The 144,179-nt window shown below is 41.0% G+C and overlaps 4 protein-coding genes and 1 pseudogene across 8 annotated transcripts; 2 read left to right on the top strand and 3 right to left on the bottom strand.

The window, feature by feature from the left end:
* Positions 1 to 56,743: 56,743 nt before the first annotated feature.
* Positions 56,744 to 61,433, top strand: cdkn2a/b (cyclin-dependent kinase inhibitor 2A/B (p15, inhibits CDK4)). Its single transcript, XM_082537169.1, has 3 exons — positions 56,744 to 58,256; positions 58,352 to 58,492; positions 59,471 to 61,433. Exons 2-3 carry the CDS (start codon positions 58,358 to 58,360, stop codon positions 59,729 to 59,731), a joined length of 396 nt encoding a protein of 131 aa, XP_082393295.1. The 5' UTR covers positions 56,744 to 58,256; positions 58,352 to 58,357; the 3' UTR covers positions 59,732 to 61,433.
* Positions 61,201 to 93,610, bottom strand: LOC309708851 (annotated as a pseudogene). The gene is made up of 9 exons (XR_014280888.1): positions 93,413 to 93,610; positions 87,092 to 89,399; positions 80,770 to 80,856; positions 80,557 to 80,615; positions 80,200 to 80,367; positions 68,961 to 69,063; positions 67,114 to 67,353; positions 62,788 to 62,910; positions 61,201 to 62,266 (listed from the first exon to the last, which is right to left on the bottom strand). The product of XR_014280888.1 is annotated as an uncharacterized misc_RNA (transcript).
* A 781-nt stretch (positions 93,611 to 94,391) lies between these two features.
* Positions 94,392 to 97,472, bottom strand: ndufb6 (NADH:ubiquinone oxidoreductase subunit B). Its single transcript, XM_082537170.1, has 4 exons — positions 97,192 to 97,472; positions 95,453 to 95,545; positions 94,686 to 94,730; positions 94,392 to 94,535 (listed from the first exon to the last, which is right to left on the bottom strand). The coding sequence occupies exons 1-4, from the start codon at positions 97,369 to 97,371 to the stop codon at positions 94,470 to 94,472; spliced, it is 384 nt and encodes a 127-aa protein (XP_082393296.1). The 5' UTR covers positions 97,372 to 97,472; the 3' UTR covers positions 94,392 to 94,469.
* A 178-nt stretch (positions 97,473 to 97,650) lies between these two features.
* LOC309709385 (PRELI domain-containing protein 1, mitochondrial-like) lies at positions 97,651 to 112,922 on the top strand. 4 transcript variants are annotated; one of them, XM_082537982.1, is made up of 7 exons: positions 98,970 to 99,137; positions 100,416 to 100,622; positions 101,320 to 101,545; positions 102,369 to 102,482; positions 103,339 to 103,417; positions 104,204 to 104,229; positions 111,407 to 112,922. In XM_082537982.1, exons 2-7 carry the CDS (start codon positions 100,531 to 100,533, stop codon positions 111,440 to 111,442), a joined length of 573 nt encoding a protein of 190 aa, XP_082394108.1. In that variant the 5' UTR covers positions 98,970 to 99,137; positions 100,416 to 100,530; the 3' UTR covers positions 111,443 to 112,922. The 4 variants fall into 4 exon arrangements, with proteins under 4 accessions (XP_082394107.1, XP_082394108.1, XP_082394105.1 ...); XM_082537981.1 differs by lacking the exons at positions 98,970 to 99,137; positions 104,204 to 104,229 and adding an exon at positions 97,651 to 97,834; XM_082537979.1 differs by lacking the exon at positions 104,204 to 104,229.
* A 247-nt stretch (positions 112,923 to 113,169) lies between these two features.
* mxd4 (MAX dimerization protein 4) lies at positions 113,170 to 137,626 on the bottom strand. Its single transcript, XM_082537978.1, has 6 exons — positions 137,389 to 137,626; positions 136,639 to 136,738; positions 133,278 to 133,307; positions 120,333 to 120,447; positions 118,063 to 118,225; positions 113,170 to 117,643 (listed from the first exon to the last, which is right to left on the bottom strand). The coding sequence occupies exons 1-6, from the start codon at positions 137,450 to 137,452 to the stop codon at positions 117,483 to 117,485; spliced, it is 633 nt and encodes a 210-aa protein (XP_082394104.1). The 5' UTR covers positions 137,453 to 137,626; the 3' UTR covers positions 113,170 to 117,482.
* Positions 137,627 to 144,179: the final 6,553 nt, after the last annotated feature.

The following is a 144,179-nucleotide window of genomic DNA, read 5'->3' as shown; positions in this document are numbered from 1 at the left end:
TTTTAAATATCGAGCAACAGAAATCATTGTCTGAAGATCTCTGATGTATTTTAAAGTTGTTTAGAAATCTAACGTCTTATTTGCACAGAGGTGTAGGTCTGCTTTTATTTTGCTGCATACACAAAAACAAGACAATGACTTTAATTATTATAAAATAATTATCCAAATCTCATTATCTTAAAGTTTCTGTTGTTATGATACAATCTTTGGCTCTATTAAATGCACCAACAAAGAAATAAATTGCAGTAACCCACTTTTTTACACCCTATAGGTAGAACTATTAGCCTTTTGTATGTTCTTGTCATCGCTGCTCAGTAAAATTATTTGAAAACATACTTATTTGAAAAATTGATAAATGTACAATATTCACTGAAACATAATTACTATACCATTGCTAACAGCACAAGCAGCTTTACTGTCAGTACTGGGCCAATCTCAAGGTGACACTCCAAATCCTTCCCACCCTCCTTCACATCTTTTGTATTTAACATGTGTAAACCCAGAAGACGTCGTGACTTCACAAGCAAGCAAACCTGCAATTTCAGTGGATTTAATGAATACACCGAGGCTAGCACTTAGCTTCGGTGATGACACGCGCTTCCAGTGAATCTTCACTGTAATTTACACTACCATGACACCTGAATGTGGGTGTACCTGTGGCTAAGCTAAGACCACACAGCATGCAAATAAAACAAGTTTGCAACCAGCATGAGTCACATTACTCTTTTTTTTCTTTCCTTGCTTTGCTACCTGTGAATGTAAGTCACTGGAGTTTTTAATTGTAATAAAAATGCAAAACAATGTGCACTACTTGTTGCTTGAAAGTAATCCAATTACTGTATTTTCTAAGTAATTTTTTTCTGTAACCTATTAGCAGTGTTGGGACTAACGCGTTATTAAGTAACGCGTTACAGTAACTACGTTATTATTGTGGTAACGAGCACGGTAACTAGTTATTATGCCAAAATCAGGAACGCGTTACTCGTTACTGGGATTTAGATTGGCTCGTTACTCGTTACTTCATGTGGTGGCTATCGCGGAGCTTCCACAGATTCAGTAACATTAGCAAGTGGTGGAGGCAGCAGGTGGATGAAGGAAAAGGGACGCAGAAGGAAAAGAGACCCGAGGCGGCCGCCAGTCCAAGTGTGAACTGAACTTCAGGTAAGAAGTTATGACCTGCAGTCTCTCTGGGTCAGATATAAACCGAGTTTAGGTGTAGTTTATTTTCGTTGTGCTGACTTTTTCCGTACTGCGTGCTAGCTAGCATGACGGAGTTTCTATACAGCTGGATGGTGCTATGAAGTTAATGATGTTGAACTTTATTTTGTTCATAAGTTATTAGAGTTGCCAACCATCCCGTCTGGTATTCAGAGAAAATATTACGCGTTTCTTATTGAGGTGAAAAGGAACAGTTTGTCCCGTAATTCAGCTACAATGGAAAAGGCACAAAGCTGGAGTTATTCTGTGTCTTTGCTGCACAGCTGCCTCTTCTTCTCTCATTCTCCCCCTCCCTCTCCCGTTTCTACTTCAATCATGAAAACTGATCAGTGATCAGCTGATCGGCTCTCTTGTTTGTTTATCGCTCACTTTGCGCCGAAAGAGGAAACCAGCGGATGTCGCGCTAAACAACAGCAGCACTTTTAGTATTTAGTATTTAGTATTTATTTATTTATTGTCATTGTCAAGAACAATGAAATTGCGTTTGGGGCTTCCATACAACCCATCCATAAAATCTTACCAAACACTGCAACATTAATATATCACTTTAAGCATGCGCCAAGTCTGAATGAACGCAGTCACATAAATGCGACACCTGCTTGATCAGCTGTTGTTAGAATTTATTTAATATTAATTTCTAGTATCAGCTGATGTTTGCTGGAGCCACAGCTGCAAAAAAGATGCTGGTCATGATATGGTTTGGTTATCTGGTGAGAGGGAAACATGAAGATGAAACCAGGAGATGTCCTTACTGAATCATCAGAGCTGAACAGGTGATGGAGAAACAGGTTTACCTTTTAGGTGACATGAATGAGTTGAAGTTATGAACTGTTTCTGAGAGACAAATAACACCAGGATCCTTTTTTAGGTAGCTGACAGCTGGTAACTGTGCAGGGGCGGATCTAGCAAAGTGTTGCCAGGGGGCCAGGTAGGGCATTAACAGGGAGAGGGGGGCACAAAGAAATACTTTTCTTTCTTATTCTCATTTAAAATGTCTAGCTTTTAAAAAATAATTATCTGAATCTTACAACAAAACGATTGATAGATTGATGCATATATACCATCAAAACAGTGTACATCACTGTCACAACAGTGTTTATTTTCATTCAAAGGCTTTATGATTTTTCCTATAATGGTGGGCCGGTCTCTAGTCAAAATGCCCGGGACAATTTTCTGTCCCAGTCCAGCCCTGTATGCAGCTCATCTGCAGTCTGGTGTTACCTACATCTTCCTATTCAGAAGGCAGAATTTCCGAGTTCTGAGTACAATCAAAGCACCACGACTGCAGTTTTTGTGTTGATGTAAAAGGCGCACATGACGCTGTGACGTAGGCTAGAATCATGGCAGCAGTCAATGACGGTCCAGGCGTGGGATTTCTCTAGTGGAAATATGCACATTATCTTTTCCTTTCTATTGGTAGGTGGCACAGTGCACTTGTGGCAAGTAAGCAAGCTAGAAGACTGGCAAAGTTATGAAAGAAACACATTAACAAGAGAATTCTGAGTAAAACCAAAGTTACTTTCCCTAGTAACTAGTTACTTTGAAAGTAACGAGTAACTTGAAGTAACTGAGTTACTTTTGAGAGAAGTAACTAGTAATGTAACTAAGTTACTATTTTAAAGTAACTTACCCAACACTGCCTATTAGAGCCAGTTGTAAGGAGCACTTTTGGGAAAGTAAGTGAGAACAGGCTGCTGTGTAGGTGAGGCTGCTAATTAAGTTGAAGGGGATGACTCATACAATCCACCTCTAAATGTCACTGCCTTAGCTCTGGCTTTGTGCTGATCACCGTGGACACCGTCTGGACAGATGAATATTGCACGAAGCAAACTTGTTTATGTGCTTATTTATCTTTTGTGTTCGCCCTAATGAATGTTGTAAAGCGCATAATTAAAACATGTAAATGAAATGGCATTTAAAAGACTTGACAACTTTAATAAAACAAGCTTCTCCAAAGACCTTCGTGTCGAGTGGCTGCTCTCGTTTGGCATTATTTTAGGAGGCCAAATATAGCTTTGTTTGCCTTAGGACCCCTACCATCTGTGTGAGATTCTGCCACGGGCAGTCGCCATTCCTGAATCTATGTCAAACATCTCCGATATGAGAGGGGTGCAAAATGAGGAGTAGGAAGGATGAAAGGATTAAGAAGGTGAGTGAAGGATGATGGAGAGGTGGCAGAGATGAAGGGCGAGGCCACAAGGGAGGGGGGGGGGGTGAGCAGATGTCACATGACCCCCTACTTCAAGGCAGTGCAGGAGGAGTCAGGCAGACAAAAGACCCTGTCAGCGTGTAGGTTAAAGAGGGGGATGTACACAGCAACACAGCATTGTAGCCAGATAAACCTGAGTGGCAGAGGGCAAAGATGAGGGAATGTTTTGTTTTTTTCAGGGAAAGCAGAAACTTTGAAACTTCAAGATGTCTTGTGCCTTGTATGAGAAAATCATCTACCGAAAGGGCAGCACAGAGGAGGGCGGTCAGTTCCTGACATCTACCTTCATCAAAATCACACTTCTATGTCTACAGCATGCGAGGGGAAGACGAACTATCCCCAGTGTCGAGAGAACAGTGCATGATGCAAAAGGGTGGCCAAGGTAAAACTAGAATCTAAACAAAACAGAAGAGCCCATATCTGACTCAAAACTACACTGACGTTTTGCAAGTATTTAAAAAAAAATCCAGTCCAAACAGAACCTTACTCAAGAGGCTTTTCTCTTGGTATTAGTTTTGTTTTTTCCAGCTTAAACAGCACCAGATAGACAGACTCCAACACAGATGATAATTAACAGGGGGAGAAGTTGATTCTATGTAACTGCAAGTCACTCACTTTACTGTATGTTGTAAGGTAAAGACCCTACAACATTTGAAGGAAAACCCCAACAATTAGGAGATATCCTATATTTGAGCATTTTGCAACAGTGGGAAGGAAGAACTCCCTTTTAGCAGGAAGGACAGCCATCTGCCAAAACTGGTTGGAGGGTGAAAGAGAGGGCAAAAAGGGAGAGTATCGAGAAACAAGGACACAACATGAACTATGTGAGAGAGGAGGCTTTCTCGTTCAACATCAGAGTCTGACCTCACAAATGCACTTCTGGAAGAATGGTCACTAATTCCCAGAAACACAATCCTAAACCTTGTCGCAAGTCTCCCCAAAAGAGTTTAAACTGTTATAGTTGTAAAGGGTGTCCGGGCATCTCATTAAACCCTATAGATTAGCAATGGGTTGTCACTCAAGTTAATACGAGTGTGACGGCGGATGAGCAAATACTTTTGGCAATATAGTGTAGCTAAGGGATGATTCAGGCTTACCTGATCCAACCTCAGCAAGAGGTTTTATCAAAAATAAGTTTTAAGCCTAATCATAAAAGCAGAGAATTTGTCCGTCTGGTTTCACAGGAGAGGAGCGTGATAGCTAATGGCTCTGCCTGCTGTTCTACTTTTGAAATGATACCTATTTATCCGCTGTTATTCCCATTTCCAGTGTCGCATGTAAAGACTGTTTAAAATTCTTCGTTTCTGCACTGTGTGTGCACGACAGCTATGGTACGTTTACAGAAAGAAATCGTGTTTACTGTGTGGTTAGGGTTAAATAAAGGAGGGTGCACTTACACAAACTCTGCCCGGGCGTGTCTGACCCCAAACAGGCCATAAAGCAAATATAATCATAAACTTTTCAGCAGAGTCACATACTGATAAAATGAGTGTACCAGAGAGAGGAAACGTGCCTTTGTTAAGGTAGCACTATTCACCCTCCATAATGGCCCAAGCACAGCTGTCGATCCCCGAGATCATCGTGAACCAACGCAACCCTAAAGGTGACATTCTGACTCTAAGCATTTAATGCATCTTTCTGGATCATTTGATGTCCAAGTCAGCTGCTGCATTGGAGGTCCTATCACCGAGGACTATGAAAAAGGTGCAACTCTTGTCCCTGCTTATGGACACACTGCTTACTAGGCTGGATCTAAATCTCTAAGAAATGAAGTATTTTTGAGGCGGAATAAAAATAATTTTACTGGTCTGCGTGAGTTAAAGGAGTTAGACTTACTGATGCGTGGACAGTGCACAGTCCAGAGGTGGCATCCACACTTTGACTCTTTGTGCTTTTTACAGTTGTGTGTTTATTATCTTAATGACCTGTCTCTTAGCATGCAGCTTCAGTTCCAGTGCAGTGATGGGTGAGGTGGGGAGAGCCATATCTGGGCCCTCTTGCTAATTGAGCGCAGCACCAGACCCTAAAGGTCTGCCTCACTGACGTTTTCTTAATCCATGGCTGTTTAACGCTGGCTGTGCTTGAGTAATTAAGCAGATAATCTTCAATTAAACTGAGCTCGACCCCACAAGCCCACAACCCCCAACCGAAGACAGATGGGCTTGAAGCACACGGCTCCTTTTTCCCCAGATAAATGGTCCACTTCTCAGCCATTCTGCCAGGGTGACGGCATGCTTTCTGATGTGTTTATATCACGATCATTTTTTCATGCTGCACTGACACATTTTTGGCCTTAAGAGAGATTATAGTAATCAACTTGAACTGATTTTGGTGTTTTTTTGAATGTCTAAAAAATATATATTATCTATTAGAAATTAATCAGCTTGCTCTTAATGATAGAAAGGAAAGCATAGCATCAATTCCGGCAAGTCAAATTCAGCAGTAATCCCAGCAGGTTGGCCTACCTCCGTGTCAGCCCATATCATCTTTTGGCTCATCTGATGCCCTTTTATGCATGTATGCATTTATGCACACTTGTCACACTACAATCATACTAAGGAAAACTGTGGTTGAGTGGAGACCAGATTGTGACCAAAATTACCTCAACCATGTGCAATGAACTCGCACGGGGTGGCTGTACCTCAGGAGGTAAAGCAGTTTGGTGATTTGATCCCTGGCTGCTCCAGTTTGTTGCTCTGTGATCTGTCCATTGGAGTATGGGAATGTGTGAATGTTAGATAGAAGGCCTCTATGTATACAAAAGAAGGACTTGTGTGAATGGGTAAATGAGGCAAGTTTTATAAAACACTTTGAGTGCTCAGGTAGAGTAGAAAAGGACCAGTCCATTTACTATTTACTTGGAAATGGCTGCTTCAAAGATGTGGACAGCAACTTTGGTGCAACCAGATGGAGATAAAACAGCATTAACACCCTAACCCTTTGCAGTCAGTTTGAAGTTTGGTTCAAGTTCCATGTAATCGGTGATAAAATGGTGGTTGAAATCATCAAAATTGTAAAATCTGTTGTCGTCTGCATTCACAGAAAGTCATTCCTTATATTCAGGCTCACCTGATCTTCCTTACATTCAGAGTCCAGCTGGAACCTCAAAGATCTGAAACAAATTCAGACATTTTCCACAGATATTGGCGTAGTTGTTGACGAAACTGCAAAACAACATAGGCGCCCAGCAACATTGTTTTTTTTAAGTAAGCATATAACCAGATTGCAACCAGTGGCAATCTGTTTGAGACTGATTGCAGAAAACACCACAACTGCCTCCCACCAGACAACCCTTGCAGCTGCCTGCTCATCATTACTGTTTGCTTTGTTCTGGACTGGGGTCTAGATGTTGATCTGCCCACCTCTGAGTTTTCACATCTTCACGGGATACTGTGAAATCCCAGGTCAGAGAGAGGCGAATATAAATTAACTGCTTCTTTGGAACGCAGTGGTCCTGACTGAAATGCATTTAAGCGTTTGTAAATCTCATTTTTAAAAGTGGTTAAAACACACATTTGATATTTGATCATCATTCTTGTGCTTACAACTTAGGCTCTTTTTATTTAAATGCAGAACATATTCAAAAGTCATATGACAGAAAGTATCTTGGGGTTTGACCCTGAAAGCAAATTGTGATTCTAATATTTTTAAAAAAGGTCTAATAAATACACACAATAATTTAAAAGCTTGTATCAGGGGGGGAAATCATCTTTGGTACCAATTTTCTGAGCTGGTCTGTGCCTTCGTGTGGGGATATTGAAGTTTGGATCTTTGCTGGAGCACCAATCTCACATGTAAATTAACTCATCATTTAACGAATGTTCATATCCTTTGAACCTGCTTGTGGTCTATGCCCAGTAAATAGTGAGTCACAGTTTAGCACAGCCACCAACAGAACTAAGATTGTGATAGCACTTTGTAATAATGTTTTCTAATTTTCCAAAAATAGGTATTGATGTAAAAAGATATAAAGAGTGACAACAGTGTAGCTCAGTTATGTTAATGATGCGACTGCATATTTCAGTTTTTTTGCTGAAGTTTTATAAAGAATATATGTATTTTTTCAGTGTGGATTAGTAATAAAATATGGCAAAAGCCATACAAAATACAAAACACATATATTCTTATTTCGTGGGCCTAAACAAGCATCAAAATTACCCTCATCCTGAGCATTTATTTGAGATGTCTTATGGGACCACTGTCCCATTTTACCCTCACACTAACGATCCTTACAGGCTTATTACTGCTGCTAATACTTGCACATAACCCTCTCTCCCTCTCTCTGCTCCTTCCTCTAACCACTCCTGTTTCCACAGCGATAATTAAGCCATCAAAGCGTGCAACCATGCCCATCCTCCGTCTCTAAGGTGAGAATACAGGCCCACATGTCAAGTGGAGTGCAGCCACCCGTGTGTCTCTTTAAAGGGGAAGGCACAAGGGACGGGCAGAGAGACAGAGGTGTGCATGAGTATGTGTGTCTGCGTGTGCACCGATGTGGTGTGCTTTCACCACAGCAGCTGTGATGAGCTGGTAGACAACACAGTGTGATGTAGGGCGAGTGTCTGATACCTGCTGCCATACTATGGTGTAGATCCACAGAGAGCTGTCTGCGTCCAGCGTGGCTTGTTTAGCGCTTCAAGAGGAGTTAAAGGGGGGGAAATACCGCCTGGCTGTTCAGGTGTATTTAAAGCTATTTGCCTCTTATTAGCATACATAAACCCAAAGCATTAACATATACTGTAGTTATTCTCACTCTTCTACTTTAAATGATTTTCTTTGCTTTAGCTGTGTAGCTGATGGTTAACAAAGGTTGTGAGGTGTATCTTGGACCAGTAGTTACGTTATGAACACATCAACCTGTCTCATTCCCAATTCGTCATTGGGTATCGCTTTATTCCTTCTTTCAGCATGCAAGACAGTCTTCTAAGCTAGATGGTGTAAGAGTAAGAGTCCTTCTGATGTTGTCTGTGATGCAAGACGTGTGTCACTGATGAACATGTTAAATGGTGTGGATGCAGATAGGTTATCTTTACCTTCTAGCAAAGTTCGTATGCTCTTTTCTTCAACCAAAACTGAAACAACAAATTAACATTTATTTTTCAAAAAGCAGTCTAGTCGTGAATTTATAATTCAGCTCTAATCCTGTGCCATAAGTTTGACATACAGTACCTACTGTGATTGGCCTGTTCAGTACAGTTGAGTACTTCTGTGCATTACCAGCTACAGTTTTTGAATTTTTTAGTGAAAGAATAAAAATCATTACCTCAATATAAGGAACCGTAATCATGGAAGGAATATAAAGACCAACAAATGTTGACAAACAAACGTGGAAAAATGAAAAAGGACAAATATGTTTGCCTTTGGAATAAAAAACTAACCAGCAGCTGGCACTGCATCAAAAACACTGGGGCATGACCACACGCTAATTAACGCATAATGCATAACACACAAGATTAAATGCTGTACGTAAGACAAATAATGTTTGGAAGTCATGTGATTATGTCACCTCCCACGGCAAAAGACACTTCCTGTGTACTTTTGTCAATGTTATTATTTTTTATCTGGCAAAATGATAGTCTGGAGCAGTACCCTGTACAATGGAAAAACAAGGCAAGGGTCACAAAACAGAGCCTGATTGAGTCTTACTCTCAAATGTCGGCAGGTCCTTAGTTGCTCGAACACTTAAGTTATTCAGTGTGCGTGGGCTGTAAAGATACATATAACATCAAATATAACATAATAAGACAGTTTAGTTTAATTGAACCTGCAGTTAATATTCTTGTTCATATCCATTTTTGGATTCGGTCAAGCTCTTAAAAGTAGACCAAAGAGGTAGCAACAGCCCTTCGAGATACTATGTTTGTTGAATAAATCAAATGAACGTACCGATTTTTAGCATTAGTTAATTTGTATAAGTTAAACATATTGACTTAAAACTTTAACATTTCTTTTTCTTGAACTTCCATTGAATTTTTTTTCACATTTTAATAAATTTCTCAAAAGCACCTTGCATGACTTGTGACCTGTCCTTGCCCTCGCCTATTGTGAGGTGGAATTTATCAAAGATAAGCTGATAAAGCTGCTGATAAAAACAGTCTGCGACAATGGGCACATGCAATTATTTTTCTAAAGTGTATGTTTGAAAATTTGTCCATGAAAAACTACTCAAATGTAATGTGTCGATAAAGATTCTTAATAAAAAAAAATCTTATACAGGAAACCATTGAACTGTTAAGTGAAAGCAGTTCTAGCATATTTTGTTAATTTACTGCTTCACTACAGGCTGTCAATATGTTGTTGCATTACTTGAGTTTATTGCCATCTTTGTATGAGTCCAAATAAAGGACACAGGAGGCCAACATAAAGGTCCGCAACAATGCAAGATTTTATTCCCAGAAAGCGGTCATACACAGTGGTCAGTGAATGCAAACTATGCAAGCAAATGACAGTAATGGCAGTCAAAGGGTAAAAAAAACAGCCCAAAAGGTCACACATTAAAAAAAAACAGATTTAAAAAAATAATACGAACAAAGCAAAAAAGAAACCTAGAGCAGGCACTGAGAGACAGTCCAACACCTTAAGTACTGGGACACAGAAGATCTCAGGGTGGCAACGTAAGGGCTGAATTACAGGCAAACATCAGCCACATAGGCAAGAAGGCAGTCAGGTAGGTTTTTCAGTAGGCTTGCCAAATGTAAGAGATTCAAACCAGAGCATCATTAACATGATGGAAGTCACCAGGAATGGCTGAAACTAAAGGCTTTACCTGTTCCTAGTGGATATTTGCACAGACTCTGGAGCAGTGGTCATGCGAGGAACTGACTCTTGAGCATACGAGTCCAAGGCCAGGCACAGCACAGGAACTGAAGCAGGGAGGCAATAAGATTATGTTGATACTATGGCAGGTGAAATATTAGGCACGCCTGGAGAGCGGTGGGCCCCGGTGTTCGATCTGTATTTATAGCATGAAGATTCAGGGTCAGGGAGGGTGCTACATGGTAAATGGACTGGATCTGGAAGTAGGACAGCAAAGAGAGAATATAATCTGGCAACTGGGAAGAGCCACACATGTGATTTATGTACACACAGAAAGCTGGCTAAGGCCTAACTCTAGAGAACTGTCAGCAACCATCTAGCAACCAGTGGCTGTGGAGGAAAATTTGTCCCTGATTATTTGGCAAGTCTTATTTGCCAGTTCCTAAAGCCACAGACAGGCCTGGAGATTGGTCAGTGACCTCCTGGTAGAAACCAGTTGCTAGAGAAACTGTAAGTGGAACTGCAAAAAGTGAAATGCAAACCTGAAACATAAACTGATTGTCTTCAAAGTTAACCTCCTTAGACCTGGTGTCCACATATGTGGACATCACATTTTGGGTTATTTAGACCGAAATACTCAATTTTGCTCTACAAGGGCCTGATATCTACTTACGAGGACATTATACTGCTACTGTTCTATTGAAATTTTAAATGAATATCCTCATATGTGGCTCTCATTTTTCTTGGAAACAAAAATCAGGTAAAAAAAAAAAAATCAGGTAATTCTTTGTTTTTACATTCATTGGGTTCCAATATGTCCAAATATCATTTTTAAGAGAAATTTAAAATGCATGCCATGAAAGAGTCTTTAAAAGGTTAAAGTCGTGCCTTTTGGAACAGGTCGTTTGCAGTAAGCACAACTTTTATTTTGAATGCAAATATTTTCTTTTTCCACTTTTTAAAATTTCACTACAGCTCAGAGAGTAAATGACAAGTGTTTGCAAACAAATCAGCTTCTTCCACACAAACTGCAGATGACCCAGACAGAGATGGGTCTTATGGGACAGTGGTCCCATAAGACCCATCTCTGTCTCAGGATGTGGGTAATTTTTGCTTATTTAATAATAAATGCTTATTTAGGCTCACTAAATAAGAATATATGTGTTTTGTATTTTGTTACGGCTTTTGCTAAATTTTATTACTAATCCACACTGAAAATATACCCACCCAGTTTTGGGGTTTTTGGTGCACCACCCTCCTTGCAACCACTGGCAACAAACAGGAACCTCCAGCAACCCCTCCCCAACCGGTTGGAGAACATGCATTTTTGCAAGTGAAGTTACCAAGAAGTCTAATAAGCCTTGGTGACCATAATAAATGGTATAAATAAGCTGCTCCCTTATTCATAGGGGGTCACAGGAGCTGTTTGGTCAACATGTTTGATTTAGCAGATTTTTATATCAGATGTCTGTCCTGACACAAAAGGATTCATGTTTCCACCCTGGGATCAAAATGGAAAACATTTGCTTGTTAGGCAAATGTGCAAACAACTATGCAACAAAACCACTAGCCTATATGCTTACCTGGCTTATGTGCGAATGAAGCGGTTCTGCTGCTTCCACTAATGGCCAAAAGGTTTATTGATTAGCATCCATAGTTAGATTGAAGGAGTAGTGTTGTGTTTTTGTCAGTGGAATGTGATCACAATCTGACAAAAGTAATTACTCGTGTGTTTGGTTACTTTTTATTCTTTTAAAATACATTGTTGTGTTATGTCACTGACTTGAGTGCTGGCTCCTTTACATTTTTTGCTTGTTTGTTTGTTTGTTTTTTGTGGCTTCACTGAAGCAGGTGCACAGGTGCAGATGTATAACTCAGTACTGTGGGAACAGACCTAGAAACTCACTTTGGCATATTGCCAGGTTGATAAATTTCATCCCTTTGCAGCTGCAACAAAACATCAAAGGGGACAAAACTCTCATCCAGTCAACTACAAGCTGGACACAAGAGACAGACGTGGCACGGACACTGACCCGAGCAGACTAGGGCGTAATGTCTAAACCAAGTGTGAGCGTATTTACGGTAATAGTACAGTTTTGTGGTATTGCCTTAAGCTCACAATTTGTTTGATTAAACGTATTTTATTATCCACACAAATTCACAATCTAATGATATACAAATGCAGAAAACTTATTTCTTCTATGAGCAAGTTGTTGTACAGTTGTTTCAGGACTAGATATGAATCAATGGTAATTTATAATACATCCAGTGATTTAGGACATAATTCTCCTGTAATTAAGTAATTTTATTTACCTACAAATACACACACTAGAAAACTTCATGTACTAATCACGCTGTAAGCATATTTTAGTTGTGTAAAAGTGGTGTTAAGTAGCACATAAATTCTGGGTATTTACAGGAAAGGAAAATTATACTCCAAGTATGTTTTTTTGGTGCTGCATAATCTGTTGAAAATTTTGCAGAAGAACAATATCTCTTACTGTGTAAGTAAGCTGTACTTTTCAGGGTGCAGATGGAATTAGGTAGTGGCTTATCCTTAGCTAACTTCCAGGTATTTTACAGGAACTGCTCTCCTGTGCACACCTTTTAAATTTTCTATTTGAACAGAGATTGTGAAAGAAAGAAAGTTAGACTTGGCTCCATCACTAAAAGGTCACCTAGGTCTGCAAACAGTCCCTATCACATTTATACTGGTAAAATAAAAGGACAATTGAATGATCGAACATCTGCCATGCACATCAACATAATGAATATTAAATATGTAGAAAGGCTAGATTAATCCACTCCTGGAGCGCCTGGAGAAGTACAGCGTGTTTATGATGTAAGATGGGGAAATATTGTTTGTTTTTCTACAAAATTACCTGGAAATTGCACACTAATTGAAATTATTATTTCATTAAATTTACTTAAAGTTTAATTATTTCTTTGTTTCCTGTAAAATCTAGAGTTGTTAACCCCTTGTTTTAGTGTACCTACCTTTAAACATTTGTAAGTGAAGTATTTAAAATTAAATTTAATTCATTACCCCCTTTAGTCACTGGTTGTATTATTAAGTGTTAAACAAATTACTGGTATAGCATAAGTATTAGTATTAGTATAAACCTAAACTAGCATGTACATCTTTGCATCTGCTGTCTACACATTTATGAAAGGTGTCATTCGTCATGATAATGTCGAGGTCCAGCAACACTGCACATAGGAGGCAATGAAAAAAGTCAATTCAGGTCAAATCCCATAATCCCTATGTAAAACCTTGCACACACACACACACACACACACACACACACAGGGTGGATTGCAGTGGACTGTTGTTCTTTAGCAGCTAGTTGCGTTCCCTCGTGTTGCTGACAGCTCCTAATGGCGGTGGGAGACCTTGCGTAATTAGGAAACCGTACGCCTGCCACGACGCCTGTCTTATAGAAGCCAGTTCCCCCTGATGTTTTCCTACACCACCACAAATCTACCGGCCCCACCACCCACACACAACCACACACCAGCACACATCATCAGTCCTCCACCTCTTTTCTCCTCACTGCCCCCTGAATGGCTGCCGTCTGCTCTTCCTGGCGCAGTGCCCCCGATGGCAGCGTGCGCGCGGTGTAGCCCTGTGTACCAGTACCTGAGGGAGGTAATTATAGAGATAAGTAGCGTGAGGGGGGGCTTTGTGAAAGAGAGACGTCATGACCACATTGTGTGTCTGGATCTCCCAAACTTGACCATGGCCCATCAGAGGCTTCTTTACGTAAGCAAGGGGAGATTTGTTGTTGTTGTTGTTGTTATTTTTTGTATTTTCATCATTTTATTTTGCATCCCTACCCCACCCCAATCTCTTTTGTCTGTCTTTCTTCATATGTCTCATTCCTTCGTTGTATTTGTCCTCTTAATTTGAACCATTCACTGCATTTTAAGTGCTCCTGCATTTCAATAACCTGACTCATTAAAAAAAAGAGAGTTTAATAAAAGCGGTCGGTCATGTGGCTTCAGCGGGATTAGGTAACGACTAAGGTTAGACCAGTAATCATTCTAATTTTATGGGTGCTCACATCCAGGGTGGTGGGCTTGTGTTGGTGAATCACTGAAACAACATGCATGTCTGCATCAACACACCAACAAAAGAAAGCCAGCACCCTGAGAACACAGAAAAGCACAAATGATGTTAACAGCGGGCTGCAGCCTTTAAAAATCTATGGCTGTGTCGTCATTTGTCCCTGGATTAATTGAACAAATATACATGATAAATATTTGAAAAATTAATCTCATCGGCGTGATTAATTCCTCACTACGGGGGCTGATGATGTGCTGATAACAGAGCAGGTATGTGTTCTTTGGTCACCGGCCAGTGGTCCTGGAGGAGAGAAATATAACCTTTGTCTCAGGGACGGCAGATATACGAGGCAGGCGAGCGCCAAGGATTATACACCGGGGACCTCGGCAGGAGATTGTGGGGGGGGGGAGGGGGAGAGCCTGTGACCGTAGAATAATTTCAGCCTCTCTCCCTCCCTCGAGACCACACGCTGTCTGAACCAACCACCACCACCACCCTCCCCCGCCTCTCCCACCAATCCCATAACTGCCTGCCGATGCCGGATGTCTCTTCTTCTCCTCCTCAATGTAGTGGGGAGAGAGAGAGAGGCAGGGAGATGGAGGTCGGGGTGGCGGTGGGGGTGGGAAGCACTGTAGGTGGTGGAGGGAAGAGAGACAGAAACTAGAGTCAGGTTCATGCGCCTCTGCCGCTAAGTGCTGCAGCAAATCATCCCCACATTAGGAATATGGGCAATTAGCACTGTGGCACATCCCTCCAGACACCCTTGCGCCTAAACACACGTGCACACACACACACACATAGACACGCACAGGCACACATGTACTAACAAAAATGATTCTCCACATCAGCATTCGAATGGATGGAAGGGAGAAAAAAAAATCTATACACAGATATTTATGCAAGAAAGAGTGTGCGGCCAGTTGTAGAGATCATTTCTGTTTGTCGTGTAGTTTTATATATAATGTGAAAGCAGAAATCATCAGCGCACGTTGATATTTTACGACAATTATCATAAAATAACAGCTATTGTTAAAAAAAAAAAAAAACAAGAAAAAGAAAGTTCAAATCTCTGCCAGCATGTGTTTGACCTCTGAAAAGATTTATTAATTAATAAATCCCCTAAACAATAAATCCATCTTCAGCATTCAAGTGCAGGAAAGAGGATGCAAGGCGGGAGTTGCCGTTCCACCTTAAGAAAGGTACCTTAAAAGATTATCTCGGTTATTTCACCGCCACTGAGCCGGCACTAATAGTCCAAGGCAGATATTGAAGAGCAGCGCAGGGCCGCAGAGATCTATTAGAAATTCCCATCTACGCGCCTCATACATATTGATTTCTGACACCAAGCAGCAATGAAAGGCCCAGGGGAATAATATATTTAGCAGGGTTTGCAGCGAGGAGGTCACAGAGTGCATAAAGATTAGCTGCACAGACCCCTGACAGGACGATGTGTGAGCCCAAATTGTAGACAGGCAGCCACAAAGTCATGCACACACCCTGTTGTGCATACATACACACACAGACATATACACATATATATGTATATGTATATATGTATATATATATCTATATATAGATATATAGATAGATAGATAGATAGATAGATAGATAGATATAGATATATATACGTGTGTGTGTGTATGTATGTATGTATGTATGTATGTGTGTGTGTGTGTGTGTGTGTGCATACATATACTGTATCTGCTCACACTTTCCAAATGGAAAATAGGAGTTGCCCTGCTTTTCACGTTTATCCTTCACTGGATTTTTTTTTTTTTTGAAAAAGGATAACATGTGCTTGGAGTCAAATCTCAAAAGCGTAAAATGTTGGAGTTTTTTCTTAAAAAGACACCTTTAGTCTGTTTGTGAGGAAGAACTCGCTGTTAATTGATTCAGCCAATATTCAACACCTTCTTCAGTTTTATGCTTCTTATGAACAACAAGGGCTTCCAGCGAAGCCTGTTCACTCCTGTGGCTGCTGAAATGCATGCAGCGGGGTTAGTCGAGGGCAGAGCATGCATATAGAGGGGTGGACACAAACACAGAAGCACCTGCATAGGCTGATGTCACCAAATACCTGCAAAGTATACATTACTGTTTTGAGGGTTTTAAAGAAAAAAGAAAAAAAAAGAAGAAGAAGAGACCAAAGGGGATTAAAAATCTTGTTTCAGCTGAATTGCTAGTTTGCACCTGTGATTGTTGTAGTTTGTTTATTTCTCCGTAAGCACGTAGGACTGTTCGCTTCCTGTGTGGACGTTTTCATGTGACATTTTGTTGCTGCACTCCAAGAGTTTCACAATCCCTTGAACCCTAACAATTTTCTCATGTTTTTTAAAAACAAAGCTGCGTAACAGAGACGTTGAGAGTAAACACACACAAAAAATTTAATCTTAAACTGCGAATCTTTAGCTGTAGTTTGCATTTATATTTGTGTGCTGCTGTGGTTGCATAGCTGATTCTCTTGGACTTGGAACAAATAAATGTTGAACAATATTTGCTTTTACTGAAATGCCGGAAAATGAGAAGTCTTCAGGAACAGCTGTGTCCAAACAAGGACTGTCACTGCTAAAATGAGCAAACTGCATATTGTACGTCTGCAATGGCAGAATACTGGATATTGCATTGGTTAGCTATAATTACAACCTATTTCATTGTGTTTCAGAGATGCATTACACTTGTGCTAACCAGTATAACTGTGTTTACATGGCATACAGCTACCAGTAGCAACTGTTGACTGGATCTTTGCAATGTGGAGTTAAATTCCTTGGAAAGCGTACACCCGGCTACAGCATAGGTTAAGCTTGAATTAAATTTAAAATATTTTAAATTGAATTTTACTTAGATGAGTCATGGTTCCAATTAAGCTTTAACCACAAATAGTCGCAATTATCGCAGAACAAAGAAATAGCTATCAGCAGTGAAGCCCTTGGAAAGCGTTGTCAGTTTAGTTTTCTACAATTACAATTACTTTCTTGTTAAAAGCCCATTTAAACATCACAGAGCCACAGAAACTGTCTCATAACTCAGAATAGAAAACTCCTGAGAAATGTACAACTCCTGTGCAGTGGGCTAGTTATTGGGCAGTCTAAACGTACTGACCTGAAGACAGACTCGCAGAGATGATTGCTGTGTGTCTTTTATGTGCCCTGCAATTACCACTTAGCTCAGCCTGTTACCTTTTCAGCAAAAACAAATATAACAGGCCCAAAACAAAAGTGACGTCACATCTATTTTGGCTCTCATGTGGCCTGGTCCTGCACTTTTCTCATTCAGGTGATGCTCCATTTGACTCAGTTCTTTCCGTTTTAATCATATATCAGTACAGAAGCAAATATTAGAATAGTTTGAAAAGAGTTTTTCCCGTTCTGTACCAGAGCTGTTGTGGTGGTTTTGGCTGAATGGTGACACCTATCATATAGGAAAACACTGCAGATCTGTGGCCACTGTTTGACTGCAAAGCGATCAATGCGGGGCCCTAAAGGGGCCCTTAGTGAGGTAAAGTTGATCATGCTTCTTGTCAGCAAAGCCAGTTAGAATCTGTTGAAAATATTACTTAAACTCAGGGATCACAACTGAGCCATTGCATTATTGGATGGAATCCATAAAGCAATGGATAATCAGACAAGTCAGCGCGGGTAAAGCAAACTGAAGGGTGTCGCACATGAGCCTGCGCATCGACAGCTTTTTCCCCTACTATCTCCTCCTTCCTCTAGCATGTAGTGGTCCCGGTTGGAATCTGGCATCATTGGAGTAGGGGTGGTGGTGGTGGTGTGCTGGGTGACTGGAGTGATTCTGTGATGAGCTTGTCCAGGTGAAAGGGTAATTGCTTCAAAGGGGTTCCGACCGCAGAGAGCGAGGCTGCGACCAGCGAGAGGGAGGGCTCGACCCCTCCGCGAGAGCACTTAACACCGCCTCCCCATGCATTCATCTTCCACACCCCTCCCTGCTCTCACCTAGCTTCTAGCTCCTGCATGCCCAATGCCATTGCCATTACTGCCTTTTCTTTCTTTTTTTTCAATCCTACTCTCCCCTCCTCCTTCCACCCTTCCATCAAAGTACCATTCAGCAGCCTCTTCAGAAATTACAATCGCTCAGGGTTTAGGCAATTTGACCAACTGCAGGGCCTGCATGTAAGGACAGGGAAAAGGGGGGAGGGGGGTGTTAGGACTGCAGGATGAGCCTTTGGGGGCAGGGTGGTGGTGGGGATTGGAGTAAAATTACCAATTCAGTGGCTGAAGCACTGCAGTCGTAAAACCATGGACACTAAATGAGGAAAGCAAAAAAAAGAAAAAAGTACCAGAGAGGGTCTCATATCCAAGAGAGCTAACGGCCTCAAGTTTCATTTGACAGCTGCCTGAACCAAAATGTAAATTTCTGTCAAAACCACTCATTATTTTGGTAAAACATAGAGATTAGTGAGAATAATGTTCTTTAAGCATCTCATTCATCTTGCAATCACAGAGAGTTGAAGGATTGTTGTAGAATTTTTATGGGGAAGCGAGTAGGCAGAGGGGGGTGGAAAAAAACTATGATTTCCTGGATGATGACACTTGATCATTTCAGGAAGAAATGCAAAACAAAGTCAGAGCTGATTTCATATACTTGCACTGCGCTGCCAAAGAGTTTAAATTCAACCCGCAAAAATTTACAATTAAAATTGAGATCGATACAGAGAAGGAAAAATTAGGGTGCGACAGAAGAAAACAAAAAAAACAAAACAAAACAAAACAGGAAAGTCTTTGAATTCTAAGATGAATGTTGATTTTACAGCGAGAAAAACACAAGATCCAATTCCGCACAGAGAGACGTAATATACTGTAGCATGGGTCATAAATGCCTTGGGGAAAACCTGTCCCCTGTGCCATTCGAAACACTAGCGGAGGTATTCAGCGAGCACCGATTGCTCTAAGGAAAATGCCTGATTTCCCACTCCATCATAGGTTGAATGGTAGGCTTTGGGATGACAGTCCATTTCAGAGTTTTCCATCTCACTTTGGTATAAGACAAGAAAAGAAAAATGCTTGAATCACATGTGAAAAACGCCATCCAACTATACTCATTTCTGCTGATCACTAAGGGGAGGAGATATTCCTGCAACTCATGGAAGATTTAATGCTTTTACACGGATGCATACTGCGAATAATATACCTCAAAATGAGCTACAGACCCGGAGTCGGTCTAAAAGCGCAGAGCGAAAAACCAAATACGTTTCTGTCACTCGTCATTATCTGTCAGAGCAAAGTGTGACTGCCTGTTGACAAGCCTCGCAGTTGGGATGATGTGGAAAAACAAGCATGAACTAATTCTAATGCAAAGCCGTGAATCTGATGAATCGCAATCATTCTGCGCGCTGTGATGAATGGCGACGACGCTAACTAAGACCATTCATCAGCTCACCATCACTTATCCTAAGGTGGCTTAATGCTTCATCCACTCAGACCTCACAGCGAGCGGCCAGCCATCCCTCATCACACCACGATTGGAAGAGCTTTGCACACATTTCAATCTCGTCTTGTCATCTCTGCCTCGGGCACCGAGAGCCACCCTCAAAATCATCATTTTTTATCAGCTCCAGTAAACCTTGAGACCCTGGACAGCATTGAAGATGCAGATTTTTAAGGAGTGGAGAAAAATAAGAAATCAGTGAGCCCAGTCTGTTTGTTTATGTCTGTGTGGGGGGTGAGGTTTTTTGGTGGGGGAGTGGGAGGTGGGAGCGTTGATGAGGACGGCCAAGACGGGACTGAAGGGGGGGTAGGTGCAGTGACAGGAAGTCTTTCAGCATAATGGTTACAGTAAATTAGCATTCGAGCTGCGCCGCGTGTTTAGCACTTTGCGATTGGGTTCAGCAGAGGCCTTGCCCAGACTGTCCCTGGGGGAACTGTCAGCAGCAGTACAGCGGCACAATGGGCGTTACCGGGCTGTCAAAATTAGATAATAAAGCACCGCAGCGCTGGCGGATAAATGCGTGTGAGAGGGCATCCATCTTGCAAGCGTGTTGCTGAAGAGGATGCTGCTAAATGACAGTGAGGGCTCTGTGTGTGTGTGTGCAGAAATCTGTGAGATGACTGTGGGGAACGGTTGGGAAACAAACTTTTCTTTTCAGTGCTGCTTTACCCTCAGAAAAAAATCTAATATAAGGAATTATGATTTGAGGGTTTATGAAGACGAGGAGAAAAACGTTGAAAGGGGACTACCGAAGAGGTGGAAGAGAAGGAAAAGACATGGAAGTGTGACATAAAGAGGGAGACTGAGGAAGGAAATTAAATGTCGGCCGGGCACTTAACCTTTCCCTAATAATGTGTGGCCTGCTGAACCAGCAGAGCCCCTGATGTTTTATCAATACTCCTAATTAATGTGCAGCTGCCATACTTTTGACGCAATATGGCTGAGTAATGCAATCGATAATGCCATATTCGCATTCTATAACTCTCTCCCTTCAAAATGAGCATGAACTTTACCATTTAAGCAGCGATGGTAAGGCATACGCCTGTATTCTTGTTATTGTTAATAAATGGCAGGTTGGGTGACATGACTGTGTAGCTAGTGTGACTCACCAATCGGGCTATGGCGTTATGGGGAATTTGACTTTTTCAGGCGGTCGTGTTTAAAGAAATTCAAATTGGCACGTCATAATGAAAAATACGTTTGAAAAGATCTGAATGCAGTACATGTAGAGGAGGCACTTCTAAAACAGGAACTTGACCAAGCATCCTACATCACTGATCAACCTTTCAGTGCTTTTCACACCACAACATTAAATCGGTGGCTGAAAAATTGCTCTCTTTAAATTCAAATACCTTCAACAGCCAGATGTTTTGGGGTTCTTTTAAAACTCCATCACTCTTATGTCTTCTTGGCAAATGTGCTGAATGGACCTCTACAACAGTTTAACTGAGTGGTGTTACAGGAGCTGAAGTTACTGACAGCCAGAGATGGGCAGTAACGCGTTACTTGTAATACGTTACTGTAATCTGATTACTTTTTAAAGTAAGGGATTACTATCGCAAAAACGGTAATTAGATTACCGTTACTTTCCTGTAGGAACGCTGCGTTACTGCGTTACTAAAACCGTGATTTTTTTTGCGAGAATGTCTCATGACAGTGACATAAGCGAGTGCAACGTTCGTGGCAACAGCTGTGTGCAGATCAACAATGGATAATATATCGAGTGCGGGAGAGAGTATGAGCATGCAGCGTTTAAAGCGTGGAAGTACTGACCTTACTTTGAGTTTGATTCCATGAAAAGTGACAAAAACATCAGTGTCCGTTGTGCGTGGGAAGAAAACTTCTTTTTACAGCGAAAAAACCCCCTAAACTTCCAAGAAAGCATCGAGTGCACAACGACATAATGGGAAACTCACAGAGAAACTCGCAGATTCTTCCACTGACCGCTGCGCCACACCTGCACCAGCGCACACCTCCGCCTACCCCACTCCTGTTATACAGGTGAAAATAGAGCAACAGGACCGCCGAGTCTTTGACTTTTTTATTTTCTGCTGTGTTTTACTTGCATCTATTTGAAAGACTGAGTGTAAACACAAAAAATATTTTATTTTATGTGCTGGAATGTGCAGAAAATAGGTTTAAATGTTAAACTAATTTCTTCAAGTCAGAGAATGTTGCATATAATTAAATTTTTACTTGATGCATAAAGTTAAAAGATTAAAACTAATAAAACAAGTTTTAAAAAGAGACTTTTCCATTTGATTACATTTTGTATGATGGATTATGCAGAAAAAGTAGAATTGGGCTGAAAGATCTATCACTTTATTACCTATTCAGGTTGTAAATCGTGTTTTTAAAAAGTAACTAAGTAATTAATTACTTTTGAAAATAAGTAATCAGTAAAGTAACGGGATTACTTTTTTCAAGTAACTTGACCAACACTGCTGACAGCACAGGCAGATGTCGGTGACAGGAGAAGAGCATTTTACTTCCTGCAGAATGGAAGTTTCTCCCTTCACTCAGAATTTAAGTTCATTTTTTTCCACACATATATCTCACAACAGGGTGTGTGTTGTTTCCAAGATTTTATTTTGTATTCACATGGGGTGGCACAGCAAGGAGAGTCCACAGGAAATCAGAATATTTGTGTCAAACTGGTGTAAAAAATCACAAATTTCTTACGCAGCACCGACTCTTACTGTAGATTTCTTATGAGAAAAGTGGAACTGACAAAGAATTTAAACAAAATTTTGTCTTCAGTAGTTGGGTACAAGGTCGTTAGGCATTTTACTTAAGTAAAAGTTATAATCCTACTTAAGTAGCTTAATAGTGCGCAGATTGTACAATCAATATATTTATTTAAAATACTTTTCAGAATTATATTCCTCTGCTTATCCTTATCAAGGTCGCAGAGGCAAGCTACCATAGGGCGAGAGGCATCGTACAACCTGGGCGCAGGTATAACGCAGAGAGACAGACAAACATTCACACTCATATTCAAACCCGTGGCCATTTAGATTCAACAATTAACTTAACCTCGCACTGTTGCCTCACAGCAAAAAGGTCCTGCGTCCAACTCCACCACCTGCCCTCGGCCTTCCTGTGTGGCGTTCGCCCCGTGTCTGCGTGCGTTCTCGCCGGATACTGCGGTCATCAAATCTTAATATTAGACCAAAGCTATGTGAAAAAGTAATTGTCCTCTAAACCTCATAACTGCGTGTGCCACCCTTGACAGCAACAACTGCTATCAAGTATTTCTGATAACTGACAATGAGTCGTTTACGTCTCAGTGGAGGAAGTTTGGCCCATCTTTGCATTTTGTTTTTTAATTGTGTGTGTTTCTGATGGCCGGATATTCTACTTCAGGTTTTGCTGGTAGAGAGCAGAATTCATGGATCCATCAATTACAGGAAGATGTCTGAAGCAGCAAAGTAGCCCCAAACCATCATGCTACCACCACCATGTTTGACTGTTGGCTGATGTTCGTTTTATGCTGTGTTAGTTTTATGTAACAGGATTCAGGCCTTTCAAAAAGTTAAACTTCAGCCTCATCGGTCACAGAATATTCTCCTGAAAGTCTCCGGGAACATCAGGATGTTTTTTAGCAAATGTGAGACGAGCCTTTCTGCTCTTTTTGGTCAGCAGTGGTTTTCGCCTTGAACTCTCCCATGGACACCTTTTCTCTCTTTCTTATTGTTGAAACATGACTGCCTGCAGTTCTTTGGGTGTTGTTCTTTATTCTTCTGTGACCTCTGGGGTGAGTCGTGGAAGTTCTTGGAGTAATTTTGGTAGGCCAACCACTCCTGGGAAGGTTCCAAGGTATTCCAAGTTTTCTTGGGTGGGATTGGTTATGTTTTCAAATACAGCCAGGTAGGTAGGTAAGGTGCATAATATTGACCATATTACCATATTTACCTGTGGATGTTTGTGCTGTGTGTGAATATTCAGGATCAGTTTTGTTTATTAATGACAAGTCACCATTAACAACGTCTTTAAGCAGTGCATTTCAGTGTGATGTATATTTCTGCCAGATGCAGGTATTTTGTCTGGAGAAACCAGAAACCGTTGTGTTTTAACCTGAACTATCTTAATAGTTATCTGAACCCAACCCAGTGCTTTTTAGTCCCTAAACGTAACCAAGTCACAATATTTATTTCTTATTCATACACAAGAATCAGTACTTATAACAGTGGACTGATGAAACATATGTATAAATAACATACAGAGCTAAAAATTAGCCTAATCTGTGAATTTAACAGTAAGCAAAAAATATAATGTTACTATATTCATCAAATATGAAAAATATTCTTTAAATAGGAAAGTGGTGACTTTTAAACGTCTTGAATACAGTTTAGAAGCAGAAAGACTCAGTTTCATGTTATCTTTTTGTATTTAGACCTTATATCCCGATCAATGCTTTAGCAAAGTAGGCTTGAGCTATTTGTTCAAATGTACAGCAGGGCGAGTGCTCGTCCTCAGATTTCATTCTCCGCATAAATAGTACCTGTCTTTATAGTGCTGCACATGTATCTCGCAAAGAGAGACACTTTACAAATAGAGATATCTTTCATTTAATCATCCGTCGTTCATTCTCCTTGGTGTACATTGTGCTTGCCATTGTGAGCAGCACTGCTGCTTCTTGATTAATGGCTTTTTCAGAGAGGTGCTGCTAATGGCTCTTTAATTGCTTCGACTTCCTCTCTGAGCTTCCAGGATTTCTACTCCTGTTCCTTACACTGCAGGAAAGAGACAGTTTATACGGCGTGAGGGGAAAATAGTTTCCTACGACGCTCCTCCCTGCAAGGCGCTCTTATGTTATAATAACTTGTGAAGAGGCTCACCGTGGAAAAAGTATAGCAACGGTTTCTGAAGGTGCATACTATGTTGGAGAGTTTGTGGTTACCCTGAAGAGACTTGTGTCTTTTATATATGCTTTTATACTTTGTTTTTGTTTTTTAACGTGAACGTTCTTGTAAATCTGAAACACACAAATCTTTACACCTTGTTCAGAGAAGAAGAATATGTGGTTTTAGTTGCCCAAAAAACGGTTCACAAACTGATGTTTTCACCAAGAAGGCCTAAAAACAATAAAATGCATTGGCACGTTTTCCCACCCACACAGAAACACAGTGAAGTGATTTTGTGAAAGTCGGCATCTAGCCGGTAAGAAGCCCGTATCTCTGCCTGTGTTTAGAAGGGGAATATGCAGCAGGCCCTTTGTTGTGGTTTTCACAGCCAGGTTTATCTTATCTGGAGGTCCGTAACTGTCATAAAGCAGAGAGCACGGAGAAGCATGGCAGGTCATCTATCACCCGTGCACACGCTCGAAGCTACCGCCACTATAGACATAAATGCATCAGTAGAATCAACCGTTACATGCGGGCTGGTGACAAATTAAAGGAAAACCAGAACACTTGAACCTGCAGTGAGGGGATCTCATGGTTTTCTTATTTTGTTGGTATGATTTGGGTCCACTTGTCCCATTAGAAGGAGAGGTCACTGTATATACATTTTCTTTATTCTTTGATATCCTGATGGGATACCAATGATTCAGTGTGCTACACTGGAAAAATGTAAGATCTATCTTACTTTACTGCGAGGCTTACTGTAAGGTAGTGTGCACGGGGCGTCATATTAATATGCATTACTGCATGTATTATAAATGTTAAGAGCGATATTTGAAACATTCAAACACATAGGCTACAGTGCATGCATGATAATGAGGATTTGTTATTTTTATAAACTTACTTTCATTTTCAAATTTGACTGTGAGATGTTTCATAGACTACTGAGTGATACTTTTACTAACATCTTCATACAATACAAACGCAATGAAATTCAGAGCAACACTTTACTACTTGTTAAAAAGGATATAAATAATATATATATATATATATATATATATATATATGTGTGTATGTATACATATATATATATATATATACCATAAATAAAGGGAAAAATAAATCAAGCTAAACAAAACTAAATGTGCACACCATCCCTGCGTCTATGATTTTGCACTGTTCCCATCAGGAATAATTAAAAACAATTTAAAGTGTTTAATTCTTTAGTAGCCGTGGGGCAGAAACTGTTCTTTAGTCAGTTTCTCCTCTATTTTTCTTTTTTCTTTTTTTGACTTGTATGGCAGTAATTCAAACAGATTATAATTTGTACATGACGAGTCACTGAAATTTTGGGGAGTTTTTGGACCAGGACTACGATGACACAGTAGCTCATTATGACTGATCATAATCCACTGGTTATTGTCATGCATGAAGTACAGGTAGGAAGGGGTGTGTATTGTTGTCATCAGTTGGCGGTGTTGCACAAACTAATAACCAGTGTTGGGAAGGTTACTTTTAAAATGTATTCCATTACAGAATACAGAATACATGCCCCAAAATGTATTCTGTAACGTATTCCGTTACGTTACTCAATGACAGTAACGTATCCTGAATACTTTGGATTACTTAATATATTATCATGCTTTTTATAACAACGTGAATGTACTATTGCTGTGTGATTTATTACTATTACTGAAGGTCCGCGACTCCGAACTGTAGTAAAGGGACCTCTGGCTAATACGTCGGGGTCCCTGTCGGCTCGTAGCCGAAAACTAGCTTTACTTTGTTGTGTGGGTCAACTTTTCTTGCGAGAGACAGAGAGAGGCGTTGAAAGACTGCTCCAACGGAACTTATTGTTTTCGGAGGAAAACACGAACACGGTGTACAGTCGAGTCTTAATAGCTTACTTACAACTGGGCTCGTCAGGCACTCTTCTTGGCTGCAGTGGTTATTATTATATTTACATGCTTCCAGCTCCCGTTTTTCCTCGATGACAACTCGTACCTTTCCACTCGCCTTTTTCTCCCTCCTCGCGCTCACAGACACATAACGTGTATGGCAGTCCATTCTCCCTGCAACACGGACTATACTGCCCATGATGCAACATTCTTTAGAGCTATGCTTGTAGCATTCTGCCTGTTAGCTTAGCACAACAACAACAACAAAAAGGCGCTCTCTCACCAGTCAGAAAACACACAGTCGCAGAGAGAGAGAGAGAGCGTCGCCCTGTAACCATGGCAACCGTAACGATGCCGCCTGGAACAACAGAACGTAGCTGTCAAACAAAACCCAAACAGTCCTGACCCGCGACAATATGAAACAGGAAAGTACCGCAGTGTAATCCATTAATTTCAACAAAGTAACTGTATTCTGAATACCACCTTTTTAAACGGTAACTGTAACGGAATACAGTTACTCATATTCTGTATTTTAAATACGTAACGGCGGTACATGTATTCCGTTACTCCCCAACACTGCTAATAACAGTAAAAACCAATTACAAGTCATGAAGGCTCACAAACTGTCACGTGTAGCACAAACTGATCTCAGTTGCTCTAGCTCAGGGGTGTCAAACTCAAATACACAGTGGGCCGAAATTCAAAACTGGAACAAAGTCGCGGGCTAACGTTAATATTTATTGAAAAAAAAAATCTTCCTCCAGATATAAGAATGAATCTTTTCTTATGGACTCAAATAAGTTTTGCTGGAAAACTGAATATGGAACAAGCAAAGCTTAATACTAAACAATATATATATTAGCTGTATAATACTAGTAGGCCAGCTCTAATAGTAATTTGGTATGGCTTCGTGGGCCAGAGTTTGACACCTATGCTCTAGCTGAAGTAGTGATCTTTGTGACAGACAACGCCATCACGTTAGCTCGTCGGTCCTTTGGCCAGATGAGCTAAAAATGTATGAGGCTACAGTTTTAAACAAAGACTGTAAAAACATGGATGTAGCTCCTGAAGCCAATGCAGAAGTGCCAAAAAATTCACATTCTGTCTGAAGGCCACCAGATGGCGATAGTGGAAGGTTTCCGATCCTGTAAAAAATCTATAGGAAAACTGCTTTCCATCTCGGCCTCTGTTAACACCTACCTTCTGAGTTTATGGGCTCAGTCACTTGCTTTGGGTCACACTGAATAAAAGGTGAATTCAGTTTTGTAAATCTTGGTAACTAACCGCATGCTCATTGGCTAACAAACCATTAGCCAATGAGTTTGCTGTTTCACAGTCAAACCCGCCCTTCCTCCTTATACCCATTTTTTGCAACCAAACTGCAGACAGTAGAAAAAGTAGCTTCGAAACAGAACTTCAGAAACCAAATGGGTGGCATCACCCATACATCTATACAGCATGGTTTTGAATGTTTCATAGATACAGCAGGACAGTCGTGCTTATGTGTTGCATGCAATTGCATGGACACTAAAAACAAAAACCTATCGCAGATGAAAACTTCTAAATGTATTGTCCAGTTGTTTTGAAGTACTGTTTCAGTTTTACAACACAGTGAGAATACCCAGACTTTCAGTCTAACAGCTGCGTACAAGAAGGGAATCATATGGTGTTTGCTTCTTAATTGCAAAATCTGAAACCAACCAGAGCCCCAGCAGATTTTGGGCTGCCATGTCAGACAGCATTCCACTTTTCCATCAACACCAAATGAGGGAATATCTTCTGAGAAATGGCATCTCATCCATCCAGCAGAGCTCTTATAGCCAGTGTTAAGGTTTGCATAAGGTGGCACTTTGTATCTGTTTTTGTTTTTGATGTTATTATCAACCGTAGATATTACGGCATTAAGAATCTAACACAAGCTGACAATATAGCACGTACTGACGAGACATAGCAAAAAAATTAATAATCAGCTAAAAATAAAATATATATAATCATTAAGGGTCAGAGTTTAAAGTTGTCCATGTAAAATGCTAATCCGTGGGTTTAACAGCATGTGCAACAAGAATCACCCTCCTCTTCAGATATTGATTGCCATGCAGACAGATATTGGAAATCATTTCTACACAAGCTTCTGGTATCAGATGTACACAACAGCTGCAAATAAGCTCAGTGAGTTATCAGACATGCCAACGGCTCTAACATGATCAGGAGAGCAAAGCTTTTCCACATTGAATGCTTTTTTAATTTTATTTTACTATTTCTATTTATTTGAACAAAGGTATTTTCCTTTACAACATTTTACATTTTACTTTACATTTTCACTTTTCAACTAAAAAGAAAAAGTGAGGTGCGCGATCGTACATCAGGAGCAAAGAAGAACCGATATACAGAATTTTTAAACGTACATGCACGTACAGCTGGCCTATGACTTTGTATAAGCCAGCGTAAAGTCAGGGGTCCATGCAGGCTGTGAAGGCATGTATGTGTGACCTTGGGAAACAAGTCTCACATTATTATGTGTTGAAAAGAGTCACCTTGTGTGAAAGCAATAGTAAAATAACTGCTGCCATATCTCTAGTAGATTTAGGGATTTGGGGTTGCAGGAATTTTTCTAAAATTATGAATGAACATGACAATTGTAACATTTTTAAAACATTCACATTACATGATTCACAGGACTCCAGATGGATTTTTATGCAGCAATAAGTGAGGAACTGCAGCAAAGAATCCACTTGACTAACATATCATACAACCAGATCCAGGCATCTCCATGTTATATACAAAGCATGTTTGTTGTGGAGGTGCTTATATTTACAGCCGTAGCTTAAAAAAAGCCCCTATTATTGATTCAAGCTTCTGACTAATTTCTAATTCATATAAATAGAATGAGCTGTGGAGCATTGTAACCTCTACCCGTCATTATTAAAATACTTGAAAATACAGGTTGTATTAAAAAAAAATCTGGGGTCACTGCAGCCTCTGCCATTGTTATGCTACATACAGGCAACCACATGAAGGCCCCCAGTGCCCTGTTTCTAACAGCACGCGTTTCAATCGTTAACAGTGAACACTTTGAAATCGAATTATTCTTTTTGATACACCCTGTATAAAATTTCAATTGTACAGTGTAACTTTTTTAGTTTCATGGATTTTTTTTTTTATCTTTCATCGTCATGATACAGATTAAGCGTGGTTACCTACACATTACACCTACATGAAGCTCCTGGCGCTTAGTTTTTGTGCTGATGTTAATGCCAGGAGAGGTTTGGATCGCTGCAGTTACTGAGCAAGCAGAGCGCTGGTAAGTTGTATGTGTGTGTTTGCTAAACACTTCCACTTTGGAGTAATACCAACTTAGCCACTGTGAAATATCTACAACAGAAGAAACGGCTCACACTGACTTTTTTCAATGGTGCCATTCTTTTACAGAACCACGCTTGAACTCAGTGAGCTCTTTAGAACGACCCCTTCTTTCACACATGTTTGGAAAGGCAGACTACATGGCTGGGTGCCTGATTTTTATAAAGATGTGGGAGTGAAAACACCTGAATTCAAAAATTATGAGTTGTGGCACAACACTTTTGTCCATATAGTTCATGTTTCCATGCCTGACAAAGGTTTAAGCAGCCGTTTGCTCATTTAAAAATGCTAGTGTTAAGTATTATTTAGTCCAGTTCTTTCTTCCAGCACTCATCTAGCAGCCAGTCAACATCCAGGTCCAAGTCCAGCTGACAGCAGGCGGCCATCAGTGAGTACTTTTCAAATAAAAGTGATTTTTACAGCACACGTGTGCAGCAGTGCTGAGGTTTGATTGCAACTTGGTAGCCTTTAAAAACTGAACAAATATGATTTGGTTTTAAGTAGCCTGCTATTACCCTCCAGCTGCAGTAAATCACTGTATGAAAATTTGACATTTCAGTCTCCAAATCCAGCAGTTTACTCTGTAAAAAACTTCATGCTGGAAGATTCAAGATTCAAGACTCTTTACTGTGATTATCCAAGCATAACAATATTAAACCAATATGTAGTAGTGAAAACAAATGGAAATGTAAATATACAGATTTAACACAATATAATAGATGCTGCACAACAAACCCCGACCTCAGAATCTGCAAATCAGAATAAATAAATAAAATAATATTGATTTCCAAACAATTAATCTAAAAAAATCTTTTCATATATGTCCTTGAAAAGGTTGAATACAAAATGAAACAGAACACCGCAAAAACAAAAGAATGAAACAAACAAAGGAAACAAAAACAGTAGAAATGTCTGAACCAGAAAACACTGATCTGTGTATTACAACAAGTTTGATTTTATAACTTAAACTTTGGTTCACTACATCTGCTCTTCAGTCTAAGAAATTAAAAAAAAAATGTTTGTGTGCTTTGGCACAAAGCGCTTGAGCAGTAACTGCACATTCGATTTCCAGCAGCACATCATATTATATATCCAGTGACAGATGGATGTTCCGATCAGTCCCCAAAAGCAGCTTAAATGAATTCAAGTTAAAGTACGAAACTTTTAACGCATCTCAAGAATTGATAATACGATGACCGAGCCTGACTCTTACTGCCACAGCGAACGATCTGATTGTTTAGTACATGAGAGATTTTAGTGTTGGTGATTTTGTTCAGAAACTAACTTAACTTTGTCATCAAGAATTATTAGTTTGATGGGCAGCCATGATGTTTTTTTTACACAAGGTTACTAAAAAACAAACAAAGAAAAGTTCATTTCAAGGCTTTCCAGAGTACTGGCTTTTCATTCTGCTTTAGATTTCCTGAGCTTTGAAGGACATTTTTTTTTACCAAGGCTATTTTATACATGTGATCCTTCTTTTAAAAAAAACAATTTAACAATCAAAAATAATCTAGCTGTAAGAAAAGAAAGGGGCTACCTATATTTAGCCAGTTTGCCTCACGTGATGACCTTTAGCCTAATTTCTTCATAGCTTGCAAAGCAGATGAAAAACTGAATGCAAACGTAAACACACTGCAGCATTATTGATTACTTTATACCATGTAATAAATTACTGTGTGCACCATGCTGAGCTCAGAGTATAGTTTTTGGGACCTGTGTCAGTCACATGCTGGTGTATTTGTGTTACACAGCATCACCTTCAAAATCATGCAGGCTAAACTGTAGACAGTAGCTCTCCAGCTGTTGTTGTTTTGCTAGTTTTGGGCTTGTTTGCCTTCTGTACCATGGCTCTGCCTGTTCCTTTTTAATTGCCTGTGACTTTTTGTTATGTCTGCAGAATGCAAACAATTGGAAATCTTTTTTTTCTCCCATGCATCTGCCCCTCTAAAGGTCTCTGCACGGCCCTGTTCTAAACCTTAGTGCAACTTTTTGCTTTTACTCAGTGATGTGGGGAGCCCAGCATCGAGCAGACTCTTGCTTCTGGTGTCAAGTGCCGATACTCGCCGGGGGGGTGACTCGGCACCTGGTGGACAAGACAGGTGGGGGAGCTTGGCTGGAGCGATACACCTGCAGGTGTCCTAAGGTGTGCTCAGCAAGGACAGAAATCTCCAGTGGAGCAGAAGGGCAAAAGCTGGCTTGATCTTGGTTTTCAGTATGACTACAGACCATGAAAGAAGGGCCTCGCAATCCTTCTGACTTTTTGGGTTTAAAGCAGGAGATGTCAGAAAACTTACCACAGGGATAACTGGCTTCTGGCAGCCAAGCGTTGTATTTTTTTTACCTTGAGTGTCAGTGCTCCTATCACTCTGAAGTAGAATTCGCCAAAATTAATTTGCTATTACGTAGGTGGTTTGGGCTCGGCAGGAAGAGCATGTCCTCTAGTGGTTTGATCCTCTAGGTCCTCTAGTCCTGAGGTACATGTTTGTGTGAATGCTTGAAGTAAGAAAGCCCTTTGTCTGGATGAATAAAGGAGAAAAGCATTATGCAACCAGACCCAGTCCATTTAAAGTCCAGAGGACTTGCCAAAAAGTCCACCATGCAACAGAAGGTAAGATTCAACATGTTTCACAGTCACTGAACTCCTCATTAACCATGATGCTGGTCTTTTATATGAACATAAAAGAGAAATGAGACTGAACAGAATTAAATCATAGACTGTTTTTAATGTCCTAGCCTGATAATGCATGGATGTGAAAAGCAGTCAATAATACCCCAGTTTGTTCCATTAGACGTCACATAGGTCAGAAATGCTTCCTTCAGCATGTAGTAATAAAATAACATCTGTAGCATTTATGCATGACTGTAAAAATGCTCTCGACGTTTGGTTGCGTATGGTTTCAAACTGTATTGATTTCAGTGCAGAAAAGCCTGCGTCAACATCACCGACAACCATCAGCAAACCAGCGACCGCAAACCTACAAAACAAGCAGAGCTGGCAATAAATCGTCTGTTTTTCAGCGGCCACAGTGCTGTTGGTCGTTCATTTCTCCATTTCCATCTTTTTTTCTTTCTTTTTTTTCCTAACAAGGGAGGTTCGGGTGGGCATATCGTTAATAACGGAATAGTGATTCATCATTTAATTATGATTTGACAAATGCTCGCGCCTTCCCCATTCTCGGCATCCTCCTCCCTTTCAATTCTCCGCTCTGCCAAACTGTCACGCACTCCCCCCGTGGGATTAATTCGAGCTGTCTGTCTTTGTGAGGCTGCCGGCGCTCTCAGGGCGGCGGGTGCACGACACTGTCAATGAACAGAGAGCCTGACACTTCCAGGGAGCCGCACATAGACGCACGCTCCCTGCTCCCCTTGTTATTGTTTTCACCTTAACCCCTTCCTGCCTGATTCCATGCCTGTGTGTGTGTGTGTGTGTGTGTGTGTGTGTGTGTGTGTGTGTGTGTGTGTGTGTGTGTGTGTGTGTACCTTCCTCCACCTCCCCACCTCCTCTCTCTCTCCTGTCTCCTTTCTCCTGTCTTTTCCCCTAGCTTTCTGTGCCTCTGTCTCTCTTTTCCCCCGTCTATCTCCTCTCTCCTGTCTGTCGCTCTTCTTCTTCCTCCCTCCCTCCCTTCCACCCACTTAGTCTCTCACTCTCCCTCTCTCTCTCAACCCTTACAGAGAGAGGGACAGCACCATCAGGAGGAAATATCACACAAAGGAAACGTGAATGTAGCGCCAGTGGGAAGGAGATGTGAACGGAATAGTAAAAAGTCATCAGTCAATTAAAATATTTTTTACCTGCTTATAAAAGTTCAAATATAGATTGCGTATCTATTCTAGGACTTGTGCATGTGCAGGATGGACACACACAGACGCAAAAAACTCAGATCCATTTGGAGCCATATAAAGCTTCCTGGTGACAAGTGACGCTAATGGGTGGCCATTAAAAAAAGGCATGTTTGAGCTGAACTGGAGCACTTGTGTAGCCAAATCCAGCAGGCCTTAGCCCCAGCTGGAGAGATAAGGTTTAATACCAGTCACGGGGCCCGGTCTTATCTCCCCCACTGATAGAGAGAGAGAGGAAGAGAAGGGAGCGGGAAGGGAGGGCAGGCGAGGAGAGAAAACAAGAGGGACAAAAACAAGTGTCTTGCAGGGACCCTAGCTGGCTGGCTGCGTGAGTGCGTCCTCCTGCCGTTGGCATAGAAACTAATCCACGTTCACATTTAGCACCTGACTCGTTTTTTCTGTGGTTGTTTTCCCCACCTCTCTCTCTCTCTCTCACACTGTGGTGTGGTGCAGTAGGAGTTGGGGGAGGAGAGGGTATCTGTGCGCTTTCTCCCTCTCATAATGAGACCCGTAGGAAGGAGGGAAGGGAGGGCGACAGGGGAGAAGAGTTGAAGAGGGAGCCGAACAGCCTGGAAGGTTGTTCGGCTGGCTGACACACTTGGCCTAAAGTATCCAGCTGTGTCTCTGTAGGACACAAATGTATTCACACATGCCTAGATCCTCACTTCTGCTACTGATCTTCATTACACACCTGGACGACGGTAGAGAGTATCAGGGAGGGTATTGACTGACCGGGCAAACCAGCTGCTGGGAGTCTTGTAGTGATGGGATTTCCGACTCTTTTTAGAGAACCGGCTCTTTCGGCTTGGCTCTGAACTGGCTCTTCAGGTTTTTTTGTTGCTTTAATTAATTTATTATTAACAATAATATAAAATTATGCACAAAAGGAATTACTAATGTAAAAAAAAAGTGGTTTTATTTATATATGTTTATATATAAATATATGTGGTTGCCCCTAGAGACAAAGCACATACAAACTCCAAAACACATTTCTAGCATTAACTGAACTTCCAAAACAGAGCTACCTAGATCACTTAAATTACACAATTGAAAGCATATGTTTATTGCTTGTGTATTTATACACAAGCACTCATATATATTCAAATAATTAAAAGAAAAATGTTCATTTACCTGTTACTATCACACACCAAATCCGGTCGTTGGTACTTGCTGGCTTGTGTAGCCTCTAGGTAACAAAAGCTCAACACTGCACCTAGCATTCTGGAGCACTTCTGTTGTCTTTTGGACGTGTTTTGAAGTTTGTACGTGCTTTGTCTCTTGGGGCCACCGTAAATATACTTTTATTTATTCACTCCACATAAAATGTAATAAATAAATCATATAATACAAAAACCAACTAGTCACAGTTCAACTTTTAACTATTTAAATGTTCAGTTTTTTCCTTTTAAACAAATTTAAAATGAAACAACACAAAATGCTGCAAACCACAACACAATTAAATATAAATTAAAATATGAAAACAAAAAGAAGATGCATATTCTCTGTCATATGGGCCTGCATGAATAAACTTTCTGAATCCTTTATCATCCGCAACTGAAAATAGTTGTGGATGATTACTATACCTTTCTAATGTGACGTTGTTGTCCCTGGCTCTCTCTCTCTCCCTCCCACTCTGTTCCTACGCTACTGCATGTGTAACTACCGCCCTCCTCCCTCTGCCCAGCGCAAAGCACAAGGCTCACATGCGGAGTGAAGCGGAAAAAAAGTGCGAGAGAGAGGGTGAGAGAAAGAAAAGAAAAAAAAAACCCACGGCTCGCGATAAGGAGCCGGCTCGCGTCGTTCACGTCAAAGATCCGGCTCTAAGAGCCGCTTCGTTTGCGACACATCACTAGAGTCTTGAATGTGTTTGGACGGGTGTTTAAATGTCTCCCATTTTTTTATTACAGCGCACAGTGGGTGTTGTTGTCTAGCAGTCCACACATTACACTCAAGTTAACTTTTCCACTACTGTAAAGAAATAAACAGTTTGTTTTGTTGTGGTCCTCAGAGGGCTTCAGATGGAATTTTTTTTAGTAGCCTAAGTTCATGTGATTTGTTTAGAACCATAAAAATGTGCAACATGTTGTCATCTCATATCATCAGATACTACTGTCAGGAATACACTTTGTGGAGAAATATCTACAAGGTATGTTTTGAAATGGTGTTTTGAGATGCAGTACAGGGAGCCGAAAAGGTAAATCTGTTCTTTTAATCAACTCTGTATTAGATGTCAATAACACAGAACTATAGAACCAGCAGCAATCCCCAGGCCACCTCGACTAGCTAAAGAAATTTTGTATTCCTTGACTGATTGGCGAGCGGTTGTCCCAAAGAGGGTGCTAAACCAAAAACCTCCTTGATATTGCTTTGGTTGTTGACTTCTCTGGAAGCACTTGCTACCTAACTGAGTGGTATTTTATAAATGCTTAGCGAGCAGTTAGCGAGTTAGCAACAATCTGCTAGCAGCCAAAGCAATAGCAAAGAGGTTTTGAGTGCAACAATGTATCCCTCTTTGCAATCACTTAACAACAGCAAGCAACACATGCTGAAGGTGAGACAGGAAATGTGTTAACTTTCCAATAAGTTCCAAGAAGGGTTAAGCATTTTTGCATAAAATTTGATGCAAATTACAGGAGAAAGTGACATAAAAGGAAATACAATTATAAAGTTCAATGCCTCAAGCCATAAAAAAAAAAAACACCAAAAAAACCCCCAACAACCTGGTTTTAATTTTAATCCGATAATTTGCTAGTAACCTTGGGCTTGGGGGCGGAGGGGTGTTGCTAACTGGTCTCTAGGCTTGCGTGACTGGGGCTTAGCAATCAATTTCACAGCAAATGACAGAAACCACTTCCAACTAGGGATGGGAATTTATCAGAATTTAGCGATAGGCTGGGGTCGGCATTTGCTCAACTTTAACATAATTTAGGGTTTTTGCCTAGTTTAGGTTAGCATGCTGTCTGTGCAGCTGCTTGCAAAGAGCTAGAGTTGTGTTAGCATTATAATGCAGTTGTTTCTCTCCTGGATGCAGTTTGCACTTTACCATCCCACTCTGGTCCTTTTGTGCAATAAAAAAAAAAGTGATGTCGATATTCATGCTGCAGACTGCCATTATTTTGCTCATCTGGTACATGAACCGAAGTCACCTGATTGTAGTCCAAGTGCAAGTGCAATAGACAAGCGGGACTGGCAGGAAAGGAGACTAAGATGTTAAAACAGCAGTATTTAGCAGAGTCAGAATGAGTACAGGTTAAGATGTTTGGAGGAACACCTAGAAACTACAAAGGGAATTGAGGTGAACGTTTTGTGTTAATGAAACTAAAAGCTAATGACACTCATCTTTTCAAATTCAACACACTGCATTTTGCTCAGTTCATTTTTTGGCACAGGCAAAGTTCTAGAAACCAGCAGAAACAGAGACATCTTCTCTTTTAGTTATCTCGCTTTTATTCTTATTCAGCTCAACAGTGTGAGGGGATGATATGGTTGCATTGTAGAAGCTGTGGCGTATGCCTCTTCCATCAACTACAGACATGGAACAACCAATGTCTTTTTTTTAACTGCACAGCAAGATTTTCTTTTCAAATGCATTGTGTTCTGCTACAATGAAAGCCAGCTCATGTGACACCACTTAAGGTAGCTTGTCAGATTTTGTAAAGCTCTGGAATAGAGATTTAACAAAGTCAGTGCCCATTTTATGCCACTTATCAGGGCCTGGGTCACTGTGGCAGCAGTCTGAGCCGAGATGGCCCAAATAGCCGCTCCCCAGCTTCCTACTTGAAGCACTTTGAGGTACTCCCCAAGTCAAGAGACATAATTTCTCCAGTGTGTTGAGGGGCTTCCCTGCAGTCCCCTCCCTGATGGACATACTCCAGACACGTCTGCATCTCAACAGCATCTCTGTTGGCTCAGTTGGTTGTGAAGGTTTAGCGGCTCAACTCCGATCCACTTTTGAATAACTTCCAATAGCCCAGACACCCAACAGAGGAAGATTATTTCTGTCATTTGTATCTGGATCTCATTATTTCTACAGTCTGTACTAATGAAGGACAACAACATAGAAGGATGGGTAAATCAACAGCCTTACTTTGACGCTCAGCTTTCCCTGAGCACACCCTCTGCACCAATCCATCCATCAGTCTCCCGCTCCTTTCTTCTCTCAGTTGTGAACAAGAGCCTGAGACACTTGGACTCCTAGACTTGGGCCAGCAGCTCACTCCCAGAACTCCAGGCTAGATGGTCTCATTGTCATGCACCTGGTGGATAGAGGGTTTTGACACAGGATGGGAGCACAGTATCTCTATTTTCGGTAAGAGTACTTGGTTTTTAGATTTTACCTTTAAAAGGCTCATCTGAATCGCAATTAGCCTGACCCTCACCCAGAACCAGTTGGGAGCCTTGGGAGTTCCTACAAGAGCTAGCTACCCTGGGCAGTATAGTACCAGGGCTCACTGGAAGAAAACTGCTTGACCAAGATAATGTGGCGGGAACTCCTTCAAAGGTAAATATAATCTCAGCGGATTATGGTTTCAAGATGTTTCTACACATAATCTTCAGACTGGCCTGGATAATCAGCTCTTAGTGTGAAGTTGGCCTCTCTGCCATGTCAGATGATTTCAGGGAATTTTTCTGAGGTCAGCAAATCTGTTTGAGTTAGACAAATTTAACAAATGGGAATGTAGTCTGTATTTACTGGAGGATGCTAAAGACATGTTAACTTTTCTACATTAGCAGGCTGACAAGTTCAGACCCTGTGAGGGTGATGACACTAGAAAACATTTTGCTTACACTTTGTGTATGCCACTAGAGGTTGCTAAACTTTAAAATACCAGCATGTTGTTACTTGGAGAGGACAGTACAGATATCACATGGGTGAGTTAGCGGGGCGAGGTCCCTCTAATATTTGATTGAAAGTATTTAGGCATTTTGTAAATACAGCTCAAATCAGTAAAGTCGAACATCTAGAGCTGCGTAAATTCATAAAGTGGCGAGTGTTACGCTAAGCGTTACTTAATATTAAAGTTACGCTTTCTAATTCCTATTTTTCTTTCTCTTTGACTAAAAGCACGTTCCTCAGCCTGAGAGATTTTTTAAAAACAGCTTCAGAACCAAGGACATAAAAGGACACTCTACCAGTAGACTTAAGACAATCTTTTATTACCAGGCTTTACCTCAAGTTGTTTATTGTAAATGCAAATATAATCAAATACACAGCTGAGCTCCTTTAACACAAAAAAAAGAAGAGTTTATCACATCTGATATCAATGTGATTTTTTTCATGCTACACTTTTAAGCAATAAAAATGCAGGAATGTAACACAAACACGAACACAAATTAAAACGTATATATGCAAACTGACATTTAACTTTCTTTAAATTTGTCAGGTTTGATAAAGGTGCAGCCCATGCAGAGCAGACAGGTCTCAGGGCAAGAAAAGGACACATGACACCAGCTGGTTGACTCATTCAACAGACAGTTACCTGCTTTGTTCTCACCTGAACCCAAATGGAAATGACTCAGACTTTGCACTAGAGAGGGGCAGGGTAAAATCAGTTCAAATGCTGATTTACCTCAGTTGAATATTTCCATTCTTACAAACAGGTCTTTCTGAGCAATGTCTAGAAAAGTTTAGGGTTGCAGTGCAGGTACATCAACGCTGTGTTTTCAACTGTTCTACTCTGATTTTCAGGTGTAAATCACACCTGCTGCAGAAGTAGGATTTATATGCTGCTGACATTAAGTAATACACCAAACCCCAATCACCAGTTTAATATTTCTGAGTAAAATATTCTCTGAAAATGTCTGGTAGAATTGAAAAGAATCGAAATGAGCCTTTCTAAATCAATTAATGTAACAGAACTAGTACGTAACTGTCATTCAGCACTCTCTTAATGATTTTTTGATGGTCCATCATGAAGACGTACTAAGACGTTGCTAAGCTGAAATATGGTGCAAAGACACCCACTAGTCAACAAAATGCTCACATGAAAACATTTATTTCATGTTGCACGTGCTGCAAAACCTACACAAACAATCCACACCGCCACAGTCTGACGCTTCTTAGTAAGATGTTTATTTTCTTTCTTTTTTCTTTTTTTTTTCAGCTCTAACGTCATTCTCCCATTCCCCACCCCACCCCCAACCACAAATGATGCACTCCCCCGTCTCTCACTCTCTTATTGTGACATCAGTCAATGAGCTGGAAGAAGGAAGCGATGCAAAGAGGCTGCTGGAGCGCCATCTCGCTTCCATCCCCTACTCTACCTCTCTTTCATTTGTATCTGTGTGTGTGTGTGTGTGTGTGTGTGTGTGTGTGTGTGTGTGTGTGTGTGTCTGCTTGTTCACACGTGTGCGTGCACTCTTGTACACTCGCACAATAGTCTCTTAAGGCTTTTGGAGGATGCTGTATGAGAGCGTGAGGTGCTTTCCCGTGGCTGTCCTTCAATTCCCCACTTACCTCTCAGAAGAGCTCTCTGCTTCTGCACTGCCCATGTCACAGCCATTGTCCCTAATTAGGGATTCAGGACCCAAGCCCATTCAATTAATGTGCAGCAACAAAGCGCCACAGACTCACCCCACTCTTCACCCTTTCACCCCCTCCCCGTAGCCCTGAAAAGCCCTTTCTAACCTCGTCTGCAGTAGCGCCATTAGATGGACTGAGGTAAGAGGAATTAGTTAGGAAAGGAATTAGTGTTGAGAGCAAGGGAATTATTTTTAGTAAATTGTAGTTATCAAGCTGGAGCTAATTTGGCAAAAAGACCTTAGTTGCAAGATGCTGAAAATAAACAGCCCGACACACGTGTATTTAAACCTGAAGAGAACACTGAAGTCAATACTGCGACTTCATAATGCAGCCAGTTCTGAGTGAGACAACCCAAAGCAACCATGTTAAAAATGCTTAAAGACAAATGGTCTCAGGCTCATTCAGTTCAAGTGCATGGACTGATAGTGAAAATGCGGACAGGGTGATGAAAATGACAAACTATCTGCAACTACAGTTTCATCATCATTCACCTTCCAGCAAAGTACTTAACCCCCATCTGCTTTGACGGAGCAGCTCATTGACAGACTGTCGTCCTGTTTACGGGGCCGTCGCACTGTGGCTAGCTTTAAAATTACGAGGACAACTAAACCGACAAAGGAGCACAAGAAAAGTTTTCCTGGAGCCTATTTAGGAAAGTATTATTGTTATATTGTTACTAGTGTTTGTAGCAGCAAGAGGTCCAAAAATGTAGTAAACTATTAATTTAACATTATCCCGCCCATCTTAGTGAAATAAGTCCATGTATCAGGTGCGTTTTTACCAAATCATTGTTTTTTTACACTCTAATAATCTTTCTATGGCTGAATACTAGCACTAGCTATTCTAGTGCCTCTGTGGGGCTGTACTTTGGCACAATGGTACTAAACATCAACTTTTATAATTAGCTCAAAGATTGATGAAAATGTTATTGGTTTTGCAAACATCTGCTCACAAAAAAGATTTGTGATTAAAACCCAACACACGTAATTAAAAATGTACAGACAGCCTGCCCAGTGTGTGTATGTACATTGTGTTACTGCTGGACTCTGGATGTTTGTTGTGGTTGGTCAGCTATGCCCTCACTTGCGCATCTTCACTGTTGTGCGTGTTTCCAAACTGAAAACACACAAAAAAAAAGACTGTTGTCATTTTTCCCTGGTACAGTGAATAAAAAGACCACATACAGTAAGAAACAAGACAGCTTATGAAACTACTTGCTGTCGCTTTGAAAGAAAAACACTGTCCCGTTGTTTTTTGATGTATGATTTTAGCAGCAAATATGACATTACAAATTGTCATATTTTCCAATTTGTAATGCCCCAATTGGGTTTTGGACCACAGACAGGACTTAACAGTAGCTGAGCTCTTTGACTAGAGAGCAGTGTTGTTGTAATACATGCTGAATGTGCAATTTACCCCTACCATAGCTTTTGAACCATATGCTAACCAAACCAACCTTCATCCCTTTGTGGTGATGCCATTGCCCACATTTATATTTGTGCAGGCTATGTCGACGGGACATGTAGTTACATTCTTAGAGAGGTGCATGTCGGGTTACAGCGTAGACTACGGTGTAGGATTTCAGATGTGTTTTCAGTTAAAATGTGCCTACAGGGTAGATGTAGCACAGATCTAAATCCCCAGTGTGCCAGAGGACAAAGTATCCATGATTTCCCAAAAAACTTTGTCTCATCAGTTCACAGGAGCTGTCCAAACCTTTATCCCATGTTTGTTTTTGTAACGTATGGATGCATTGACAAATTGCATTAACAGACAGGGGTTCTGTTCCTGAGTCTTTGCAGGAATTTTCATTATTAGTGAAAGTGGTTTAAGAGGATGAAGTTCTTTCTTCTGGGAGGAGTTGCTGGTTTTTTATTGTTTGTTTGTTTTTATGCTACACTACACATAGAAAAAAGGCTAAAGGGGTATTGAGTGCATTAAAATGTGTTGCCAATGAGTTCTTACCAACCTTCAGTATGCAACTAATGGGGAGTGCAAGTGTGTTGTCTTTGGACAATTTTGCACCAAATCTTATGGTCATCCATCCATCAGTTTCTTCTAAACATAAAATTGTTAAGCACTTGATCGTATGAGAGGAAAAGCTGGGGCGATTACCATATTTATTAAACTCTCGCAATTCATCCAAGAGTACTCAGCGATCTCCCAAAAAGAAAGGAAATCCCCCACCAGGATAAAAAAGATGTAACGGGTATAACAGTACATGTAGTAAACCAAGGCCCTAAAAACTCTATGCTTGATCTAACCAAACATGTATACATCTGTGGCCACAGTGTCCCTGAGTCTGTGTGGACACCTCCAGCAGTGTGATACTGATCTTTCTTCTGTGTGAAATGATTCAATTACTTACACTCACCCAGACAGGAAATTAGGGATTTTATGTATGAAGTGTTTTGCAGGGGTAGAGGTGTGAAAAGGCTTCTTAATGAAGCGGATTTGCCTGGGTTCATAAAGAAGATATCTAAGGAATGGGAGAAATACTGCTTCCTGAACCATAGACCCTCAGGCAACATGTAAAAACACATACAAATAATTGCACCGAAAACAGGCAGACGAATATCTCAGGCATATAAACACGAATGCATTATGCTCTGGTTTGCAGTGGAGCTGAGCAGAAACCTAGAGAATGGCTTTGTGTTTGACACCATTTTTTCCAGGGTTTGCCAGATATTGGAAGTGTGTGGAGAGCAAGACGGAGGAACACTGGAAATCTGATTGTTAACACATACATCATCATCTGCACTCTGGGCCAACCCATTCTCATCCAAGCACATTAAACGCTGCCTTTATGTCAGCTGCAAATGGCATCGCAGCTCATCGTGCCCTTCTGGAGTCTCAAGTCTGCAGCCTATGTTTTTAGGTGCTATTGTGACCAAACGGTGGAGAAACAGGCAAGCTGGGATAAACAATGGTTAACCTCAGAGTTAGCCTTATGATCTATGGGTCACCTGATCTACCCAGCAAGCTAAACCAGCAGCCACTATGATGTAAATTTAAGAAAGAACCATAGGTCCGCTGTTATATGTATTCAGGCTGAACTTTGATGGGAAAAATGTATAATATTCCTTTGTTTGACAATTTTATCTCTCATGAAAAAAAATGTGAAAATTCCCAGCATTTTTAGATGACACAAATTTTAAATCGCTCCAGCTAAGCCACTGGGAGGGGTTTGTATGTAACAGCAGTAACGCTGAAAGAAAATAAAGAATATAAAGATCCATTAAAGTCAGAACGGCTGCTTCAAGGCTTTTCTGTAAGTTTCAACATCACATATGTATCTAAAACCTATTTTGCCTGATCCACACCTAAGACGCACATCTTTTGACAGAGTTTTGTTAGCTTCTAAGCAACTCATTTTGAAACGAAATAATAATTCAAACCTTCGTTGTTAGGTTATTTTTAGTTCCACTGGCACAAACAACAATGTCTGTCCTCCTCTGGTGTAGATCTTCATCGACTATTCAGCAACAGATTGCAAAACGTAGCTATTCTTTAAGGGCTAATAAGTGCTTTTCAGATTTCTCGTCCATAACATTTGAACAGTTCCAGCAGAAAATGAAATTATTTTATACTGTATGTCTGTAGTGGGGACAAAAATGGTGTACATAAAGATTTTGCAGTCATAAACTAGGGGATTGACTCAAACATAAAAATCACAGAGGAAAGTTCAAAATCAATATATTTACAGTGCTGCGAAAAACTATTTCTTGCGTTTTTTCACATTTGTCACACCTACACGTTTCATGGCTTCTGGGCGTGAACCACAACCATGTTTGATTTTATTCTAAATGCAACCGGATTTAAGCCTTTGAAATCTTACGTTTTTGTCTTCTTAATCTACAGAATATCTTCCCAAAAGTCATCAGTGTTTTGTGGGGAATGTGAGACGAGCTTTTGTTCTTTTTGGTCAGCAGTGGTTTTCTCCTTGAACTCTCCCATGGATGCCTTTTTGCTAGGTCTCTTTCTTTGTGTTGAATCATGAACTGTAAACTTAAATGAGATAAGTGACACATGCAGTTCTTTAGATGTTTTTCTGGGGTCTTTTGTGACCTCCTGGATGAGTGATTGAGTAATTCTAGTACGTCGGCCAGTCCTGGGAAGGTTCCCCACTGCTCCAAGTTTTCTCCATTTGTGGATAATGACCCTTACTGTGGTTCATTGAAGTCTCAGAGCCTTAGAAGTGGTTTTGTAACCTTTTACAGACAGATAGATGTCATTGACTTTGTTTCTCAGCTGTTTCTTCGAATTGCAGCCTGATATATTGCTTTTGAGATATTTTAGTCTGCTTCTCTTTGTCAAACAGCTTCTATTTAAGTGATTTCTTGAATCAACAGGTCTGGCAGTAATCAGACCTGGGCGGGGTTAGTGAAAATGGTAAATCACAGTTAATTCATGATTTAACAAGGGGGAGCAGTTACTTTTTCACACCGGATATGGTCGATTAGGATAATGTTTTCCCTAAACAATTGAAATAATTTAAAAACTACATGTTATATTTACTCGGGTTACCATCTTTTAATAATTTGTTTGATGATCTGAAATATGTAAGCGACAAATATGGAAAAAACTAAGAAATCAGGAAGGGCGCAAATATTTTTTCACGGCACTGTACCTGCACGTGATAACTAATTTACAACATCGGGCTTGTGGGTGTAACTCACATTCATGCTTTGGAGGCACACTTCATGCATGAGATGTCGGTTAGTGCACTAAACACTGCAGGCCAGGAGCATTAAATACTTACTGACGAGTATTTAATATTTAAAGGCAAACAGAAACACAAAAGTTATGTAAAAAAAAAAAAAAAGCTGAAAAATAATGTTAGATGCTTAGATTTGATACTAGGTTCAAATTGTCAAAAAAATGTTTACTTTGAATACCAGATCTGAAATGTCCATTGGTGTACTGCAAGGTATAAAATATGAGAAAAACAACCTTTAACAAAAAGCGGTCTGCCTAATTTTGACAGTGAAATGCTGCAAATGAAACATGGCTGAACAATCACTGCAGCTGCTCAGCTTTTTTTTTTGTATTTCCACCACAACTAGTGGAGGGTAATAGCTCTCGTCTAAGTGGAATATATTTATCCTTCACAAATGTCAAACCGTTGTTGCCACAGCATCGTTGCTACAACAGCAACGGCGTGTGGCAAGCGATTGCCACATGGGCATATCACACAAACACACAGCTGCACAGGCACACACACATACGCACACACGCACACGTATAACACACCTGTAAACATATACCGTGTGCTGGTATGTCAGCAACTGTCTCCTCCTCTCATCACATCCATAATACACATTTTCCTTCTGCTCCCTCCTCTTCCACACCCCACCCTCCCATCCATCCACACAGCCTCCCCTGATGTTGTGGCCTGCCCGTGACAGTAATTGAGGGAAGCTGGCTGGAACAGAGTGGGGAGGGTGGGGGGCGAAAGGGGAAGGATGGGAGGAGAGAGAGATGAAAAGAGGAAGGGAGGGGGAAACCATTCATCTGAGACCCATGGATGTGGAATGGCATATTACCGGTCTAATGTGTAATTAGATAGATAGGGAATAAGGTCAGTGTGCTCTGAGAGGGGGTAATAGTCGTTGGCACAGTGCCATCTAGTGGTGCAATAATAAATGGGAAGCCTAATCCTCAGGTGGACAGTTGTGGAATAAATAGGGATCAAATTAGAAGTTAACGATGATTTATGGGATATTCTTCACCGCCTGCGAGTGGAATTTCTCATGTGATTGTTTGCCATTGGCACTTCCTGCGGTATAGCTGTCACATTTACCGCCAGACAACCGGGCATTTGTTCATTGTCATCGCGTGGTTTCTGAGCTGATATGGCCACCTGATTTTAATGATTTTCCTGCTGACTGCTTATAATTTACAACATTTCAATTAGGAAATTAGATACTTCCGTTTACCACAGACGGCAGGAGACACAGATAGATGCCACACACACATACATAGTGTCTCTTAAAGCTCGTTTTCACGTGTTTGCTGTATTGTGATCGTACCTCCTGAACAGAGATACCGGCCTTCACTCTTTGCATCCATATGACAGGTGGTTTGTCCAGACCTCTTGGAGCCAGGCAGATCACATGACAGGAAGCTGTTAAAGCTGTTGGGCCTGTGATAAACAGAATTACTCCCACCCTGCGGGCAGGCAAATAATCTCTCAGGGCATTTACTGTAAATCTACAGGTATGTGTTAATGTATAAACAAAGCTTGTGTTTTGCTAACGTCATGGTGTGTACTCATGGAAATTATTTATTGGTGCATATGAAGGAAGTACACGTTAGTGTGGACAGTGTTTGTTCACATTTCATCAGACACCACAGCTAAATAAAAAACATATTTTACATTTAATTGTCACAGACTGGCAACTTATCCAAGTCATCCAGTGACAGATGGAATAAGCTCAACAAGTGGTTAAGAAACTGGATGGATGACTATGAGCACATATTACAAATTTCAATCAATAGTCCATAAAGGCCCTAATTCTATTAAGCTATAATTCTGCAAAGCCTGTCTGACAGACTTTGTTCTGTGCACATTTGCACTTTCCAAATCCAGCTCTAGCACACATAAAGCCTGCCTAACTTGCACAAAAACGGCTTTTATCATTACTTTTAATGAGTTTAAGCAAGCTCCTGTACTGTGGTGCCTGCTTCATACAAGTGAGAGAGAGAATAGAGACATTGTCATTTCTCATTAAATGGTTTAGCTTCTCTTGTGATACACATTTTCAGCAGGGATAATGTGTAATGTGTGTGTGCATTGTTAGACTATTGATGGGCATTTTTCACTGTGTTTTCGACCTTTTCATAGAATATATGTACAACTGGAAAGAATAACAATATCTGAATAGAAAAAAAAAACAATTATTAGCCTCTCCCCAATCCACCACCCCTGAGTGTCTGCAGTTTTTTGTTCTTACCAACACTAAAAGAAGGAAAACAAGAGGTACCAAAACTGGACTGCTGGTTAGCCTGCTGTCTAAACACAACCAAATCAAAATGCTCAGGATATTCACTATAACATACAAAAGTGTGTGTGTGTGTGTGTGTGTGTGTGTGTGTGTGTGTGTGTGTGTGTGTGTGTGTGTGTGTGTGTGTGTGTGTCCACACCCTCCTCTATCGTTCTATTACATGGGCCAGTGACTGCGGCATCTCTCCAGTTTCACCCCTCTGCTCTCCCAGACGTCTCATATTGCCCGGAGGGATGGTGATGATGTGGGAGGCGGGGGAGGGAGAAAGGGTGGGTGACTACACACATTATCTGTCTGAGAAGAGCTCAAACCGCACTGCCGTAGCCTCTATCTCCTCTCTGCTGACTTCAACATCTAACATTTGGGCCCAGTAATCTCGCGTTGCTTTTGTTCACGCCGCAGCGTGAATTGTTCGTTTTGGTGGCCGATAAATCGATTATTCGCCGAGACAAGATGAGTGAGGAGGCACCTCTGAGCAACATGACAGATTTAGAAAATAGGCTTTCATAGCCACATGAGACTGGTTTCATTAGTACATTTTACTTTTCCTAGACACCACTTGCCATTTTATTAGGTACACACGTTTGATTCATTTTTATATACGTAGCGCCAAATCACCACAGCAGCAGTCTCATCAACACAATTATCTAAGCAGCCAATCATACTGAAGCAACTCGTTGCATTTAGACATGCAGACACGGTCAAGGCAACTTGATGAAGAACTTGGAAAGAAAAGCGATTTAAGTGACTCTCAATGTGATGTGGTTGTTGGTGCTAGACATGCCAGAAAACAGCACAATCATCTCTAGAGTTTACAGCAAATGGTCTGAAAACTGAAAAAAATCTCCAGCGAGCAGCAGTTTTCTTGTTGATGCCGGAGGTTAGAGGAGAATGGCCAGACTGCTTCAACCTGATAAGAGGCCAACAACTTCTCTCAGTACTTGGTACAACCGAGGTATGCAGAAGAGCATCTCTGAATGCAGATGAGCAGCAAAGAACCACACTGGCTTCCACTCCAAACTTCACTTCCTTGCATTATTGACTGAGGATGTGGTGGTGCAATGGTGTGCAGGACATTTTCTTGGCAGACTTCGGGTGCCATATAATCGCATGTGCATTGCTTAAACACCCAAGTATTGTTGCTGACCATATCCATCCAAGGGCGCCCATCTTCTGATGCCTGCTTCCAGCATGACAAAACACCACATCACAAAGTTCAAATTATCTCAAACTGGTTTTCCGAACACGGCACTGAGTTGACTGTACTCAGAGACAATAGTGAAGTGATTTATCTTCCAGAAAGATCAATTAGATAATCAGCAGCCTAGAAGCATGGCTGGTCCTCGAGGCAGACTGTGCACAGCAAAAACCAGTGCACTTTTCACCATCCAATGACCTTTTCAGAGCTCAACTGAGCACCTTCACTGTAAATGAGTGTCACTATTCTGCCCCCTAGTGACAAAATGTTTTAAAAAATCCTCAGTCAACTATAATAGTGAAAGGGTAATCTAAGGTTGGCTGATTGTAAAATAATGACCATAAAAGATAATTGGCATTTAAAATGCAATAACTGTTACTAAGGACACTACATACTCATCTAAATAGTTATCTCTTATCGTAAAGCAAAGGTCATGAAAAGTACGAGTGATTGCACCTTTGAATCCTAGGACTGGTTTATCATGTGACGCTACTTTTTTTAGAGCGATAGGTTTCTCTTTCGGTTCATCTTACAAGTCACCCTTGCACAAAAAAGCAGGAGACTATTTTTTTTTAACTGTGTGTTTATTGAGTTTTAAACTTTACACTGACACCAAAATTAAACAAACAAACAAATAACCAAAACAACAACAGTGGATTGCATTCAGTTTCAGTGGTGAAGATCTTATCCAGTTCACACTTTATGAGGAACCAGAATTGTTGTATTTTGCGGCAGGACCATAGACAGTGCGTGAGGTTGCCCACCTCTATTTTACATTTAGGGCACAGCAGAGAAAGGTCTGAATTGTATTTATGGCGTTGAGAAGGTGATATGTGAGCTCTGTGTAGGATTTTAATTTGGATTGCCTTAACTTTATTACAGACGCTCAGAGATTTAGCATTCTCCCAAACTTTGTCCCATACCTCGTCACTGATCTCTATATTTAATTCCTTTTCCCAAGTCCTCTTCAAATTGGTTGTGTCAGTGACCCCAAATTCTGTTAACAGGCCATAACAAATTTTTATAGAAGTTGAAATATCTGCTTTTCACATTTAGAGACAGTTTGATTAGTGAGTATTGTTGTGAGTGGTCCCTCACTTGTAAATATCTAAAGAAGTCATGCCTATGAATGTTGTATTTATAGATTAGCTAAGCAGGAGACTATTAATACTCCCCACCATCACTGCTCATTTATTCAGCTGTTTAATTATGAGGTAAATCAATACCTACACTATTCATGTCTGGCATATTTATCTTAAATCGTGTTTATTCATGGTGTCTGTAAACCGAATATATTCACTTCCTCCGTGTCTGATATCATTTTTAGGTAATGGTTCAGCCTTAATCAAACCACGCTCTATCTCCACTGACTAAACGCCTCCGCAAACACACAGGAAGTGAGCACAGGGAACTAGATTTCTTGGAGAAAGCGTGGACAAAAATCTGAGACAGAGATATGTTTACTTCACACTCATTGCTTATGGACGAATGAAGAGTACAGTAGAAATCCTGATGGAGGGTTAAACAACTGGGTGGAGACAGCTGCCTAACACACCCTTGCCACAGAGCAAACACCTTTACTGGACCCCACCTTTTAACAAAGCTATTATCTCATTACACTTTAATCTGGGAATGCAGAAATAAGCAAGGGTGTTCCTAGAGGGAGTTTGGGAAGTGCAAATAATAATTACCTGAAAACCACATAATTTCCACATAATTATTGTCACATATTTTCCTCCCCCAAACTTCCCTCTTCATAAAATTTCTCGCAGCTTTCCCTGAATCTTCGTGGATCTCCATTTTATATAAATATGACACATTTCCATAAAGCTGCCTCTGAGCCAAACATGCAGTCACTCAGGCCACCCACACAACTCTGAGAGCGGACATGACTATCTTTGGCAGGAACTCATTGAGGGGAAGGGTTGATGTAACGGTATACAAAAAACCTCAAGATGCTTTTACTTCTGTGGGACTGTGGTAGAAAATCCAAATTCTGAGTTTGGAAAAACCTCTGACAAAAATTAGGAAAACCTTTTTTTGTCTTCTTCTTCTTTTTTTAATTTTTACCATGTTGTATACTAGTTATAAGACTAACAAAACTTGCTGGGAACATTTGAGTAGATTTTTTTAAAAGGTCACATCAAGCCTGTATCCTTTTCTGTTTACATAATTACATTGCGCAGGAGTGTGTCCTAAAATTAACTTTAGAAAAGCCTGCAAAGATGCCACAACTAAGTGTGTGGCATTTTTCGGCATTATTGAAAAAAAACACACACAAAAAAAATTAAAGAGCTACAACCTTAGCCTCACAAAAACAACACTTTTATTATTATTATATTGATGAAACATTAGAAAGAGCTCGTCGACGTGCTTCCACCAGGTTATAAAGAGTTCATAAAGCCATTGGTTTGGTTTGTGTAAGCATATCTTCAGGTGCTGCCAGTAATCACTGTCATAATAAGGGGGAATGATGTCACCTTTCTTGTTAATCACTAACCAACAATGGAAGCAATGCTGCCTTTATTACTCCCTCAAGTCCAAATCTGGAGAAACACACATCTATGAGCAGACTATGCAGAACATTTCAATATCTCCAGTATCAGTGCACAATTGACTCCTTGTTAGAGTAGTCGACTGTTTAAACATTGTAAAAGAACCACATGTTAGCCTTCTGACAGTCAATATGGCTTCTCACACTTACCATGTCTCTATCTATTTCAGCATTATTATTAGGGTGGCCCAGCGGCTCGGTGCAGTCGTACATATGTGGGCGGGTGGCTGCTCAGTATGTGTGTGACTGGCACAATGAGAAAATGTCAGTGGAAGGAAATCCTTCCCTCTCTTCACGCTCTACTCTCAATCTGGAGTCCCTGAAAACTGGCGACCTTACATGCCTCTAACAAACAGTCCACTGATACCGTGTGTGTGTGTGTGTGTGTGTGTGTGTGTGTGTGTGTGTGTGTGTGTGTGTGTGTGTGTGTGTGTGACGAAATAAGATCAAGGGTGGAGTGCTCTACCCACACTATTTGTTAAAACCATGAATTAATACCCACGTAAAACTTCAGGAGAATTTTGGATTAAAAAGATGCATTTAGAAGATTTTTAAACAAATTAACATCGGGAATAAATATATTGTGACACAGAAATGTAAGGCAACCAAGTCACTACGAGTGTATTATCTAGTATTTACAGAGAAGACGGATAACCTTTTCTTTGTGCTTGACATTTGGAGCCTAACAATACTCATCTTGAGTAGTATAGAGAGCATCTCAATAAACTCCTATAAGCAAGAATGTCTGCAACTGTGTAGCGAACATAAACTCCCCTTTAAACAGCAAGAAACCTCCAGCAGATCCAGGCTCAGGCAGGGTGCAGCTATGTGCTGGGACCGGTCTCCGAGGGGAAAGACAAAAGAGCTACGAAGGACACAAACAACATGAAGGTAATGGCGTGCAATAGTAGCATATAAGCTCATTAAAGAGTGAAAGAGTGGGTAGCATTAGCCCTTAGCAGCATAACTAAGGGATGGTTTAGGGTCACATGATCCACTTTTAACTATAAGCTTTATTAAAAGGGAAACTTTTGAGGGGACTAGCTCAGGAGGGTGAGATACCAAACTCCAAGTTGTGTGCGAATGTTGGATAGAAAGCACTTATAGGTGCTTTCTATATAAGAGTTTATGTGATTGGGTGAATGAGGCATGTCATATAAAGTGCTTTTACTGCTCATGCAGAGTAGAAAAGTGCTATATAAGAACAAGCCCATTTTCAGTCTAATCTGAAAAATAAAGAGGGCGTCGGTCCCTTCAGCCTGAACCGAGAGCTGCTTCCATTGGCTCTGCCTCCAGTTCTCGTTTCGAAAACTATGGGAAGCATTTCTGGATTTTACTGGGAGTCAATCGGTGTAAGCTAGAACAACAAACACTGTATTATTTATTGTCCACAGTAGATGGTGAGTGTATCAGTGTCATTTTTAACCAACATAAACTAACTTTTCAAGCTGATTTACAAAAAGCTATTAAAGCATCACTCTAAACTGCCAAGTGTCCAACAATATATAGTAGAGGATAATTGTGTTATTTAGACCTGAACAGTTCACACTATGTATCAGAAATACAAAATAGTACTCCACAGGCAGATAACCGTGAGTATTTTCCACTCTTTATATATTAATCCATAAAATATATACTGGAGGCCTTTAAGTTTAGTAAGCATTAATATAATTAACTGTGCTCAACTAAATATATATCTAAATATATAAATGTACTGTATAATACAATATATGTATGAATTAAAACAAATCCTTGCAGATACAGCCGACTGAAAAAAAAGATCTAAAAGGAGTTTAATGTCTAGAATAGTGTTATTAGCTCACTGATGATGAATGAAGATGGTGATTAGTCAGCAAAAAAGAATGAAAGACTAACCAAATACGTATCTAATGAATGGATGACTTATAGAGTTGTTAAAAAAGTAACCTAAATACACAACAAAGCCTCCCTCTGTCTGGTTATTACTCCTCAGCTCGTGCACAGACTTCAAAGCAAAAACACAGACATAACAAGGACTTTATCAGCAATACAGTTTACTGAATTATGTGTGCTTAACCTTAGTCTCGGTTTTTGATGTGTCTTTGATGTCATGTGCGGTCTGCAAATATTGGGAGAAAGGCTGGATCAGCCGGTATGTCCTCTCTAGGTACACAAGTCACCGAGAAGTCACCGATCCAATGAAAGCCTGACAACAGTTTACATAAGAAATTAATTTTCAGGGACGTGCGAGAAAGAATTAAGTTACCAGTAACATCGAGATGATGCAATAAAGGGAAATAATTAGAAAGCCTGGTGGGTGGGCAGGGCAGGGATTCATCACAGCATGGCGAAATACCACAGATTGTGCAGAACTGCTTAGCAGCTATCAATAGAAGTGTGGTTTTAGGAAGAAAACACAGCTCCACGGTGTGCTGATGCCACTGGGTGGAGGCAAAATGAAGGTGGAATATAACTTTGTAAACATGCCTATGTGTGTTTGAAGAGGTTGACATAAAAGCATACTTTTTAAGTTGAACTGCTGAACTTGCTTTTTTTGCTTTGAGGAAGAATATAAACAGACCTAGATAAACAAGACAGGCCTGCCTCTGCAAACTAACGACGAGCAGCATCAGAATATTTATATTAAATTAATTAGCAGGCAGCCGAGACTCAGGTCAAAACAGACAATAGAAAAAAAAGGGGGATTTCAAACGAAGAGTCAGCAGGAGGTGATTTCATTCGCCGGGAATCAGAGCGAAGGTATTCCCCTTCTCGAGGACTGTGGTTAGGACGGCGGCAGGCACAGAGCAAAGTGCGAATGGTGAGAGATAAAAAACAAAAACTGAAGATCCGAATCGTTAAAAGGTTTTGTTCACATTCAGAAGCCATCGAGAGCAAACATCAAACGGAGCACAAAATTCCTAAACCGAGGAATATAACTTGGAAGAGGCTCTGTGGGAAACACCATATAGTTCTATGTATAATTAGCAGATTACAATGATGCCCACATCACTATTGACTGGTTTTCCCCCAAACTAAGTTGCTAAATTTACCTCTGAAAAGGAGGCCTTTCTTCTCAGAGCATTTTTCTGACCAGAAGGACATTCCAACTGCAGTGATGTCACAAAGTTAATCCCTACAAAGAAAAACCGCTGAACAAGACGTGTTTTGATGAATCGGTTTGTTATTATTATAAAGCTAACTTTAAATGCCCTTTTTCTTCCTTTTTTTTAAATAGTGACCTGTTTATTTTTTCATACTTTAAACTGGTGCATAAGCTGTTCAGTCACTGTGCCCTTTTCTTAAACCAAACACAGACACATATACACGAGTGCGTGCATACAGGGGACTTCCAGGCCAACACACCTACACCCACACTCAACGGTATTTAAACTAAGCAGTGACACACTGCATCCGTATGTCCTTGCTTTTACACTACATTATGTGCACCATAATTATTACTGTTTTTTAAAAAGAGAGAAGAAAATGCCCTACATACCAAACAGCTGCACAGTCATCCTCGGCAAACTACTACTTTTGAAAAGGAGAAAAAAAACCTGCAGCCAAAAATTAAAAAAGAAGCTTTTATTCAAGTGTTTATGCAAGTTTTTTGTTTTTACTATTTAAACTAACATGGTAACTGCTAACATGTGCAAAGGTTACAGCTTGGAAAATCCTTGCACATTATTGGAACCTAAGTTAACTCCTTACGCCACTATTGACCTTTCAGGTCTTGTGCAACAGGTCAGCCGGACGTGGTCAGTCGGTTACACTTCACAGGTTACTGTAATGTGTAAAGTACAGTTAAGAAAGATTTGCTGTCATTGGTTGGCTGTATTGCACTAACTAAAAATAATTTAAGTCCAATGTGAAGTCAGGCAGACTCAAAAAATGTCAAAACACCCCCAAATTAAAGTTTATGACTTCAGGGCTATTATAACGGAATGGTCAATAGTAACCACGACCATAAAAAAACATGAAACAATTGATTTGACTTTGTCCTTGAGCACAGTTTGGGTAAAGACCCATCAGTTGACTGCGTGTTTGTGTGAGCTTGATTGAATTCCGTCCAATCCTGAAGCGGAAGCCATTGTTGTAAAACGTGGAGGCACGTACAAAGGATGACCTCAGTTCAGCTGACTGAGCTAAAAATTGTCTTTAGGAATTTTTTCATCTATTAGCAGTCTAGTGTTGCCAAAGAATTCCATGTATCTTCAGCTTGAAATTCCCCATCATCCAAAAGGTCATTAAGAAATAGCCGTGAGGAGAAACTGTTGAAGTCATGACTGCACAGGGTCTACCTACTTTACTCAATGTCACCTCAATTCAAATATCAACCAAATATAGAATTTTCACAGAGAAGGCAAAATTGTGCTTGCAAAGTGTATGAGCCTGTTATAAAAATGAGAACTTTATTTCCTGTAAACTACCCAGCATACAGTGCACAAACATATAGGCAAAACACAACAGCCATGATATCAACAAATATAATAATACTAAAAAGAGGCCAGTGTACTACATAATGAAATCACTTCAATAACTTAATGTAAAAAAAAAAGATTTAAAACAGACTCTTGTGGTCAAAAGGTAGGATACTTTCTTCTCCTGGTCTTGAGAGTGATCCCAGTCTTAGCTGAGAAATTCAAAATTTGGTATTCAATTTACATGCATTTTATTGCCCTGAGCTCTGCTTTGAAAGGCGTCTGGTTTCCTACATGACCACTTCAACTTTCTGTCTTAATTTGAGTGTGATAAATCAGCCTGAATGAAGCATTGCTCAACACACTTCATTCAAAGATTGAAACCAGGATTGAGCTGAAACAACTGTGACACACAATTTGGCAATTCAGTTGTTCTGCACACGACAAAGACGCCCACACCTCTTCTGAGCTCTGTTTTCAGGCAAAAGAAAAAATATAAACCCGGAAGGGAGACTCTTCAGTTGCGATTATGTGAGTATAAAGTGTACACAGCGACAAGGAAGTAAGACACTGGAGCTTAATGGGTTAAGCAGAGGTTTTTCACTGGAAAAGCGAAGTTTAAAACCCAAAGAAAGCTAAAATACTTTTCTTTACAGATGCCTGAATACTTACACACGTTAAATAAAGTGCCTTAAAGTAAGTCTGTCTTGTTGTTTTATTTCAATCTGAATGCAGCATCGCTCAAAACGATTCATCCAAAGAATGAAATCAGGAACTGCTTACTGCCCACATGTATGCTGACTAGCCATCATCCTAAAACTATTACTAATCATATTACTAACCATACGTCAAATCACAAGACTTGCTATGCGTGGCATGCTGCGAAAGCCAGTTTCAAAACTGTTTATTCCTAAGAAACTCAAAATAAGATGGTGAATGGCGTGACAACAGGCAGCAACACAGACCACACCTTCCTAGTTCAGGCTTCAAAAATCCTGGACATATGCTGTAGGTGTAGAAACTATATTTCAAGTCTAAACCCAGAATTATTTCAGCAAATAATGTGGTGTATTTTTTTTTTTTTTTTTTTACAGAGAGGTGACGCTAACAATTAACATCATTTACAGAGGTTGTTTGTTTGTTTGTCTGTGTTTGCGTCTCCTCCATTATGGCCGTTCATATGCTGATCACAAGGTCAAGATTAAAAGTAAACCTGACCTTGAGGAGCATTGTCGTCTAAGGAAACACCTGCACATTGAGGTTCTCCCCTTTTAAGGAGAAATTTAAGATTATGCAGGTGAGGTGTGTGACACAGTACCCAGATCTGATTAGAGCAGGGGTGTCAAACTCCAGGCCTCGAGGGCCGGTGTCCTGCAGGTTTTAGATCTCACCCTGAACTGAATCAAATGATTAGTTTATTACCAAGCCTCTGGAGAACTTCAAGACATGTTGAGGAGGCAATTTAGCCATTTAAATCAGCTGTGTTGGATCAAGGACACATCTAAAACCTGCAGGACACCGGCCCTCGAGGCCTGGAGTTCGACACCTGTGGATTAGAGGTTATAAAAACATGGTTAGGTACAACGGACAGTGGCCAGGGGAAGATGGTGGCTGAGGAATGCATAATAAAGGATTATAGATTTTGTATTTCTAAAGGGTTAGAGGTTAGACGCCAGAAGGAAGTGGGGAGCAGTGAACAGCAGAGCAGCTTGGTTGAGTGAATGAACATGACGGGAAAGAGGTTATGAAAAAGATTTTGTCATCTGACAGGTAGAACAAGCCCAGATGTGGTAAAACTGGTTTAAAAATGAAGAAACACAGCATTGCAGTTTCACTATGACACCAGTTACCATTATGAAAAAAGCAAAGTTTAAACAATTACTTTTATCTGTTTTGGCTTAGATAATCAAATATATCAGACATAAGGAAACCATTAATTATACAGTTACTGCTGCTAGTCAATTACCATCGAGCTGTGGAACCTCAAGTCTCCTTTTCTCGGAGTATTGTCATCTATTTAATGTTATCTGAACACAGATTTCTACCCTAATGAAGATAATGTGATACTGAAAACTCTGGCACAGTGATAATATATAGATGGGTGAGACTGCTTAGTCATATTCTGTTTTTAATGCTCAAATGTGAACTGCACAAAGTAAGTCACAATATTGATTGGATATATTCACAGCCAGCTAGATTGATTTGCTTCTTAACATTACCATATTATAAATGGTCACCCTGAAAAAGCAGTAATTATGCAAAATGTCATTACTGCTTTATGTTGTAACTTTACATATAACTAGCAGCATAGTAGCAGTAATAAATTAACCTGCCCACTTTGTCACTAAATAGAAAATAGAAGTTTAAAAACTGCACTGGAGTAAAAACAGTAAAAAGTACAATATTTTTACACTGAAATGCTGTGAAAATATAAAGCAGCAGAACACTTACATTTAGCTAACTCGTAGACAACATTATAAATAGGCCTTCCTCAAAGAGGATTCTACAGCACTACTTGATAAAAATGCAGCCTACCTAGTTACTTTAATCCGCTGCGTTTTTTAATTAAATCACGAAAAACTCCCAAACAATTCTGTTTAGTCGAGGTTTGTCACATTTGTCCGTAAAAGCTCATTTCCAGCATCCCCTCACAGTAAAAACCCGGTTAAGCACCGGGAGCAGGACGTGTTCTTTCAAACGAATTTTCTGAGGCGCATGCGCACAGTCGCACCACTGCAACGGCTCTGCAGTCACAGCTAGACGGTGACGTCACTCAATTCAAGCGATAGGCAAGCCCGGACACACACCGGTAGGCGATGAGCGGCGTTGCTGATTCGACCCAGGCAACCGGGGGATCCAAAAAAACTGTTGAGCCGGGGACGGTTGAAGACCACACCGTAGACCACACCAGCGAGGAGCCGGGACTATTCGACGGGTACCGTGTTGCGTTTAAGTGCCGTTTTTTGTTCCTCGTATAAGCATCACCGGGCTACCTGTCAGAGCAGCCTGACACGGAGCTTATCGCAGCAGGTTTTTATGGACGTGACAATGACTCTCCAGGATGAACTGACCACAGCCGCGGCGAAGGGAAACACGGCAGCGGTGGAGGCTCTTCTGGAGAGAGGGGCTCAAGTTAACGGGACGAACAGTTTTGGACGAACAGCTCTGCAGGTCAGTGCCGTCAGTAACAGCCCACTTTCTCCCACTTACACGGGTCTCATCAGGCGGGGTAACTCAAAGTTTCCAAATGGCAAACGCAGGCATAAATCCTTATTATTTCTATTATTTTTTACAACTATTAGCTATTAGAGATTTATACATGTCAGTAATAATAATAATAATCATTAAGAAAGAAAGAAACGACGGGTCTGAAAGTGACGCGCTTTGTTGTGTTTATGGAAGTCGCGTATTTTTATTGAGGAAAAGCAACAATCCCGGATCCCTTTGGTTTATTGTAAAAGCTGTAACGGCATCAATAGTGAAATGAAACTATAATATTGTTTCTTGCCTTTGGATTGGCCTAAAAAACTAGGCTGCATTGCAATATATGTGGCACAAAAATACTTTAACAATATAAAGCATCATAATATATTTTTACGCATTCTTTATATATATACACACACACACACACACACACACACACACACACACACACACACACACACATACATATATATATATATATATATATATATATATATATATATATATATATATTTATATTTGAATTCATGGCCCACATGTTGCGCTGATCGGTAGTGAAATGCCTCTTCAGTTGTTGCACTACAACAACTACAATAATCCATCTTATCTACATTCTTTGGAGCTTTTTAAAAAAACCTGTCACGTCAGTCACAGCAGGCCTGTTTTGGTTGGGTGTAGAAGACTCGGGTTCAAGTAAAATGAAAGTCAACACTAAAGTCAGCCGCATGATAATAAATACATGAATAAATAAACGCACAGGGTTAAGTGTCTGTGCAAATAGTGCAAAAATAATTAACTGGCGCTGTACTTGTGCTTAATGTGCGCCTATATTAGTGAGTGACGGTGGGCTTACATGAAATAGTTTTTGTGCTTCAGAGTAAAATAATCGGATTCAGTTAAATCGGTTAATATGATTCCCGGTCATGTTTTTTTGTGTGTGTGTAGGTAATGATGATGGGGAGCACGTCGGTGGCTCAGCTGTTACTCGAGCATGGAGCGAATTCCAACGTGGGGGACTCAAGCACCGGGGCAAGCCCGCTGCACGACGCTGCTCGGGCGGGCTTTCTGGACACTGTGCACCTTTTAGTGCAGCACCACGCAGACCCACAGGCCAGGGACAAGTTAAACCGTCTGCCTGTCGATTTAGCCAGACAGCACGGCCATAGAGATGTTGTTGATTTCCTGGAGAGTCTGCAAAATCCCTAACGCTGTGATGTCTTATTTTTATTTTTTTAACTCCTTGCAGCCGGTTCTGAAGGTGGACTTTGCAGAGCAGGGGCCTAAAAAGGCCTTCAGCCGAAATTACACACTTGAAGTTTTGCTGTAAAATGCAGTATTGCTCTTTATTTATTCACTTTCGGTGTGTATCATTATTTTATTTCTAACGAAATCAGGGTTGTCGATGGGTCTGTGTAAAAATGTAGGCCACATTTTCACACAACAACATCGCAACTTTTGTTAATTTAAGAATACGTTTTATGTTTTGTTTTATTTTTTGGGGGGGTTTTTCCAAGTGTTTATTTTCACTTTTTAAACATTTTTCCTTGTAAATATAATGTACAGTTTTACCCAATTATATTGTTTGCATATCAGATATTTAACTAAATACAAGAGATATTTTAGAAAGAAATTGGAAAGTTTGCGAAGTTTGTGAACTTTTTTTTTTTTTTTTTTTTTTTTTTTTAAATCCAGGATGCACACTACTGAGGTCTAATCTCATTATTACCTAATACTGATATTCTGCACCTTGATGTAAACTGTAACACTGGTTTGAGGGCTGGACTGCTGTAGGATGCGTACTGGAGAATTAAAAACAAATGGAAAATACATGAAATACGTAACTCTGAACTCAGTAGTTTAATTATCCCAAAGGAGCTTTTGAATAAATTAAACTTTTCTTAAATTGGGGTAGGATTACCGTAGACAAGTTTGTAACTGCTCCGTCCCGCTTCCTTTTCCAGCGTGTAAATTGACGGGTACGGAGTTGGAGGCAACCCGCTGCGCCTGTTCTTTGTTCACCTGCTTTACTTGTGTTGCTCATTTTAATTGCTCTATTTCAAACATGAAAATAAAAATACAACCAAGCGGTTTTGAGCCGATACAGACTGCATACAGCGCATGGTAAGGATTATTATCATGCCAGTATTTGTGCAAATGTTTATTTATTCAGTGAAGAACTGACGTTTACTGAGCTCGCCTAACGGTGCTTTAGTAGCGTTTTGGGTCAGAATTACTTTTATAGTGGTACATTACTGACTCATTAAAAAATAAAAATCTGAAAAGATATTAAAGAAAATAATAAATTGTATAAAGCTATGTTAAACATGAGGATGGCTTAAGTTCACTAATAACCAAAGGTGTATTCTACAACATACAGAAATCCACTCCATAGTTCTAGTGTTTGCTGCTTTTAAATTGTCATAAACTGTAACAATAGTAAACCCTTTCAAATAAGATTTAATTCATCCTGTGTCGGACAAAAGTATCTTTAAGATTAAATCAGTGATTTCCAGCACACTCCTGTTTCAAGAGCAGCAAAAAAAAAAAAAACAAAAAAAAAACAAAAAAAAAACACAACCCTAAATTGTTCCCCTTAGGATATGAACACATGCCGCAAACCAACTGAGAAAATATTCACTGCAAGTCCAAGTAACTCAATTAACCACAAACTCAACTTGGATTAGTCAAAGTCTAACTTTTATTGAGACAAATTATTCATACTACAGAAAAACAGGCTGCTGAAGAAGAGGCTACTAAATATGCTGTGCAATGTACAGAGTAAGTTCAAGTTAAGAAAATCTAAACAAGAAAAATCTCAAATGACTACAATATGATGCAACATGACAAAATTCCCATTTCAATCCATGCTTTGGGGGGAGAAAAAAAAAAAAAAAAAAAAAAACAACAACTGTCAGTATAGCAAATAATTTGGGTGTTTCCCCGCCACTACCACTGTTGGTACAGGTTTACTGCCGATTTGACAGCTTTTCACTGACTTGGTTACGGTATTTGCAGGTACAGAGCAGCATGCCATTCAAAATGAGATGTTTCTCTAGTCATTAAACAGTCATAAAGAGCAAATAAAAATGAAATGATTCCGTAAAGACCACAAGAGTGGCCAGATTGAAGTAACATGTAGACGTTCAGTCATTCTCATGCTGACAATAGATTCAAGCTCGAAGAGTAGAAGCTTAAATGCAACTAAGGCAGTAATATAGTCTTTGTGTGCTAAACTTGCAAAGCTTTAAAAATCATCTTCATATAACCAGAAACTAAGACACCAGTGGCTTACAACCAGCAAACACATACACAAATGTGTCCACAAAATACTGAATACTTAAAACTTTAGAATGTTTAGACCCAAATGTGGTAACTGTAACAAACATCCATTTCCTCAACTACAGCTAGAGTGGAAGGGCCCTCCCACCTAACACTGTGTGAGAGGAAAACATGCTCCAGACATAAATGAGTGATCTCTGAATCAGAGTCAAGAGTAAACACAAAACACTGAACATCCAACTAAATAAAGACCCCCCCCCAAAAAAAAAAAAAAAAAAAAAAAAGTGGATTATTTAATGTGAGGCACTTTGTTGTGATTCACTGATGATGATTGGACGGGCAGGGTTGAGTTTGCAGTCGGTGTTTGACTCCGTGTGGGTGGTTGTCTGGTCTCTTTATCCTTTCTAGTAGTTTCCTCTGCGTTTAGTGCTTCGGTATCATTACTGAAGACTGAGCCATCGACTGGAAGAAAGAAAATATGTTATTACCAAAGTGTGTCACTGACACAGAGTGAAGGAGCCTTTTCTATATTTAGGAAAAGTCGTTGTCAACATTGTCTTTAAGAAAGTACTCATTTTTCATCAAAAGTTAGCACTGTCATTAAAGAAAGTTTTGAAGAGAAAACTAAGGAAATTCAGGCAGTCTGTGCAAAAACACTGGGATACAGAGTGTTTTTCAAAATTTTAATTAATACATGTTTATCATGGTGCAAGTACTGCAAGAGATCCAACATAGCACAATGTGTCCTATTGTCTGAGTGAGCCCCCCCCTTTTAGAAAATCATCTTGTTAATAGGCTCCCCCCCAAAAAAAAAAAAAAAAAAAAAAAAAAAAAAAGCCATGCACCATCAGGTTTTGTTATTCTTTAGAAATGCTGAGAGAAATAAGTGAGATCAAAGTTCACGATAACCAGATAGAAAGCAAACAGACCCTCTTTCACAACTTGCAGAATGGAAATGAATCATCATAAAGCTGACGGCTTACTTTCAATGTATTTATTGTCTGAGCCCAGTCCATCTGACTAATCTGGGGTATTGCGGTTAACAGGATACTGCTAGCTTTGTTTGCATTCTCCTTCATCGTCTTCAGTACATTGTCAACACAGACCTAGGACGAGAAGAAGAAAAGAGAAAAAATGTATAGCAGCCATTTAAGAGGAATCACTTGCAATGGTGCAAATTTCACTTCCTTTAAAATGTCACAGCCACGCATTTCGAAAATAACCATCTTGGTGTGTATTTTTATTTTGTCTACTTTGAGTGAAGTAAACACTCCTCTGTGAACAATTCTTGAAAGCAGAGCATGATGTAAAGACAGGCACCATCTTGTAAAATCAGAGCTATTATGAATAGATTATGTATACACTTTAAAAGAACGACGGTGTGAACTCAGTCGCTAAGATGTAACACACATAATGTGGCCTCCTCTTTACTCAAGTCACAATTGCACAAAAACGCCAATAACCAGTTCAACATAATGGTGAATAAAATCCACTCAGCTGAAAAATGACACCACCCACTCCTCCCGTAAAAGGCCAGTGCGGTTAATGTAGATGTCCGCTTTCTCAAGAAAGATACACTTTCATATTCTACATGCAACAACACATAATTTCTTTTGCAGCTATGCATTACAGGTGTAATTTTTACCAATTTGAAAACAAAAACCGATGATCTTTAGTGTGAAAATACTTTCTGCATTACTAAGGTGGTGTGTGGCTATAATTTACAAGATTATTGTGAACAGTACTCAGTCCCCCAATGTGGAACCAGTTTAGTGCATTTCCACAAATGACTGGAAGTGATGCTAAAAAGCCGGCATCAGTAGGGCAACACAAAATTGCTGAGCTAAGAACCACCAAAACCAGAGTCGTGTGTGTGAGAAATTCACAAATGTCTGGCAAATGGAGCACATGCTTGTCTTCCCTGTAATGTTATCCTTTAAAAATAAATTGATAAAACCTTCAATCTGGCACCAAGGCACAACTGACTGCACCTTCACTGTGCTGGTGGAAAAAAGGTATGTGAATATGATCTTAATAGCACTGGTTTAGTAAAACCATATTTATAAAAAAAAAAAAAAATTAAAACATTCATGTACGAGTGCAGCAGAAACAAAGCTACTGGACAACACGGAGAGCAGTTGATTGTGAAAGTACCGGCTTAACCAAATCAGTCACGTCAGGACCTGTGAGTGAGTCACAGCAGTAGGTGGAAAAACAATATTTTGCTCTTTGCACCTGTACTGGGATTGCTGCGTACATTTTACAACCATCACCTGTGCTCTGAAATTTAGTGACTCATTACATGGTTCAGTTTCGAGCCTACTGAACCATGTATACGACACTAGCAATCACTTTACTCACGTGGCTAATGCAATACAATGGAGGAACTAAAAATCAAAACGGTGAAATAAGCAGTTATACCGCACAAACGTGGAGTTCTCATTCCCATATTCTTGTATAAATGCAGTGAAGTATTCGTTCATAATCCATTCTGAAATTCATTCAGCCACAACTACAGTGTACATTACAGTAAGTTGCACAACATTACTTCCATCCTGTGTACCTCCTGTAACCTTCATTAACCCTTCCCTTGAGTGCTTGTTTTTATGTCACACTCAATGATTAGGTTCATGTTTTTGTGGTATTTGTCAGGATGAAGACAGTGTAGCTGATGACTCAGTGTGACTCAACCTCCTCTGGCAGGGCTTCCACCGGAGACTGGCAAACAAGCCGACTGGTTGGAGAGGGACAAGGAGGGGGGGGGGGGAGGCCAGGAGGTAGTATCAAGCTGCGAGGGAGTGAGGGGGGGCGGAAGGATGTGGCGAGCATTCTCTAACAGGAGGGGGAAGAGGTCAGCTGCAGGAACTCGGAAGTGGAGTTGTGAGTTGGGCTGGATCAGTTCTACATAAGCCGGCGCTCGCCCACACGCAGTAGATCAACTGCATAATCCAGAGCGCCTGACAGAGGCCAGGTCACTCGGAAGCCATAAGAAGCCACAGATACTTTTATCTACTTATGGAGCACAGATGTTAAAAACCTCTAACCCATCATTTATAGTGAGAGTGAACGATCTGGTTTAGAAACTCGTTGTGATACAGTAAACTTTAAAACTACAGCCACTACTTAAAATACACTGCTCAAAAAAATGAAAGCAAATTTATTAGATTTCAGTGTGGGGGAAAAAAATAATACTGGACATCTATACTGATACGGACTGGGTAGTGTGTGAGGAATGAAAGGATGCCACATAATTTGGAAATGATCAATTTGAAAAGTATCAACCTACAGAGAGCTGAATTCAAAGGCATCCTGAAGATCAAAAGCAGCGGACTAGTCCATTTTGCTGACATTTCATTACTGTAATTCACACTGGTACTCAGTTTGGCCCCCACATGCTTGCCCAGCGATGTTGGACCATGCTCCTAATGGGACAATGGATGGTGTCTTGGGGGATCTCCCAGATCACTTGGCTCATGAACAGCCTGAAATGAAACACAACTGATGCCTAATGACAGCTAGGGTGACGCTCTCTAGCTAATCAGAGGCATTCACACCAGTATCCTGCTGGAGGTCACTTTGGAGCTCTGGCCGTTCTTGTCCTGTTCTTCCCTGCACAAATGAGCAGATACTGGTCCTTCTGATGGATTTGACTTTCTACAGCCCTGTTCAGCTCTCCTTGAGCAAACCTTCTGGCAATAGCACGCATCAATGTGCCATCCTGGAGTTGGCCCACCTGTGCAACCTCTTTAGGATCCAGATATCCAGGCCTCATGCTAGCCAAATGCAAAACTAGTGCAAAAACAATCAGAAAAGATGAGGTTAAAAAAAAAAAAAAAAAAAAAAAAAAAAATTCAAAAAAAAATCAGTGGCCTTCACCTGTAAAACCATTCCCCTTTTAAGAGTTGTCTCACTGTTGTCCCTCTAGTGCACCTGTTAATTTCATTAATGCCAAAGCAGCTGAGACTGATAAACAGTGCCCTCTGCTACTTAACTGGCCATATCTTTTTTTTTTTTTTTTTTTTTTACTTTAATTGAATCGAATGACTAAAATTAAATGGCTTAAAACTAACCCATTAACTCTAATTACAAAAAGGCAAGACTAATTTTGTTCCCAGAGCTGAACACTGCAGACGTGACAACATGTTTCTGTACGAAACGAGTGTTTATTGCTTTGGCATCATAAACATATCAGACTTTGTTATCTCAGAGGTAATCTGGGAGGACTGGATATAATTGCACTGAAATTATTTTAGTGCGCTATTTGACGCAAGAAGTGGACGTGCGTTTAAATTGTGTTGCACAAAAGCAACTGAGGGAACTCGTGACCTGGCCAAGGCTGACCTCGCACAGCTTGCCAAGATGGCCTTTGAATGAGCTTCTGAAGAGCACCATGGAGTTAAAAGGTTGTCATTGATTCTACCTGGTCGGCCAGCCAGCAGGAAAGTTCCCAGAGCTGATGTTGTGGTATAAGGCAGTTTTCTATTTGTTGGTAAATTTTGTTTTCCATTGTAAAGAAACAAAACCATGTCTGCAATGCGTAAAAAGATGTTATGATAAGCAATACTTAGCTTGCTAGTGTCGTCTTTGTTTTGTTTTTTAAATGTATCCAACACAAGTCATCAGGGCATGTGCTGGATCAGGCTGAACAGGGTGACTGTCGTTTAGGAGGGTTTGAAAGGTAAACTCCAAAACAGTCTGCTGCGCTTGTTGACATTTAGTCACAGTATTATGAATCTACATACTTTGAGGTGTGATTTGTGTCTTTAAGCTTTGGCATAGGAGAATGATATGCATATTCCTTAATCTCCCAAAAATAAGTGTATTGTTAAGAAATTAATGTTAAAAAGTGATTTATTTTTTCAAAGCCAAAAAACAGAGAACTTCACCTGCAAACTCTGCTGATCACAGCTTAGCAAAGATAAAGTAAGGGAGCCAGTTTGAGGATCGCAGAACAAACATGATGATTAGGCTGCAAATAAATGATATAAATGCAACCTAATGCCATTAGCTTTATGCTACCCTTTTCTTAAAGTTGTGCAATTATCTTCAGGCCTAATATCAAAAAGCTTACACTTAAAATCAGTCATATTCATTCAGCTCTTAAATAATGCTCTTTAATTTCGTCGTGTAAAATTAAAATGTTTAGGTTGGCGTTTGTTGTGCAGTGGGCCAGGGAAGAGGCACGATGCACCGTTAACTGACCCACTTTAACAGGGCATCATCCACTGCCACTGACTCACAAGACAAATAAAAGCTTGAAACATCAAAGTAATAAAAACGACAGTTAGGACCTCTGGCCCGCCACTCACTGCTTCCTCGTGCTCCTTCCAACAGTCATAGTCTGTTGCCATGGCAATGCTGGCATAGCACAAGCCAGCCTCCTTGGCGAGGACCGCCTCTGGCACGGTGGTCATATTGATGACGTCAGCACCCCACTGGCGGAACATCAGGCTCTCTGCCCGCGAAGAAAACCGAGGCCCCTCGATAGTCAGCATGGTCCCTCGCACATGACATTTGACCCCCAGACTCCGCGCCACCTCCACCAAAACCTGCAGGGAATATCACCGTCATTCTGGAATAAATCACTAACCCCCAAGGTGGGGTGGCAACTGCTTATCTGTATGCCGTTTCAGTCTACTGCAGATAAGCAGACATTCATTCTAAACACAGACGCTACCCCCATGAAAACACTGTCTCTGAAGGTCCATTATTTTTCTTGACCAGGAGAAGTTTTTCATGTCAATATTGGAAACTTAAAGACAATTATGGTTTTATTCAACCTGGTGCATTCTGTGGCCCGAAAACAAAACAACAAACAGTAGGTAACCAGCAATCAGACAGTAAAGCCTTTCCATCAGCACACAGCAGCAGATATCCCGCGTTAGTCGAGGTTCCCATTTCTGGAAATGATGCGGGGTTAATATTTGTTAGAATGGTACGTTGGTTCAGTCGAGGGTGCTGCCACAGCAGAGCCTGCAGAGGACAGGACACACAACTCACCACCAAATTACCTGTATTACTTTCCCATCCAACAGGACATCGCTTAGACTTGGTGCTAGAGAGCTGGCAGGTTAAAGACCATTTAATGTCCAGTTTGACTGCATCGGATATTTGTGCTCTCATATGCACCTCAGTCATGTAACGTCTAGAAAAGCATCACAAAAAACCTCCTTTACGTTGTCAGACAAAAAGACCCACAGTGATGTGCACTTTATGCTATCAATACTTACACTGAATAAAAATAATCACTTTAGGAGAATTTAGTATACAGTGGTCCCTCGTTTATCGCGAGAGTTGCGTTCTAAAAATAACCTGCGATAGGTGAAATCCGCAAAGTAGTCAACTTTATTTTTTTTACAATTATTATAGATTTTAAGGCTGTAAAACCCCTCACTACACACTTTATACACTTTTCTCAGACAGGCATGAACACTCACATTTTCTCTTGTTTAAACACTCAAAGTTCAAACCTTCGTAGAAAAATAAGTCCAGCATTATAGAATGAAACCAAAGATCAGACCCTATTCTCAGGTCCAGAACATGGGAATAGAGCAGCCGCCAGAGAATTCAACATTAATGAATCAATGGTACGGAAGTAGAGGAAGCAATAACAATGAGATGAGTAAAGTTTGACTTATCTGACTGTTTTGTTTCGCTTAATGCGCCCTATAGTCCGGTGTACCTTATGGTCCGGAAAATATGGTAACTTCTACCTTCCTTTAGCATGTCCAGAAGTCCAACTTTGTGTGCGATGATTAGCATCTTCCTCTGCCTTTTGGGTGTTATCACGGGTGCTTTTGATGGTGCAAAACGTTTTGTCGACATTGTTGTGTTTGTTGGGGAGAAAACACACAGTGCAGCACTTCAGTCACACACTGCTAGCGATCGAAGATTTATGTAAATTTGACAAGCTGAACGCATTCTGTACTGTACAGGAGACACGGCATGAAGGAGATTGACTGACAATGGTCTACAGCTGATCAGGACTCAGAACACAATGCACTATTTTAAAAAGAAAAAAAAAAAATCTGCGAAACAGCGAGGCTCTCAAAAGGTGAACCGTGTTATAGCAAGGGACCACTGTACTGAGCAAAATTACATGTCAGTTACAAAATAACAAGTTTGACGTAGGACGTGTTTAGATTTATAGACTTACCTCTCTAGTTTTGTTGCAGAAAGGCTCAGCCATGGGGATATGACAGACACCTGGGGGACTGGTGGGCTGACCATCGTAGAGTGTTTGAGACCTCTTGGTTGTCCTACCAAACAAACAAAACAAAACAGGAAAAAAAAAAAAAAAAAAAAAGCAGATTTGTTTCAATGACAAAAATATAAAAACACTTAAAGATGTAAGATTAATAACTTTGTTTCTTTTTAATGAGTTTATCTGACCTAAAGTTGAGAAAAAGTGTGAAAAGATATGAGGAATAACTGCAGAAATACTGGGAATGGCCATCAAAATCATTCTAGACAACATGTCGACATGAATGAGGTACAGAAATCATTCATTTCATAATCAGGACTATTTGGCTCAGAAATCTGCAAATTTTTGTGGCATGACCAGTTTCACAGCAGTCAGGACTATAAACATCAACAGAATGGAAGAAGGTCTCAAGCTTCGCTATAACAACCGACCTAAAGTTTTCCCTTCTGCTGAGTCAGTGCTGTTGCAAGAGGCAAAGTGCCAGCCTGTGTCCCCATGGTTCTTCATGGCAATAGGTCAGGATTGCACAAAAGGCTGATTCACTTATCCAAGTGACCTGAAAACATCAGGATTTCTGTGCTCCATGTAGCCTCTTAGCTTCTTTTGTATAAAGGGAATTCTGTGTGGATGCAGTTTGGACAAAGCCATGTTCTTCAATGTAGAAGAAATTTACTTCATATTACTGATTTACCAAAGTAGCCACTGTTTGCCTTCATGGCCACTTTGCACTTGTCTTGTACAGCTTGCCAGAAGTGACTTTGTGCACATTCACATGATTTCCTTTTTAACTGTATTCAAAAGCATTAGCTGCATCATGCTGAGGTTCTGCTGGTATATACCAAACAGACCCATCTGACTACTTTAGTAATCCAAAAGGTGAAAGATTACGTAAGTGAAAGAATTGTGATGATACATTGATGGTGGCTTCAAGCAGTGGTCCTGCATTATACAGCAATACACTTGCAATGAAAGATACTGACCAAATAACCAATCAAAAAGGTATGCAGCATGAAATGACGCGCTCGTCAATGGGACACCAGCACTTGTTTTTAAAATAAAGAGGGGAATTCCAGCCATGCATCAAATCTGATGATTCACGTATCAGCACACACTCCACATTGCTTTGCCTCAGTGTGCTTTGCACCTTAAGAGAAATCTCATACTTGGAAAAAAAAAAAACAAAAAAACAAATCATGAAATGGAAGACAGAGTTGCCTCGGCTGCAGATCATTGGTTTTGTTTTCAACATGCATGACTAGAGCTAATGTCAGTGCTTCCCAAGACTTAAGTAGACGCATCAATTGTTCAGAGAAGGCTGTGTGACTGTTTTAACTGTTACACGGAATAATAAGGAAAGACATGTTTGGGACAAGGAACACAATGAATAGTGGAGACCTGTATGTTGGTCAAATAAGCCATAATGTTGTTTCAAAACAACACCTTAACAAAATGCAGTTAAGGTGAAATGTTGACATCTGCAAGAGTAGTTTTAGTTGAAGTGGGTGTGATTGTTCTTTGGGCCGTGCTGGTGACATTGCTGGCTTAGAACTTTGTTTTATATCTTCTCTTTGAACAAGATGGAAATTTAGGAGTAACATGGCGATCGTGGCTCAAGAGTTGGGAGTTCGCCTTGTAATCGGAAGGTTGCCGGTTCGAGCCCCGGCTTGGACAGTCTCGGTCGTTGTGTCCTTGGGCAAGACACTTCACCCGTTGCCTTCTGGTGGTGGTCAGAGGGCCCGGTAGCGCCAGTGTCCAGCAGCCTCGCCTCTGTCAGTGCGCCCCAGGGCAGCTGTGGCTACAATGTAGCTTGCCATCACCAGTGTGTGAATGACTGGATATGTAAAGCGCTTTGGGGTCCTTAGGGACTAGTAAAGCGCTATATAAATACAGGCCATTTACAAACCCAGCAGTGAGACCTTAAGAGATCCAGCCTACGGCTCTTCAATCCAGCCTAGGCTTACAATGTTTTTTCCTGGGGACCCTGGAAAAAACATTGTAAGCCTAGGCTGGATTGTAAATGTAAAATAATAAAATAAATATTCTTCTGTAGCAATAACAAAGTATAACATAAATTATTCTGTAGCAATTACACAAGAATATCCAGTAATGTCCCTGCCTACAATTAAACACATTCACTTACTGAAAATCGGGGGCACCTGCTGCGGCAGCCTTTTACCACAAACTTAGTCACTGCTCGGTGACATTCGTCTATCCTGGCCTGAAAGGAGACGCTACCGGTAGACTGCAGCGAGAACTGCCAGCATCTGAGCCAGACTCTGTCTCTCTCATCATGGTCACCTAAATGCACAGTAATGGCAGGTTTTGTAATAAGGCAGATCGCGCTAACATAATATGCACCGTTAGTTGATTATTTACCTGCCGCATTAACGGGAGAGGACGTGCAAACGTTACCGCTGCTGCTGGGTTGAGATTCACGAGTCCGGAGCGGAATTAAAAACACGACATTCATTTAAGGTCATCGCGTGTTTTGTGAGCAAATGCTTTTGCATATTCGTAGTGTTTCCTCCCTTAAATGAAATATCTACTTTGCAAGTTGCCCTCAACTGGAATCGATAAGGGAATCGTTTGCAAAACTGGCAAACAATTCCAAGGAATTGAAACAGTGGGAACCGGTTCTCAACAAGAACCGGGTTTCGATACCCATCCCTAGTCATTATATACTATATTTTGCAGACAGAGTTACAGGACTGTCTCCCAGACCACAGACTCATAATACAAGCCAGAGCTTTATAATATAAATTAAAAATAAAAAAAAATCAAGTTGTGTTTTCGAAATTGGAGTTAGTTATTTGTACTTCCAATAGTGTTAACATACTGCACAGGTGAATGACTAGAATTTTTTACATTTTCATTGTAAGGGGGCTAAAGCAGTTAATTAAAAGAAGTCTAACATAAATGTAAATGCTGTAATTTGATTATTTTAATAAACCATGTAACTTGGATGGATTAGATGCCGGCGCGACCACAGTGCACACGTCTGATGTCGCTCAGAGTGGTCCAAGGGACCGCTCAGGGAGTTTGTGTGTTCGCTCAGACACGTGAAAAATTAGAGGGAACATTGCTCCGAACCCATCAAGAGGAACCAGTTGAGACGGTTCAGGAATCTGACTAGGATGTTGCCTGGACGCCTCCTAGATGAGGCATTTAAGGCATTTCCAACTGGAAGGAGGTTCCAGTTGGAAATGCCTGGAACAACTGAAGAGATTCCATTTGTTTATTAGCTCAGAAATGTCCGATGGATAGAGATGGATGAGGTGGCCAGACGGAGACAGGTCTGGACATTATTGCTTAGACTGACCCTGCAACCCAAACTCATAAGTGGCCAAAGAAGAACAAAAAATAAATAAAGCAGTAAAGAGTAATTTTAATTTCTTCAGTCATGGCACCGATCTTGTGGCCCATTATTAGGTAATGGTGCTAATGTCGGCCATAATGCAACGGAATTGTTCATGTGGCTGGGAAAACCTGCAGTTAGTTGAAACCAAAAAAAAAAAAAAAAGTTGTTTGGATCAGTGATGAAACACTTATTGTGCTGAAAACACTGAATCTACATGAACTACATAAACTTTTTTCCTGGATTATTGAGCACGCATAAATCAATATAAGACGAGCTGCATCCAAAAGCAAAAGCATTTGTTGTAAAGGCTAAACTTAGAACCTGACAGTCCGTAGATGCATTTTAAAAGTACAATTTAGCACAGTGTTAGCCATGATTAGAATCTGACAAAGTAAGCTCTTATAGTGACCATGTGGTTTGCACACAACAAATAAGCAGAGGTGATGGCATGAAGTAAAGCCTTCAGCAGCACAGCATGCTGTCACATGCTGTGGGACAAGTCTGTGCATGTCCCAACAAGCAACTTCCTCATTTCCGATAAACAGATCTTGTTTGTTCTTGATACTAGTAGTTTATCGACTTCAACAAAACAGGCAAACCCACATGCAAACTCACTCATGTTGAAATTCATAATAGAACACACTGACATAAATTAGGGAAGGCAGACTACAACTTACCTCAATTCAGCTAGATGCATGCCAACTCATGAGTCATAAGGAATCCTTTTTACACCTCTCAATGCACATATTGTGCCATTTAATAAAATCTCTGCTGTCAGCTAACTGAGAGAACAACACTCCCACAAGGTCGTGCTCTTGGTACGCTACAGCAGAAGTATGTGTGTATGCCTTGAGGTCAGAAACAGCTGACAAGCTATTTTTTTCCCCCCTCCATGAAACAGAAAGAAATTATCAAGGTTTACCAGCAAGTGTGTTTAAGCAAGAACTCGCGTGCTACAGTTTTAACCACAGCCATACAATACCAGCGATCACTTGCAAGCCATAACCCTTTTATCTACGTCCCCCCGGTTTGTTTTGTCATATATCATCGTATCTCAATGCTTGTTCTCCCTCTGCTCTTTCCCTTCACCTGAAAAATAAATAAAATACTGTAGAACATGGCTGCCCCTTCCTCCCCACCGTCACCAAGTGCTTCCTAACCAGAGGCTGTTTTCTCTCTCAAGTAGGATTTTTTCCATACAATACAAAATAATGAGCATTAAAGATGAAGCTGCAAATTCTTGTGGATTTTGAGGGATAAAACAATACTAGACTCAGTTTTTTTGCCATAAGATATCTAGTCTGTTTTAGAAAGTGGTTTGACACCAAATATCAAAGTGCATATATGAGTGTATTTATTTGCATGTTTACATCTATAAAATCCTCAAAATACTGGATCTTTATTAGTTTATTACTTGGAGATGATTTCTTTTAGTCAAGTATTTTCAGTGCACGGACAGAGACACTTAAAAAGAGTCATCCTTATGTCAACAAGGTTACTCTGAGTCACACTTTGACTCTGTTGACAAGAAGGAAACTGACAGGTTATAAACCAATTCAACCTGTTCCCATGAATATTTACTGCACATACCAGTCTGTCTTTAAAAAGCCAACGATCAGTGTTCAGTCACTTGTCCTGTTACTACCGGTAATTGTTGCACGGATACTAAACGTTCTTTTCAGTCTGTCTATAGATAGAGAGATCTCTCTATGATATATGATTCCATCTAAATTCTAGTGCCATCATCACATCAATTATTTCATACCTGTAGCTCCACCAGATGAAAATGGAGACTGCTTTTTATTTGCTCACTGCCAATTTTATGAATCATGCAACTAGAGCACAATGAGGTTCTCTTCCTCCACCTCCCACACGCTTTGTTAACTAAGGATGAATTAACTGAAGAACTATCACAAAAACCCATTTATATATTCTCCATCTCATTGACAAAGTTGGAAGCAGATGGAAATCAGCTTATTTTTGTTCTAAACTTGAGTTACAGTTAACATTGAGTCTATGGGGGACTGACTCACTTTTGGAGCAAAGGCCCATTCACACGGCAGGATGCGGCATCTGCTGTGCTAACCGCTAGCTGGAGCAAATTGCCCAAAATTTGTGTTGTACTTGCTGTTGCACTCCGCCAATTTTTTTGCACCCACTCCACATGTACTAGATGCGCTTCCCGGTCATTTTAAACCCTGCATCTCTCATTTATGAAGAAGAAAGCTTTGGCACTATCCCTACCGAGTCACTCTACAACACTGCTTTCCTCCTGAGCGACGCGACACACACACACACACACACACACACACACACACACACACACACACACACACACACACACACACACACACACACACACACACACACACACACACACACACACACACACACACACACACACACACACACACACACACACACACACACACACACACACACACACACACTAAAGTTTGTATCTCTGATATGCACAGAATGTTTTCGTTCATTGTGGGTCTGAACTTAGAGCAGGTGTGGGCTTAATGCCTAATCACCTAATCCAGCCCTAACTATATTCTTTATCAAAAAGAAAAAAAAAAGAAGAAAAAAAAAAACACAAAGGTTTTAGGGCTAATCTTAAAAGGTAGAGAGGAAGTTTATGTCCTGAATCCAAACTAGGAGCTGGTTCCCCAGAAGAGAGGCCAGAAGGAGGATAAGACAGAAGTTGTAGTGTTTGATAGTCACACCCTGCTGGAACAACTAACTGATGCGTTAGGTCCCCTTGGTAGCCATCTCTCGCCCACTGTTAGAAACCTTTGTGTTTTCCTGGACAGCTCTTTCAAACCCGAGAAACAGATCTCCTCTGTCGTTGGGAAAAAATAAATAAAAAAAACAAAAAAAAAACCAAAACAACCCTGTTTCTACCAGCTGCGTCAGATATTTAAGACAAAGCCATACCTCCCTTCGTAGGAAAAAAGTTTATTCACGCTCTTATCACTTTCAAGTTAGACTACTGTAATTCCCTCTACTCGGGCCTCCCATCTTCCTCTATTCACCGGCTCCAGTTTAAAACGCAGCTGCACCTCTCCTAACTGGTACTAGAAATTATGCCCACATCACACCAGTTTTAGCCAACATACATTGGCTCCCTGTAGAATATTGTATCAATTTCAAAATTCTCTTGCTTACCTTTAAAATTTTAAACAATTTGGCTTCCAGTTATCTATGCGAATGCCTCCATTTGTATATCCCTAATAAGGCACTTGGATCTTCCAATTAAATGCTCCTGACGCAACCGAGGTCTCGTCTTAAGTCCAGATGTGACCGGGCCTTTGCTGTCGTAGCTCCCAGACTCTGGAATAACCTCCCTCCTTATATTCGTTCCTCTGAGTCCATCCAGTCTTTTAGATTGCATCTTAAAACTTATTTTAGCCTGGCTTTTGATTCAAACTAGTATGTTATTTCGTGGCTAGTTATGTTTTTGTTTTTTGTTTTTTTAATCCGTGTCGTTTCCTGCCCTCCTTTTAACTGTTTCTTTTTATTCTGTCTTATGCTATTGCTCTGACCGACTGTGAAGCACTTTGGTCAACTTTGTTGTATTATTATGTGCTATAGAAATAAATTTTGATTTGGTTTTGATTTTAAGCTCTGCCTCCCATTCTACTTTTAGAAACTCTTGGAACCACAAGTAAACCTGCAGTCTGAGAGCAAAGCGCTCTGCTGGGGTAAAACAGTACTACCTGATTATTCAAGAGCTTGTTTGTTTGGAATAGGACTTCAAATGTGTTTGTTTATTTTGTTATTTAAAAAGGGACAGTGCAGTTTAACATACATCAGTTTTGTACTTGAACTAACGCCCATAGGTTTATAGCTATTGCTAATTTTCAACAATTGTCCCTTGTTGGGCTTACAATCAAAATAGGTACATTTAGCAATAAAACATACATTTTCATAAAACCAAATTACATCATAAATACAATTACAATTAATAGACAATAATTTAAAATAAAATTAAAATCATTAGTTAAAATGACTACATCTCTGATTTCCCTTTAACCAAACTTTAACCTTCAATGTAAAGGATCTGATGTCTGTAATCAATTTGATTTCGGTTGGAAGTGTGTTCCACAGATGGCAAGCCTTTATGGAAAAAGCTGACTGACCGAATGTCGATCTGCAATATAATATCTTGCAGTTGCCGTTCACCTTGCTCCTAGTAATACAATTACCATCTTGTCTCTGGATGCATCTATTGAGACACTCTGGGGCCATCGTATTTATACATTTAAAAACTAATTTAAGAAAACAAATGATTAAAACTCTTAAAACTAAGTAGATTATATTTCTTTAAAATGTGACAGTGATGCCACCGAACAGATTTTTTTTTATCCATTATTTTTAAAGACTGGTTATATAAGGATACCACAGACTGAATTGTAGATGGTGCTGCTTGGGTCCAAACTGTCATACAATATGACAAATGAGAGAATGTCATGGAATGCATAAATAACTGAGCTGCTAAGTGGGTATAGTGCCGAATTAACTTAAAACAATTCAGATTAGCCTTGACCGTCTTAGAAATCTTCTTTACATGCTTGTCAAATTTAAGATGTGAATCTAAAATTATTCCTAAAAACTTAAAATCTTTGACTTCCTTTATTTCTTCGTTCCCCAACTTGATTTTAAAATCATTAGATGAACTTCGTTTCCTAATAGAACAAACAGTTTTTTGTTTTTAATTCAATACAAGATTATTTTGTTCCAGCCATTTTTGGACATCATTTAGATGTACCATTAAGGTGTCTGCTGCCTCGCCAGGTGACTTAGCTGGTACGTGTATAACTGCATCAAGTTGGCAGTTAGCTTTTGGACAACTGGCAGGCAAATCATTTATAAACAAACTAAATAGCAATGGGCCAAGAACACATCCTTGGGGAATACCCATTCTGTTTTCCAACATGGACGACTTATCTTTATCAACCCTCACACACTGCTCTCTTTTGTGAAGATGGGACTCAAACCAATCAACTGCTTGCTTTGAAAAGAAGTATGTCATGGCTGACAGTGTCAAAAGCCTTTTTTAGGTCAAGGAACACTGCACCCACAACATTACCATTATCCTACTATTATTTGATTCTGGATTTAACAGGATGCCAATAAAGAAAAGCAATATGGGAGAAATATGGTCTCCCTTTCTAGTCCCTGTCAATACTTATTCTGTGGCATTCTTGATCAACTGAAGGCTTTACAGAGAGTTTTTAGGACAACATGATAATCCTGAGTAATAATAGTAATAGGGCCGAGTACAATTACCTGAGTTTTACCTGGATTTAGATTTAGGAAATTAGAGGTCATCCAGGGCTTCACATCTCTTTAAATGGTGGGTGTCACCTGGCTTCATGAACAGATAAAGCTGGGTTGTCATATGCATAAATGAGACTGGTGCCTGAAATATCTGATACTATAAGAATGCACATTTGTGCTTATCATGAACGCCGGTGAACTCAAACAGGAAATGTCTTTAATGACAGTTATTAGTTTTGTTTAGGCAGTGATGGGGACAGTCAAACAGTCCATTTGAGAGGCTCCCCAGGTGCTTGTCACTGTGGTCTGCAGCACTACGAGGACAGCTTCCTGTGGTAGACTTTAATGCTTTCTATTGGAAAATTGGAACATTGTGCCGTAGGTGGCCACAGCTTAGTGTGGAGACTACAGACCAAGCCAAAACAGCAAACTTCATTAATATGTCGTTAGTCATGGTTAAACAAATATGAACTCTTTATTTATTTTAATGTAATCAACTGTCTATAGGTCAGAAGTTTTAAAATTTTGTCAAAAATCACTCTTTTGATAGTAAAACAACCCTCAGCATGGATCTGCAAAACATGTGTACCTTAGAAGCCTGTATACTCATAAGTATAGGTTATTAATAAATAATTAAAATCTTTCCAACATGCTTGCTGTAGTTGCATTTTCATTACAGTGATCCAATGTTTTTGTAGCATCAATGTAATTACAGAACTATTTTTTCTATTTTTTCTTAGTTTTTATAAATTATAAAACGGTGTTGTGAGGCAGAAGAAAAATATTTTTAGGGTTAGGCCAATTACCACCATGATGCCTATTTATGTGTGCAAATAAATCAAATTTGAAATAGTCTACTTTAATAAAAAAAAAAAAAAACAAACAAAGTGGTCCAATTGCTTTTAAAAAAAAAGTGTAAATAAATACATAAGATTTTGAAAAAGACCAGTTTTAAAAGGCATCAGCACGAGCACTTGTAAATTCATTAGTTTCCTCAGTGACCTATTTTTGAATTTGGAAGCCATAGCAAGCATGAGTCAATTACAGCAGTGATACATAGAAATAAAAATATTTAAATATAACAATTGTTCATTTCCATCTCCATCAAGTTTTTGCCAAAGCAACAGGCAAAAACCTCAATAGTTGCTACAGAGCCACAGGCTTGAGAACCCTGAATGGGATACTGTGGATGTGGTTGAAATATAGCATGTTATGCACTTAATTTTGTTTTAAAAAAATAAAAAAAAATAAAAAAAAAAACCACTTATCTCTCCCTCTCCCTCCTAACTGCAAGCTCTAAATTGAAGAAAAACAAATTCAAACACCACTCTCACCATGCTCTAATGCATTGGTGTCAAACTCTGGCCCGCAGGCCAAATTTGGCCCGCAGCCTCATTACATTTGGCCCACGAAGCCATACCAAATTACTATTAGAGCTGGCCTACTGGTATTATACAGCTAATATATATATTGTTTAGTATTAAGCTTTGCTGTTCCATATTCAGTTTTTCAGCTAAACTTGTTTGAGTCTATAAGAAAAGATTCATTCTTATATCTGGAGGAAGATTTTTTTTTTTCAATAAATATTAACGTTAGCCCGCGACCTTGTTCCATTTTGAATTTTGGCCCACTGTGTATTTGAGTTTGACACCCCTGCTCTAATGTGAACGTTATAATGAAGACGATTGTAAGACTTGTGGCAGACTAGACTAACATTTAACTAGGCTTATCCAGTAACCTGGCCAATGTGTTAATGTGAATACAATGTAAACATGGTATTCCGCAACAGAATTCTGCAAGCATGAAGTTAATTTCATAATTAGAAAACCCAATCACAGGGATTACCAGTAGCAGTAATCCCTGCGATATGTGGGAGGATGCACAACAGACTCACAGGATAACCACTAATAATGACTTCTGACCGAGTCAGTCTAGATATAGGAACAAAAATAAACATTTAGCAAAAACTGGTCTGTCTATATACTCAAAAGACAAATCTGTTCTGCTAGTTTAGTTCAATCAGTACACAGAAACTATGAATGCGCTGTCACACCATATTAATCTTTTAGACTTCCTTGAGTTATCGCATTCACAAGATTTTCAGAAACTTCACATCTGACCTGGAGCTTGAGGTCACGAGGATTCAAACTCATCTGAGAGTTTTAGTAGATACACCTAGCCATGCAAGAATGCAAGTGTTGGGTTAAGAGTTTAATCTACATGTTTGATTGAAAGTCCTGAGTGTGGTGCAGAGCTCCTTTTTCATATTTGAATAGTAGAGGTCTTTGTTTATCTAAGAAAATAAAAAAATATCAAAACAATTTTCCCTATTCTTTTTTTGCCATCCCTGTACTGAACTGTTGATCAGCTCCACACTCTATACAGGAAGTGTTCATAGGAATTATCACCAGGTTTTTACTCCACCTACAAAAACGGGACACCGCCTACACTTAATGCTCTACTTTTCCTGAAAGATAACCTAGTTTCATGATGTGTCAGAAAACGTATGTCTGAATCTTAACCTACTAATGGACTCGCAGAACTAACCTGTCAATGAACTGATCTATGATGACAATATCTCCTGGCTGGATCTCCTCCCGGAGGGAGCCACAGGCAGTGGTAACCAGCAGATGTGTACAGCCTTCTTCTCTCAGGGCCCAAATGTTGGCTCGATAGTTGACATTGGATGGCATTATGGTGTGTTGTCTCCCGTGCCTATGAATAGCACAATTCAACATTTAATACGTGTAATTTAAAAAAAAAAAAAAAATCTATCCACACACACATGAAATAACTAGTATGTGCAAATAATACAGTTGTCCACTAGATGGAGAAAAAGGAGAGGAAATTTTCACAATTGGGAAAAAAAAAAAAAAAAAAAAAAAAAAAAAAAGAACACATTACCTTGCTAGGAGGACACAGTCCACATTTTTTATTTTCCCCAATATCAGGGCATCTGATGGCTGTTTAAAGGAGGACCAGGATAATTTATATATACACACAAACTTCATTGTCAAGGCAGTACAATATTTCACAAGTAAGACAGGGCATAACCCAAATAGAGTCTAATATTTATACTACTTCACCTGGAGCACGACTTCAAAAGATACAACTAACCTTCCCATATGGTGTTTCAACATAGCGCTCAGTTCTTCCCTCCAAGATATCCGGATCATCAAGACCTGAACCCCCGATTATTCCAATCTGAAAGATATGAGAACAGTTCATAACTTCAGTCTATAGAATGAATCTCTTGAAACACGTTTCTTAAAAGAAGTTTCAAAATAAAAAAACAAAACCTCAAAGCAGCTAATTACATATTTACTATCATACATGTGAAGAATGGAAGTACAGAAGATATATTGGACAAAGGATGTTGAAAGGAAGACCACAGAATTGATGCAGAAAAAAAAAAAAAAAAAAAGGAAAAAGAACAAAAAAAACGAAAGAAAGGAGCCGCCAACAATAGTGCCAAATTTGCCATTTATTAAATGATTTAATTTATACTTAACCTTTCACTATATTTTAATAGGAGAAAAACTCCATCCAACAGCTTATTTCGTGGCTCATTTATAATTTTTGTCTAGAAAATGTTTAAATGTAAATAAGTGAAATATTTTAAGAATGTCACTAACTACTAGGGGTGCAACAATACTCGTATCGATATTGAACCGTTCGATACAGTGCTTTCGGTTCGATATGCATATGTATCGAACAATACAACATTTTTAATTTATTTTATCAACTTTCCTTCTGACGATGCTGTCTGTGTTGAGCGCTCAGTGGATCTGTGCTCGACAGTGCAGCCTAGGCGGAGTAGTCGAACGCAGATTCACCGAGCGCAGGGCAAGCGAGCAAGACAGAAGTTAAGCTCTTGTTGGAACATGGCAAGTTGAACCTCCCCCACCCTCATTCAGATCTGGCGTTTGGAACTATTTTGGTTTTCATGTGACGTATGACCCTGAAGGTAAGCGCGTCATGGACAAAAGTAAAACAGTATGTCGATGTGCCACGCAATGCTCAATTACATTGGTGGGAACTAGTGCGTTAGCGCAGTTTGCTCGTTAACGCGTTGACGTCGTCCAGCCTGACACACAGGGCGATCCGCGGTAGCTCGTTAACGGAGAACGAGCCGTGTTGTGGCGTTAACGTCATTTTGACGAGATTAACTCTGACAGCACTAGTGGGAACACAACGAATATGACTGCACATTTACTCCGACATCATCCTAGTGCAAAGACAAGTGGAAGCAGACAAAAACAACAAGCAGGCATGCTACAAACTTTACCTGAGTTATTTAGACAGCCGTTAGCACATGATTCTCCTTATGGGGACCTGATATGTTTAATATGCTGCTGAGAATATAGCCCAGAAGAAGCGTATAGTGTAGTGAACTGTACTTTTGAGTTAAAATATATATTTATAATTTTAATAAATGACAAATCAAAAAGGCATTAACCTTTTTTGTATCAAAAAAATATCGAACCGTGACACCAAAGTATTGAACCGAACCGTGTATCGTTGCACCCCTACTAACTACATAGTCCAAAACAATCATAGGGTTGACACAACATCCCTCTATCAGTTTCAACCAAGAACTGAATATACTTCACAACTGCTTAGCACACACCAGTACACTGTCATAGCTAGTGCAGCAACTCCTGCAGCATAAATACTATTGTTGCATATTTGGTGGCTGCTCTCTGGTCATAAAGGGATAGACATGGTCATTAACATTCCATAGTTTTAAGTCATTGTGGCAGTAAGGACAGACCTGACCACATATTCGCTCTTAAATACATGTTTATTCCGGTTGTCATTTTCCTTAAAACACGCCCGCAGCTTTCCAGCTGCGTCCTACACACAACAACAACCAACTCTTCAGGTCCCGGCGCGTTTAATAGGGAGGCGTGATGAGCTGATTGAGCTCAGGTGTGTCTATCTGCCCCACAGCTGCGCCATGAACCATGTGACTCACTACCCTACAGGGCAAAACATACCTTGTCGTGACAACCAATAGCGGACAGTTAGATGTACCGCAAGACAAGGAGGGGGGAACACCTGTTTCTGCTTGGATCATCTATCCATGGATGAAAAACAAAGATATGAAGAGAAACTCCATATTGTGCCTCAGCAGCTCTAGTTAAATCGTTGAAAGTGGCAATGCCTCTCCCAAAGCTCCAGTTCAGTGACATCTACTTGCAACTTGTAGAGAATTGATCACCTTACACTGCTGCCAGGATCTGTGGTTTCAAAGTATGAACAGCTACAGGCATGTTGATGGGTGTGTCCCAGTACCTCCGATTTCACTTGAAAACTACGGATACTCATGTAGATTGAGGTGTTTAAACGATGCTCAGTTAAGTACTAAGCGGGCCAAAGTGTGCCAAGAAAATATCCATCACATTACACCACCAGCAGCACCTGAATCCATGCTTTTGTTGTTTACACCACATTCTATCCTATCATCTGAATGCTGGAGCAAAAATCAATACACAGACCAGGCAACGGTTCTCCAGTTCTCTATGGTTCATTTTGGTGAGCTTGTTCCCATCACCTCGAAGTAGATTGGTCTTTTTCCTCTGACCTGTAGCATTAACAAGGCACCTTTTCCCAGAGAAATGCTGCTCACTGGATAATTTCTCTTTCTCAGACAACTCTCTGTAAACTGTGGAGGAAAATCCCAGTAGACCAGCCTGTGTGGCACTAACACAATGTCACGTTCAAAGTCACTGAAATCCCCCCAATCTTCCATATTCTGGTGCTCAGCAGGTCATCTTGAACATCCATCTGCATGGACTTGCTTCCATTTGATTGCTAATTACACATTTGTGTTAATGAGCAGTTGAAAAGCTGCTTGCACAAACACAGCAATCAATTTCATTCCCCACTTCATCTTTCTGATAAGAAGTGTAGTTATGCAACGTTTTAACATGCTTCTTGTACTGAGCTTTTATGACCTGCACAGTTTTACACATTTTTTGATACCCTGCTGACAGCTGTAACAGTACAGCAGCCGCGTGCACTTACTCTGGCCACGTGCCATACCAGCTGTACCTGACATAATCACTCTTTAGCTTCTTTTAACAGTACGACACCTTAACAGAAATCAGTACGTTAGCACCTGAATTTTAGCTTGTATTATTAAGGCAGGGAGCGTACTTTACAGACTTGTAAAGCTTTGCTAACACTGTGCTAACGGTTAAGGGCTTCTCCTGGCATACCTAACGGCGCCCCAGCAGCCTTTAAGTTACATTTTTCATGGATGTTTCTCCTCTGTCAAAGACAAACACACAGCATTCAATCACTAAAACGATATTAAAGTAAATGTTAATACCTTAATAGGTACAGCGGATGCCATAACGACAGTTTTCTTGCTGTTAACAGTAGAGCTAGACAAATTCCGGCTTTTATACATCCGAAAGGAAGCGGGACATCAAATTCCTCTTCCTGTTTGTTTGTTTTTTTTTTCCAAAATAAAAGCAAAGCAACGTTTGATTATTTTTATGTATAAAACATCCCTGTTATAGTAATGTTTGTTCTGGTCATGATGTTTATATATTTAAATGCACAATTAAAAAGAAAACAAGTAATGAAGTAATCGTATGATTGTATTCAGCAAAACAATTTACATCTATATATGACCACGTCAAACGTCCAGTGCAACATTAAAGAAACAAGTCAGGTATATAATGAAAAGTTGGTATGCAAGATTTTGTTCACTGAGTATACAACCATTTAGTAAAATATTATTTCCTCGCTTAACTTTCATTTTGGTTTCATATTTACATATCTTATGGTTTACCAACAGTTGCCGTCCTGTGAAAAACTAAGCACACCCTTACTGTTTCCATACGAATTAAGAGAGTAAGTAGCAGCCAGGTATTGCTAATCAAACGCAGTTGATTAACAAGTAGGCACTCGTCAGCAAATATGAGCGCCTCTGTTTTTGGTAGTTTGCTGGTCTGGACCATTCAGGCGTATGTTAAAAAAGTCCCAGTATTCATAGGAGTGAACGTCAAAGGCTACACCCAAGCTCAGAACATGCAGTGCTCGGAGAGATTATTTTAACTTCCTAAGACCTTCCATGGCATGCATTTTTAATTTCTCTTTGATATTTGGGCATACTGAGACCTGGTGAATGTAAAAACAAAGAATTACCTGATTTTTTTTTTTCTAAGAAAAATGAGAGCCATATATGAGGATATTCGTTTAAATTTTCGATAGAACAGTAGCAGTATAATGTCCTTGTAAGTGAATATCAGGGCCTTGTAGAGCAAAATTGAGTATTTTGGTCTAAATAACCCAAAATGTGATGTCCACATATGTGGACGCCAGGTCCTATGAGGTTAAAAAATCATCTACTTTTCTACAGGGACTACACTACACACTTAACTGCCATGTTAAAAGTTAAAGTTCATCAAGAGTAAAATTGGAAAAGGGATGAACAAGTATGGTTTGTTTGGAAGGGTTACCAGGAAAAAGCTTATTCTCTCTAAACCAAACATTTTAGCATAGTTTAGGTTTGCAACTTTAAAAAACACAACTTCTGAAACAACGTTTTTTGGACAGATGAGACCAAAGGGGAGATGTCTGACCATAATAATGTACAGTGACCTGTGTCGTGAAATTAAACATGGCATATGAGCACAAACACCTCATACCAAGTGTCAGTGGGGTGATGTAGGGGGTAATGATTTGGGCTTGTTCTGCAGCCACAGGACCTGGGCGCCTTGTAGTCATTGAGTTGACCATGAACTCCTCTGTTTACCAAAGTATTCTCAAGTCAAATGTGACCCCATCTGTCCAACATTTAAAGCCTGGATGAAATTTTGTTGTGAAGCAAGCCAGTGAGAACAGCAGCAAATCTACAACAGAATGGCTGAAAAAGAAAAGAATCAAGGTGTGCAAATTCCAGACCTCAACCTGACTGAAACGCTGTGGCAGACCACTAAGACACCAGTGTATAAATGAATGCATGCAAACCTCAAGGAACAAAGTGTGGGCCAAAATGATGAAGTCACACAGAAATATTACTCATTAGGTATGCTTAATATTTCCCATGACGGGAGAGTCCTGTGAAATTTTCCTTTTCACACAACTAAAAATACAAATAAACATGAATAACAAGCACCTGACAGAAATGCATAAAATAGTGTCCTGGATAAACTGTGATTTTAGAATGGTATTTATCCAACATTAGACGGTATAGTCACTATGTAAAGTAAGCTTGACTGCATAAACTAAAGTGTCATCAACAAATATATTCAATATTAACTAAATGAGATGTTATCACAAAATCAAATGGTTTTATGAAGTGTTACAGTGTTACTACATATGGCAATATAGTGATGCCATAGCATCTGATAAAGAAACACAAGAAACTTCAGGGGAACAATGATGTAACCTGTGTGCCAGCTCTCATTGTTGAACTCCTGATTGTGTGGGAGGAGTTTGCAGACAAACAGAGATCTCATCTATTACATAGTAGGACAATTCAGTTCACCAGAATATTGTAGTCCACTCCATTTGAAGCTTGAGATGTAATATGGGGATTTTGTGTTTGAATACTTTATTTCTGTTTTGCATTATTATTTTACAACCCTTTAAAATAACACATACCTTAAGTACCTTCATAAAGGTTTTAATTGTTATCATTTTCTGTGGTTTACTGCATGTTTTCAGATTCATTACAAACATTTCACCACCAATTTTTTTTTCTATAAATTGAATGTACTTTTACGTACATTCTCCATTCACATCTTGGATCTGCCCTGTTTTATACTGTTTGGTTGAGTTTGAAGCTGTAACGTAATACAGTAAAAAAAGGGGGGAAATACTGTGACTGGTAATTATGCTCTTTTTCTCTGACACACAATGAATCTTTACAATTTATTTAGAAATAAAATTCAATACAAATGAAGTTATTTTGAAATCAAAACATTATATTCTTTTGTCTCCAGATTATAGCCGACTGATGGCAGCACAAATTGTAATCAGCATTAACCCTGAGAGACCCTCAGCACATAATACAGAGTAAGAACTGACTCTTAAAAAACAAAAAACCAACAACAACAACAAAAAGACGACACTTCCAATATTATTCCATTTGTCTTACACATAGTAGCACATAACAGATATAAAAGCATTGTTTTAAATCAGGCCATGGAGGTCTAAAAAGGTCATCTTTCTCATTGTGCATACATCATACCATCAGTTTGTCAGTGTCCAATGTAATATCACTATAGCAAACATGTGATATGTGCTTTCACCCTACTGAACACTGTTGTGATTTTAAAAAAAAAAATGGTGGCAGCAGCTGAGGGTAAAAATCTGATATAGGATTACAACAGTGTATCTGCAGGGGTAGTGTCTACTGTGTCATCTGTCCTATCGTCTGCGGGCTTATCATTATTAGCATTAGTGGCCTGAGTGATACTGTCATTAGCAAATGAATCGCTGTCACTATCAATGGTAATGATAGTGGGTGAACGCTTCTCTGTGCGTTCGCTGCTCTTGTGCCTTTTGCTTTTCTTCTTGTGTTTCTTCTTTTTCTTATGGTGACGCCTGCCCCGCTCATGTGCCTTTTCCTCATTGAGGAGCTCCACACTGAGACTCCTGCTGGTCTTTCTAGACTTCTCTTTGGATTTTTTACGGTGCTTCTCTTTGCTTTTTTTCTTGTGTTTTCTTAATGCAGAGGAGTCACCATCTGCATGGGAGTTAAACGCTGTGGTACTGGAGGGGTCCTCTAAATGTCTTTTTTTGTACTTCCTCTTCCCACCAGGCTTGTCATAATGAGATTTCCTTCTGGCAGAAGGGGAGCGGCTGCTGGAATAAGTCCTGGATCGAGAGCGCCTCCTGTACCGTCTCCGTAAATCCTTGTCGCGGCTACTGGAGCGAGAGCGGAAACCTGAGCATCTGCGGCTGCTGTAATAGTACGAGTGCCTTTGTGTGTAATGGAGCCCGCTATCGTTTCTCTCTTGGCTGTAATGGCTATATGACTGGTAGGTGTAATCACTGTCCCTTTTATATCTGTCACACCTGGAGTAGTCTCTGCCATTTGAATAAGAATAACTTTTTTCAGTGGAATAAGTGCTCACACTGCTGTGGGAGATCACCGGGCTTCTGCTAGAGTGCCTCCGCTCTTTACTTCTTGACCTCCTCCTCCTATAGTGTCTGTCCTTTGATTTGTGCCTCTCCTTAGATCTCTCTTTGCTGTCAAATCTTCTACCCTGACCTTTTCTGTCTGACTTCTTATACGTCTTGCTTGATCTTTCTTTTGAACTTGAGTGGTGACGATCATCTGTGTCTACATTTTCTGATAGTCCAGCCCCACTACGATCACTGCTATGTAGAGTTGCAGGACTGCTACTGGTGAATCGAATGTGTTGAGGCTGAAGAGGCACTTCTTGAGTATCGTCAGCAGACCACTCAGAGTCAGAGGAAAGCTGAACCACCTGAGGAGTCCGATCTACTGTTGGTTTAACAAAACCCACAATGACACAGTCATCACTGTCAGAGGATACACAGTCTTCATTATTGCGTTTGCCCTGAGTCAGGTCTGTTTGGTTATGAGGACTCATTTGCTGTGGTGACGCAAACTCTTGCGTCTCTTCTTCCAAACTACTGTCAGAGTCTGAGTCCAAGACTGACAGATGCTCTGTCCTGCCCTGCTCTGCTGTCGTAGAATACGACGGCCCAGGTGTCTCATCATCCCACAACGAGAGGCTCAAAGCAGATGTGGAGTCATCTGGGTTGTTCAACCCTGTAGAGTTGTCTTCATCCTCTGAGATAGCGATTATTGATGAGTTGGAGCTGCTGTCTTCATTTGAGGAAGGCGCCGGACAGTCGTAGACAGCGTGCTGATCATATGCCTCCATGTTGAAGGGGGACTTTGCGAAGCTGATGAACTCGTGCATAAAATGCTCTGCGTGACTGTGGAGGTAGTGCCTGAGCTCTTCCTGAATAGCTCCGTCTTCCATGTTATATCGTGTAATGTGTGACATGATGATATGTTGAACCATGTTGCCCAAAGAGCCATGGGTTCCATATAGCACATTCAGCTCTCTTTTCAACCAGGGGATCAGTCTGTGAAGGCAGGCTGGATTTCTTCTGTAAAACTCCGCTGAGGTGTCTCGGGAGCGGCCACCATCCTGAACATTTCGAACCCTCACCCCCCGTCGGTACAGCTCCCGTCTAAAGTTGATAATTTCTTGCTCTCGGACACTGGCCACCGCCCTGCCTTCCCTTGCAGCTCTCCTCTGGGTTGCCAGCCTCATCATCATGCGCCGCATGTAACGGTCTGGCCGCTGTTGGGAAGAATTTGTTGGGCCTTCAGATATTATACCAATGTCAGGAGCCAGAGACATCCTTCCTCTCAACTGTCGATGGGCTGCGGTGAGAGTTGTGCGGTATCTAAACCGCACTCCCTGAAAATAACCAAAAGAGCCATTGTCCACTGGCTGCAGGTCATAAGTCTTGAAGTCTTGCTCTGATTTTATACTGTGATAAATTGAATTAAACTGCTGTTTACACAGCGGACACTCTGCTTTGTTCTTGGACCACTCGAGAATGCAGCGGAAGCAGAACCTGTGCAAGCAGCGGTCAAGGCGGGAAATGTTGCTGAATGTGTCCAAGCAGATGGGGCACTTGGAGTCGGGTGACACCTCTGCAGATTTTGTTTCGGAGGACCTTTTTCTGCCATTTTTTTGGCTCAGTTGCAGGGCGAGCTTGACTGCTGACATGATCTGACATGATAACAAAAACACGTTGAAAATGAAAAATAGTTAAATACATTTACCCAAAAAAGGCATTCATGGAGCTCTAAACTTTACTAGTTTGACTTTATAATAAACACTGTTAGAGGACAAGAATGTAACTTTTATGCACTTGATTACACTGTGACTTATACAGATGTTATTGAGTGGCTCACTTTACATTATACATTGATAACATTTTCTGACACTGTGCGACTTCACTTGGTTTCTGTCAGGTTCAACATTGAAAACATTAAAGTTACAAATATATCTTCACACATATTGTAAACACCTTTTTTCAGCAGCCACAGGTGTTAGCAATGCCACTAATGAAGCTTCTGTTCTAGTCAGGCCAAAGCCTTAATCGATGTGATCAGTAACATCTGTGTTTACCTGCGGTGTTGGGGTAAAAATGGCTGCACTGAAAAAAGTTTTTTCAACATACAATTGTTAGCCACTTACGATGTCCCTAATCTTCACTTTTTCACAATATTGTCATTCATTTACATGTTTTAGAGATACCGTATTTTCACGACCATAAGGCGCACTTAAAAGTCTTAGATTTTCTTCAAAAAGTGCGGCGCGCCCTATAGCGTTGTAAGGAGGACGTAGTAGAGAACACCATGAGAACGTTAAAGGGTGAAGTGTGGGCATTGATCGTATATACCGGGACAATCGCACATACCTGTATAAAAGAACAGGTATGTGCATTATGCAGGACATCGTTGTTTTAACAACCCTGAAAATGGCAAAGAGACACGCTTACGAAGCACAGTTTAAACTGAAGGCCATCAGCTACGCGGAGGAACATGGAAATCGAGCAGCGGCGAGAGAATTTAAGATTAACGAATCGATGGTTCGCAAATGGAGGAAGCTGGAAAACAAGCTCCGGCAGGTCAAGAAAACGCAGCTGAGTTTCCGCGGACATAAGGCGAGGTGGCCCGAGTTGGAGGAAAGACTCGAGCGGTGGATCATCGAGCAAAGAGCGAGCGGGAGAAGCGTTTCGACGGTCACCATTCGGCTAAAAGCAGTTTCACTAGCTGAAGAGATGAACATTGAACATTTCCAAGGAGGTCCGTCTTGGTGCTTTCGTTTTATGAAACGGTGCCATTTTTCCATCCGGACCAGGACTACGGTAGCGCAGCAACTTCCAGCGGATTACCGGTATAAGGAAAAGCTGGCCATCTTCCGCTCCTACTGCAGCAAACACATCGGCGACAAAAACATCCAGCCCAGCCACATCACAAACATGGACGAGGTCCCGCTCACTTTTGACATCCCGGTGAGTCACACTGTGGAGAAGAAGGGGACCAGCACGGTAGCGATACGCACAACGGGGTATGAAAAGTCTTCTTTTACTGTTGTGCTTGGCTGCCATGCTAATGGACAGAAACTGCCGCCTATGGTGATTTTTAAGCGAAAGACTTTGCCTAAAGAGAAGTTTCCAGCAGAAATCATCATTAAGGCAAATGAAAAGGGCTGGATGGATGAGGAAATGATGAAAGAGTGGCTGAGGGAGGTGTATGTAAGGAGACCAGGTGGTTTTTTCCACGCATCACCATCGCTGTTGATCTGTGACTCTATGCGTGCCCATCTCACAGCCGATGTGAAAAAACTTGTGAAGCAAATGAACTGTGAGCTTGCTGTCATTCCGGGAGGCCTGACAAAGGAACTCCAACCGCTGGGCATCGGTGTGAACCGCCCGTTCAAAGTAAGGCTGCGAGCGGCCTGGGAGCGATGGATGACCGGTGGAGACCACAGTTTCACTAAGAGTGGAAGGCAGCGCCGGGCGAGTTACGCCACAATTTGCCAATGGATTGTAGATGCTTGGGCTAACATGTCTGCTGGCACTGTTGTTCGAGCTTTCGCAAAAGCCGGCATCGTTTCCGAGGAGCCGCACGGCACGGAAAGTGACTCTGACGGTGAAGACAGTGAACCTGGCATGTTTGATGGAGATTTAGCGCAGCTGTTCAATTCAGACACAGAGGATGAGGACTTCGATGGGTTTGATTGATGATAAAAATGTGAGTACCAAACTTTGTTTTGCTCCTGCTTTATTTTTAAATACGCACACTTGTATGCTTGTGTGTTGTTGATGATGACGATTACCGGCAATAGAAATGTGAGTAAGGTACCGAATTCAGGTTTGCTCCCGCTTTATTTTTAAATACGCATACGGTACTTGTATGCGCCCTATGGTCCAGTGCGCCTTATGTGTGTGTTAAATACAGTAAGGGCACACATAACTGAGACTGCGCCTTTTAGCACAGTGCGCCTTATGGTCGTGAAAATACGGTAAAAGAGGTGGGGTGTTGTACTGGTCAGCATTATTTGTTTTCTCCTGTTCTATACGGTGTGGGACGGAGAGATTTCGCAGGTCTTTCCTCCCCACTGCTGTCAGACTCCATAATAAAGACTTTAACTGATCAAGCACACACATCCATACATATGCAATAATACTAAGTGCAATAATCCTTTCTGTCATCGTTGTATTTTTACTCAGTTGTATATAGTATTTGTATTTGTATTCTATTTTTATCTTATTGTATATTTATTTTATTTTATTCTACTGTATATAGTATTTTATTTTATTCTATTCTGTACAGTTGTGTACTGTATTTATTCTTATTGTATTCTAATTTTTGCCTCATAACTTTTGCACTGTCCACTTCCTGCTGTGACAAAACAAATTTCCCACGTGTGGGACTAATAAAGGTTATCTTATCTTATCTTATCCTCACATTGGCTAAAACAAACATTACAAAACACCACATGCATGTCTTCATTAAATGTAGTACAGAAACACTTAACTGCGGCCTCAATAACAAACTAATTGTGTTTTACATCTGTAATTCAGCTGTAAGTCATCATAGACCAGAACCCCCTACAAAGCAGGTGCTGAAGATTATCCATGTAACTTCAGGGCTAAATCTGGGTTTTCTGTACTATGAAAGCAGTTCACTTCTTTACCAGGGGAACATTGCTATAGTAACTTATACTGCAGACCTAACCAGTTCCAGAGCAAGATCAGAGATCACCTCCTCCTGACCAATCAATTCTCCAGAAAATAGTGTCATTATTTCTGGAGGACTATTCCAATTCAAACTCTGGTGCATGAAAAGTGGTGGGTCTACAATGTTAAAAGCATGTAAAGCATTTGTCTTTCCCTGATGACCATCACTAATAAATAATATAAATATCTCGCTATGGCGAGATACTCCTGTGGGGTCGTGAGGGGAAGAGTACACGATAAGGTTACTGTTTGTCTATTAATGAATTTGACTTAAGATAAGAACACCACCCACACAACTTTTTCTGCTTTATGTTCTGTAATATTCATTTTGTTGCCTATCATACAACATATACACACATGACGATGGCACATCTGTGGCAGGCTCATGTCTGAGCACTGATATACTGGTAGGGCTACATGTTATTATATTATACTAAAACGTTGGTTAAAAAACACTACAAACAACAGGAATGGGTGCTTGCTTGAGGATAACATGGCGAGCGATATTGTTAACAGTAATATTATTACAATTAGCCATTCGGAACAACTATTTATGAGCTACATGAGCGATAAAATACATATTACACAGCCCCTAAATGTCTTTCTTGGCCATCGATAATCTCGACAGACATGTCACAGAATAAAATCTATACACCGGAATGCCCCCAATAACCGTTTTCCCACTTTGTTTCTGTTTATCATTTTGTTAGCATAGCAACTACAACACTTGTGTTTCCTTTTGGAGAAGTTGAATAATATCTAGACACTGTAACTTAAAAATCGTCTTTAAGAGCTGTTACATATATAGTAACAAGCCCCTGGGGTATATGAAATGTTACATAAACACCAACGTGACTTAGCAAAACAATAAACAGTAGTTTGAGCACACATTGACCAGGTTAGCTCAAGTTAGCAGGCTAGCTACGGACGTTACAAAGCTTGGAACTCCGTGGCTACTCGGGACGTTCGAGAAAAGTTAAGTAATAATTACCTCTGAATCCTTCAGACAGCCACGAATGCGGTGACACCTGATTACTTCTCCCCTTATTGTGGAAACACATTAATTTCTATATGGCCATCAGTCCTGAAGCGGCTGTTGACAGAACTATGACCCCCCTTTTCTTCCATAACAGACCGTGAATTCAATGAGGAACTTCCGCTAACTTCCTTCACAATAAAAGTTCAATTTTCAGGCTTCGGGGGGGATGGGGAAATTAGCGCCCTTCACAATAATATCAAGCGCTATCGTCATATTTACAATTATATTCTTAGTGCCCTTTGCCTGTCAGCAAACCTATGCAAAAACATTTCGGAGAAGGATGACTTTCTTTAAAACTCATGCCATAAGTGCAGTAGATACACTTATGGATTAGATGCACTTATGGCGTGAATTTAGAAATCCTAGGTATCTTATTCTTCTTGAGTTATTGCATTCACATGATTTTCAGAAAACTTCACATGTGATCTTTAAGTTGAGGTCGAGGTTTTAAGTAAATACGCTTTTGGTATAAATTTGAAAATCCCAGGTGACATCTTTGTCACATTATCATGGTCACAAGGTTTTTTTTAAAGGCATCTTTCAAGTGTTCATCTGCACATGGCCATGTTTGCAAAAATGAACTCTGATCGACTGACTGCACAATTAAAAAAAAAAAAAAAACAATTCTACTAAAACCGTCCAAAGACATGCAACTTGTGGGAATAGGTTGATTGGATAATCCAAATTGCCACTAGGTGTGAATGTGCAAGTGAATATGAGTGCGAATGGTTGTCTGTCCCTGTGTGTTGACCCTGCAACAGACTGGCGTCCTTTCCAGGGTGTACCCCGCCTCTCGCCCTATGACAGCTGGGATAGGCTCCAGCGCCCCCCTGCGACCCTGAAAAGGATAAGCGGAAGCCAATGGATGGATGGATGGAATTCTACTAAAACACTATCACTAATTTATTCTGTTAAGTCAAGCTCACACTCATAACTTTTGAGTATTTTAATCACATATACAGAATTTTTTACAAGAGAAACTCAAGGAAAAAGCTGAACTATTTCCTCTTCAATGATGGCCGTGGGTCTCTGGGAGATCTGGAACAACTTCACCCGTCTCCAGGATCGTGTCACCCTAAGCACAAAAAAAGTATTAGTTATGGTAAAACAAGGTAACATTCAGTTACATTTATACAAATATATGAAGAATAAATGGGGTATTATGTGAGAAACAAAAAAAAAGTTAACTGTTGGAAGTAATAAATAATAAATGGGTCACACTTACTGGGAACAGCTTGGGTTTCAACTCCACAATGCCATACGGCCTTTGCTGTAGGGAACAATGACACGGAATTTTAATATGCTACCCATTCTGATCGAATCAGTCACATGATCTCCATCTACAAACGAAATTCAAGGTGCAGGGTTCTCTAGTTTGGCCAAGAATAAGTTAATACTGCATGTCTGTAACTTAAAACTCTTTCTTTTAGTTGCCTTGTGAAGTTATTCTCTAAGCTAAGTTGTACACAAGTACAGGATGTCATTTTAGAGTTGTTTTTTTTCGTGGGCGATCGTGGCTCAAGAGTTGGGAGTTCGCCTTGTAATCGGAAGGTTGCCGGTTCAAGCCCCGGCTCCAACAGTCTCGGTCGTTGTGTCCTTGGGCAAGACACTTCACCCGCTGCCTACTGGTGGTGGTCAGAGGGCCCGGTGGCGCCAGTGTCTGGCAGCCTCGCCTCTGTCAGTGCGCCCCAGGGTGGCTGTGGCTTGCCATGTAGCTTGCCATCACCAGTGTGTGAATGTGTGTGTGAATGGGTGGATGACTGGATATGTAAAGTGCTTTGGGGTCCTTAGGGACTAGTAAAGCGCTATATAAATACAGGCCATTTACCATTTCTTCTTTCAAGTTACCTGGGTTGCATACTATCAAACAAATTAAATACAATTTTAAAAAAAAATAGCTATCTTCTTGAACTTCATATTATGGCTCTATCATCCATCTCCTGTATTTAAAGGCTTAGATATAAATAAAAATGATCAAATGTGGAAACTTACAGCAACATGGTATTTCACGTAGTAGTGAACAATCCAAGCGGGTATCAGCAGCCGTGTTAATGTGAAAACTCCACCTCTGTACGCTTTGTAGGTCTGCAAGGACAAACAAATATCAGTAAAGAGAAGAACATACAGAATCATAATGTTTACAGGGACTGAGTTTGTTCTTTTGCTAAAGACGTGGAATATGTGATATACGGTTTAGATAAAGGGCCTAAAGATTTTCAGTGTTCTACAGATTGTGAAGACCGCAGCTCCACCCCCAACATCTTATCTCCAATATATCCACTAAGCCACACTCTGCACACGCCCAAACCATCTGAACCTCTCCAAACTGATTAACCTGAGTTGTTTCTATAATTTAATCTGATCTTATCTTGCCCATTCACCTTCACCATCTTTACTTCTAGCATCTTCACCATTACACCCGCTTTCCTCTCATTCACACACACATTTATTCTGTCTTGCTTGACTTTCTTTTCTTTTCTGTGTAAAGTTCTCTGCAGTGACTACCCTTGTATCAACATTTTCTAAAAGCTAGGGATGCACAGATTTGGATGGCCAGCTCTGTTCTAGGATGCCCTCTGGACCCAGTGGAGGTGGTGAGTGACAGGAGAACGGCGGCTAAGCTGTCATCCCTGATGGACAACATCTCCCACCCCATGCAGCAGACTGTGACAGCACTGAGCAGCTCCTTCAGTGGGGGATTGCGGCACCCACGGTGTGGGACGGAGAGATTTCGCAGGTCTTTCCTCCCCACTGCTGTCAGACTCCATAATAAAGACTTTAACTGATCAAGCACACACATCCATACATATGCAATAATACTAAGTGCAATAATCCTTTCTGTCATCGTTGTATTTTTACTCAGTTGTATATAGTATTTGTATTTGTATTCTATTTTTATCTTATTGTATATTTATTTTATTTTATTCTACTGTATATAGTATTTTATTTTATTCTATTCTGTACAGTTGTGTACTGTATTTATTCTTATTGTATTCTAATTTTTGCTTCATAACTTTTGCACTGTCCACTTCCTGCTGTGACAAAACAAATTTCCCACGTGTGGGACTAATAAAGGTTATCTTATCTTATCTTATCTTATTTATTCTCCTTTATTCTGCTATGTCTTATGGCCTTCGTCAGGGTCATAACAATGCATAATACACAACATTTTTAATAGCATAGGTATGGATTAGTCACTTTTAAAATGTTGTCTGTAAACTTATTGGTGAGTCAATCAAACCATAATTTTTCTCCAGCATTAAACTATAGTGCATATTTTAAACTAAGTAGGTATTGTTGAAGCAACAGATTTTACTGACACCATGCTTAAAAATTACAATTTGAGCATTAATTTTTTATGTTTGTTTGTTTGTTGTTGCTATTCTGTGGCAAGGAAACAAAGAATCCATTACAAAAAATACATTTTAGAGTATTTTCTGCTTAGTTGAGGCAGTTTAGTTCTTGTATCTACTAAAGATAATCCAAGGAAAACCTTAGATTGTGTCACTGACATAGAACAACATCACAATATAAGCTGTAGTAGATGCGGTCTGTGTGTGTGTGGCATGAAGCCTGCAAAGTAAACGCGGCCAACCACGTTAGCAGTAAACAGCTACCCTGGCCCTTGTCCTTAATGAAACGCTACTAGTAGCAGATAAACCGCTCGGTTTGATTCCAGCTGTAAATGTCATTATTAGCGGTCGTCGGATCAGCTGTGTACGAGAACTCACGTAAACCCTCCACAGGCTCTTGGGCTCCAGAAAACCAGCCCAGAACTTGGCGACAGGGCCAGGCGGTTTAGCTTGTACCACGGGTTCCCTCGGACTGAGCTCCTGGTCCTTCAGCCACTGCCTCCGGAGCTTCGTTATCTGCTCGAAACGGAGCTTTTGGTCTGGTGTGTACCCAGACATCTCTTATTTACTAATATTCAACCTCGAAAGATCTACAATGACACCATGGAGGACACTTCCCTCTGCAGGAAAGTGCACCGACGAAGAAGAAGAGTCGGAAATGGGACACATATCGTTCTGTGGTGTATTATAGCGCGCCACCTGCTGCATGAACTGGTTACTGGAGGACCAATGACAGTAGTGAAACAAAATGTTGCACTCAGCTCTAAGCGGAACAAAAGCGGGCTCACACAATAGCAATATATACCGAAATCAGGAATAGATGATAAATTCACAGTATAAATAAAAAACAAATTTTAAATGTGTGTGGTGGATACTACAAAGACACAGGTGTTTTCTCATGTTTGTTACCTTTGGGTTGGGCCAGCAGAGTCACAGTCTCCAGGAAGAAGTGCCTCAGTCTGGTGGTTCTGCTCTGCAGCCACTTTCCCAAAGGGAGGGAGACAAACGGTGTGTGTGCTGGGTGAGTAGTGTCTTTTAAGCTTCAGGAGGCTCTTTCCAGCATCTGCTTATGTACATGTCTGTAGTTGTTGGGAGGCTGCTGCCAGGAGCCCTTTGAGGATCGTTCTTATCTCCATGATCATCTCCTTTGTTTTCCTGACACTGATGCAGAGACTGTAATCCCTGCACCAGCTCTTCTGTCACATTACATCCTCCTTGCAAATATCTGTGAATAATTTGATCCAGAAATTGGTTTTGTGGGTGACAAAAGCCTCAAAGTGACCAGAATAGAATGAAAACCTGAATTAATGAGATTTTCATCAATAATTTAAATGTCTGGTACTGTCATGTCTGTGGTTCATCCTGCCCACTAGATGGCAAAATAAAACACAAGACTGACGTGAAGCCTCAGCGGGCCTTTTAAAGGGACAGTGTCTTGATTAGGCTACTCCACAGTTCATGTGAGCATTAAAAAAAAACAATGATTTCTAAAAGTCTGGTTTGCAAACTGGGATGTGAGTTTGAGCAGAGAGAGCTCAACAACACCACAGCCACGTGAAAAAGAAAGTTATCACAGGACTCTCTGCAGCCCTGTAAATAAAAAACCCAAGTGCACTCTTACTGCTTCCATAGGAATTAAGAGAGTAAAGTAGCAGCCAGGTGCTCCTGATGCAATGCATTCACTGATCATCAGCAAGTGTAACATCTCCATGAAAGCAGAAGCTTTGGCAATTTGTTGGTCTGGGACAAATTCAAGGAGTGTGAAATGATATAATGGGCAACCATACATATCCTACTGCAGGGTGGTCTCATAGTGACGTTTAGTGAACAACTGTAAAAACTGTTCACTGGCTTCATCTTCTCACTGTTTTTCTAGAATTAAATAAGTGTCTTTACTACATTGTAACGGATGCAGCTAATGTTTATTTTAGCTGACTGTTTAAATTAGAACACCAGCAGGCAAGAATAGGCACGATGGGAATCTAAATACAAGTATTTCATGAGTACTTTTATGAAAACTGTAGGTTCCTCGTTAAATATATATATATTTTAAAGGTTCAAAATTCGGGACTAGCCATCAGGTCTTTGTATCACACAGCAGTCTCCAATGCGTGAAAAGAGAAATGTTTGTGAGAGCTTTTACTTTAAAACGACAACCGGAAGTGGCTTTACAGTAAAACGGTCCGACCTACGACTCGGAGCTGGCTGACCGGGTTCATATGACACTATGAATATAACTAGCTAACATCAGTTAGTTTGTTGGCTTTAGGCTCAACAAACAACTAATATTTATTAGCCTAGCATTAAAGTAGCAGCAACTACAGGTAAGCTTGCTTATACTATTTCCGGAATGTTTCACATTTCGGTTAGTGGCCATTTAACGGAACGGGAGGCTACCGAAACTTGAAGTGCGGTATTATTGCTGTAAACCTCCTGTCAAACTCTGAACTCAGTTAACATTAAGCTGTGAAATAACCGGTCTTTTACTTAAGCTCAGTATAACATTTAGAGGTAAATCACTTGAATTATGTGGTTAATTAAGTGGTTTCTGGAAGCTAACTTGATAGCTCTTAGCTGTCCAGCAAACCAACGGTAACGATAACCAGCCAACCATATGTCAAGGTGACGTGCGTATATTACGTAAGGACTTACGTCATGTTGAGCTATGAAAATGTGAAAAGTCAATAAAAGATAACAAATGGTGGTTTCAAAAATGTTTTATTGGTGCTGTAATTGAAAAAAAAAATGGATATTTGGGGGACCCATTGAAGTCTATACAACAAAATCGAAAAACATAAAGTCACCGGCCACTTTATTAGATACACCTGTTCACATTGTTTTAGCTAATCGACTGATCACATCGCAGCAGCTCGGTGCATTTAGGCCGGCAGGTATGCTCCAGATGACCTGCTGGAGTTTAAGGTGATTTCAATGCGGCGTTGTTGTTGGTACCAGGCGGACTGCTCTAAGCATTCAGAAACTGCTGATCTACTGGGATTTTCCTGCACAGCCATCTCTAGGGTTTATAGAGAATAAGCCCAATAAAAGAGAGAAAATATCCAGTGAGCTGGTTGCAGGTCTGAATGATTGTCAGAGAACATTCAACTGATGGGAAGGCAATAGCAGCTCAAATGAACACTGGTTACAATCATGATATGCGAAAGAGCCAACACTACATCAAGCTCTGAAGCAGCAGAACAAGCTGTTACTCCTATCACCTGAGAACAGGAAACTGAGGCCACAATTCACACATGCTTCCTGAAATTGGACAATAGAAGCTTGTAAAAATGCTGCCTGGTCTGATTAGTCTCTATTTCTGAGACATTAAGATGGTAGGATCAGAGGTTTTGTGTAAATGACATGAAAGCGTGGATCCATCCTGCTTTTTATTAATGGTGCAGACTGTTGAAGTTGTAATAGTGTTTGAGATACTTTCTTGGCACACTTTGGGCCCCTTATTACCAACTGACCATCGTTTACATGCCACAGCCTATCTGACTATTGGTGCTGACCATGTCCATCCCACCCAGCAGTAAAATACTCTTTATTCAGCATTTTTATCCGCGTAACCTTTTTACTCATTGTTCCCTTCACTTTTGCAGGATCACCACAGACTGTGGATGGAGTCAGCACCAAACTTTTCACTGATTTGTATAATCACAGCGAGGGACCTCAGGGTTTGGGATTCACACCGTCCTGCACACCATCAAAAAAAAAATGGTCAAGTATTTCTGTAGCAGCACCGACATCAGGAGTACATGGGACCATGTTGTCTCTGCTTTCTGGCAGAGGTACCCAAACCCATTCAGGTACTCCAGCATTCTCATAATCAGTATTTTATCAAAGGTGCTCATTAGAAAACACTAGCAGCATGCCTTCAGATGTCAGTCCTCCTTCAGCCGTCACATGGAGAGCCATAAAATTTGCTACTAAAAATTAAGGTGCCAAAAAAACGAGTCCTTTTTGACTTTGGGATTACCATTGCTGGCTTTTACTTTTAGTGAACATTTGAATGCTGTGTGATATCTTTTAAATGCTTTCTATTTCCCCTGATCTCCTCACTAGTTGGAAAGTAGGAATTACATTAACTTTGCTGAACTGTGGTTTAGAAAATGTAAATAATTATGTAGTGCAATGTTTTAGTGTATTGTTTAATCATTCTTCAAAACTAGGCAGTCGTGCAGGTGATGCCTGTATATTGTTTCAATTTTGGAGGCTCGCAAGCAAAAATACGCTTGTCAGTCTTGAGTGAGATTGAGAACTGAGACAGTGTATCAGAGAAGCAAAACTAAGTTTGGCTGATCGAGGTGGGCAGGTGGTTTATGTGCTTCTTGTTTTTTTTATGCCTGACTTAGACGACATCAGAATATTTTACTTGCATATATTTTTCTTCTTTCTTTTGGTGTATATTATGATGGTGCACTCTTTGAACGTACACTAGAAACAGATGAGAAGCCTCACAGTAACCCTGTAGGTGATGTGGCTGTGTGTTTTTGTGTCACCCAGCACCCATGTTCTCACGGAGGACGTCGTGTACCGGGAGGTAACAGCAGACCACCGGCTCCTCTCCAGACGGCTTCTAATGAAGACCAATCGATTGCCTCGCTGGGCGGAGCGGCTCTTCCCCGCCGGCATGTCTCGCTCTGTGTACATCATCGAGGACTCCATCGTGGACCCAGTGAACAAGAGCCTGACCACCTACACCTGGAACCTCAACCACACAACTCTCATGGTGAGGCTTTGTGTTGTTGTTGTTTTTTTCCTGCCGTCTACTTGTTGAGCTGTTTCAGAGAGATTCTAATCAACACGCAGCCAGTTTCCTGTGTTATGCCTTTTTCCTGATGGGTTTTAATCATCATTGCCTTTGTGATCTTGTGTGGTGGAGAGAAATTAAAATTTTCACTTGACTCTGCTTGTTTTTCTGCTGAAGTTGCTGTGAAAGTAGGTATGTGTTGTTTGTGTTTTGTTTTTTTACATGTGAAACTGTGTAGGACTTCTGTCAAAGCTGTCATCTTGCTGCCATGATATAAGGAAAGTAATGTGGTCTGACATCACATCACTGTTGTGGTTACAGGTGTTGTAGAGTACTGTGGGTTGCCAGAGTCTGGCACAGACAATAACAGGAATAAAGAAATCAGTTCACACAAGGACAGAGGTCCTTATTTCGCACACGCATTTATACACACAACTAAATGTTATATTTTTATGATCTTTTCTTAAAACTTTAATGAAAACTGCACTACGTTACAACATACTTGATGATGCTTGTGTTTTTAATTTGCTGCAGTCTGAAACATGATGGCTTCATGGGAAAATATGGAAAACATTTTGAGACATGGTAGTTCTGTGCAGTTGTTGAGACAAAAACAGTTCTTCAAATCCTTCAAAGGCTTTTGCAGAAAGAAAGATCGTCTTTAGTGAAGTTACGTCTCCAGAAATCTTGTTGCCAAGACCACGAGTTACTTAAAATCCTGAAATGATGACTTCCATAGTAAATCTGTTGAGTTGCATCTTAGTTTATTATAACCTGCTGTCACTTTTCTTTCCCAATCAAGTCTGTTGAGGAGCGTTGTGTTTTCCAAGGCTCGGTGGAGCATCCAGCGACCACACAGCTGAAACGTGAGGCGTGGATATCCTCGAGCATTTATGGCTTCTCCAAACCCATTCAGGTACAGACAGACCCCAGCCAAAACCACTGTATATAAATGTGCCTGAGACCTGCATTCACTCTCATTGCCAGCAGAGGGCAACTCATGTAGCTGCAAGCAGACCTCTGTGAGGAAACAATCAGACTTCTTATTTGATTTAGGAGCTCAAAGTAAGCACTATCCTCCTACATTTTTGGACTTGGTTGCTAAATTCAAATCATGATGTTCCTTTTTAAAAGAAGTTATGATCCCGTGTTTAGTAAACTAAACAGAATAAAGATTTATTGTGCCGTTTTCTTAGTTTCTTAGTAAGATCAACTGTTTGCGCTAACCATCTATAAATGTCTAACGTGCTAAATCTGCAAATTCAAAAAAAATAATCCACAAACCACACAGCGATGTCATGGTTGCTTCTCCCAACTTTTATATACAGTCTGTACTCTGGCTTTCCTTTGTGTGATAGACACAAGACGGTAAATGAATTCTTTTCTTTCAGTAAGAGCCCATCTGCCCTTTAGGTAAGTTAGATGTCAGTCAGCACAGGAATGATATGAGTACTCTTAGAAGCATTTATTCGTCTGCTTTCATCTACTCTACGGCGGTTCAGATAGAATAGATGCAATTCTTTTCATTCTAGAGGCCGATGTCCTGAATTTTCAGATCTTTACTTTAGCGCTCATGCTAAAATAAAGTAGTGGGAGAAGTGAAATTACAGCAAAAAAACAAAACAAAAAATAAGTCTACTAAATTGGAATCATTAAATATGGAAGATGCCAGGCTTGTTTGGATATCCCCAGAGACTTGCAGTGACAAGACGGTGTTGTTTCCCAGACAATCTCCCCTGTGTAAAGCCATTTCCTGTTCTGTCTTCTCACAGGAGTTTGGTTTGGCTCGCTTCAAGAGCAACCAGGTGAAGGCCATGAAGGGGCTGGAATACGCGCTGTCCAACCTGCAGGGTATGTACACTTCATGTGTGTTCCAGCTGAAACAGGGCAGAGAGCAGGAGGAAAAGCAGAGGAAAACAAAACAGCTTATTTTTAACTGTTGCCATTTCTGGAAGGGGGGAAAACTTAAACAGGAAATGGAGCTTTCTTTTCGCCCCAGAAACACAGGACTGCTGTCATAACAACCTGAAGGGGCTCACCCCTGCCACTCTGGACTCAACACTAAACTTCCCAGCATCCTGAAAATACATAATTGACAAATAGCCTGAAGAAATCTTACTCCTCCACGTGCCATGTGATAAAAGGCGGGGGGATGTGAAACCATGACAGCTACAGTCACAAATGGCACAATTTCCTAATTTAGGTTTGGACAGAAATAATTTAGGTAGTCAGTGTTGCATAAAGAGAGTTTAACAGAGTAAATCATAATGAGGGATGTATGAAGAGATGTATTAAAGAAACAACAACACTTAGAGATGAACCATCTGCAGATGAGTCACTTTTTCTAGTGTTGATTTATCAGTTTCTCATATTGGGTAGGGTTTAGTTTAAAATAATAGGACACCAGCTAAACCTGAAAATGTTCACATTTGAGGGATTTTTTTTTAAAGTACTGTAAGTCTGCGCACTACGAATAACCTCAAATAATTTGTACATTAAGTGTGGAAAGTCAAATTTAACCCCAAAGAATAAGATAATATTTACATTGTTCCAAACTGTGTGTTGTGCTGATGCAGCGTACGTGTGTCTTGATTGTGTGATTCCGTCCTGTTGCCACTTTTGTTGATGCCACTACAGGAATCGGCATCAGGCTGAGCGTCATGGTAAGTGTGCTAGGACTGAGGCATCCATCTGCCATCCCAGGCGTTGCCCGGGGGTTGTCACATGTTGCTGCACAGAGTAGACAGCGTAGCTGAGGCAGTAACTTTTTACCCTGTCTGAGCAACAGTGATCTAAATAGTAGTTTAGAGTATAGAAGTAGATGTGTTGTTTAGTTGATTCTGATGTGATTCTTATTTTAAAACGAATTAAATACGGTTGTGATGTTTTGAGTCATCATCAACCACTGAAGGAATTTCATCAAATTTGGCAAACCTTCATGTAGAGAAGATCACACTCACTGGACTCTTTGTTAGGCAGGCCTGTTCAGATGCTTGTTAATGCAAATATCTAATCAGCCAATCACGTGGAAGCAGCTGGGTGCCATTTAGGTATTTAGACCCAGTCAAGATAACCTGCTTAAATTCAAGCTGTGCATCATTATGAGGAGGAATTTAAGTGACTTTACATGTGCCGTGGTTGAGGGTGCCAGATGGGCCGGTCTGGGTATTTCAGTAACTGCTGATCTGCTGAGATTTTCGCAACCATTTCTACGTTTACAGAGAATGAAAAGGAGAAAATGTCCAGTGAGCTGCAGTTTTGCCTTGTTGGAGCCATAGGATCTGATAGGAAGGCGACAGTAACTCAAATTGTCACTCATTAGAATAGAATAGAATAGAATAGAATAGAATAGAATAGCCTTTATTGTCATTGTACAGGGTTAGGGGTTATGTACAACGAAATTGGAGTGCCACTCCCTTGGTGCAAGTTTCAATAATAAATATAAATGTAAAATATAAAAAGTACAAAAAAACAATCGTAAGTACTCAAACAATAGTATGTACAATATATACAGGATAGCAGCATTAATATAATGACAGTATGAATAGCAGCATAATATAATGACAGTGACGGTATGGAATAGGTTCAATTGTTTTTGTGCTTATTTACTACGGTGGTAGCTCTGGGAAAGAAGCTGTCCCTGAATCTGTTTGTCCTGGTTTTATGTGACCTGTACCGTCGGCCTGACGGTAATAGTTCAAACAGTTGGTTGCTGGGGTGAGAGTGGTCCTTGATGATATTGCCAGCTCTGCTGAGGTACCGAGAGTTTGCAGTGACCTCCAGGCTGGGCAGAGAGCAGCCAGTGATCTTCTGGGCTGTGTTGATGACCCTCTGCAGTACTTTCCTGTCCGCAGCTGAGCACCCTGCATACCATGTTGTTATGCCATTACAACCAGAGAAGGCACAAGACCATCTTTGAATGTACAACCTTGAAGCAGATAGATTACAGCAGCAGAAGACCACAGCAGGTGCAATCTGTCAGCTAAGAACAGGAAACTCAGGCTACAATTTACACAAGCTCACCAAAATTGGACAATAGAATTTGATGTAAACAACACAATGTATCCTTTGGGTCACTTCATACCAACTGTATAAGCTTACACTTCTTCTACATGTTTGGAAGAGAAGTGTAAGCTTGGGGCAGAGGGAAGGTTTTTCAGCCTTATCTTCCCATATGGAAAAGAAATAGTAAAAACTTATATGATTTACTCATGAAAGTGGCCACTTTCTCATTACTTTCATATATTTTTTAGTAAGTATCCAAAACATACAAGTTTCATACAAGACAGATACAAACTTTATAAGATTTATATATATCTTTTCCATATGGGTTAAGCAAGAATCAATGTGAGCAGAGCGTTTATGAGAGCATTTTTAAGCACTGTTGCTCAGTCTTTGTTTGTACACGCACACCTTCAAAATAACAGCCCAGAGGCATTACCGAAATGGCTACAGAGTGGCAAAACTCACTTTTAGAAGGATTTCAGCATATGTTGTATTCTGGTGGTAAACACAATGATGAATTCGATTTTCTTAGTCAAAAAGGTTTGTCCTTACCTCGTTCATTTGTTAGGGAAATTGTCAGTGTAAAGGAGAAATCTATGGTTATGTGTTAGTTTGCTATTTAAGAGCACATACAGAGAGATGGACTGATGAGGGTGTGTTCAGAGGTCGTCAGGTCCTGAGATGTCTAAATGTAAACAGCCGTATTTGTTTCATAACATAATGAATGAAAATCACCTGAAATGCCACAGCACAGAAACAGACCGGAAAGTTATTTCCCACCCGTGTTTGTAGTCTGCAAGGACTCTTTAACGTTCAGGCAGTGTGGGTAAACCCAGACGACGGGAATGCTGAAATATTTCTGACATTTTGATCGCACACAGGGGTGGATTTTTTTTTTTATTAACATGGTTTCAGCAATGCTGGCAGCTAGATAAATAAGTTAAAAATTTATTAATTAATTTTAAAAAAATGAACTAATGAAATGAAAATAAATAACTTTAAAAAATACAAAATAGTCAAAGGCGCTTGCAAAGAAAAGCGTCTGGACTTCTTTAAGTTGCTTGAAGACGTTTCACCTCTCATCCGAGAAGCTTCTTCAGTTCTAAGGTCAAATGGTGGAGAGTCCCAGATATAAACCTAGTGGGAGTATCCCCCCACAGAGGGACAAAAGGACCCCCTGATGATCCTCTAATCGCCTGAGCCAAGGTGGGAAACTGGGCGTGGGTCCCAATCAGCCAGAGATTCGGGTGTGTTCATTGTGAAACCTGGCCCCACCTTATCATGCGAATTCCTGAGGTCAGATGGCCCAGGATGTGAGTGGGCGTTAAGGCGTCTGGGAAGGGATCTCAAAACTGGATTATAGATGGCAGAGAGTTGGTGTCGTAAACCCCCGCCTCTGTTCAAAGATGGTCGCTCACAGTGGACATAGATGGCTTCTTTCACTCCTCTTTCAAATCATCTGTCCTCTCTGTCCAAAATGTGAACATTGGCATCCTCGAAGGAGTGACCTTTATCCTTAAGATGCAGATGGACTGCTGAGTCTTGTCCTGTGGAGGTGGCTCCTCTGTGTTGTGCCATGCGCTTGTGAAGTGGCTGTTTGGTCTCTCCAATGTAGAGGTCTGAGCATTCCTCGCTGCACTGTACAGCATACACCACATTGTTAAGTTTGTGTTTTGGCGTTTTGTCTTTCGGGTGAACCAGTTTTTGTCTGAGCGTGTTGCTGGGTCTGAAATACACCGGGATGTCATGCTTGGAGACTCCTGAGTTTTTCTGATACACCGGCTACATAGGGGATGACAATGTTGTTGCGTCTGTCCTTCTTATCCTCCCTCGCTGGTGTCTGGTCTTCTTTTCTGTGCCTCTTTGCTGACTTTAAGAACGCCCATTTAGGATAGCCGCACGTTTTGAGTGCTTCCTTTACATGTGTGTGTTCCTTCTTTTTCCCTTCAGGCTTAGAGGGAACATGTTCTGCCCGGTGGTGTAGGGTCCTAATTACTCCAAGTTTGTGTTCCAAAGGGTGATGGGAGTCAAAGAGGAGGTACTGGTCCGTGTGTGTGGGCTTCCGGTAAACTTCGATGTTGAGTTTGCCGTTCTCTTCAATGTGCACAGCGCAGTCCAGGAAAGGCAGACAGTTGTCTTTTGTGTCTTCCCTGGTGAACTTGATGTTTTTATCCACAGCGTTGATGTGCGCAGTGAAGGATTCCACTTCTTGTGTCTTGATTTTGACCCAGGTGTCGTCCACATATCTGTACCAGTGGCTGGGTACTCTTCCTTTGAAAGAGCCAAGAGCCTTCCTTTCCACTTCCTCCATGTAAAGGTTGGCTACAATAGGTGACACGGGGGAGCCCATGGCACAGCCATGTTTTTGTCTGTAAAAGCCTTCGTTGTACTTGAAATATGTAGTGGTGAGGCAGAGGTCTAACAGTGTGCAGATCTGATCGGGTGTGAAGTTGGTCCTGTCCTCCAAGGAGCTGTCTTCTTGTAATCGTTTTCTGACAGTCTCCACGGCCTCCGTGGTGGGTATGCAAGTGAAGAGAGAGACTACATCAAAGGACACCATGGTTTCATCTGGATCCAGGGTAAGTTTCTGGACCTTGTCGGTGAAGTCGGTGGAGTTCTTGATGTGGTGTGGGGTGTTCCCCACGAGAGGAGCAAGGATGGTAGCAAGGTGTTTTGCAATATAAGTGGCTGAGTTTATGCTACTGACTATGGGTCTGAGTGGGACAGCTTCCTTGTGGATCTTAGGAAGTCCATAGATGCAGGGTATGGCATCCCCTGGGTAAAGGCGGTGATATGTAAGGCGGTCAATAATTTTGTCCTTTTCAAAGTCTTGAAGGCAAGCTATAACTTTCTTTTTGTAGCTGCTTGTGGGGTCTCGCTTTAGGGCTTCGTAGGTATTGTTGTCACTGAGGAGAGTAGTGATAGGGGCAGGGATAGCTCAGTAGGTAAAGTGGTCGCCCCATGATCGGAAGGTCGGCGGTTCGAATCCACTTAACGGCTACCCTGAGGTACCCCTGAGCAAGGTACTGTCCCTACACACTGCTCCCCGGGCGCCTGCTTAGTGGGCTGCCCACTGCTTCACTGAGTGAATGGGTCAAATGCAGAGAAAAACAAGTAATTTCCCCATGGGGATCAATAAAGTATCCATTATTATTATTATTATTATTATTATTATTATCTTTGTATGGTAATCTGTAGTGTTTAGGACCACGGTGCATCTTCCCTTATCAGCTGGTAAAACAGTGATGTTGTGGTCTTTGCTCAGGGAAGCGACGGCCTTCTTTTCCTGTATTGTGAGGTTGGATGGAGGGACTTTGGCACTGGAGAGCGTGGCTGAGACTTTCATCCTGATTTGCTCTGCTTCTGTCTGTGATAATTTATTAATCCGTATGGCAGATTCTGTGGCTGTGATGAGGTCCACTATGGGCAACTGTTGTGGAGAAATGGCAAAATTGAGTCCTTTGGCTAATACTTTCTTTTCAGGTTCAGTGAGAATCCTGTCTGAAAAGTTCTTAACCCATTTCTCCTGACTGGCATCAGGTGTGTTTTCTTCTCTGGGTTGTGTAGGTTCAGGATGAACTTTGACTCCCATCACCCTTTGGAACACAAACTTGGAGTAATTAGGACCCTACACCACCGGGCAGAACATGTTCCCTCTAAGCCTGAAGGGAAAAAGAAGGAACACACACATGTAAAGGAAGCACTCAAAACATGCGGCTATCCTAAATGGGCGTTCTTAAAGTCAGCAAAGAGGCACAGAAAAGAAGACCAGACACCAGCGAGGGAGGATAAGAAGGACAGACGCAACAACATTGTCATCCCCTATGTAGCCGGTGTATCAGAGAAACTCAGGAGAGTTTTCTCCAAGCATGACATCCCAGTGTATTTCAGACCCAGCAACACGCTCAGACAGAAACTGGTTCACCTGAAAGACAAAACGCCAAAACACAAACTTAACAATGTGGTGTATGCTGTACAGTGCAGCGAGGAATGCTCAGACCTCTACATTGGAGAGACCAAACAGCCACTTCACAAGCGCATGGCACAACACAGAGGAGCCACCTCCACAGGACAAGACTCAGCAGTCCATCTGCATCTTAAGGATAAAGGACACTCTTTCGAGGATGCCAATGTTCACATTTTGGACAGAGAGGACAGATGATTTGAAAGAGGAGTGAAAGAAGCCATCTATGTCCACTGTGAGCGACCATCTTTGAACAGAGGCGGGGGTTTACGACACCAACTCTCTGCCATCTATAATCCAGTTTTGAGATCCCTTCCCAGACGCCTTAACGCCCACTCACATCCTGGGCCATCTGACCTCAGGAATTCGCATGATAAGGTGGGGCCAGGTTTCACAATGAACACACCCGAAACCCTGGCTGATTGGGACCCACGCCCAGTTTCCCACCTTGGCTCAGGCGATTAGAGGATCATCAGGGGGTCCTTTTGTCCCTCTGTGGGGGGAAACTCCCACTAGGTTTATTTCTGGGACTCTCCACCATTTGACCTTAGAACTGAAGAAGCTTCTCGGATGAGAGGTGAAACATCTTCAAGCAACTTAAAGAAGTCCAGACGCTTTTCTTTGCAAGCTCATTTGACTGCGATGACCTGGATGACTGAGAACCTTCACAGACAAAATACAAAATAATACTTTTTTTTTTTTGTTTTTTTTCCGCCTGTCCCATTTGGCTCTTTAGCCATCAGAATTGTTGTCTGAAGGATTTACTTTACCTATTGGATCATCATGGCCTTGCCATATTGGTCCATTTGATTGACCTTTATTATAATTATGCATTTATTTGATTTGATCCAAGATACAATCTTGGGATACAAAATATGTTTTCTTAGACAGTTGGCATGCGAGTATCTGAAAGTACCACACGTCTCCAGAAGTTCATATCTTTGCTGATATGAATTTCACTATAGTTTGCTGATTGGATTTTTTTTCTTTTTAATATTGCTTACTACATTTAAATCCAATAAGCAATTTTTGCTTTGTTTAAAAAATGCTGCCTTGAAAAAACGTGAGAGACTTTTGTTTTTGACCGTAAGGAGTCCCTCCCCGCTGTTATTGTCAGCGTTCAGACACACAAAGAGCCCTTTCCCTTTGACAGCGCTAACGCACACTCGCACTTCATATCTACGTCTCGGTTTAAAAAAATAAAAGTGCAGAATTGAAGGAAATGTATCTCCTTATCATCTCGTGTTTGAGTGGGGGGGGATCACTGTGTCTTTTTGTGACTCAGGTTGTTGTTCTCACACGAGGTTGTGGGGTTCATAGTCAGGGCAGACACAAATAGACTGTGCAGCCCCTGGCGCTAAATCCAGTATGAGGCTGTTCCTGACAGCATACAGATGAGGAGAGTGCAGACTTATTCAGTGAAGCCTTTTTAGAAAGGTCCTTGTTGATATGTATTTATTTTTTGTATGTGTCACCTTACCTTTCCTTACCTTTAATGACTGTTAGAGGAAAGTCACAATTGTGATCATTAGGTCTGACTTAGTAACAGCGCTGAACTGAGTGAGCACTGTCTGGTAAAAGTTAACAAGTGCACGGAGAGGAGCTCACTTTATCTTCAATGTAGTAAAAGTATTCTCTTTGATTTTTGAAGGCGTGTGTTTCTGTGTGCTTGTTTCCTGTGGGTGGCTCCGAAAACAACAACAAGAACAAAAAAAGGCAGCACACTTCTCAAGCTACTAAATCATGAAAGTCACGAGAAAATCGGCCACAGAAGTGTCAGTGAGCATCCTGATCTCAGCAAGGATCTCGCAGTGTTGCTGATGCCTGTCGTCCTCGTTCTCTCCCGCCTCACCCTCGCTCTCTTCCCACAGGAGAGGCGCCCCAGCGGCTGCTCAGGGACACAGTGAAGGACGCGTCAGAAAAGGCCAAAGAAGCAGCCAAGACGCTGGCTTCAGCTGCTGCCGTCCCACAGAAACCCCGGCAGTTTATCTGAAAGCACTGTGTGTTTGTGTGTCTGTGTGTGTGTGTGTGGACTCGGCATGATTGCCTTTGATCATCTCGATCATCTTGAAGTTTTGCTGTATGCTCGCTGTTTACGATTTCTCTTAATAAGAAACAGTCTGACTCCTCTGTCGGGTTACCTCTGCTGACAAATCTGCTGTCAAAGACGATTATAAACATCGTTATTATCAGCACATATGCTTTCTTCTCATTGGCTCTTTCAAGTTTATTATATTTATTAACATATCATTTATTATTGAGCTCCAGCTAAAAGCTCAAATTAGACCAAATCACGATCACGTGACTTTGTAATTTTAATTTAACTTCATCGGTTAGTTATCAGAGCTGTAGTTGAATGCTTAACTGTACTTAAATGCTTTACGGTTCATTTTTTCAGGTTTGACACTGCAATAAACTGCAGAGAATATCTGTTACAGGTGTCAGCACACAGCGTCTGCTGTAATATCGTTCTTATGTTTGGAAAGCATATATGTTTCTGCCAGCAGGTCTGTACTGATGCATGGATAATCACAAGAAAAAAATTAAGCTAATTTAAAGCTTTAGTAAAATCTTCTTTACTGTTGAAGTTTATTTTATTGTAAACCAGGGGTGTCAAACTCTGTGTTGTGGCAGCATAGAGAGTAATTTTATCTTAAGTTGGTCGGACCAGTGAAACTACAGTACTGCCTAATAAAGTCTTAAAAACACACTGCCAATTGTTTGCCCTTTAGATTCAGTGTAAAGAAGTTTAACTACGCGCTTAAACGATGATGTGTTATGAACATGAAGTGCAATTTTAAATATATCTGTTGTTCTGCATTATGAAAAACAAGGACGGCTGTTTGGCTTTCACGTTAAGGAATAATAGCATAAATTAACAGAAAAAGGGTCTTTTTGTTCTGTAATATAACAGAATTTTTTTTTCTGGATGAAATGAAATGAATAAATAAGAGATCTTTACTGTTAATTTTATAGAATAATTTTATTATTTTTGTTTAGGTGTATTATGCTATGCTGTGCGTGATGTTTTTGTCAGTAATAATAAAATAATAAAACTGACAAATGCAGTGAAATGTCAAAAATGTAAGTTTTTCTTCTAAACCCATCTGCTGGGCCGGATTGGACACTTTTGGTGGGCCGGTTCTGGCCCCCGGGCTGTATGTTTGACACCCCTGTTGTAAACTGTTGGAATCGACTGGATTTGTTTTTTCGCTGCAACATTTTATTTATCATTAAAAATTATTCATGTGATGTATTTTTAAGAAGTCTTTAGGGTTTTGTGCTGTAAGATGTCCATAAATCTCTCTGGACTTTCAGTTTAATAGCTAGACATGTTTTGAAGCTCGTCAGTGTTAAGCTGAGATTTAATAAAAGTTTGACGAGTTATTTGTCGAATTAATTGCGCCTGTTTGTTGACGCCGTCACCCAATGTCTCTTCGCTGTCACGCTGACAAAAGATGAACTCTGAACTTTAAACATCCCCCCAATATTCCAGTTTCACAGCTGCGTAAACCAAACAGGAAACCCCGAAACTTTTCAACGTCTTTACCTACATTTTCTTTCAGCTGTAGGTCGTCAGTTTTTAATCTGCTACCTTCCCCCGAAAAGCACTGATGACACCAGCACACACGGCTTTCTGTATAAAACATTTTAATTATATTACAATGAGAGAATACACAATACCTTAAAGTGTTTGCTAAAGCATAGCCAGCACCAGGTACTCGTGTACGCACGCTCACACGCACAAAAAAAAAAATGGAACTTATACATCTTCTGAATTACACATCTGCTTAAAAGCAACATATTCACAGGTCTCTGGCACAGAACTCCCCCCTCAGCCCAAACAAACCCCCTCATCATCTCCCCCTCAACTAAATCCAAGCCAGTTCAGCCTCTAGCTTCTATGTGGGTACAAAGAAAAAAAGGAACCATAACGTAGGACAAAACAATTAAGGAGAAAATACAAAATAAAAGGCTGAAGTGCAGAAAGCAGGAAGCTGACCTAAAGCCTACAGGTAGTTAAAGCTATCGTATTAATCATTAAAAAGATTCAAAAGTGACTCTTTATTTGGCAGGAATAAGATTTCATGGAAGTCATTCTGTGGGTTTGTAGAAGCACCTTTAAAGCAGCAGCAGGCTAAGGGACAGAAAGACGTGTTTCTCACTTCATCTGTGTGCACGTGAGCTGCAGACGCCCCCCATACTCCGTCATGCCCACCACCCTCTTTCTTCTCCGCCTGCTGACACCCACCCAAAAAACAAACTTTTGTGCTCTTAGAAATCTCTGTGCAACAGCAGCATGAAAGCAATAACATCAAATCTTTTCTTGTGTACTTGTTATGACTTTGTTTTGTTTTTTAAAATAAAATCCCACTTTGATGTTGATGAACATTCCCACCCCAGCACAACCCCACTCTCCTCTGTGTCTCTGTGTCTTGCCGTTAACCGTTTGCTTCTTCTGTCACGAGAAGGGAAGTGGAACAAGATGGGGAACTTCGTTGTTTTTTTTTTTAAAGTTAGGGCAACTGATTCAACAGTGTTCATTAAGTGGTACAATCTCTTTAAAGAACCCTCCCACCCCCCAAGGCACATCATTAAAAGATTTTCCCATAAACACGATCCATCCAACATTCAAGCAAAATGTCTGCATGTCCAATCAGCTGCTCATACACTACACTGAGTGAAAATATATGTATGTGTTTTTAAAATCTCTAATCTCATATCTATCCCCCCCCCCCCCCCACCGCCTCATCGTCCCGCTCCCTCCCTCTTTTTGTCTTCTGCTTCTTTTTATGTCAATTATCGCTGTGGGAGGTTCTGTGCGAGAGAATATGCCATTTAGTAATGGTTTACTCAGTTGTTCATTTGACTGACAAACTGAAAAAAGGACATTTTTTGCTACAAACAGTCATGTACAAAGTCTTTGACATGAATGTAAACTCGATGATTAAAAAAACCCCAAAACAAACAGCTGTTTTTTCCTCATCTATAGTTACTCTTTTCCCCTCCTGCAGAATATGGAGAGAGTGCAGATAGGAGGTAAAAATTAAAAAATATATATAAGAGTTGGTCACCAAAAAAAAACAAAAAACAATGCACCACAGAGTCAAGAGCAAAAACCACCTGCTTGTCTTTAAAAACCCTGCGCCCCGCCCGCCCCACCCTCCCTCAGAAAGCACAAGATGGTAATATTGCTGTGTCTCAAGAGGTCCCCTGATCGATGGGTAACACTTTGTTTGGGACGCACCACCGGGAGCTCGGAGGATAACACCGTTAAGCTGCCATTGATTGGATTATTCTGTTTTTTTATCGCTCCTCTCCCAGTGGCTCCCACCGAACAAACAAGTCAACATACAACAATAATAAAATGACAAAAAAATCAAAATAAAGATAAACACGCTTCAAGCCCAGAAGTTTTTAACCCCTTCGGTGACCATTCGGGGCGACTGGAAGCTGCCATGGGAGTTCACCAGTGTGTGTGTGTGTGTGTGTGTGTTTGTTTTTTATCTCCATGACAGAGGCGGCGCTGGCAGACGGGCGGGCAGCGAGAGGGCGGAGGAGTGCCTGGACAGGGTGTAGTACAACAGCGGCTTCAGTAGGAACTGAGATAAAGGGGGAGGTGGGGGGGATAATTTTTACTCATTTATGAGGTCTTCTCTCTTCACGCGGCCCTCACGCATGGAAGTGTCTCACGTTGAAATTAAAAAAAGGCCCCGCCAGAGGAGGAGGAGGGAGGGATGCAAGCGAGAGGGGGAGAGGACAGGGGGGAGCGTGACCTGAGTAAGGGCCAAAGAGGAGGAGGATGAGGGAGGTCGAAGGCTCACCAAGGCACAGAATGACAGCAGGAGAGTCACCCAAAGGGAGAGGGGCCAGTCTATCAGCTCCCCTGCTCCCACTCTCCCTTCATCAAGCCTGGCCTCCTGTCTGTCTGGCTGTCACTCATATTTTTATATATATTTATATATATATTTTTTTTTATATATAGATAAGATAGATATACTCACTCTTTTTTGTCTTTTCATTACAAGAGAACATTTAGGAAAATATAATACAAAATTTAATACAAGAAATATAGACTACACTGGCTAAACTCACTTTCAGTGACGAGTAGATTCTGTATGCAAGTATTTTTCTTTTTCATTCGAGTCTTTTGTAGTTCTTTTCTTTTTTTTTTGGGTGGGGTCAGATCCGTCTCAATGGCCTGCCCCTTTTTGTGTCTGTGTGTTTTTTTTTCTTTTTCTTTTTAAAGTGCCAAGCTCTAAAGGACTGCCAGAGACCGGGGCTAAGGATTATTAAACGGTCAGAGAGCGACAGAAGCGCCTCGTTCGTCAACAGTGACTAATGTGCATAAGTTACAGACGGGTTAGAGAACAAGGTTCACCTACATCGGTGTTCAGCCGTGCCCAAAGCTTCGCAAATAAGCCACAGATCAGCCGAGGGGATAAGGAAAGTGATTAGTTTGCTAGGTTAGATAAAAACGAGTGCCTCTAAAATGAACAAATCACTACAAGCTTGCCCTCCCTCCCCTCCCGGGTGTTTACAGCTTTGACTTGTTAATCGATTTAAACAAATATTTAAAATACCACCGACTTCTGACCGAGAAGGCGACAAGAGCTGCAGAGAAATGCGAGATCTAGGTAGATGGTGACGCGCTCACAGAGAAGCATCCGTTAGTGAAGGAGATGCAGGTCTGTTAATGGTGAGCGACAAATCCCCATCTAGAAATAAAAAAAGAAAAATAGAAAAAAAAAAGTCTCCCATAGAACCTCATGGTCTGCCAGAATCGATTAAACACTCAGAGGAAGCACCTGCCTCATGTATTTATTGCTACATCAATTAGCTACTGAGAAGGAAACAAGATTTGAGTCAAATGTAAGGAGTAGAGTTTTAGTTTTGAGGAAACTCCTTTTTTTTTCTCATTGTTTGACATAGTAGTCCATCCACACCATAGGGTGGTATAGTGTAGTGGTCAGTAGTGTGGAGTAGTGGTTAGGCAACCCAACCAGAGGGGAGACACGAGGGTTTCTACAGTATCTGTACATCTATTTACATTCTTCCTGCTCTGCTGCAGCTCTCGAACCTTCTCAGGTGGTCTGTGGACACATTTTCAGCATGTGTGCAGAGTTGAGTCAGTAAGAAGTTTGGACATTTAAGGGCAAGCTTAATTCACCGTTTTGTGGAGAGTTCGATGTGGTGGATAAACTTCTCGCAAGTGCACAGTGACTGTGAAGGTATCAGAGTCGTGCTTTGTTTGTTCGATGCGCACGAAAAGTGAAGCAAAATGCTTCCCATACTGGGTACGCTCGGGCGGTGGCAGCGGTTTGAGAACATCCTGCCACCGCCTCCAAATGAGAAACTCTAAAGGTTTCGTCATTTTTCACCAATCAGATGTTTCAAGGAAAGGACAGGACACCTCCTGCACAATCCTGTTGTGTAAAAGGGAAGAATCTGTATGATGAAAATGACTACCGAGGTTCCCAATGTTGCATATACTGCAGAACAAACCAAACTGCTTCATCTGTTATATCATAAACTGTGTGTGGTATTTACTGCCACCTGATAATAACTCTCTCCTTTTACTTTTCTCGAACCAATTAACAGGTCAAAGCTGCGCACCTGACCACAGAACCCAGATTAAAAACTACAAGCTCTGCTCTGCGCTGTTTGGGTGGTAAAAAGGGCAGGTGTGTAAGGAGGGGGCGGGGTCAGGCAGGATACAGTATGGTGAGGTAGGATCAGTGGTCAGAGAAGGGAGGAAAAGTCAGCAAGTCTTAAGTGTGGACAGAATAGGCTCGGGGGTACTGCCATCGTGGTCTTGTGTAGGTGGTGTAGGTAGTGGGCGGCGTAGGTGAACACAAAAGGGGGAGAGTGGGAGGGAGGGGGATGAGGTGAGGGAAGCGTGGATGGGTGAGGAAGCTGGTCGACAGATGGATGTCCGCCATGGGTCTAACAGTGGTGTGGCTGCAGTCTGTGGGAATGTGTGCCCGTGTAGCTGTTGTCACTGGAGCTGCTCTGGAGGCTGTACTGGTCCTCCTCCTCGCCGTCGCTGATGCTGTCCACGCTGTCTGCCTCAACAGGCGTGAACTCCATGCCCTCGATGTCCACCTCTGTACACAAGAAGGAAAAAAATACACAATGTTTTGGGGGGTTTTAGTGTTGCTAGAAACTGATCAAGAGAGAAGAAACTGTTTATTTCCACACAACCAGTACGTGGGCATATTTATTAGGAAGCCTGCTGTGCCTGGAGATTAAACCCAGATTTAGGCAGCCATTACCTCCGCACAAACAGCCAGATCTTTGTGCCCCAGCAGATAATCCCTTACAATGACAAACAACTGCATGTGTGTTACCTCGTTCAGGAATATCAAACATACCTCAACAGTTCAAACTAAGCACTACAGAGACATCTGAGGCACAAAGAACCGGCTCATGGAGAGCGTTTACAGTGTACTCTAATAATACGGCGCGCAATCCATGTCTAAGTGCAATCCAGAAAGGTGTGATTGGCTCTTTAAGGACAGCCTACCTTGCTCTGAGTCGGTGGAGATGGTGGAGCCCATGCTATCGGTGCGAATGCGCTCCACAGATCCGGACACGGAGAGCTGCTCCAGGCGGCGTTTGAGGTAGCGGTGCTCTCTCTGAAGCTGCTCCTTCACATTTAAAGCCTTCCTGTCCTGCTCTTCCAGCTTCTGCACACAAAGCACACACAAAAATGCCGAAAAATTAACGACCATGCTCACCGGATTGGACCACCTCGCCGTTTTTGCTCTGCCTTTAAAGTATGCAACTGAAGTGAAGACCTCTAGTATACATATTTTCTTCCTTAGCATACTTAAGACTGGTTTAAAGGTGTCTGTTCTGCAGACATGGATTTTTTTCATCTGCAACCTCAGTCCATGCCTGTGCAGGGTTCTAGTAATTGCCTTCTCTTTACTGCACACCACATAATACACATGGTTAAACCCACAATCCAGACCAAAAAAGCTTCCTCTGCAGTAAAAGACAACACTTCTTCCTAGTGTGACGACCACAGTATTTTCCTATTGTATCACTGCTGCAGGGTGAAGTATTACTTTAGCTGAAACATGAATATTAGTTCTTGTTTTTGATCTCATCAAGTTAACAAAAAAAATGAAACCAGATTTATCTTCTATCTGCTTTAAATCAGATCTCTGTCAAAGTTACAACACGACCTTGAATTTCAACATTTTATTGGGGAAGTAGCCAAATGACTGTGTGAGGTTCACGGGTTTGAAACTAAAAATAAACTTGAACTCAAAGTCAAATTTTGACTCAGAGTGGGGTTCGATTTTTTTTTTGTGCCCTTATTTGTATATGAAGGTTTTCAGTGGTGAATCAAAGCGAACTCGCGTAAGAAGAAACGGTCGCAATGCCGAGAATTAGCGCAGGTCGTCTGAGCAGAGAGGACATGCTTAGTAAACAGGAAATGAAGGGTTAAAACTCGCTACGTCTGGATTTTCCACCAACCACACTGTTGCTGCTTGTAAACAGCAAGATCAGTGCGGCGTGTCCTAAAGTCTACTTATGGTTGGTCTTCTACAGCACGGGTAGAAGCACTGCTGCTACTTTTTTTAAGCTCCGCTCACTAGTTGCTGCTGCAGAGCATTTTTTAGCACGTCACTTGGTGTCTGTGAAGTGAAACAGTTTAATGAACCATGGAGGAAAAGTTGGCAAAGCCAAATATTAAATACACAATCTAAACATCAGCCACAAAGTCTCCCACATATTTTACTTTGAAGGCTCTGTGTTAAGATTTTTTTTTTCTTCTTCTTTTTTGTTTGATTTTTATTTTCATTGAGCACCGATCCATCCTGATTGAAAGATTAGAAAACAACGACACACTTAAAGTGCAGAAAAAAATTACTTAGAGGAAACAGGAGAAGTAGAGCATGAAGCTGGTACAGAGAAGATTTTTAGATTACTCTGTTTGCTTAGTCTAGAGGTTCTCATGCTTCTTCTGGTATGACCCCATTTCCAAAAGCAAAAAAAAAAAAAAGAAAAAGTTAAGTCCTCTCACTTGGATCTAATTTTTAATTTAATTTTTCTTCTCTTGGGTGTTCACACCCATGCACAGTGGCTCGGTGCCCCTCCAGGGGGGTCCTCCCCACAGAGGAGCGTCAATAGTTTATTCAGAAAATAAAATATAAGGAAAAAATTCACTCATCATACTGCGAAAGAGTATTAGGGCCGCATTGTGTTATTTTAAGAGTACCCTCTACAAAATGCCTTGTGAGTTAATGAAATTACACTCGAATCAGTTTTAGTAACAAGGAAATGATTTCTCTTTTGGCACTTAAACACAGTGTGGTGACAAATATAAGAATGTTGAACAGATGGTGCAGAAAGCTGCTTCTGGTCAGAAAGAAAAAGCCTCAAAAAATTTCAAAGAGCTGGTCGGATTCATGCAAAATGAAATAGCTGACAATGGACAGATGAGAGGATGCCGATGGTTACACCCTCGTGCGGTACGGAGGGGATATGCTGTGTCACAACACACAATAAGACAGCTGATGTTTGATGTTGTTTCACTAACTCATGTACACAAGGCGTTTTACAGAGCAGCCCTGGCAGTTTGTTTGACTTGAAACGACAACTTCAATCTCCACTTTTTGACTATAATCTTAAAAAGAACGACATATTTTTCTTAAAGTGGCCCTAACACTCCATCAGATAAATGCTTGGTGAAAACATTAAAATGTATGCGTCGCTTAAATCCAACATGCGATGTGCCACGTGAACACTTGAATGATTCATAAGGTTTGTGCATTTTAGTACCTTGATGTGCATCTTGGCCCTTTTTAGCAAGCTCAGAGTGGTGTGTCTCGTGCTGTCTGGACCCAAAGGCACCAGCTTCTTCAACTGCTCCAAGTAGAGCCGTAGTTTGGCACGTCTGCAAGCACACAAGCAAACACAGAAGTGAGTCAGCACACATCCACCGGCAGAAAGTGAGAAAGAACCTCCACAAAACCTCATGCACACACAAAAATCGGTGTGTGCATGAGAAGCACACACCGATTTTTCTTTTTTCCTTTTTACATGTCCTGCTCTCGCGAGCGAATGTTGCGCGATCGTGGCCTGACGCTCTTTTGCACGCTTGGTTTCACTTTGACTCTGGGCTTGACCGTGAGACATTTTCAAAGGGTTGAGGGGTTCAGAGGATCTGTGGTTAGTCATGTTCAAAGCTCCTCATCCACAACAAAGCGCAGGCTGTGCTGTACTTGTGCAAAATTGACACAGATAGTCTTACATTTACTGTCACTGCTGTGCGTAATGATCTGAGACGAGCTACGTCAAACAGTGATTAGTGAACTAATCAAGAGTTCACGAGCAACTGCAAATATTATAATAAAAATAGTGAGATATACTGTGTTAATGATTAGATTGTTAGAAATCCAGCCACGGTTTATCCATCTTCTTCTTGTAAGCTAACATGTGACACACACACACACACTTTTGGGATTTTCATGTATGCACTTTTCATTTATGAGGTGATTATTCATTCCCCAAACCTGCTCACAATTTTCTGAACACATGTGCACACACTCACTAGCGTATGGGCAGAGTGCCAGTGTGCTACACGCTGACCTAAATATCACTGTGCATAGTATAGTAGTCCCCATACTTTCCAGCACAGCTGTCTGACCGACATTTTCCAAACCTCGTGTGCGCAAAATGGCAAACCCACCGTACGCTAAAACTGAGAAAACGTGCAAAAGAAGAGACAAAAATTAGTCACCAATCAAAATGGCAGCTGTGATAAGGTCGCAGAGCGAAACTGTGAACCCTGCATCCCTGCCAAAGCCCTGCAGGCCAACAACCCTGCCCTGGATCCTCGAGTAAACAGCGTCATTTGGATGTTTATATGAGAGACAGTGAAGACAGAGTTACATTTTTTATGGATACTGTATGTTATTTAAGAGAAGATCCTATCAGCAAGATCCCCTCTCTGACTTTGCTCCATTCAGACTTGTTCAAAAAGGCCTTTGAATCCTCCATTAGTCAAGCTAGTCCATGAACTGTTTCATTCTTCTGAGCTAGCCTTCCCTCCACCACCACCACTACTGCCTTTCTCCTGTTCCTTTGAGGAACTCTGACTATATGGTAAACAAACTCCAACAACACAAGGTCTCCACCAGCCATTGCCGCAGCTTAGATAAACCTAATCAGAGAAATGAGGCTCTCTTTGAGTCCACGGTTAGTGTGCAATCATACACAATCTTTACACACTCTGTGTTTTTTTCTCCCCAGCTCTTTTTCAGGAAGGGCGTCACCTTCATTTTTATGCAAAATGAGACCATCTCAGTAGCCACGTCTGTTTCACTTAGACCTCGACCAGAGACATCTTGTGGGCAATAAATCTGACCAGTCTCACTTCATGCACAGTATCGATTTTGATGGATTTGATTGCACAATTATTAAGAAAATAATCTTAAAAACAGAAAGATATGGCTTTAATAAACAACGTGTCATCTCTCTACAGGTGCACGTAGGTGTGTGAAAGGGTCATGTGAAAGTGCTCTCAGTCTTTTATTACCTCCTCTCCCAGGAGGCAAGTCCGCCTAACCCCCCATCCGCTGAACCCCTTCAACTCTCTGCTCCACCCTGCCAACACTAACACACCCTCATCCCACTGGAAAACAAGTGTCTTCTGAGGACAGGGGTGGGGGCCACCTCCAGCTTACCCCATTCGAGCCACATGAAGCGCTTGGTCTGCAGCCAGGGGAAGCAGGCAGGGAGGAGCAGGAGTTCTGCAGCGGGGTCCGAGTATGTGGATGACTTTCTCTCTGGTTTGAAAAAAGGACCCTTTCAGTGCAGTGTGCTCAGCTGCACTAGGCAGCGCTCCATACGCATCATCCAAAGGGTAACTTGAGCCAATGGGCAACCATCTTGCACTTCACCCTGCCCCCACTGCTCTCTCATAGCGAAAAACAAAAAACAAAAACAAGGCGTTTCCCTGAATACTCTGCCCGACTACCCACCTCAAGAAAACTCTTTTTCCGTGTTTTTTCACCAGTGTTATTCACCTCAGGCCCTTCATGTATCCTGGCCTCATATTTTACCTGCCACGCAGAAGAGAGAAGTGTGCCCTGGTGCCCTTTGACCACATAAGAAACAAATGAGCAAAGAGTTAAACGCACAAACTCGCCACCAAAGGGAGAAGACCACACCCATGTTTTCTGCAGCTGCAAAAAAGATAAAAAAATAAAGTGAAATGCTGCCGGGACCAAAATGAAAATATTATTTTGCTAGGGTTGGCTGATTCGCCAAATATGTGGGCTAACAGCTTCTTGGAAAGGGTCTTACATGTAACATTTTTTCGCTTTGTTATGCCGGATTAGTTGCCTTCCCCCAGGATGGGGGACAGAATCGGCTCGGGAAAGACTCAAATATAGCCCACTGGACAGGTTTAGAAAACCTCAAGGAGGCCCCTCCCCTTTTGCCATCCAAGTGTCAGAACACTTTTAATATATACCCAACTTTAATAGCTAAAAATGAGTAAGAAGAATTTGCAGGCCAGAGACAAAATATTTGTTTCCAGAAGCTCTCTGGCTTACAAAGGTTGTGCTTTCAAAATTTGAGTCGATCTTGGTTCAGTCCACACCTGCTATCAAGCAATAATGGGTCAGTCTTTAAGAAGCTTTGGTTTTTATTTTTTCTGCATTCATATGCAATGACTGGTGGAGACCGGTGTCTGTCGGCTGCACCTAAAAAGTTCGTCGTTGCCCCCCTGTGAAGAATTCTTCTCAAATGTGATCTCTGCGGTTAAAGAAAAAAACGTATCTTAGCAGATCTTCAGTTCATGAAACTGGTGAACAAAAACCCACTTGTTCACTATTTCAGATGAGAAGATTGATACTGCTCTGATATCTGAATACTAACTATGAAGGTGAAACCAGCATATGGTTAGCCTAGCATTACACAAAGGTTAAAATGAGGGGAAACACCTAGCTTTTCCCACACCATCCCCACTAGTTAACCTTACAGTAACAAAAGTGTGCACTCTGCCCCGGCCGAGAAGAATCAGGCGCTTAGCTGCATATAATTAAGAGAATTAAACCTGGCACGTGTGTCCCTGAAAGCTCCCTCGCATTAGCAGCAGCAGCAGGGGTTCTCCCGCCACGAGAAATTTTTCTTCAGGAGCACACAGCTGATTCGGAGCGGGGTTTAGGACCCCCTCTCACACAGGTTTGTTATTACTTAAAAAAGCCCCGGTCACGCAGTGTTTATCAGATTGCCTAAAACCGCTGTGCAAAGCATTGCACGAGGTGAACGCATATGCTATGTTAATGATGGGAAGCAGACTGCCCCCATCACCAGGCCACATGGTTGTGAATCACTGCAAATTTTCCAATTTGTCTGGTATGAAAATAGGATAGCCTTTGATTTGGGGTTGAGGCAGATTTTGTTTGAAAGGATTGGAGCTTCGTTATACAACAATATCAATATTTGCAAGAGGTCTCCTTTTGTTTGTTTGTTTATAAAAGTTTGCAAATAAAAACTGCTAAAAATGCTAAATCGGACTGCCCCATACTCCTGCCTGCAGTTGAGGATTTAATAGTGAATCTGGTTGATCAACTTGTTTTCTGCCCAGAAATCACCACCTGACTGTTCTCATGTGCTGCCACCACGGGATGATTGTGTCTGATCTCTGGCCTTCCCTCCCCCTCCATCTTTTTTCTCCATCAGCAGCTCAGAGCCAAAACAAAGCACAGACTACGCCGGGGAGGTGAAAAAAAAAAAGGAACTTTTGCTCAGAAAGCTGCACACTGCTGAAACTGGAACAAGCCAAACCGCTGACTTGCGCTCCAAGGTTGTCGGGTACAGATCAGGCCATTCTCACAGACCTCCTCACACTCTGGGCCTTGGAAGGAAAACAATATATCTTGTTTTCCAGCTCAAGTGCATCTGTGGCAGGCTGGGTGTGCACGTTAGGGGTATTGATGTATTGTGCACCAGAGGAAAAAGGTTGCAGTGACCATTTGTGCAGTGTTTTCGCACACACACACTTTCCTGGTGGACACAGTGTCCCTCAGGAGGCTCCATCGGCACACAAAGGGCCTGAGAAGGCGAGCTAGTGCAAACAACAGACCTTCACCCCTCGCTCACTGTACTGTTTAATGAGCTCACTGCAGCCCAGCACATTCCTCCACCCATATGCACAGGGCTGAGTGGATTGTCTGGCACAGGGCCAGGCCTACTAAACAGAGGTCAAAGGTCATCAGAAGCCATGATACAATGCTAGCTCTCAGTGCTAGAGCTGCCCCAGTACCCAGAAGCAGAAAATGCAACAACTATGCCTGTTTGTTTATTTTCCTTTTGAGCTGAGCCCACAAGACATCAAGATGAAGAAGAGTTTCTGATCAGCTCAGCTTTAAGCAGGCACAGAACTGCAGTCATTCAATCTCAAGACGCATATGAGAGGATACAAAAACTGTGTTCTTGAGGAATTGTTATTCTTATAGTTTTATTCGTTATTCTTACAGCAAAGCTTAAAAAACAAGGCTAAGACCATGTATTTTACCATAGCTGTACATGCACATGCTTGTGGACTTCCTACTGATATTTTGTACTTGTCCACTTCAGGTTTTACCTCCAAATAACCTGCAGTAGTTAGTTTGGGTTATCATGTGATTACATTTGTTTTTAAATAAGTTTCTTTAACCTGAAGGTTTGCTTTAAACCCATGTGACTCTCTGACTGCTTGTTTGATTATATGACATAACCGCAGACTGCATATAAAAGATGGACACAGGCACCGTGATGTCATACATTCAAGTCACATTTTAAAGCCACTTTTAACCTTTTGGTTGTTTGTGTTTTTTCCCCCAGATCCAGAAGTGCTAAGTATCACACAGACTCTGAAACCCAGTAGTAAGTACAATTAACCACAGCAGAGCTTGTTATTAGTCAGAAAACAGCACCATAAACACGGTCGAGAGCGAATTTGCAGCCAAGCATGAACAGCCTAGTCACCATAAACTTGACATTGAAAACGACCACGCCCCCTTTTATTGCATAAAAAATGTACTACCTGTACAGTTACCATCCATGCAGCCATAGAAACCAAAACTATTTTTTGTTGTTAGCTATAAACATGGCAATTTCTGCTACAGGTTTATATCAGGCTGAATATATCTTCAGGAGTGAGAGAGCAGGGAAGTTGAGACCCTGCCCAGTGGCCTGCCGACAGAAACACAAGACACACCCAGCCTTTATTAGTCTCACTGTCACCCTGCAGGTCAGCCCCGTAAGCGTTCCCATTTAACAGCGATCTCACGGAAAACAAGACGGCAGAAAAATAAGACACGCTCATGTGAAACTGACAGAGTGGTTCACCACGCTGCCCACGCCAGTGAGAAGAAAGGCACGCACCGAGGCGCAGGGAGACACAAGAAGTCTTTATCTCGCTCATATGAAATGTCAGTCGTCTGGGACGAGTTATGTTTGTTTTCTGTCATCGGGGACGCCACACCCACACGCCCACTGTGTGCAGTGACAACTCTGTAAGGTGAGACAGACGGATACAAGTCCCCCATAAACACATTCTCCTGACGGCAGGAACATGGAGCTCGCTCTCACATGACTCTGCTCTCACACGCGAGGAGCAAACAGAAACCTGAAAACACACACACGATTGCAGCAAAGCAGGCAGAGGGAGGTTACTTCACTTATCGGTGAATTACTCTAAAGGAAAAGCTCAGCATGCTTTTCTGGTGATTAAACAACAGGAAAGAGTAGAAGCAGTGTGTTGCTCACTCACTGTAGTACAATTTCCACAAAACAAACTGGAATTTCCACGGGGCATGCTTGGGAATGCCAAGTAATTAGATTCATTTGATTGTTTTCGTGTACTCAAACAATCCCCCCTGTGCGAGCGAGGATCATTACAAAATCCCTTTCTCAGCACAGCCAGCTTACTGCGGTGTTAACAGAGAAACAGATGTCAAACAGATTTTAAAGGGGAGAGCGTGCGAGCGAAACAGAGATGGCGGTGGCTTAAAAATAGAGGAAGGTTTTTTCTCTGCACATCCCATTTCAATGCCAACGTCAGATGACAGACCTGGACATTAATTGCCTTTCCCTGCGTGCCATGAAAAGTACATCTCGCAAATCTTGGGACAGACTAGCAGAGACAAGTTCAGCAAGCACCATAAACACGTTCCCCTGACATGGGGCGCTCTGGTTTTATAATGGTCCTTGTCAATGATTAACATGCAGGAATCTAGTGGCATGAGAGAGGATTCCTGGCTCCATGTTGACTGTAAAAGTTGGAGTTGTTTACATCTGAAGGAGGGTTTTAGAGCAGTGGGGTGGGGTCCTGCATGAAGGTCTGGGCCTGCCTACGAAAAAATCCAGAGGGGTCAGGAAAAGAGGAAAGAAGAGATTTCCACTACCTTCCACTTTTACGTTGTTTCTCCAAGTAGCTGATTTAGAGCTCGCTTACCAAAAGGTTTAAAACTACTGCTGGACAAAAGTGCAAAACCAGAATGCCTGCAGCTGTAATCTTGCCTATCAGTGCATAATCATACAAACATTCACTTGGGGCTCACTTGTGCCAAAAAAGCAGACAGCGCTGAATGCGAAGCATTCTAGTAATACTCGGCCTGCTAGTTCTGTGACCCCACCTGCCATCCATCTTCAAACTTTCCCCATAAGCCGCTTCTCTTATTTAACTCTGCATTCCAGTGTATGTGTGTATGCTCCGCTGACCTGAATTTCAGGGTGCCTGGCTGACACACATAACAGCCACGTCCTACACTGCCTCAAGTTCCTCCCTTCAGCAACACTCAAGAATGTCTTTGTCTCCTCCTTCTCCACCTCCTCCTCAGCCATGGCCGAACCATGAATGGTTCAGTCATCGCACTTCTGTGTCTAGTTGCGTCTTTCTTTAATTGCTCTCTTTTTCCTATCCTGGAAACCCCAAAGCTATTCACACACCTTGTTAAAGTGCATCCTACACTGCTGTTTTTTTATGAGCACCGACTGTTTTGTGCCAACGAGCCGAGTTTACTGCGGAGAACACAGTAACACCTGAGCTGGAACGAGAACATTCTTTTGTAAATGTAGGTCTGCGGTGGCCTGAAATATTTGCATTACGTGTAAAGATACCCCCCGCGCCTCACCCACCCGCCAGAGCAGATCGTCCACGGGCTTTACAAAAAACCGGGTTTGATGAACTTCTTAAAGCTGGGTGACCTCAGGGTGGAGAAAATTCCACATGGGAGCACTGCTGCTGACGTCCAGCTGTGGCCTGTTTGTTACCCTTTAGTCACACACAGCTCAGCTACAAACCCAGACTGTCCCATGCCTGGATAAGTAAACACACACACACACGTTTGGACAAACCTTTTCTTTTACACGCCAACATGGCCACATGTATTAGGACAAAGCATCAGCTAACCCAAACTTTACTCTCTTTACCTATGTTCTTCCAGGTAACGACGCAAACTAATAAGGACTACGTTTGTTACATTTTGATTGTAAGTTGACAGATATATAAGATTTTTTTTAAGTTGAGTCATCCAACAGGATTTAGTGCCATAAGACAAAAATCCACTATGGAATTTTTAATCCAAGACAGAACTAGACCTCCTACGCCTTGTTTAGGCTCTAAAAAGTCAAATGTTGCCACTGACTTATTTTTAGCGTACACACATACGTCTGAGGAGTAGTCCCCAGCAGTTGTGTATTCCTTTACCTCTAAGCTGACTGTTGAAGCTGGGAGTGGCGTAACTCCCAAGTTGATTGCGTTTCAGCATTCGTAATAGCGGTCGGAAAAGCGAGGAAAAACTGGATTTGTTTTTGCTCATACATAAAGTAGAGCCATTCATGCATCTCAAGCGACATAATGCAATCCCTGTTTTTTTAAAAACACTGCTGTAGCACGTTGGTGGACAGAGCCCCGTCACTGCTCAGTGCATGCTTTTTTGAGCGTGTCGCAAACACTTAACAGTTTACATTTTTACTACTGTTTACATGCTCTGTCGACATCTTGGATTGTGATGTCATTGGTGGGGCTTTTCTGACTTTCCCAGTTGACAATTCCAACTTGGAAGTCGTGATTTCTGATTTCCCACTTTAAATGGAGCGCACCATTAGATCAGAGAGAGAACTGCAGGATGAGGCCTGTCAAAGTTCAAACTAAGCCTCTTCTCCCCCTCCAGTCTTTGCTTGTCTAGATTTTATTTTTATTCCCACTGCATCTTTAACTCAACCCAGATTGTTCTGTTTCGTCTGCAGACAGTTTTTTTGTGTGTGTGTTTTTTTACACTTTTCAGTTTTATGTCACTTTAAAAATGTCACCTTGAATTTTTTACACAATTTTAAAATCAAAACCATCAACTACAATAATGGAAAAATAATTTCCGGCCTTTAAACTATTCCAGATAATAAAAGAAAAACTTAGTTATCCATATAGTCGACTATATGTAGTTGACTCTTTCAGCACTGGCTGATTCAATCTCATGACAAATAACAACATCCTTGCTCTACAGGTTCTGTAATTAGACTGCGTACAAGACATCATTAACTACAATGATTCCTCCATGATGCCAACAAAAAGGGGAATTTAACTGGCATTGTGACAGCAGGGAACTAAAGTGCACATGCAGTCACATGTGAGGACGTCACACCAAAACCAAAACTGGAAGGAAAAAATGAAAACTTTCCAAACTTTAATTACGTAGCAGCCCCTGAGAGGCAAACATGACATTTAACTTCAAAATAAAAAATAAGCAAAACAAGCAGGATATACAGCAGCCCTTAAAAGCAGCGTTGCACATTTACAGGATAAACATAGGTATAAAATCGAAGACACGACAAGGATTTATACCTCAAAACAGGAGAAATGGGAACAGATGAGTTTTGTCACTAAGAAAAAAAGAGTGAGAAGGAAGAGAGCCCTGCCCCTCCTTCTCTTCCTCGCTGCCTCAAGTTTCTGCTGACTCAGGGGCTTTTAGTAGGGCCGAAAAGGAGAGCGAGAATAAGGAGAAGGAAGAGGGGAAAAAAGACAGATAACAGAAAAGACAGATGTGGACTCTGGAAAGTGGGGGTGGGGCAAAGAAAAGATGTCAAGGAGGTGAAGTAACAGGGCCGTGGATGGGCATCCCTCCCACCAGCACGCTGCCGTAACTCAAAGAGGTGCTGCCCGGCCGGCATAGACACACATAAGTGTGCTTCACTCGAGGAAAAAAGGACCTGCTCACTGCCAAAAAAAAGTGATTCATTCACAGCTGGGAGTAGAAGAAACATGGAGAGTAAATTTAATTAGAGAGAAGACTAGACCATGACAAATGGAGGGCTTGCTCCCGTGTCCATGAAGTGCATGTAAATTTAAAGCCGAGTTCAATGGGTGCTCCACAGTTGCTGCACATTGTCTGCAGTGTGATACAGAGCGTAGTGTAAGAGGATACTGTTTGTCGAAATCAGCCTGCAAACTCGTGAGCTTCGCTACGATCTCGAAAAACTGAAACCAAGAGCACCTGAGAGCCAAAATGGGTGGGGATAAAAATAGAACTCTAAATATTTCTCTTTTCTTTTTCGATCGAGGCAGGCATGGCAAACATACCAGACAGCTTAGATTATGCAGACTGGACTTGGGCTTCCTGTAAACAGGTGATATGTGGGAAAGTAAAACATCTAGTTTCGTAATTTCTTGGCGTTGCTTGAAAAGGAAACTTGAGCTGTCATAAGCGTGATCAAAAGCGGTTAAAGTCAGAAATGGGAAGGAAGCAATGCTCGTGGAGAACAAACACACTGCACTTAAGTTTCACATAGACTCTGAGCTGATGCTCTGCAGGTCTGACGAGGGAAGGAAAAAAAAAACAAAAAGCAGCACAGTCATTCAAGAGATGGTCTATAGAGAGCTGTCACAGCTAAAAATCAGGCTGCAGCAGATAAGTGTCAGGACAGCCGACTCTGTGGGACTCCACATCCACGAAGCAGCTGACTGACTCTGATAATGGGACACAAATATATGCAGGGTGTCTCCGGAGCAGCTGCCAGAGACACCTAGCATGCACGAGGTCAGCGAACGGTACCCAGAGAGCCAAAAAGTTCCAACTTAATCAGCTTCATATAACAGCAGCAATGAATAGTTGATTAATCATTTAGCTGATTATTCAGCAAATGTACCGATTAGCCACACCGTTTCAGTCTTGGCTGCATGTGGAAAGTTTGGTATCTTTGTTGACAAACAGTTCTAAAAAATAATTTTAAAGTAATCAATAAATAAATAAAAAACAATAAAAAAGTAATAACCAAACAAAAAAAATCTTAAAAGATGAAAACCACCTTCCAAACTTGTTTGACATCAGGTCTTTCCCAATTTCAATCAACATTTTCCTGTTTTATCTCCTTTATTTTAACATCTGTTGTTAATGAAACAAAATAATTTCATATTTTTTTGTCAACTGCTCAAAGTTAAAAACTGCATACTAAAGTGTTCCCTTATTTAATAAAATCTGGTTAGAGGACATTCTCATGCAAGAAAACGTGATTTTGGTACTATTACATGCGATGCCTTTCGGCCTCTAAGGAGACGTTCATCCGCCACCTTATCTACCTCGTGAATGTATAGTACAAGGATTGCTCTGTGCAGCAGCGGGGGAAACAAAAACAACACACGAAGAAACAAAGACAGTGAGTCAGGCCTCAAACAGCAGCCACCTCCCTGGAGTCGCGTCCAAGGACGTGTGGGAGGTACAGATTTCTGAGGCGATACTGCAGATCAAACAGGGCTGATGCTTTAAGCAGATACCCCTGAACTGGTCATACATTCATTAAACTGGTTGAACAGGACACCTAAAGACTTTTGGTTTTCTTATGAATCAGAAGTTAAAAATTCTTTTGTTGAGCATGTCTGTTAAAGCTCTTCTCTTTATATCTTTAAGCTACAAATCAAATGTGAGAAGCTCGTCAGAAAGGTTCATTGCAAGTTTCATATACTAGGTAATCTGACTCTGAGGCCAGCAGCTGAATATTCAAGGCTTCATATATCTAGGATAAGGCGTCTTAGTCCATCTGTCGGTGTGGAAGAGGAAGTCTTAAAAATTCAAAAATAAATTTGCGCATGAACAATGTAAAATGCTAAATCTTCATTGGATGATAGCTACTGGTTATCAGATATAGACTTTCCGTGTGACTGCAACAAAAGCCTGATCACGATTGATAACGTGGTCAAGTGGCATGCCAGATTCTTGATAGTCATACGCAAATGTCCGTTTACAAGTTTGAGGAAAACATTCTTCAAGTTGCTCATTTTGTGCCGCCATTAGCTTTAAAAAGAAAATCAAAAGGTACTTGAGCAAAAATTGCCTCATTTTAGAAGCTCAGAAGTCTCTTTTTTTGTCAGTTATAAAAAACTATTAGTAGTTTCAATGTTGCGTATTAGTCACACGACGGTCGCTAGTACAACAGACATGGCTGTGCCAAAAGGCAGAGTCTGAGCCTTGTTAACACCTGTATAGTGGCTGACCATGTAATTTGTGGCCACGCTTTCAGACAGGGGTTTGACTCAGGGTGGACCACGTGGCAAAACCTTGTGACCATGCAGCCCTGTCATTTCAAATAAGAGGGTGGAGATGTTTCCACACAAACGGGCATGGTGAATGCAAAAACAGGAAAAAACACAAGGCATGAAATTATACAGAATAACTCCTCGCTTGTCACAGGTGATGATGCAATGTGACGGCGTGTTTGAACGCAACTTTATTCTTCAAAGGGCTTCTTCTTCTTTTCCTTCCATCATGGAATCAGTGACATGTCTGTCATGAAAACTCCGCTTTTTCAGAAACTCGTGGCTGCGGTGATGACAAAGGAAGTGAGTAAACCCTTTACTGGCACCCACTTTTGTCAGTTTGACTGGACGTCACAGGCGCTTGGTAACCAGCCACACCCATCGTCGGACATGAGGTAACTCCTGTGTCTCAACACCTGCAGTGTAATCAGCCGGGGCCTTCCTGTGCCTCGCAGGTCAGGGAGGAATATGTCCGGGCTTGTTTTTCCCTCTGCCACGCACATCCATTACTCACTCCCGGCCATGTGACTGGCCTTCATCGTGGGTGACAGCATGTGTCATGCTCGCTCACACACGCAAACACTCACACACCCTTTTCAGCCACTGCTCACATGCTGATAGTCACATCAGCTGTTTTCTTATTCCTGTCTGCAAGGCAATTTTTAAAGAATCTACTCTGAAGCAGCAAGGCCTTTTTGATATCAAAGAGACGTTTGCTTCCTGACAAGAAACTCTAAAGCTGTGAAGTAAAAAAACACAAACCCCACACACACAAGCAAACCATGAGCTGCGATTCTGTGCCTCCAGGAAGGAGAAAAAGCCCAATTTCAGTGCTGAATGATAGGTGAAGTCCAGATTTACTGCTTTTCTTTTCAAAGTGTCAGTCTGGGCAGGATTATAACCCAAGATTCTTCCTTACAAGGACACGAGTTTCATCCGTGAAACGGAGACAGCGTGAAGGTGCTCTTTGAAATCAGGTTATTATCTGTTTTTCAGGCACAAGAATTAACAGATTAAATCTTTGGCTCTTTGAAGACGACCTCTGATCTGATCTGTCGTACTAGTGTTTCTGATTTGGAGAAAATACCTGAAAGCCCCCATGAAGCTCTTCAATTACTACCTATGTCAGGAACTAAAAGACACACGCACTCAACACACAATCAAACACGGGCAAGGTCGAGGGGGGTCAGATGTCATCTTACCTGTGTTTCTCCAGCTCATTGTGCGATGATCTGAAATGACAAAGATGACTGTCAGGGCAGGAATACTACACTACTACTACTAAAATACTACAAAAAAATCATCTGACATGACATCAGATTCTGTATAATAGTGAGAGGCTTAGTTAGTACACGTTTTGATCAGAGAGCAAGGCAGATGAAAGCAATTTGGGCAAATATGTTAAGTAACAGATCTGAGAAACAATCAGAAAAATGTGTGTCAAGAGATCAAAGAGAAGCCTAGATTCATCTCTATGTTCTTGCTCTTCTGCCTTCCGGTGGCTGTAGGCCTTAAGCATTTGAATGCTGCTGTACTATAAGAAATAAATGCAGTATTTTAATGCTTAAAACAGGACAAATTTGTTGTCTATGGATACCAGTCAGGTGGATCAAGGGCACAGACATGCAAAGACTGGGAAATGTATGATAAACGACTTCTAAAATCTTTTCCCATTTCTGTGGGACATCTGTCAGAGAGCACGCACACGAGGGCAAAAATGGCCCTGAGAGAGAGAGCTGTATCTGTGACACAGCCTGCCTGCCCCCCTCTACACATATACAAACAGCATCCACGCACCACTGCCCCCGCCGCGGCTGCTCAGCGTGGACACGGGATGAAAACACTCTCAGACGTCTGGAGGCCCGGACGCCACAGAATTCATCAGTGTGTGGGCTATTCCGAGGAGAACCCCTATTATGACACGCAGCCAGAAGCGGCGAGGGCACTGCGGTCCATCTGAAACAGGCCCTCTGTTCATGAGACCGTCATGGATACCACGGCAATAAAAACAAAAACAGCAACAACAAAAGGGACAGACTGACAACAAGCCTTTTCACATTTTCCACTGTTTGAGGCGCCCTTGTGCTCGCGAAGCACTGGTTCCCACAGCTGTGTGCCACAACGCCGTCCTGCGCACCAAAACGGGTTACGGCTGACCGTGCGACTGCTATAATGTGGCGTCTGCACAAAATCATCCCGAAAGACAACACAGGATGTTGGGCGGCTGATCTTAGAAGCCGACAAAGAGCCATCGTGGAGGAAGTTGTGCTCTTCAAACCTGCACAAATCAGGGAAATGTCCCAGTCAAAGCACAGGGCACGACCAGGAAATCATTCCGAGGAAGAGAATGTTCACAGACCTGTAACTACAGCAGGTTAGCCCACACCTTTACATGTTATGTAAAACCACAGGATGGCATGAGGAGGACTTTTACATGTCATAAAATCATCCTCTAACAATCAGAGGCATTTAAAATAAGCCTTTTATCACTTTTTTATGAGCTACAAATGGCCAAAAGGCAAGCTGGGAGGACTCAAAAAGTTTTCCTACATTCAAATCAAGGAATTAGAGGAGGAAAACGAAGTCAGCTGACTTAATTTTCACATATGGTGTGACAGAGCGATGAAGCAGGGTAATAACAGCCTTTAAGTAAACGCTTTAACACGCATTATCCATGTTAAGTTGCAGATGTAACATTAAACATTACTGCTTTGTTCTGATTTTATAACTAGGAGCCTGCATCAGCTCCTGTCTACACTTAAAGAAAAAAAAAGAAGCTGAGGGCGAGTGTAAAAAGGGAAACGGCGTAACGGGGGTGGGGGATGTGCCCCAAGCTCTGTCACGAGAAAAAAGTATGGAAACGCAGGCCTGGCTGCATGAAGCCCAGCGAGTGGTCTGGTGTTTGTCATATATGCTTGCGTAGATGCCCGCCTTATTCAGGCGCCGCACCCACCTGCCACATCCACACCACACCCCTTCACTCGATCACACGGGTGTACACAAAATATAATGCACGTTAACTTGTGGATTAGAGGAATGTGGAAGGTGCTGCTTTCACATTTCTGCCAAACGAGTGCAAGTATCACTTTCATATCAGAACACCCACACGTTGTAAACAGGAGTGGAAGTTTACAGAGACAATGGGAATGGAGCCACACTAAAAGTCTGATACCCATGTCAGAAATGCGTGCAAAAACACTTTTGTTATTTTGTTTATTTAATGCTGTTTTATTCATTTCTGTGCCAGTTAAATCAAAATATTATTAAGTATCATCTGCAATTATTTGAAGCCTTTTCGCTCTTCATCTTAAGGGGTTTATCTACAGAGCTATCTTTTCAGCAGTCACCTGACACAAAACTGGCGTGACACGGAGGACAAAAAACAGCAACTGGCGTCAGCAATCGCCACCTTATTTGCTGATTCCGATGCTCTGTGTCACCCTTCGTAATGACACTACTTTCTAGCGTACATCTACGTGCACTGTCGTAACCATCAGACTCACTGCCGAGCCATTTCCACACTTTGCTTCCCTAAACTATTATTAGCCAATGCTTTTTTCCCTTCTTTTTTTATCTTTCACTTTATTAAATCAGATCGTAATGTGTTAATCTTCTAAGGAACGGAACTAGATTGACACAATCATTTCAACAATAGCCTGTTTACTGTAAATGAGACCGAAGGGCAACCAAATTTGCATGTAGCCTAGAAAGCAAGTTTCTCCATGCCTGGTGGGGATGGGGAAAAAAAGCTGAACACTAAATGGATCCAGCCTCTGAAATGTGAGGATTTCCTGCTTTTCTTTGTCACATGGCCTACTTTTAGTTGAAAGTTTGGATGGTTTTATTTTTGCTTTTAGAAAGCAAACATAAGCCTGCACGGGTGTTTTAACTTCATAGGTCACACATTACACAGCCACACATTAATTGCCATGATTGTTTTTAAATGACCTTTAATCTGCCAATGGCACTGGTCTGAGAAGAAGAAGCAGACAAACCGAAACTGAAAGCTATGCCGTGCACTTATGTAATATATTTCGCTTTAACTTCTTACACAGCTGCACAATAAAGGGGTTAAACTCGGTGGGAGCAACTCAATCCTCCAGACAACACCAGTAATGAACTCTGGGTGTGCTGGGCTGAGGTTCCCTTTCCTTTCCAAATATCAATTTACTTCCATCAGAAGCACGAAAGCTTAAACGCAACAACCACATAAAAAAAAGACAAACACATACACACATTTGTTTAAAAGCTTCACACAGTTCCAGAGGTTGGATGCAACTGTGTGAGACAAGGTGCAGAAACGAAAGGTTACGGGCGTATGCGGTGTTTTCTCTCCTCTCAGAGATAGGTGTGAGTGAAACAGAACAGTGAGAGCAGCAGGCTTGACAGTGTACGCGTGGCACTGTTTACTGGAGAGCCCAAAACAGAGAGCCCAGCCCAGGCAGCAGACAGGAGAGTGAGACAGCGTGTGTGTGTGAGAGAGAGAGAGTGAGTGTGTGTTTTTATAAGCTGGCATGAAGTCAGAAATAAAGCTGGGGGGAAGGGAGAAAGGATTATATTTACCTATTATTCTGAGTTTTTTTGGAAATTGGCGAGGCTTTCGTTTTCTTTCGGGAAAACTCGGCGCTGTACGGTAAAACCGAGGCATACCCGTGCTCTGCTTCTGTAAACACAGAAAGCAAAATGAGTGTTACATTTAAGCTTGGTCTGCAAGGACGGCAAAGCAAATAAACAAAAACAATTACAATCATCCTAATAATAATAGATGACAGTGAGTCATTTTGGAGAAATAGTTGAGACGTGAAATATCAACCGGGGACTCAATTAAAGAGGAACAACACGTAATAAATCATTAATAAGATCGATTAAAGTGCAGTCTTTTTTCTTTCTTTTTTAGCACCGAGGTCTATATTATGATATAGCCACCGCTGCATAACGATTTCTGTCCTATATTTTCAATGTCAGGCTTGTTTACTCATTTTCTTACATCCAAATCCAAAGGAAAAACACTCGATTGCAACAACACACATTCGGAAATGATACTAACATATTTTATAAAAAATGACACACTATAAATTAAACATTTACACCTATCACTGTCTAGCATACAGACTCCCAGAGTGCAGCTTGCACCCATCGCCTGGTCTATGTCCCATTGTCTGTAAAGTGACATCATACCTGCACTATGGCAGTGCACGTCAAAACGTAACAAATTATTTTTAAAAAATGAAGTTAGTTGCCGTCCCAATCCCCATTTACGACATAATTACTGGCTTAGAAATGCTGACAACTTGTCTGTTTAGCTTGAAATACCTCTGTCTCTTCTTTCCAAGTACTCTGCAGCTTCCAGCAGAATTAACAAGGAATTAAGCTCCATCTTGTTGTTGTCTCGTTATTTAAAAAAATAGAAACTACTTAGTCATAAAGTCATAAAATGAATGGAATGAAAACGTTAAAAAATGTTTCAGAGCGGTATGTATGCGCAGCTACGTTCACTTCTGAGTCTTTGGTGACTCCAAACTACATATCAACAGCAGCTAACTAAAACTCACTGAAATGACTGATGGAAGCGCTGGCCAATAGGAAAACCGTATAGGCAAACGTTTGGCATTCGTCTCAACCAATAATTCGGCGGAAACTATAAGATCCGACTCTATTGGCTGAGCGCAGTTAAAGCGAGCAGGGACATGCCCTAGCAACAAGCCTGAGCTGTCCGCCTTCTCAGTACATGATAGGGTTGAGGCGGGAAAATAGCCCTCTGATTGGCTGGAAGGAAGTCTTGGGCGTGTGCTACGGTTGAACTTGGGATGTTGTTTTGGTTGCCAAATTTAATGACTTCTCAAAAAGTATGCTTTTGGTCTTGGACTTTAGCGTAAACTGCCCCCTCCGGTCTGTTAGTCAACAAGGTCTATTTTTTTGTCTTCCGTTAAATATACGTCAGCAATTTCACGTATGCGTGTGTGACATGAGAAAATTTTTCAGTATTCGTGTTCATTTCCTGCCCAAGTCATTGTGAAAGTCTTTTATGAGTCTGCAGAAAGTATGCAGGCTTTACTGGTGCAAAAGATATGAGATGAACTACTTTTCTTGTCTGGTATTTTGAGGAAAATAAAGATAGTTCCTTTGAAATTCTCTCAACTCGTTTTTACAAAGCAGTTTTAAAAAAGCAAAGCATCCACCTTGAGGTTTAAAAAAAGTCTCTGGTTTTGTCCAGTCCAAGTCCTAATAAACCCAAGTCCTCAAAATAAAATAACATAAAATAAAACTCACCTAATTTAGTGCCGTTAAAATACCCCCCCCCCCCCCCCTTTTTTTTTTTCTAAAACTTTAAGGTCATGATTCATCACTCAGCATATTTCAAATCGTGTGACTCCAATTTTTCTAGTTTTATCTCTGATAGCAGCTTTTTCTGTCTGCAACACCTTTAATTTCATCTGCAAAAGTGCATCAGAAGCAAAGCCCAGTGTTTATTAATTTTCAGCTGTGTAGGCTTGCAGCTGAACTTTGGGTGTTGCAATTGCTGGAGCAATAAGGGGGATGCCTGCAGATGCTTCGCATGGCTGGCAGTTTATGTTTCTAGCAGTCAGATATTAGATTGTTGGGAGTGCTTTCTGAAGAAATACCATTGAGGGGGAAGTGACTTTCAGTGTGGATGATGAGGAAAAGGTACTTGTTGTACTTTATTGATACTATGTGTTTCACAGGGTCTTTGTGGTGCTTAAACTGCAGGCAGTATATCATGAATTGCAAGATTTAATACAATACACATTAAGTCTGTGACAGTCAGCAAGTTTACAAGTGCGATGTGCAAAGAAAAAAAAAGAGTACAGCTAAAATGTGTGAAGCTGTGTACGGGTGCCACAAGCAGCCAAACCAACTCAAATTGAAATATATGTAATATCTACCATCTTTATAAAAACACACAGAAAACAGGCTAAATCTTGAATATCATCTTTATAAGCATTATATTAACCGTACTGTCACTGCTATCAGCTGGAGAATTTTCAGTCCACTTAAAACTGTGCACGTTGTTCAGGATGCGGGTGATTTTAGATCGTTTGACATTTTGAAAAAAAAAATGGGTTTCAGAATTTGGCTCAGTCATCTCAAGCCATGCAGAAACCACAGTCAGGTGCGAATCAAGTTGTATATGAATTGATGGACATCCAAAGCTTTTATTTCCTGTGTTTTGCATGACTTAATATTGAGTGTCAGCTTGAACTCTTGTTTTCGCTTAATAATGCTCCAAAATAAACAAATGCATTGAGAAATGTAATAGACAGGATTGCACGAATGCTTTCCATGCTTTGTTTTTCCTTTTAATACACATTTATGAGGCATGCCTACTTGTCAGTAAACAGATTTCTCCTCTCATGCACACAGATCAGAAAAAAGGAATTATTTGCTTTTTTTTTATCTGCGTTTCCTTTGAATTTAGACAATACCAAGGAGGACTGAGAATATGTGTGCTCGAAGAGCACAGTAAACAGAGACGAAATTAGCCTTGCGGCATTTGGGTACAGTCATAGTGAGAATATAACCCATCACACATAGAATGCAAGTGTTTCACATCTGCTCAGTTGCTGCATTTTCTCCGGCCAGGCCTGATGCTGCGTTTGGACTACATCTCATGACTATTCCTTGGGTAATTACAGAGACGTTAGGCAACTTGAACGCTTCTTATCATGGGCCCACATGTACATTTGATGCACTGTGCCACTGAAACCTGCATAATCTTGTAGCTGGTTTCTGATCGCAGAAGGCCACAGGCTTATGGAGACACAGTGGGTGTGTTTGCCTCCTCTGGGTTTTGTTGTATGAGCATTTGTTTGACCTCAGAGGGAGGTCAGCACTATAAAACAAATGCCTACAAGTAAACTGACCTTGATCCTGCAAAGATCCTTTATGCAAGCATGCATTCATCATCTTGTGCATGTTATCACTTCTGTTTCCTCTCTTAGTCGAGTGCTCTTAAGTAGAAAGATGTGGCTTTTGGGCTGCTGTAATTATTCAGTGGCATAGTTTGACAACCCATTCGGTTCCAGTGGAAAATTCAGCCAAAACATGTTTCACAAAGAAGTTAGCATGGTTGGCAGAATATAAAATGTGTGCTTAGAATTTTAAATTATTTTAGTTTAAAAATAATACCGGAAACACTTGTCATGTAGACATCTGCAGAGTATTTTTACAGACATAAACTAGACATTAAAAAGAAATGCAGCGTGGCCAAATCAGACACCAGGCTCACACATTTTATACACCTGAACCTAAATTTCAAAAGTGGTGACTGGTCAACCTCTCAAGCGTTCATTACAGTGCAGAAGTCCAACAATCCCTTTGCATCATATGAGAGGAAATAGCCTTTGTCCCTCCTGCTGCATACGCCTATTTATAGACTTATCATCTGCATGCTCTATGATCACAGTGGCCCAGGCCTTGCATTGCTCATTGCTTCAGGCCTGTCATACAAATGACAATTCTCTCCACTTGCTCTTTCTTTCCAACCCCCTCATCCATCATTCCATCATAGTCAAATGCCTCAACGCTATAGCCCCATCTGGCCTCAGACCAATGGCATTTGTGCTGCAAATTAATAGCACTGAACTGTGAATAAGAGCATTATGACTATTTGTGAAATTTAGGTCATAAAGTCAACTGAGGAAGAGACTTTATTTTTGGCCTTTTTAATAGTGGTTGCTTTAAACTAATGTTGGGGGGGGGGGTTAATTACTGAATGTTGTTAATGTAAGAATATGATCAGAAACTGTATATGCCAGTATTTTGTTTTGTTTTTTTAATCAAACTATGAGCTTCTTCATTTTGGGCTTTGAAGTTGTTTCTCTTCTCCTTGTTTGCTGGAGTATTATTTTTACTAGTACAGAACTGATTGGCTTGGTTGTGCTGTTATGAAACTGATATACTTAATTTTCTCAGCGTGAATAAGATGAACAAATAAACATATGAAAACTGGGGAAAATAGGGGTGCTAAAAATTGCCCATTTTAGCCTGTTGCTAGGCCTGCACAATTAAACTTTAGTGGATATAAATGAGATGCTACTCTCATGAACTGAAAACTGACATAATGCTTTTATAAGGTGTCACAGGTGCATAAATGCTAAAAACAGGTATTTGCAAGTCGCTAAGTTTTTTCTAGGTTACATTGTCACAACATAATGTCTGATATAGATAAGAACCCTCAGAAGCCTGAGGATATATCTGTGTGCCTAGTTTGGTAGCTCAGCTCACAATCATCTAGGAGGAGTTCATGGGCAAAGAAACAAACACAGGCATTTTGTGTACTATAGTAAGATAATTATGCGACACCAAGACCCAAATCTGCAGAAACCTTCCACATACAGTTATCAAAAACCAAAAGCGAAGGCTTAACTGTGATGACAAGAAATCAAAGAAGGTGAAGATTCAGTGAAATGAAAATGCAAGGTTTCATTTTTAATCAACATTTTCCATTTTTAGTCACCAGTGACAAACAAAATATCGAAAACACTTTTTTTAAGCAACCAGCATCAAAGTGATAATCCCCTAATCACAGCGATGTTCACAGGAAACAGCCTAAAACGCCTCCATTAAGTGACTGAATTTGGGGTTACTGCTTTTTTTTTCTTTTACATGACACTTCTAAGCTAGTCTCACAACACTTACAGTTGTGCCCATGAGTCATAAAGATGTTTTCAATAATTAATAATCTGAAGCAGCGGAGGCAGCAAACAGCAAAGACGTGGCAAGAAATGACAAGACATGTCAATTTTATTTACTTGGTTATCATTTGATCTTTAATTATAAATATGTTCCAGGACGGTGTTATTTCAGTAAATACATATATGTCTAATTTAATGCCCAAAAAGTTTTAGCTCAAATGAGGTGGGGGGTTGGTAATAAAACACCTCTATCTTAGCTTTACCAGCCCTGCAGCCAGGCTGCAGTGTACTCATAGGGCTTCAGTGCGATTGTAAATCAGGAACGCTAATGAGCGACAAGGGGAGAGGGATTTGCAGGCTTAGGGAGTTGTTTATCTTGTTGACACTGATTGTTTACGGGCTACCTTCCTTCCGTCTCATCCCTCCACCCATCTTCCCCAACATCCTCTGGGCCAACGTTCCTCAGTGTGGTCTGCGTTCTGCCATTTTTGCACCACGAAGTAAAACTCAAGCCGTAAAGACGATTTCAAGAGTGCACAGAGTTAAAGCTGATATCTAAAAATTCAGTGTTCGTGCTCATGCATGTAGGTGATTTCTTTTTTCACTATGAGCAAGCTCTGATTGGTCTTGAGCAACACCTCATATTCACATGACTGAAAAAGTACTAACGCCTCATGTGACTTCACACTTGCTATTGAAAATTAACCACTCGGTATTAGCGTGATGCAGCGCACCACAGGTTTTGTGTAGTAGACGCTGACACAAACAGTCTTAGTCATTGAAATTACATGTTCCTTCGTCTATCCCGATGCATTTTCCTGTGTGTCATAGGTGTTGATGCAGTAAAGAAATGCCAATGAATTAACTGTCTGGAAATGTTCCTGAGGGCGAGGTGGGGTGTGTCCACAACAGGCAATAAGTCTGTCCAACTACTGTACTGCAAGCCACACATCAGATTGCATCATGTAATATTATTTACTTATTTATTGTAAATGGCCTGTATTTGTATAGCGCTTCACTAGTCCCTAAGGACCCCAAAGCGGTTTACACATCCAGTCATCCACACACGTGATGGCAAGCTACATTGTAGCCACAGCCACCCTGGGGTGCACTGACAGAGGCGAGGCTGCTGGACACTGGCGCCACCGGACCCTCTGACCACCACCAGTAGGCAAAGGGTGAAGTGTCTTGCCCAAGGACACAACGACCGAGACTGTCCAAACCAGGGCTCGAACCGGCAACCTTCCGATTACAAGGCGAACTCCCAACTCTTGAGCCACGATCACCACCACAATATTGTATTTATCAGTGTTTAATTAGAACTGTTAAAAAGTGCTAAAAAAAAAAAAAAGGTGAAAATAAGTTTTCTATTTTAACATTTTACTGTAAAGGCGAACAAATGTTTATGAGAAGGTGCGCTGAGAAATGTTGCATCACATTGTTTTGCTTTTAAAAGGAAGGACGCTGTCATGGTGAAGCTTGCAGTTTGTCGCACAACAAAACCTCTGAGCTCGAGTCTCATCTCGGCCCCGACTAAAAGCCTTTGATGTTGGCAGGCTTCAAACCATCAGATGTCTTTCTTTCAGTCAGACTCTCTCAGATGTGTCGGGCAGTCCCAGACACAAAATGCCACTACTCGTCACTCCCTTTATTTCTGTTCAAAGTGGTGTGTTGGTTTTGCCTTTTGTCTCTCAGCCCTCTCTCCAGGTCGAGACAAGGTCACGTGACTCAGCTCCTATCACCGTGAAGTTGTTTGACGTCCTCCCAGGTCATATTCTGTGTGTGGGTGCAATCTACATGCTCTATACTATTAATCGGCCACACCGCTCTTCTGTAAATGGGATCTACTGTGTATCCATTCTTTTCGTTATCTAACTGAATTTCTTTAAGACATTTCCCTTCCACAATCATGCAACATTTGTGGTGAGTGATCTCTTCTTACCAAGCGTTTCTGATGACTTGAGAAGGTCATCATTTTTTTCTGTTTTGTAAGGTCAGTATTCGCTTTGGCAGCACTGCAGTCCGAGCGCACAGTGAATGTGCTAGGTGTCACGTCTCTTTGAACAACGTCTGTGCTAATCTCAGCATGAGACTGATATGATGTACACATGCTCACAGATTGGATACCTTCAGGGCCTATATGGCTTAAAAACATGTTCTTAACAGATGATGAAACAGCTTTGGAACTTCTGAAGTGATTTGTGCCTTGGTCCTTTAAAAAAAAAAAAGGGGGTGGATTTTATTATTTTGGAGGTGACTGCTCTTTAGGTCCTCTGTTAGTGATTTTGTTGAATGCACTGGGTTTATTTGTGCACACTGAGGCTACAAAAAATAATTTTTTTCCTCCCATGTCCCTTCATACAGCATGCCCAGCTTTCTCCATCTGTGCAGCTCCTCCCACAGAGCTGACGGCTGTCCACACAACGAGAGGCTGAAAGGTGACAAACT

Source organism: Aulonocara stuartgranti (genome assembly GCF_965226115.1).
Source record: "Aulonocara stuartgranti genome assembly, chromosome: 6".
NCBI lineage: Eukaryota > Metazoa > Chordata > Actinopteri > Cichliformes > Cichlidae > Aulonocara > Aulonocara stuartgranti.
The sequence above is the reverse complement of the archived record's forward strand: the minus strand, read 5'-3'. Positions and strand labels throughout refer to the sequence as shown.

Coding starts and splice junctions, on each gene's coding strand:
- cdkn2a/b (XM_082537169.1), top strand. CDS start 58,358: ATGGACGTGACAATGACTCTCCAGGATGAACTGACCACAGCCGCGGCG. Junction 58,493..59,470: donor TTGGACGAACAGCTCTGCAG/GTCAGTGCCGTC, acceptor GTGTGTGTGTAG/GTAATGATGATGGGGAGCAC.
- ndufb6 (XM_082537170.1), bottom strand. CDS start 97,371: ATGTCTGGGTACACACCAGACCAAAAGCTCCGTTTCGAGCAGATAACG. Junction 94,731..95,452: donor ACGTGAAATACCATGTTGCT/GTAAGTTTCCAC, acceptor TGTTCCCTACAG/CAAAGGCCGTATGGCATTGT. Junction 94,536..94,685: donor TGAAACCCAAGCTGTTCCCA/GTAAGTGTGACC, acceptor TTTTGTGCTTAG/GGTGACACGATCCTGGAGAC.
- LOC309709385 (XM_082537981.1), top strand. CDS start 100,531: ATGGTCAAGTATTTCTGTAGCAGCACCGACATCAGGAGTACATGGGAC. Junction 101,546..102,368: donor TCAACCACACAACTCTCATG/GTGAGGCTTTGT, acceptor TTCCCAATCAAG/TCTGTTGAGGAGCGTTGTGT. Junction 102,483..103,338: donor GCTTCTCCAAACCCATTCAG/GTACAGACAGAC, acceptor GTCTTCTCACAG/GAGTTTGGTTTGGCTCGCTT.
- mxd4 (XM_082537978.1), bottom strand. CDS start 137,452: ATGGAGCTTAATTCCTTGTTAATTCTGCTGGAAGCTGCAGAGTACTTG. Junction 133,308..136,638: donor AAAAAAACTCAGAATAATAG/GTAAATATAATC, acceptor TTGTCATTTCAG/ATCATCGCACAATGAGCTGG. Junction 120,448..133,277: donor AATGAGCTGGAGAAACACAG/GTAAGATGACAT, acceptor GTGTGCTTGCAG/ACGTGCCAAACTACGGCTCT.